Source organism: Capricornis sumatraensis, chromosome 2 (genome assembly GCF_032405125.1).
Source record: "Capricornis sumatraensis isolate serow.1 chromosome 2, serow.2, whole genome shotgun sequence".
In the NCBI taxonomy this organism is placed as follows: Eukaryota; Metazoa; Chordata; class Mammalia; order Artiodactyla; family Bovidae; genus Capricornis; species Capricornis sumatraensis.
The window spans coordinates 107,111,752-107,255,930 of NC_091070.1; positions in this window are offsets into that span (position 1 = coordinate 107,111,752).

Sequence of the window (144,179 nt, forward strand, 5' to 3'; positions counted from 1 at the left end):
GATATTCACCTGAGGCTAAGATTCTATAAAATTTGCAAAAGCAAAACATTTTAACATCAATTAGTTAAGTCCATTCTTCCTTCCAATATAATTTCCTTTTGTCAGGTGTCATTAGAGAGATTATGGTCATTTGGAGGATTTGGGAAATTAGTTGAGGATGTATTTAAGTGAGATTTAGTGTGAGTGGGTTTATGTAGTTTGCCATTACTTCCACTTAGATAAGTTAAGGTATTGCGAACCAGCACAATGTTGGAATGGCGTCCAAGACTGTTCGTACTGCCCTCTGAGCTGACCTACTCATTAATGAAATGAAGCTGCAGGCTGGAAGTTTTAGGATGAAATAAATATGTAATTCTATACCAGAGTGAAGTGGGAAACAAAAGAAAAACATGATTTGAAAGGTGTAGCATCTGAAGTTAGTATATGTAAAAATTTCTGAGTAATCAGACATCTAAAATTGTAAGCAGAAGATTCAATCCTTATCAACACTCAATCGAGATAGAAATCCACTCTTGGAAGAAATATTTTTGATTTTCGGGCAGAGTATACCACTATAATATCCCATAGTATTGGTGTTTTTGTGGGACACAAGCCTACAGCAGTATGACAAACAGTGTATATATGTGTCCATGGTGATGTTGTGTTAATGAAAATCAAATTATGATCAATCACGCTGAAGGAAATAATGGATTGTCTTTTTATTCTCTAGTTAGAAAATATTACAAAAATTGCCTTTATAAGAAAAGATGATCAAAGAGTTATAACAAATATCTCTTATTTTATTATATTTGTGGAACTTTAATTTATAATGATGTACTTTCTTATCTAAATAACTGGTCAATTTTATATCTAAGGTTGCATTCCTAATTTTGTGTCATTTTTCTTCAATAGGTTTCCCAAAACTCCAATACCTTGGCCACCTGATGTGAAGAACTGACTCATTTGAAAAGACCCTCACACTGGGAAAGACTGAAGGGAGATAGAAGGGGATGACAGAGGATGAGATGGTTGGATGGTATCACCGACTCAATGAACATGAGTTTGAGTAAACTCCGGAAGTTGGTGATGGACATGCCTGCTGCATGGGTAGCAAAGAATCAGACATGACTGAGCGACTGAATTGAACTAAACTGAAATTTTATATGCCAGAAAACTTGTATCCATACCTGGGGAAAAGAAAATTTCCTCACTTGTATTTTTGATATAAATTGCTTATTACTCTCAACAAGTTATCATATATTCTTAGGGTCAATAAAATCATTAATTGACTAAGAACTTATGCTCTGAAGTTGAATAGACTTGAGGTCAAATCCAGATGCTACAGCTTGCCATCTGTGTCCCAAAGTATTTGCCCAAATGCTTACAGCCTTGTTCCATCATCTGTAAAACTAGGCCATTTATGTTGAGGGTTAAATTACAGTATATGGAAAGCATTTGCTACTCTGCTTAGTATATGGGATGTATGCAATAAATATGATAATAGAGAAAGTAACACATGTATCCAATATACAGACATTTTTCTTAGTGAGATTAGCACTAACAAATACACAGAAAGTATTTACCATGTGAAGCTATGCAACAAAAAGTCTAAAACATAGCCTTGCCCACAAAAAGCATTCTACCTAGTTGATAGTATTTTTTGTTGTTGTTTTTTATTTATTTATTTATTTATTTATTTATTATTATTTAGGTTCGATGCAGGGTGCAGGATGCTTGGGGTTGGTGTACTAGTTGATAGTATTAAAGTTAGTAACGTACTTCCTGGACCTAAACAATTCTTTTCCTTTTTTTATGCTGCTGCTGCTGCTGCTGCTAAGTTGCTTCAGTCGTGTCCGACTCTGTGCAACCCCATAGATAGCAGCCCACCAGGCTCCCCCGTCCCTGGGATTCTCCAGGCAAGAACACTGGAGTGGGTTGCCATTTCCCTCTCCAATGCATGAAAGTGAAAAGTGAAAGTGAAGTCGCTCAGTTGTGTCCGACTCTTAGCGACCCCATGGACTACCGCTCACCAGGCTCCTCCATCCATGGGATTTTTCAGGCAAGAGTGCTGGAGTGGGGTGCCATTGCCTTCTCCTAAACAAGTAGTAATTCATTCCAGGTCTAGTTTATTTTCCTCCATGTGTACTTACAAGGGTCAGGGTAGGTTGTGCAAGTTGATAAATTGTGTTTATTTATTGGCAGGGCTGCACCAAATAACATGCAAATGATATGCAAAATGACATATACATTCACATCAACGACTCTGCCACTTATGGTAATAGCACTCTAACCCTGCTCTGCCTCTGATTGTGGCACTGCTGTTGTTTCATAAGTATCGATTACTCTTGACTTCTGCTGATGCAGTCAGACAGTTTGTCAGGAGACAGGCCAAAGAGACCCATCCCTTCAGCTTAATCTGTCCTTCATTCACCTCCTACATTTATGCTAGGACTTGCACGTTTGGGTTTTGGGTCCATCTACATCATTGATTGAACTATGTGTGATACAGATAATTGTTGCTCTCCAATGTAGATTGTATGCTTCTTAGGTTGCCTTTGTTAAATGACATCTCTGTTTGGGCCCCCAAAACCTAACAATGTAGACTATAGGTTATAGCCAGATCATTCCTTATTACCCTCAGGAGACCCAATAGTGAAATCGTATTCTTGCTGGCATTTGGTAGTCAACACCAAGTTTTCCCTCTGAGCACTTGTCATGTGAGGTGGCAGTATTCTCCCGGCAAGTAGATGGGCTATGATCAGCCTCTTTCTCCATGATAAACATGTCTGGATGTGACAATCATTTCTTTCCCTGGGAATGCAATGATGATGTGATTTCCAGGGCCCTGCTCTGGATGTATGAGTAACAAACCCATGATCCATCATCCACAATAAACTGTCTTCGTGTATGTATTTAATTTAGTCTTATGTAATATATAGAAGCAATTTGTTGGCAAGCAAGCAGAAAGCATGTGTTCAAACAGGCCAAAGACATTTGGGCCTCTCCTGCACATCTCTCTAACTTGATCGTATATACCATGTATATTGATGCTGTTTCATATTGGAGGCTATTTTCTGAAATGCTTTTTCATGGTCTTCATTACCACACAATGCAGTTGTAGGAAGAAATGGAGGATGGCTAGGTCTAAACACACTGGGGTTTTCAGGCATCTTCATTCACTAACCAATCATGTGAATAAAGAATAACACAAATGGAGAGATTTATTTTTTCTCTTTAATGGTTTTGGAATAGATGCTAATTTTCATGGGCTATTTATTAATTTGAATTTGGGCTCTTAAAGACATGTTCAAACTTTACAAAAACCAAAGAATTTAATTTGTGCTTTAAAGAAGCAAGTTGGAAATATAACATCAAGCTTGTTTTTTAATTTATAGTATCTTCTATTTAGCTCAAGCCAACAAAATATAATAGTCATGTATATCATTTTAAATTTTCTAGTAAGTTCATTTAAAAAATTAAAAGATAATAAATTTAATAATATTTTATTGAACTAAATACACTAAAACTCTTATTTCAAAATATTGTTTTTGTTTAGTCTCTAAGTCATGTCTGACTCTTTTGTGACCACAAGAGCTATAGCCTACCAGGCTTCTCTGTCCTTGGAATTTACCAGGCAAAAATTCTGGAGTGGGTTGCCATTTTCTTTTCCAGGGGACCTTCCCAACCCGGGAATCAAACCCACATCACCTGGATTAGCAAGCAAATTCTTTATCACTGAGTCAAGAGGATAGCATTTCACTATATAGCCTATATTAAAATGTATTCTTATTGTATTTTGCATTAGGATGGGAATATCTTTCCTTTTCTCCTTTGCCTTTCATTTCTCTTCTCAGCTATTTTTAAGGCCTCCTCAGACAACCATTTTTCCTTTTTGCATTTCTGTTTTCTTGGGAATGGTTTTGATAACCCCCTCCTATATAATGTCACAAATCTCCATCTGTAGTTATTCAGGCACTCTCTCTATCAGACCTAATCCCTTGAATCTATTTGTCACTTCCACTGTGTAATCATAAGGGATTTGATTTAGGTCATACCTGAATGGTCTAATGGTTTCCCCTATGTTCTTCAAATTACATTTGAATTTTGCAAAAAAGAGTTCATGATCTGAGTCAGTCTCCTCCAGGTCTTGTTTTTGCAGATTGCATACAGCTTTTCCATCCTTGGTTACAAAGAATGTAATTAATTAGATTTCAGTATTGACCATCTGGTGATGTCCATGTGTAGAGTCATCCTTTGTGTTGTTGGAAGGTTTTTGCCATGACCAGTGCATTATTTTGGCAAAACTCTGTTAGCTACTGTCCCACTTCATTTTGTGCTCCAAGGCCAAACTTGCCTGTTACTGGAGGCATCTCTTGACTTCCTACTTTTGCATTCTATTCCCCTGTGATGAAAAGGACATCTTCTTTGGTATTAGTTCTAGAATGTCCTGTAGATCTTCATAGAACTATTCAACTTCAGCTTCTTCAGCATTAGTGGTGAGGGCAGAGACTTGAATTACTGTGATGTTGAATGGAAATGAACAGAGATCATTCTATCATTTTTGAGATTGCACCCAAGTACTGCATTGCTGTGATTCATGGGGTCACAAACAGTTGAACATGACTGAGTGACTGAATTGAACTGAACTGAACTGCATTTCAGACTCTTGTTGACTATGAGGGCTACTTAATTTCTTCTGAGAGTTTCTTGCACACAGCTGTAGACAGAATTAAATTCACCTATTCCTGTCCATTTTAGTCAATGTCAATGTTCACTCTTGCCATCTCCTGTTTGACCATTTCCAATTTACTTTAATTCATGGACCTAACATTTCAGGTTCCTATGCAATATTGTTTTTTACAACATGGGACTTCACTTTTATCACCAGACACATCCACAACTGGGCATTGTTTCCACTTTGGTTCAGCCTCTTCATTCCTTCTGGAGTTATTTCTCTGCTCTTCTCCAGTAGCATTTTGGACATCTACTGATCTGCGGTGGGTGAGAGGGGGGAGGAGTTAATCTTTCAGTGTCATATTTTTTGCCTTTTCATATTGTTCATGGGGTTCTGAAGGCAAGAATGATGAACTGGTTTGCCATCCCCTTCTCCAGTGGACCATGTTTGTCAGAACTCACCACCAAGACCTATCCATCTTGGCTGACCCTGAATTGAATTAGGCAAGGTTACAGTGCATGTGATAGGCTGGTTAGTTTTCTGTGATTGTGGTTTCCATTCTGTCTGTCCTCTGATGGATGAGGATGAGGATAAGAAGCTTGTGCAAGCTTTCTGATGGGAGGAACAGGCCATGGGGAAAACTGGGTCTTGTTCTGGTAGCCAAGGCCATGCTCAGTTCAGTCGTTCAGTCGTGTCTGACTATTTGTGACACCATGGACTGCAGCATGCCAGGCTTCCCTGTTCATCACCAACTTCCACAGCTTGCTCAAACTCATGTCCATTGAGTCAATGATGGATCCAACAATCTCACTCTCTGTTTTCCCGTCTCCTCCTGCCCTTCAATATTTCCCAGCAGCAGGATCTTTTCCAATAGGTTTGCTCTTTACATCAGGTGGCCAAAGTATTGGAGCTTCACCTTCAGCATTAGTCCTTCCAATGTATATTCAAGATTGATTTCCTAACTAACTGACTGGTTTGATCTCCTTGCAGTTCAAGGGACTCTTCAGAGTCTTCTCCAACACCACAGTTCAAAAGCATCAGTTCTTCAGTGCTCAGCTTTCATTATGGTTCAACTGTCACATCCATACTTGACTACTTGAAAAACCATAGCATTGACTATACGGACCTTTTTTTGGCAAAGTAATATGCTGTCTAGGTGGTCATAGTTTTTCTTCCAAGAACCAAGTGCCTTTTAATTTCATGGCTGCAATCACCATCTGCAGTGACTTTGAAGGCCAAGAAAATAAATTCTGTTCACTATTTTCCCCATCTATTTACCAGGAAGTGATGGGTCCAGATGCCATGATCTTCATTTTATGAATGTTGAGTTTTAAGCCAGCTTTCTCACTCTTCTTTTTCACTTGCATCAAGAAGTTCTTCAGTTTCTCTTCATTTTCTGCCATAAGTGTGGTGTCATCTGCATATCTCAGTTTATTGATATTTCTCCTTGCAATCTTGATAGCTTATGCTTCATCTAGCCTGGTGTTTTGCAGGATGTACTCTACATGAAAGTTAAATAAGCAAGGTGACAATATAAAACTTTGACATACTCCTTTCCCAAATTGGAACAAGTCCATTTTCATGCTCGGTTCTAACTGTTGCTTCTTGACCTGTATACAGACTTCTCAGGAAGCAAGTAGGGTGGCCTGGTATTCCCATCTTATGAATAGTTTTCCACAATTTATTATGATCCACACAGTCAAAGGCTTTAGCATAATCAATGAAGCAGAAGTAAATATTTCTCTGGAATTCTCTAGCTTTTTGTATGATCCAATGGATATTGCCAAGTTGATCTCTGGTTTCTCTGCCTTTCTAAATCCAGCTTATACATCTGGAAGTTCTTGGTTCACATACTGTTGAAGACTAGCTTGAAGGATTTTGAGCATTACTTTGCTAACATGTGAAATGAGTATAATTGTGCAGTAGTTTGAACATTCTTTGGCATTGCTTTTCTTTGGGATTGAATGAAAACTGACTTTTTCCAGTCCTGTGGCCACTGCTGAGCTTTCCAAGTTTGCTAGCATATTCACAGCACTTTCACATGAGCACTTTCACAGCATCATGTTGTAGGATTGAAATAGTCAGTTGGAATTCCATCACCTCTGCTAGCTTTGTTCGTAGTGATGCTTCCTAAGTCCCATTTGATCTTGCACTCCAGGATGTCTGGCTGTAGGTGAGTGATCACACCATTGTGGTATTCTGGGTCATTAAGATCTTTTTGAACAGTCCTTCTGTGTATTATTGCCACCTCTTCTTAATTTCTTCTGTTTCTGTTAGGTCTGTACTATTTCTGTCCTTTACTTTGCCCATCTTTGCATGAAATGATTCTTTAGTATCTCTAACTTTCTTGAAGAGATCTCTAGTCTTTCCCAGGCTCAGTAAGTCTTTAATTCAATTTTCTGCTAATGGGTGGGGCTGTGTTCCTTCCCTGTAGTTTGGCCTGAGGAAAACTCCTTCACAAGAAGTTAGGCTAGCAAGCTGGGCCTTCCAGGACTGTTGTAGTCAGTGCCTCTGACCCCATAGCAAGCCACTGTCAACCCACACCTCTGCCAGAGACTCAAAAAAGGTCTTAATGACCCAGATAACAACAATGGAGTGATCACTTACCTAGAGCCAGACATCCTTGAAAAATAAAGTGGGCCTTAGGAAGCATCACTATGAACAAAGCTAGTGGGGGTGAAGGAATTCCAGCTGAGCTAATACAAATCTTAAAAGATGATGCTGTTCACTATTGCACTCAATTTGCCAGCAAACCTGGAAAACTCAGCAGTCAGGACTAGAAAGGTCAGTTTTCATTCTAATCCCAAAGAAGGGCAATGATAATGAATGTTCAACTACTGCACAATTATACTCATTTTACATGCTAGCAAAGTAATGCTTAAAATCCTTCAAGCTAGTCTTCAACAGTATGTGAACCGAGAACTTCCAGATATATAAGCTGGATTTAAAAAAGGCAGAGGAACCAGAGATCGAGTTGCCAACATCCATGAGGCCATACCAAAAGCTAGACAATTCCAGAAAGCATCTACTTCTGCTTCATTGACTATGCTAAAGCCTTTGTGTGGATCACAACAAATTGTGAATAAACATGGCTTATGTAAAAGGAGAAGGCAATGGCACCCCACTGCAGTACTCTTGCCCATGGATGGAGGAGCCTGGTAGGCTGCAGTCCATGGGGTAGCTAAGTCGGACATGACTGAGCAACTTCATTTTCACTTTTCACTTTCATACATTGGAGAAGGAAATGGCAACCCACTCCAGTGTTTTTGCCTGGAGAATCCCAGGGACAGGGGAGCCTGGTGGGCTGCCGTCTATGGGGTCGCACAGAGTAGGACACGACTGAAGTGACACCAGCAGCATGTAAAAGGAGAGAAGTTTGCACATATCAAGAAAGCCAGATTTAAAGCAGGAGAAGGAGAATTTCTCTGGTGGTAAAGTAGTTTAAAACATGCCTGCCAATGCAGGGAATATAGTTCAATCCTGATCTCAGAAGATTCCATATACCACAGAACAACTAAGCGCATGGCCACAACTAATGAATCTGCACACCATGACTACTGAAGCTCATGCACCCTAGAATCTGTGCTCTGCAAGAAGAGAAGCCACCACAATGAGAAGTTTGTGCACCACGATGAAGAGTGGTCAGTGCTCACCACAACTAGAGAAAGCCCAGGCCTGGCAACAAGGACACATTACTGTCAAAAATATAATAAATAATTTTTAACAAAAAGCAGGAGAAGGAAAGAGTGCTCACTGACAGAGTTGGAAAGACTTTCTTACTGGTGTTTCAGAACCCAGAGGTAAGGAGTTAAGAGCACCAATCCTTCCTTGCTTCTCCTCTGATTCTTCACAGGTGACTATTGGAAGATATTTTAAAAGAACCTTGTATATGCTAGCATTTTTCAGCTTGTAGGTTGAGACCCATTAATAGGTCATGAAATTGTGTCAGTGTCTCACAATGAATATTTTTAAAAGCAAAATAGAATACAATATCAACTTACAGAATTTATCTCATGTAATAACAGTAAATACTGTTCTATGACATTCTGTCTTCAGTTATGTGTGCATAAGAGTGTGTGTGTTGCCACAGAAATTGTATTTTTTTTTTTCTCTGAGTGACAGTAAAAATAGAAAGCAACTAGGAAAACACAGCTGTATGCCACCAGAACAATCACAGCCATACATTATGCTGCACCAGCACTGTACCAGCTCTGCCGTGGCTGTTGCTTCCAGTAAACCTTCTGACTATACTGGATCAATCAAGCTGACTGCCTCAGCCAATTTCACAAAGCATAGAATTGTCTCAATTGGTCCAAGAAGATGTCAGTCAGGATGATATACACTCAATTATATAAGTCCACACCTTAAGTTCACATTTCAGTATATGGCCTCTTCCACTCCTTCAGATTACTTCATCATCATTATTTTTTACCTCTGAAACTTAAAAAATATTCAGCTCTTTCAGCAACAGTTTTGTGCATTGGCCATAGTAGTGGATGAATAGTGGGAAGGATTTTAGATGGTGAAAGATGATCGTGCATTTATTCACCTGGTACTTACTAAGTAACTTTTATGGGGAAAAGTTAATTCATTATGCTCTGTAAGGATAAGAAGTAATCAACTGTGATAGTGTAAGTAGACCTCTCACAAATACACAGAACTCAACTCAAGAGGGAGATGACTTAGTTTCTCTGAAAAAGAGATCTTTAAGTAAAGAGCAGAGATAGCCTTACCAAAAGCCACGTTACTCAAGAGATGTGAAGAAGCTCCACTGGACTGGGTTTATGAAGGGGGCAAAAGGAGAAAAGATTGTCAGCAACTCTGGAGAAGCTTGGATTTGAAGAGAAGGAAAGAGACTAGGCAATAGTTAGACACAGAAGTTTAGTTAAAAGAGATACTTTTTTTTTTTTTTAAGGAGATATTGCATTTTTAGATGAAAAAAAAGACAATCTTTTTTAAAGGCCACTAGGAAATTTCTAGGAGAAAGGATGCATGAGTGTGTGCTAAGTTGTCTCAGTTGTGTCCAGCCAGCTCTTTGAGACTCTACGGACAGTTGCCCACCAGACTCCCCTGTCCATGGGGATTCTCCAGGCAAGAATACTGGATGGGTTGTCCTTTCTTCCTCCAAGGATCCTCCCGACCCAGGGGTCAAACCCTGGGCTTTAATGTCTCCTGCTTTGGCACTTTACCTCTACTGCCACCTGGGAAGCTCAGGAGAGGGGATATGACTCCTCATTTTCACTTCTCTACATTTTACTTATTCTTTCCATGTCTAAGATGCATATCATTTCCTGTATGAAATCACTGGCCTCCTCAGCCCTCTCCCACCCATCCCCTTCCCCAACTGATAATTAATTTGGCACTCCCCCCCACCCTGAGAGTTCCCTTATTTGTAGTATTAGAATATTTATTCACTATAGTGGTGATGAGTTTCTTATATGTGTTTTCCTCAGCTTATTTTCTGTCTTCTTAATTGGGCTTTGAGTTTCTTAAGAGAAGCAACTGCACTTAGGTCAGCTGTGCCACTCACTGTGAAATACAGTATGCACTCAGCAAATGTTGATTGACTGTGCAGGAGAGCTTCTGAAAGCTAAGGAAACTGCAGAGCTAGAAGCAGAGAAGGTGTAAGTATCCTTCTCCCCCTTACAGTCTCAGACATCACTGTCTCCATTCCTTCAATAACCTAAAATCACTGTCCCAATTATTTTAAGAATTTTAATGATTAAAATCAACAACAAGAACAACAACAACAACAAAAACCCAGAAGCTGTCTAGTGGCCCAGGGACAATAACTCCTCAAAATCATTCCATTTGGCCTGCATAATGATTTTTAAGCTTGGAATTAGTTGTCAACCTTTAAATACAAAGGATTTCACCTAAGACTTAGGTATCTAACTTCTTTTGAAAAAAACAAACAAACAAAAAAAAAAAAAACAAAAAACAGAACACTCAGCAGTACTGGGACCAGTTTCCTAGCTGGCAAGAACTTTCATAAGTTGATAGGTGCTGTTCATTTTAGAAAGGCCCTGATGTCTAAACTGGCTACAGCCCTCATCAGGCTTGCTTTATTCCTGTTAAATGTTAGCCTGGCCCCTGAGGAGTTTTCAGTTTGTAACACTTGAATCCCAACCAACCAATCTACTACATCTCATGTTTATCATGGGGGAGTAAGTATCCTATAGACACTTTTTATAGACATTTTTTTACAAAATAATTTGCATTATATATGACTGTCCATTCATTGCAGGATCTTCCACTCTCATTTGAAAGACCAAACTCTATCTATCAGGATGATTTTCCAAGATATGATTGAATCCTAACTGGGAAAGAACAAGGAATGCTCATTTGATGTCTGCAACATCACATCCTGGCCAGTTCTCTCTCCCAAACCTCAACATACCTGCTGCTGAGTCCCTAACATGCCCAACAGCTAAATCTAGTCCCAAACCAATGACAGACCCTTCTGTCATTTTAGCCTTCAACACACCATTCAAAGGGAACATATCAGTGCTGGCCAGAGGCAGGGACTAGAAAAGAGTAGAGGAAAATGCAGGAGAAAGCAAAAAGAGCTACTGAACCTCACAACTCTTGTGTAAGCTGAGCAGGTTGCCAAGTTTTGTGGAGACACTAAAAGATGAAATCACAGGGGTAGAAGGAGCTCCTATTCAGTTGTGAGCTTTCTCTCAGCAGTGATTGTATCACACCAAGTGATGATAACCACACCAAGTTATTGTACAGGCTATGAGAGCTCAACTTCAGTGAGAGACATCTTAACTGGTAGTTGACGCTGTCTTTAGACAGTTCTAAAGACTGTTTCTTCACATAGAGCTGAAAAGCTCTTTACTAACTGGAATCATACTCTTATGTTCAAAAGAATTATATATAATAATAATTATTATTATCACATAATAATATGAGAATGCTGATATTCCAACTATGCTTCACTGAATGCTTATTAAACACCTGAAAACAGCTAACACTTGACAGGCATGATCACAAAAGATTAAGAGTAGTCCTTTTTCTATAGCTGTGATAAGCAGAATAATGACCTCCAAACACGTACACATTATAATGCCTAGAATGTGTGAATGTTCTATTATATGGCAAGAAGGGATTAAGGTGATTGGACAGCTACTTTAAAATAAACATATTACCCTGGATTATCTGGTGGGCTCAGTGTAATCACTGTTGTTGCTGTTGCTCAGTTGCTAAAGTCATTTCAACTCTTTGTGACCCCATGAATTGAAGTATACCAAGCTCCTCTGTTCTCCACTATCTCCTTGAGTTTGCTCAAATTCATGACCATTGAGTCCCTGATGGTATCTAACCATCTCATCCTCTGCTGCCTCCTTCTCCTTTTGCTTTCAATCTTTCCCAGCATCAGGGGCTTTTCTAGTGAGTTGATTTTTTGCCTCAAGGGGCCAGACTATTGGAGATTCAGCTTCAGTGCAACCCTTCAGGGTTGATTTCCCTTAGGATTAACTAATTTGATCTCTTTGCAGCCCAGGGGATTCTCAAGAGTCTTCTCTAGTACCAAAATTTGAAACTATCAGTGCTCAGCCTTCTTTATGGTCCAACTCTCATATCCATACATGACTACTGGAAAAACCATAGCTTTGACTAGACAGATCTTTGTCAGCAAAATGAGATCTCTACTTTTTAACATGCTGTCTAGGTTTGTCAAAGCTTTTCTTCCAAGTAGCAAGCATGTTTTTTTGGTGTTAGTTTTAGAAGATATTATAAGTCTTCATAGAAATGGTCAGCTTCAGCTTCTTCTGTCTTAGTGGTTGAGGCATAGATTTGGATTACTGTGATGATGAATGGTTTGCCTTGGAAATGAACCAAGATTATTCTGTCATTTTAGAGACTGCACTCAAGTACTGCATTTCAGACGCTCATTGACTGTAAGGCTATTCCATTTCTTCTAAGACATTCTTGCCCAGAGTAGTAGATACAATTTTCATCTGAATTAAATTTGCCCTTTCCCATCCATTTTAGTTCACTAATTCCTAAAATGATGATGTTCACTCTTGCCATCTCCTGTTTGACCACTTTCAATTTACCTGGATTCATGGACCTAACATTCCATGTTCACATTCACCACCAGCCACATCCACAACTTAGTGTCATTTTCACTTTGGCCCAGCCACTTCATTCTTACTGAAGCTGTAACTAATTGCCTCCCATTCTTCCCAGTAGTACATTGGACACCCTCCAACCTGGGGCACTCATCTTCCAGGGTCATATAATTTTGCCTTTTTATACTGTCCATGGGGAGCTTCCCCTGTGGCTCAGCAGGTGGTAAAGAATCCACCTGCAATGCGGGAGACCTGGGTTCAATCCCTGGGTTGGGAAGATCCCCTGGAGAAGGAAAAGGCTATCCACTCCAGTATTCCGGTCTGGAGAATTCCATGGACTCTATAGTCCATGGGATTGCAAAGAGTCAGACACGACTGAGTGACTTCCACTTCAACTTTCAACTTTCATGGGAGGCTCCAGGAAAGAACACTGGAGTAAGTTGTCATTTCCTTCTGCAGTGGACCAACCACATTTTGTACAGAAATCTTCACTATTATCCATCTGTCTTAGATGGCCCTGTGCAGTATGGCTCCTAGCTTCATTGAGTTAAACAAGCCCCTTTGCCACAACATGACTTTGATCCATAAAGGGAAATGTAATCTCTGCAGTCCTTAAAAGTGAGAAGGAGAAAAACCAACATCAGAGTGATACACTGTAAGATTCACTTGGCCATTCCTGGCTTTGTCTTTGAAGCTGGAAGGAGGCCATAAAGGAATGCAGGCAGTCTCTAGAAGTTGGAAAAGGTAAAGAATCATATTCTCCCCTACATTTTCAAAAGGACTACAGCCCAGTCAACACCTTAATTTCAGCACAACATAAGACTTCTAACCTAAAGAGCAATAAGATAATATATTGTGTTGTTTTTAACTAGGGCTTCCCTTGTGTCTCATCTGTTAATGAATCTGTCTGCAATGGGGGAGACCTGGGTTCAAGCCCTGGGTTGGGAAGATCCTAATATAACATTAAAATTCCTTGCAAAGGTGAATTACACCTAATTTTTTACTTTGTGCCCAAGCTAATCATCCCCAGCTTTTACCAGCTAAGCCTGGCTTACACATAAAGTAATGATGTTGTTTGGTTTGATTTAACTTGATTGGTATTAAGCATCACACTGAAATAACCAGGTTAACTGTTTTGCAAAACAGCTATTTTAGGAATTATGATATATTCCTTCTCAATGCTGTCATTGTGTTCAATATTTTGAAACTTGTCTTTAGAGTACTGCAAAAATGCTGTTATTTTAGTCAGGCATTTTTGCAGCTTTATGAAACCTCATTTTGAGACAGAGAAATATTACTTAACCTTAACCACTTATTTTTTTACCTTAGTATGTAAAGAATTGTAGTTATTTGTAAAAATTAAGTACAACCCTCAACAGACTGACCATGAAGACTGCACCCAACAATGTTGTCTAAATGTTTTATAAGCAATGTTCCCAAAAGTGATCTCAAAACTTTTTTGAGCAAAGGACAGTATCTTTAAATGAAGGTGGCACAGGATCTACTAGCCAAGGGGGAACTTAATGTGCATAGTTTTTGTATGTTTCTTAAAAACAAAACACATTAATTTGAAACCAAACACATATTCTTCTATACTAGTCTTGGGAACATTTGTTTCTTTTTCAATACTTAAAAGGGAAGGGAGATAGAAGCCACTTGCCCTCTCATATCTCTTCTTCATCCTATCGTGAAGCTAAAGATAATATCTCTTCCTCATTCCCCCATCTCCACCCATGCAAGAAAAAAGAAATGGGTCAGTATATTACTTAAACAATCCTGCTGTAATTATATACAGTCTTGGTGTGAATTACTTGAGGCACTAAGAGTCTGGGGAGACTGGTAGATGACTCTCATTGCCTATATTGCAGTTTTGTTTGTGTGGTTTTTAAAATGTTGATCCCCAAACAGTAACCAGCCTAATAACTCTTGACATTCCATCACTAATAAACTTGGTAATGGATTTCTTCTCTCTCTCAGCATTTCATAGGTTTTGCCCAGGCTGCCAATGAAAGTGAAATGTGCTCTGCATTTCTCTCTCTCTCTCTCTCTCTTTTTTTTTTTTTTTTTTTTACCTTGTTCCTTTTTAAGTTATTGTCACTGGAGAGACTTGATAAGTTTCGCTCTTATCTCACTAAGACATCTGAGACTGATCCATTGTAACTGAATAATCAATTAATTCTCCTGCAGAGTTCCATTTACATAATGAAAATGCAACACGCTGATATTTTATACAAGTCGTTTTTGGTGGTCTAGACTGATAATATATTGTGTATTGATTGAGAAGGAAAGCCTAATGGATCTTCTGTTGTTGAAGCTGCAAAATTACAATTAAAATAAAATGACAGAAGCAAGCATCCATTGGGTTTATATCTATATATCTCCCTTTAATATAGGATTCTAAATGTCTAGGCCTGATTAAGGTTTTGCTCTCATTTGAGCAAAAAGGGCACATAATGTGTGGCTATTCATGTTCTCATTGCAAGGGCCAAAATCAATATTGTACTGTTTACAAACATCACCAATGTATAAAGCCGAGTCCTGTGTCCTCTGTGTGACCAGAGCACCTGTGACTTAAATCACCCCTTCACTGTTGATTTGGTGGTCTCTTATCCTGGAAAAGGAAGGAATATTGGTCTGAGTATAGCTCAGACCAAAAATATGCAAATTAAGTCCCCTGTGGTCTGTATAGTCATGTAAGGAAATTAAGTTTTGAGCCTCAGTTCTTTTGCCTTAATGTGCTTACAGAATCAGATCATCATTAATGATTTTTATGGCATCTTTAGCACAGAAGCTAGTGAACTGTAATGGTTAGGCTCATGAGTGCTGAAGCCAGCTTCTCTGAGTCACAATCCTACCTCCATCACTTAATAACTGTGAGATGCAGTATTAGTTACTTGATTTCTTTGAGCCTCAGTTTTCTCTACTAGAAACAGACATAATATTAAAACTCACCCTCAGTGATGCTGTAAAAGGAGCTGATACTTCTTAGATGCCCAGAATAAGACCTGTCATACAGCAAATTCTCAATAAAGCTAGCTATAATTACTAACGAATCTAAGAAGGAAAGCATCATGGTCTTCGACCTCTAGGTCAGAAGCTTTTCACTGAATTGGGGAGAAAGAATGCAAACCTAAAAAAGGAATTCAAAAGAATAAATTTGAAGTATGGGGAATTGGTAAGCATTTATTTAAACATCAGTCATAGGATTATATTTGCTGTTTTTCTTCTTTTAATTTTCTCTGTATGTTCTAATATTGTCAAAATAGGCACATTGCTTTTAATCGCTTAAAAAATAAAATCACTTCTACTTTGAAAGGGAGAGGGAAACCATGAGCCCAGAAAGAGGCAGTAAAATCTGAAGCTCATTTTGAATGGACCGGTTAAGAATTGGGAAAGGAGTTGGGAAAGATTGAAGGCAGGAGGAGAAAGTGACAACAGAGGGTGAGATGGTTGGATGGCATCACTGACTCAATGGGTATGAGTCTGGGTAAACTCCAGAAGTTGGTGATGGACATGGAGGCCTGGCATGCTGCGACTCATGGGGCTGCAAAGAGTTGGACATGACTGAGCAACTGAACTGGACTGGACTGGACATCCAGGCTGTATATTGTCACCTTATTTAACTTATATGCAGAGTACATCAAGTGAAACGCCAGCCTGGATGACTCACAAGCTGGAATCAAGACTGCTGGGAGAAATATCAATAACCTCAAATGTGCAGATGATACCACCCTCATGGCAGAGAGCGAAGAAAAACTAAAGAACCACTGATTAAGGTGAAAGAGGAGAGTGAAAAAGCTGGCTTAAAACTCAGCCCTCAAAAAACTAAGATCAAGGCATCTGGTCCCACCACTTCATGGCAAATAGATGGGGAAACAATGGAAACAGTGAGAGACTTTATTTTCTTCGGCTCAAAATCATTGCAGTTGATAACTGCAGCCATGAAATTAAAATATACTTGCTTCTTGGAAGAAAAGCTATAACAAACCTAGACAGCATGTTAAAAAGCAGAGACATCACTTTGCTGACAAAGGTCCATATAATCAGCACTATGGTTTTCCAGTAGTCATGTATACATATGAGAGTTGGACTATAAAGAAGGCTGAATGGTAAAGAATTGATGTTTTTGAATTGTGGTGTTGGGAAAGACTCTTGAGAAACACTTAGACTGCAAGGAGACCAAACCAGTCAATCCTAAAAGAAATCAGTCCTGAATATTCATTGGAGGCACTGAGGCTAAAGCTCGAATACTTCGGCCACCTGATATGAAGAGCCAGCTCATTGGAAAAGACCCTGATTCTGGGAAAGATTGAAAGCTGGAGGAGAAGGGGGCAACAGAGGATGAGATGGCTGGATGGCATCATCTACTCATCAGACTTGAGTTTGAGCAAACTCAGGGAGATAGTGAAGGACAGGAAAGCCTAGTGTACTGAAGTTCATGGGGCTGCAAGAAGTTAGACATGACTGAGTGACTGAACAACAACACAGTCTGAAGCTCATATGCTATAGTTCTGTATTTTGTTCCCACTGCTTCTTAAAATAGTTCTTTCTGAAAACCATGTTTACTCTCTGATCTCTGTGAAGAGCAACTCCCAACGTATTTTGAGATACCTTCAGAGCAGGTACCCTGTGACAAATCAGGGTTAAGTCCAGATACTGCACCTTTATTTGTATTCATATATTTTCCATTTGCTCATATCTCCTTTCCCTTCTCATCATAAACAAAACCTCACAGGCAGAAAACAAGTGACAGTTGCTTTAATTTACTTTTCTCAAGCATCAGAGCCATCCCTAAAATGGAAGGACACTCTGAAGCCCCCAGGTGCTAATAAAGATGCTTAAGAATTAATCAACCCCTCTTTGTCCAGTAATGGGACAAGGCATCCTTGGAGCTTATTCCAGGGAGCCCTGGAAACAGGGAATCCCTTTGAAGAGCAGATGTGGAGCAGCACTGACTAGGAAAGGAAAACTGGGGTCAATTTATAAAACCCAGGAAGTTCAGCACAGCAACCAACAGGAAAGACGGAAACACCCACCTTCTATAAATCCAGTTTAGCAACCTGTACTCTGCTCTGGGCTCTGCCTTCAAGAGAAAATAGTTTGACATGTGAAAAGGAAGAGGAAGCTACACAACACTAGTCTCTTGATGGTTCATTAATTACCCTTTCCAACAATGGAGTATGAACTCAAGTTATTTAGAATTGGTTAAAATTAGCATTGATGGCAGGCATAATTGTACTCTCATCCCTAGGAGAGGACTTCTCCCATGAAGCCTAAACTAAAACATACAACTTGGTAAAAATGTATGCATATTTTTAGAATATCCAGGGTAAAAGCATATGCACTATTTATTTCTTAGCTTTGTGCCAAAATTAATCACATCTGACTCTTTGTGACCTTGTGGACTGTAGCCCACCAGCTCCTCTGTCCAGGAGATTGTCTAAACAAGAATACTGGAGTGGGTTGCCATTTCCTCTTCCAGGGGAAATTCCCAACCCAAGGATCAAACCCGTGTCTCCTGTGTCTTTTGCATTGGCAGACAGAGTCTTTACCACTGAGCCACCTGGGATAATAGTTCCTATGCATACCTGGTCTTCCATCTACAGATGGTCTTAATTCGCAAATGTTTTAAATGTTATAAACTATCCAGCCTATACTACTGGAGAAGGCGATGGCACCCCACTCCAGTACTCTTGCCTGGAAAATCCCATGGACGGAGGAGCCTGGTAGGCTGCAGTCCATGGGGTCACGAAGAGTCAGACACAATTGAAGCAACTTAGCACCAGCAGCAGCCTATAATCCTGATTTGAGAAAACAAATAAACAAAACAGACAAATAACTTTTCTTTATCTTAGGTCTAACAATGCATTCCAATAAAATCCCTGTGAAGGAAGGATATAACTGTACAATGGGAAACTGAGATACAAAGAAAACCAATGGTATATTTAGAATTCCAGACCACCTCAGTAATCTTTAGAGGTCAGGATCTGACTCAGAGGCCCTGAGGATGAAAGGGCCATGCTGGAGGGTCCAGGCTATCCAAAATACATCTTGCATCTTCCCCAGGGTAATGTCCCAGGTATATGGTTCGAAGAGTAGAAATGATGCTTGAATGGATTTAGGTATAGTTCTTCCCAACTCAATGAAGACACATTTTTCCAGAGACCTAGGGGAAAAAAAAAAAAAAAAACTTCCCTAAGTTTATGGAGATTAAACATAAAAGAACATTAAATGAGATACTTCCTTTTTTCCTGGAATTAAAGAATAGGCTTCAAGCTAGGTAATAAAGAAATGTTAAATATGTGGTTTATAAAGAAACCTGACAATGACTGGGATAACACCACTCTCAGAGCTTCTTAAGAATTAGCAATCAGCTCAGCATCTAAAGTTGTCAGCCTGATGAGAAGATATATATGGCTCTTTCCCTACCTTTTCCTTGAGAAGGGTGAAGGGGTACTGTCCCCTACCAAAAACTGAGCGAAGCAAGCTTCAAATCTTAGACATATCTACAGAGGATGTCTGGTTGTGTGCTCAGGCACTGGGTCTGTTAGCTGTGACCTGCATACTTGAGCAGCCAGAAAGGGAACTGAGAGAAAGCACCAGGGAGTAATGCTCCCTAACTTCCCCATGACCAAGGCAAGCCCAGGGAAAGAACTTGCTTTCTTTTGTCAGGTGGCTCAGTTGCATATGTTGCTTATCAGCCTACTCAGCAGGCTGATCACCAGCAGGGGGCAGCCCAGATCTGTGAAGTGTACCGCTGTGTGCAGTTGTTGAGGGGTTGGAAGAAGTCAGACCAAATACAGCTATGCCAAGGAAAAGGAAGGAGGGTTCCCGGAACCGGAAAACACTCCAAACTGAAGGAGAAGATGAAGAAGTTACAGAACAGATTCCATCCTCCGAATTCCTGCAACCTACGTCTCAAAGTGGCTGGTTCTAGGAGTACAGGAAAGAAGAAGTCAAGATTTAAATTACCATGCAATATACTTGACTAAATAGAACTTCAGAAAATCCTAAAAGAAATGAAGAAAAGAAGAAAAAAAGAAAAGAAAAGAAAACCAGGCCTTCCCTGCTGGCACAGTGGATAAAAATCCACCTGCCAATGTAGGGGACACAGGTTTGATCCCTGGCCCAGAGCATTCCACATGCCATGGGGCAGCTAAGCCCATGTACCACAAATACTAGAGCCTGCAGCTATTGAGCCTGTATTCTGCAACTGCTGAAGCCAACGGGCCTGTTGCTCTGCAACAAGAGATGCCACCACAGTGAGAAAACTGCACATCACAAAAAAGAGTAGCCCCTGCTCACTGCAGGGTTTTCATGCAGCAGTGAAGACACAGTGCACCCAAAATGAATAAATAAATAAATAAATAAGAACATCCCAGTAGGATCTCCTGAGATAATAATAGCTTAATGCTATAAAAACTATAAAAATGTTTCAATAGTTGTACCAGCCATGGATTAAACTGTGCAACAAATTGGTTACATAGGTGATTAGTACTTAACACCTTCTACTAGAACTGGGACTCAAACAGAGATAATTTGACTTCAAACTCTAATAAACCGCTTCCTCCCCTCAATACCAAATAATTCAACCTATCTTTTGCAAAGAAATAAATGAAAAGAGTGGGGGAAATTAGTAAACTTTAAAATAATTCTATTTTCAAAATCCTTTTAAAATCATCACCTCTTCCAACTGGTTTCTTAAATAATTAGATTTTAAACCATGTACTTAGAGAGACTCGATAAGATTACAAACAAATGGAGGTGGGGGTGGAGGCCCTGTACCATTGTGCCCATCAACTTAATAAATGCAGTTATCCTCATCAGTCAGATCCAGAGGCCAGTGAGTCCCTGCAGTTTGCTGAGTCAGACCCAGCACATTTAATAAAAGGGATTGAAAAATAATGCTTGATGCTGCTCTAGTTCATATGAGTAAATTGTGAGGACACTCCATACATTAAGTGGAACTATTCATTTCCATAATGTGATAGGAATCATCTTCATTGATCCCACTGAGCTCTAAGGACAGAAACTTGCCTTGGGTCCTCATGAAAGGCTTATCAGGGGCTCAAAGGAATTGACAGGGGCCAATATGTTAAACTCTGTACCCAAACCCCAACAAGATTTTCTATTTATGTCTCTGAATTTTCTGATTTTTTGTTTACACCCATTAGTTCAATAAAGAATGCCAAGATTCTACTTTCTTTGTGCAGAAGATCTGATAGATAGAGTGCCTGATGAACTATGGAATGAGGTTCGTGACAGGAGACAGGGATCAAGACCATCCCCATAGAAAAGAAATGCAAAAAAGCAAAATGGCTGTCTGGGGAGGCCTTACAAATAGCTGTGAAAAGAAGAGAGGCGAAAAGCAAAGGAGAAAAGGAAAGATATAAGCATCTGAATGCAGAGTTCCAAAGAATACCAAGAAGAGATAAGAAAGCCTTCTTCAGCGATCAATGCAAAGGAATAGAGGAAAACAACAGAAAGGGGAAAACTAGAGATCTTTTCAAGAAAATTAGAGATGCCAAGGGAACATTTCATGCAAGGATGGGCTCGATAAAAGACAGAAATGGTCTGGACCTAACAGAAGCAGAAGATATTAAGAAGAGGTGGCAAGAATACACAGAAGAACTGTACAAAAAAGATCTTCACAACCCAGATAATCAAGATGATGTGATCACTCATCTAGAGCCAAACATCCGGGAATGTGAAGTCAAGTGGGCCTTAGAAAGCATCACTACGAACAAAGCTAGTGGAGGTGATGGCCTTCCAGTTGAGCTGTTTCAAATCCTGAGAGATGAGGCTGTGAAAGTGCTGCACTCAATATGCCACCAAATTTGGAAAACTCAGCAGTGGCCACAGGACTGGAAAAGGTCAGTTTTCCTTCCAATCCCAAAGAAAGACAATGCAAAAGAATGCTCAAACTACTGCACAGTTGCACTCATCTCACATGCTAGTAAAGTGATGCTCAAAATTCTCCAAGCCAGGCTTCAGCAGTACGTGAAGCATGAACTCCCTGATGTTCAAGCTGGTTTTAGAAAAGGCAGAGGAACCAGAGATCAAATTGCCAACATCTGCTGGATCATGGAAAAAGCAAGTGAGTTCCAGAAAAACATCTATTTCTGCTTTATAGACCATGCCAAACTCTTTGACTGTGTGGATCACAATAAACTGTGGAAAATTCTGATATAGATGGGAATACCAGACTACCTAACCTGCCTCTTGAGAAATCTGTATGCAGGTCAGGAAGCAACAGTTAGAACTGGACATGGAAAAACAGACTGGTTCCAAATAGGAAAAGGAGTACATCAAGGCTGTTTATCGTCACCATGCTTATTTAACTTCTATGCAGAGTACATCATGAGAAACGCTGGACTGGAAGAAACACAAGCTGGAGTCAAGATTGCCGGGAGAAATATCAATAACAGTTGACAACAAATATCAATATCAGATGACAACACCTTTATGGCAGAAAGTGAAGAGGAGCTAAAAAGCCTCTTGATGAAAGTGAAAGAGGACAGTGAAAAAGTTGCTTAAAGATCAACATTCAGAAAACGAAGATCATGGCATCTGGTCCCAACACTTCATGGGAAATAGATGGGGAAACAGTGGAAACAGTGTCAGACTTTATCTTTTGGGGCTCCAAAGTCACTGCAGATGGTGACTGCAGCCATGAAATTAAAAGACACTTACTCCTTGGAAGAAAAGTTATGACCAACCTAGATAGTATATTCAAAAGCAGAGACATTACTTTGCCAACTAAGGTCCATCTAGTAAAGGCTATGGTTTTTCCTGTGGTCATGTATGGATGTGAGAGTTGGACTGTGAAGAAGGTTGAGCGCCAAAGAATTGATGCTTTTGAACTGTGGTGTTGGAGAAGACTCTTGAGAGTCCCTTGGACTGCAAGGAGATCCAACCAGTCCATTCTGAAGGAGATCAACCCTGAGATTTCTTTGGAAGGAATGATGCTAAAGCTGAAACTCCAGTACTTTGGCCACCTCATCCAAAGAGTTGACTTATTGGAAAAGACTCTGATGCTGGGAGGGATTGGCGGCAGGAGCAGAAGGGGACGACCGAGGATGAGATGGCTGGATGGCATCATGGACTCGATGGGTGTGAGTCTGAATGAACTCTGGGAGCTGGTAATGGACAGGGAGGCCTGGTGTGCTGCGATTCATGGCATTGCAAAGAGTCGGACACGACTGAGTGACTGAACTGAACTGAACTGATACTTAGAATATGTGATGTCCATTTCTCACTCAGTTCAGTCACTTAGTGAGGTCTGACTCTCTGCAACCCCATGGACTGTAGCACGCCAGGCTTCCCTGTCCATCACCAACTGCAAGAGCTTGCTCAAACTCATGTCCATGGAGTCGGTGATGCCATCCAACTTGGTCCTGGCAAGTGTCACATTTAGAAATGGAAAGGTTCCATTAGAGTTCATGGAACGATAGATTCCTTACAGTTCATGGCTCTTCAGTAGTGAGTTTATACCTAACAGTGAGGTCTAATCCCAGCATAACTGTTTGACACATACAACTGAGTGAATTAAAAATGTGTCATCTTTCCTAATACTCTTCAAAGTCTTTTAATTTTCCCAAGCATATTCTCAGTCATTTAGACTAGAAATTATATCCTATTACCTAATTCTTATTGTTAGTTGTATTTGTTGCTTATTTTTTGCCAGATAAACTTTGAACTATTTCACATTTTACGCCTTTGCTTCCATAACCTAGACTCTGAATACACTAACATGACCCAATCTGGGTCCTCAAGTAACTTTCAATCTAATATAATAGAGTCAAGGTGAAAAATCCTTGGAGGGTCAATTCAAACAAGGAGGTCATTAGTTAAGCAGCCCCCAATAGTGATTCTAGAGAGAAAAATCAGGTTGATTGTCAAGGGGAGCTAAGATTACATGCCCAAGTCAAAGAACATGCAAAACAGAACTGAAATTAAGAACAATGAATGAGATCAGTAACTTCAAGAGTTGAGAGCACAGTGGTAAAATGTTTAGATCAGGTGAAAGTGGACTACTCAGAACTGACTCTGTGATCAGTAAGAATCTACAACAAAACCATGTGACACTCGCCAGGACCAGAACAGGAGTAGGAAGAGTAACAGTAAAACTATTTCCAGGGACTTCCCTGGTGGACCAGTGGCTAAGACTACACATTTCCAATGCAGGGGTCCCAGGTTCAATTCCTGGGCTGGGAACTAGATCCCACATGCCACAACTAAGGCCCAGCACAACCAAATAAATATATAAATATAAATAAATTTTAAAAACTAAGAATTGTTTACAGGCTAGACTGCTTTAGCAGGCTATAATCATTAATTTTATGTGTGGACAAAGTTTTCAAAAAGCATTAAAATTATTAGTAGCCAGCATTATCTTTAAAAGAGAATCATTACAAGGGAATGTTAAATAAGCACAATGGCTTCTTTTTAATTAGGATATCACTTTACCAAGGATTTGGTTATACTTGGTTGATTAAGCACTGAAAAATATAATTCAATGAAAGCAATTTTCTTCATGATCAAGCAAAAGCCTATTATGTAGGTATTCTTGTCGTTCTCCTAACGTATGTCCTGTTATAAAATCTTGTTGGACAAAGTGTCTTTATATGACTCCCTACTTCAAATATTTAGAGGATTGCTATAATATGGCTTTTAATGAATGCTTCACAATTTATAAAAACCAGGGCTTGCAGGAGCCAAACTCATAGGCAGAGCCTCCACACACAATAGCACATCTCAGCCGAAACAGCTCACACACTAGACATCACAGATTTGCATATTTATCATGGCAACTCTCTGGAGGGTGCTGGCGATGCTTCCTGTTCCAACATAATCAGTATCCTAGAACAGGATATACAGTGTCTGTTTCTAATGTACTTAAAGACTATATGGACTAGTGGGCCCTGCTCATGGGTCATATTGAATCACAGTGAGACCAAGGTCCCCAAGTCCTTTCAGCTGACAACAATGGAGCTTAACCATCATGGGTAGTGGTTTTCATTATTCTTATTGGTAATTGACAAAATGTACTTTGTTCATGAGAAAGCTCATTAGCCCACTGACTGGGTAGCATCTAAATTATGTGTTTAATAATGGCAGTTAACATTTATTAAACACTTAATATGTGACAGACATCATTCAAAACACCTTACAATTATTATCTCATTTTATACTCACAGTAACTCCATGAGATCAAGTTATATTATTATCTTCATTTTTGAGTAATGAACTCCTTGAAGATTAAAACTCAACAGTGACTTATCAAGGACGTGTGACTGGAGAACATATACAAATATAACATGGGTTGTGATCACCAATATTGTCAATGGGACTGCCACATAGTTGATTCAATCTCATGTTTATTGAGATTTGAACTTAAAGACCATCAGTTACCAGGTTATGATATGGGCTTTCCTAGTGGCTCAGCTGGTAAAGAATCCACCTGTAATGCAGGAGACCTGAGTTCAATCCATGGCTTGGGGAGATCCCCTGGAGAAGGGAAAGGCTACCCACTCCAGTATTCTGGCCTGGACTATACAGTCCATGGGGTCACAAAGAGTCGGACACGACTGAGTGACTTTAATGTCTATATGCTATAGCAGAATTAATGGGAAGCTTGAGTTTTGAAGTCTAACTGCCTAGTATTGAATCCTGTGTGGTCCATGTACTCTCATTATCAGGACTATATTAATTAAACTACTCTTATCTTTTAATCATCTGATGACTTTGTTAACTATGTTAATAAAAATGATGATCAGTGTCAAAAAACAATGTCTTTGAATAGACTGATAATACTGTTTTGACAACTTCTTTGAATATATTTTTATTCTGTAAAATTATTTCCTACAGTGAGAAAGATTGTCAGCATCATAAAATATTCACAATATAAAAACACATCATGTAACTTTTGTAACTATAATCTTATGGAGCAGTGCAGTATGGTAAAAAAAAATTTTAAATAGCATTTACTATCTGGAACTTCATTGAGAAGACAGGGTAAGTCTGATACTAAAATTTTCTGTCTTAGTACCCAAGAGTTTGCCATGCTAACGGATTCCATCATAATCTCAGGCCTAAAGTTTTCTTGAAACCTGCAGAAGTTTTTAGATGCCTGTTGAGCAGATAGAATAAAGTCCACTGTTCGAATTTTAAGCCAATAAGAAGGGATTACAGATAGACAGTTGCATAAATACATACAAAATACATACAAATTCATTTTACCTTCTATTCAAGTGTGCTTTTCAAAATAATATTTATGGGCTATTTTTTTCTACATTAGAATCATTCATTTTATACCATTTACAGCCTGGCAGGCTATCGTCCATGAGGTTGTGAAGAGTGAGACACAACTGAATGAGAATATACACACACACAAGCTTCATGCAAGAATAAGATGTCGTGTCTGCCCCCAAGATATTAATCCAGGAGATTTTTCAGAGCTAGTGCATCAGCAAAGAATGCTTATCAGTAGTACCTTTGCAAGACAAAGTTCTGATCCATGCTTTGTCATTCTCTTTTTATTTGACAAGAAGTAAACCAGTCCACCCACACTTCTCAGATTTTTAGTTTTCTTATTTAAATTGAAGGTACTGATCAAAATCAGTTTTTGTTTTTATTTTCAACAATGTGTCTTGGGGGGAAAACCATACAATGTATAAAAGCATAGCCAAGGAAATAAAAATATACCTGAAATCCCATCACTATTGATAATTTTGGTGACTCACTATTAATACATCACTCTCTGCATGTAAACATGACTGACATGCAGTTTTACATAAATTATGGTATGTGTTTATAGTTCAGACTGTTTTTTAAACATTTTTCTTTTATCTTCTCCTTGTTCAACTGGACACAATAATCAACATTAGCAACATTAACAGTTCTCTGACTTTTATCATTGTAATAAAGCAATATATATATATATAATAAAATCTATTGCTTTATGAGCATGAATACAATAAAATACATCTATATGGAAGACTTGCATGACATTATAAAAGTTGGTGTTAAAATCTACCTGTTCTAACATAAAACACATCCTGATGATCTCTCTAAGCTAACTGGTATTGGGCTGCCTTCATCATTTTAATGATTGCTTAACTTGTCATCATATGAGCAGGCTACAATTTTATTTCCCTATCAATGAGCATTTATTTGTTTTCAATTTTTAGCAACAGAAAACACTGTGCAGTAAACATCTTTGTAATGTTCTAGTGTTTTTATTTCTGTGGGATAAATCTCTAGGAATGAGATTGTTGTGTCAAAGAATATTTTTTAATTTATATTGTTAGAACTTTCCAGAAATATTGTAATAATTTATTTCCACCAACAATATTCAAGAACACTCTAGTAGTTGCCTGGTAGTCTAGCCAACTCATTTACACGGTTGCCAATGTAGAGCTTATAAAGCTGTTTTAATTAGTATTCCATAGTGAATGCTAATAGACTTGAGCATTTTTCCCACTGTTTATTAATTATTTCAATGTGGTCTTAATAATTATTTTTCCAGTGGAAACACACAGTCCCTCAAGTTCCTGGTAGCCACCATAGGAAGAAAGAGAGTGCCCACAACACAGTATCAGGGCTTCAGATCCCTCTGTTCTTTTCAACTCTAACAGTTTATTTATTGGATTCCTTATGGAATTTGTTATATAAAAATTATTTGAGAAGTATTAGGCACAACATTTTTTTATATTCTTTCCCTAAGATTTTAAAATAATTTTATTCATTAATTTTATTTTTGTTATTGTCATCATTATCTTATTTAGATTTGAAGTTAACTATACCCAAAATTGGAGAAGGCAATGGCACCCTACTCCAGTACTCTTGCCTGGAAAATCCAATGGGCGGAGGAGCCTGGTAGGCTGCAATCCATGGGGTCGCAAACAGTCAGACATGACTGAGCGACTTCTCTTTCACTTTCATGCACTGGAGAAGGAAATGGCAACCCACTCCACTGTTCTTGCCTGGAGAATCCCAGGGACGGGGAGCCTGGTAGGCAACCATCTATGGGGTCACACAGAGTCGGACACAACTGAAGCGACTTAGCAGCAGCAGCAGCAGCAGCATACCCAGAATCTCCTTCTCACACTCCTTTTGTATCATTGAATCTTACTAAGACTGTAGCTCTTACACTTTGTTATGAATAAGAATCACCTTGTGAACTTGCTAAAAATGTGGATACTCAGATGCCAGTGCCAGAGACTGATTCAGAAGGTGCTGGAGCAGCATTTAAGAATTTGTGTTTTAACAAACACTTTAGGAAATTGTTACACAGATGGCCCAACAAGCATACTTGAAGTGTTGGCCAGGATGTAAAGAAAAGGTAACACTTGTGCCCTGTTGGTGGGATTGCAAACTGGTTCAGCCACTATAGAGAATAGTATGGAGGTTCCTCAAAAGATCAAAAATATAATTACTGTATGATCTAGCAATCCAATTTCTGGGTATATTTCCAAAGGAAATAAAAACAGGATATTGAAAAGATATCTTCACTCCCATGTTTACTGCATTATTATTTACAATAGCCAAGATATAGAGATACTTTAAATGTCTATCAATGGATTAATGGATAAAGATGGTGCTATAAATATACATGCATATATATTTAGCATCCGTGTGTGTGTGTATATATATATAGACACAATGGAAAACTAGTCAGCCATGAGGTAAAAGGAAATTCTGCCATTTACAACAACATAGCTGGATGTTCAGGATGTTATGTTAAGTGAGGTAAGTCAGAGAAAGACAAATGCTATACATTATATCTTACACATGGAATACAAAAAAAAAAAAGAGAGAGCTCATAAAAGTCGAGAGTTAAGTGGTAGTTACCAGGGGCTGGAGGAAAGGTGAGGAAACTGGAGAGTTGTTTAAGGGTACCAACTTGCAACTAGTAGGTAAATAAGATCCTGGAGATAAATAATAGATAGATAAATTAGATCCTGGAGATCTAATACACTGTTCAGTGATTATAGACAAATCTGTATTATAAACATGAAACTTGCTGAGACTAGATCTTAATTGCTCCCAATACTAGAAGAAATGATGATTAAATGATGAGATAGAGGTGTTAGCTAACACTACTATAGCAATGAATTGCAATATATAAGTGCATCAAATCAATATGCTGTACACCTTTAACTTACACAATGTTGTATGTCAATTAAAAAGAAGATACTCTGTCATTTGGTACTTAGTGAGTGTTCAACATATGTTTGGTGGTTAATGAATACCCTTTAGCTGTCTCCTTAGGTCTATGTACTTTGGTGAAGATACATAAGTATGGCACGAAAAAGTTCATGTGAAAGTTTTAGACTCCAGTAGAATACAGTTCTGGAATCCATCTAACGTCTTCAGAAATAGGAGAACATCTTCACTTTTTATGGGCAACTGGGAGGTCAAGGAGAATAAATGTAGGTTCTGCTGGTCTATCAGGAGTTATCCCAGGGTGCTATAATGTGATCCTAAAGAATTCCTCTTTCTGACCCTATTCTATACCTGCTTATTACTAAATCAGAGGGTGGGCTTATACAAAAATATTTCAAGTTCCAGGTCTAGAAAGCTAAAATTCATTTCAATTAAGTCATCTCACAGAAAAAAATACCAAGAAAATGAGTCATATAAGGCATTGTTTCTATAGAGAATTGTATTGAAGAAATGCACATTCTCTCGGATAAGAAGGGCCCTGTTCCATCTTGCCTCTAATCCTATCTGCATCCCAATCACCCTGATTTACTCTGTCACTGGGTGATGGTACAAAGGGAAAGATTGCAGATCTAATTAGCATAATATGGATAAGCAAATGAGGCCTAATCAATTATGGTTCACACTTGCTTTCATCACTCGTGCCAACAGTCGGCAAATTCACTGACAGTTCAAATGCGACATTTTTAGAAGCCATCAGTAAATCAATACCAAGTGACAGTAATTTAGATGCACACTTCGTTCTGCCTCCATTTCAGTCCAGGAGAGGCAACATCACAGCCCAGAGACACCTGAGCTCAGCAGTCACTGCCTTTCACAGCTTAAATCACACACTGGGGCCAGGTCTGCATCTCGACTCTTGGCACCTGTCTTGCTGATCCTTTTCATGACACCAACTGTCTTGCTATAGCTCACTTTATGCACTATTCCCTGAACTCAGGGTATGCAAGGCATGAGCTAAGAGGCTGGAAGGAGGCTCGAGGAGCCGTAGGAACTGCAGACGCATTTGTTGGCTCCTGGCTGATGCAGCACCCTAGCATAACCTAATACAACACAACTTCTCTCCTGGCTGATAGAGTAGCCATAACAATATTCTCTCCTGGCTGGTGCTGCAACTGTAACAGTGGACATGCTCCATTCTCTCCTCTCCTGGCTTACCCAAATAAACAGCCATGATACAGCAACAATACCACCGCTTTTTAGGTGGAACTCATATAATAAAAGTAGCCCATGTCCAAAAGAGTACCTCGTGACGTGCATGCTCAGTGCTATTAATGATCTCAGCCATTATGGAGTCATTCTTTACAAAGTGCGGGGCAAGAGAGCCTGAACACTCCATCTTGGCTAATTTGGTCTCTCTCCACACTTCATGCCTTCAGGGCCTCTTGCCTCACATTCTATGTGCAGTCCATTTTCTGTGATATTCCCTTGGCAGGTAACATTGACCCTTGGATTTAGCAGCAACAGTAGCTACAACAACAAATAGTTACATCCCCAATACATAGCAAAACCCTGTGCAAGGTATCACCTGGAACTCACGTTGCAGCCCTTGCCTTCACAGGAGAGCCACCCACCACATGTGGAGTGCCTTTATCTTCCTTGGCCAAGTCCAGTCCACTGTCTGTCCTTGTGAAACTTCAGAAAAGCCTCCACAGGGGCAACTCCACTCCTGCGGAATCTTTATTAAGGACCCGCAAAACTCCCCGCAGGTCCCAGGCCCACCACTTCAAAGAGGGGATTTTTGTGACATTCACAGCCCACCCAGAAGATTACACTTTTCTAAATCTGAGGACACAGAATTTACAGTACACTGTTCTAAATCTACATCATAAGACACAGCCTTTACAGTACCTGTTGGCACAAATCAGCCCACTTTTGCATCTTACCCGGATGGAACCCCTGCCGGCTTGTGCCTCCTGTGGGGTCTTCACACTTTCAAAATGGCATCTCGAATGCCATCCCTCTACTTCTCTCAGTAAGGACCCGAACCCCGCACCCACCCCACCCCCAACAGTGGTTGTGGGCCCACCCCTGTGTCGCAGAGTAGCAAAAGCCAAGCTGCCAAGTTTCCCCTTGCTTTTGCTGAAACTGCTTACCCAAGTCGACCAACTCCGCCTGAGTATGTAGTCGATATGTCGTGTACTCAGTCGCATTGGGGGCACCTTAAGGATATCCCTCCCTGGGAAATAGACTGCTCATGCTTTCTATTGCCATACAATGAGCCTCACTGCCAAGCAGGGACACTCAGTCTCATAGCGTTCATCATCACTGTCACTTACCACCTCACTGTCAGAGAGACTGTGTTCTTCAGGGCCACGAGGTGCTTGCTCTAAAGCCAATGCTTGCCGCTCTAGTTCTTCCAAGCATCTCTGCACATTGCACACTGGCATGGCGTCATGTAGGGCGTGATTCATATTTGCCTTCAGGGCAGCCAGGAAAATTCACTGCATGGTGCCAACTGCAGTCCATGCCACCTTGCTTGGGAAATGGGAACTCACGGTCTCTAACACTTTTTCAGTATTATCCTGTTACCTGTCCACTGCTTCCCAGCCTTCCACCAGAGCCCACGCTAAGAGAATCACTGCCACATGGTACTGCATGCTATATGGTGGCCACTGACTTCTGAGTATCCTGCTGGTTACACCAATTGTCTTGCTGTATCTCATTGTGCACACTGTTCCCTGAACCAGGGAAGGCAAGGCATGAGCTTAGAGTCTGGAAGAAAACTCGAGGAGCCATAGGAATGGCAGACACATTTATTCTCTCCTGGCATTAGCATAACCAACACAACACAACCTCTCTCCTGGCTGGCACAGTGGCCATAATGGTATTCTTTCCTGGCTGATGCAGCAATTGTAACAGCAGACACTCTATACCCTCTCCTCTTCTTGCTGAGCCAATGGACACTGACACTGCTTTTTAGGTGGAGCGCATATAACAAAAGTAGCCCATGTCCAAGTGAGTGCCTGGTGACACACACACGCAGTGCTATAAATGATCTCAGCTTTCCATTGTTGTTTAGCTGCTAACTTGTGTCCAACTCTTATGACCACATGGACTGTCACCTGCCAGGATCCTCTGTCCATGGGAGTCTCCAAGCAAGAACACTGAAGTGGGTTACCATTTCCTTCAGGGGATCTTCCTGACCCAGGAATCGAACCCAGGTCTCCTGCATTGCAAACGGATTCTTTACTGACTGAGCTATGAGGGAAGCCCAGCTGTTATGTAGTCATTATTTGTAAAACATGGGGTGAAAGAGCCTGAATACACCCATCTTGGCTAAGTTGCTCTCTCCCCACAGCAGCAGAGCTATCTATGACCATTTACATGAAGCTGATGGCAAGTGTGGTGATTGGAAGTTCTTCTTCAGTTTGTATTAAATGTTTGGAAGCTTAATATATGTATTTTTGAGAGGCAATATGGTCTGATACTACATGCCACAGGGCAGCTGACCTGTATTCTTACCCTCACTGCGATACTCACTACTTGTATAATCTTGGGGAAAATAACTTAATCTGTCTGTATTGCAACTGAAGGGGCTTGTGTAACTCACTGTAGCTGTGAGCCATGCTATGCGAGGCCACACAAGATGGATGGGTCATAGCAGAGAGTTCTGACAAAACGTGATCCACTGGAGGAGGGAATGGCAAACCACCCTAGTATACTTGTCATGGGAACCTCATGAACTGTATAAAAGGCCAAAAAGACATGACACCAAAAAATGAGTCCCCCAGTGTGAAGGTGTTCAATATGCTACTGGGGAAGAGCATAGTGACAGATTTCCTCTTCTTGGGCTCCAAAATTACTGCAGATGGTGACTGCAGCTATGAAATCAGAAAATGATTGCTTCTTGACAGGAAAGCAATGACAAACCTAGACAGTGTGTTGAAAAGCAGAGACATTACTCTGCCGACAAAGGCCCATATAGTCAGTGGTCACGTACAGTCGTGAGAGCTGGACCATAAGGAAGGCAGAACACCAAATAACCGATGCCTTCCAACTGTGGTGCTGGAAGAGACTCCTGAAAGTCCCTTGGACAGCAAGGAGATCAAACCAGTCAATCTGAAGGGAGATCAACCCTGAATAGTCACTGAAAGGACTGATGCTGAAGCTGAAGCTCCAGCAGTTTGCTGCTGCAAACTGCCATCCAATGCAAACAGATGACTCATTGGGCAAGTCCCTGATGCTGGGAAAGATCAAGGGCAGAAGGAGAAGAGGGTGTCAGAGGATGAGGTGGCTGGACAGCATCACCAGTGCAATGAACATGAACTTTGGTAAACTTTGGGAGATAGTGAAGGACAGGGAGGCCTGGAGTACTGCAGTCCATGCTGTAGCAAAGAGTTGGACACGACTGGGCAACCAAACAACAACAATTGCAGCTGCACCCTCTGCTGAATCAGGGGGAGGGCAGGGGAGGGAGTGTCACTATGTACCAACCTCACAAGATGTCAGTGGTAAACATACTTTTCATAAATATAAGGTCATTGGTAGGAGTTTGAGAGAACAGTTTTGTCTTAAAGGGTAAAGAGAAACAGTCTGTTCTCTTGTCTGACTTATGGTCATTTTATTTTATTCCTATGATATTCATGTCAAAAATTCCCACCTCATGACTCATAAAAAGGCAGAATGGGAATTTTAAAGTTTAAATTCAGTGTAGCGAAATGAAATCTGAGAAAGCCGGCACTGGAAAGAACCTTAGTTGTCACCATCGTCAGCACTGTCATCATCACCAACACCCCCTTCTATTTCTTCAGTGCTTTACAGTTAACACAGAGCCCTCATGTATGGGAGTGATCTCTGGGTTTCATGTTCCAGGAAGGACACTGAACAGTTGAAAATCAGCCAGAAATGAGTAATGATGGAGCTCTGGCACTCTCCTCAAGTCTCTTTCCATCCTGCCATCCACCTTCCCACTGCTTTGGGGATATATCCTTTTACCTGTTCTAAATACAATAAGCAAGTGTCATTCCACTCCCATCTCTGCACATTGCTCACAGGTCATCCTGACTAAAATTAGCATTTACTAGAGCTACAACATCCCCTTAACTCAGTGTCAATGTTATATGCGCTAATAAATCTGTAATGTGTTCTATAGGTCTCTCTTCCCCATTTTAAGTGTGTAAGAGGGACTTCCCTGGTACTCCAGTGATTGGGACTTGCCTTCCAGTGCAAGGTGTGCAGGTTTGATCCCTGGTTGGGGAACTGGGATCCCACATGCCTCACTGCCAACAGGTCAAATCATGAAGCAGAAGCAATATTGTAACAAATTCAATAAAGACTTTTTAAAAAGTGCACACAAATTATTCCTAAAATATTCAATTCTAGAGTCTAGAAAATAATTCAATTTATTTAAAGATGTTAATTAATATTATATCCATTGGCTATTGTTACAAAATTGCTGTGCAACGAATAACTACAAAAACTCAGTGACCTGAAAAATAAACATCGATTTTTCATGCCTTTGCAGCTCAGTTGATCTTGGCTATGTTTTCTTATATCTCTTTGTATAGCCTAGGGCCTCTGCAGCCCTGGATCATCTTGCCTGGAGCAACTCTGCACTACACAGCTTTCTTTCACTCTCATTCTTATCCTAAGACTGGTCTTCTCATGGTGATGTCCAAAGAGCAGGAACAAGGAGGCCAGTCACACAAGCACTTTCCAGGTCTGCTCCATCACATCTAATGGCATGCTACCCACTGGCCACATCAGAGCATATGCCTAAACTAAGGTGTGGAGAATGTGTACTCTGCCCACAGCAAAAGTGTACCATCGAGTTTTATGCAAAGGATATGTATATTTGTTGGGGAGAAAATTGAGGTCATTAATGTTACTACTTTATATGGAAAAGTCTTGAGTGACTTTCCACAGGAAATACAAGTATAAGAGGAAAGAGATTGTGTAGGACCGTATAATGTTATAATGAACCTGATTGCATTTCATGTAAGGGAGAAATTCCATCTGGCTGTAGAATGAGGAAAGGTTAGTATGGTATCATTTGAGATGGATTTCAATGAGCAAGCAGGAGGTTAAGAACCAAATAAGAGAATAAGATAATGTTCTATGTAGTAGCAACTTCCTGGGAGATGGCATACAGGAGGAAAACCACGGTTATGTTCAGAAAACAATCACAGATACTAGATGGCTGTAGATCAGGCATGCAAATGGTAGTGACTGACTAATTGAACCAGAAAAGAGGTTAAGCTTGTGAGTCTTAGTGTCTCAAAAATAGAGATCTCATTTCTAACAGTCTATGGCCAAATTCCTACCAGACCAACAACATGTACATACACAGACACCTTTATGGACAAGAGCTTTATTACTACTAAGCATCAAGCCTAAGTGATGACTTGAACTTTCCATTAGTTAAACACCTTCCTCAACATTTTTTTAAAATATAAATTTATTTATTTTAATTGGAGGTCAATTACTTTACAATATTGTACTGGATTTGCCATACATCAACATGAATTCACAACAGGTATACACGTGTTCCCATCCTGAACCCCCTCCCTCCTCCCTTCCCATACCATCCCTCCGGGTCATCTCTGCACCAGCCCCAAGCATCCAGTATCATGCATTGAACCTGGACTGGTGATTCATTTCATATATGATAGTATACATGTTTCAATGCCATTCTTCCAAATCATCCCACCCTCTCTCTCTCCCACAGAGTGCAAAAGACTGTTCTATACATCTGCGTCTCTTTTGCTGTCTCACATACAGGGTTATCATTACCATCTTTCTGAATTCCATAGATATGTGTTAGTATACTGTATTGATGTTTTTCTTTCTGGCTTACTTCATCCTGTATAATAGGCTCCAGGTTCATCCACCTCATTAGAACTGATTCAAATGAATTCTTTTTAATGACTGAGTAATACTCCATTGTGTATATGTACCACAGCTTTCTTATCCATTCATTGGCTGATGGACATCTAGGTTGCGTCCATGTCCTGGCTATTATAAACAGTGCTGCAATGAACATTGGGGTACATGTGTCTCTTTCAATTCTGGTTTCCTCAGTGTGTATGCCCAGCAGTGGGATTGCTGGGTCATAAGGCAGTTCTATTTCCAGCTTTTTAAGGAATCCTCACACTGTTCTCCATAGTAGCTGTACTAGTTTGTATTCCCACCTACAGTGTAAGAGAGTTCCCTTTTCTCCACACCTTCTCCAGCACTTATTGCTTGTAGACTTTTGGATCACAGCCATTCTGACTGTCATGAAATGGTACCTCATTGTGGTTTTGATTTGCATTTCTCTGATAATGAGTGATGTTGAGCATCTTTTCATGTGTTTGTTAGCCATCCGTATGTCTTCTTTGGAGAAATGTCTATTTAGTTCTGTGGCCCATTTTTTCTGATTGGGTCGTTTATTTTTCTGGAATTGAGCTGCAGGAGTTGCTTGTATATTTTTGAGATTAGTCGTTTGTCAGTTGCTTCATTTGCTATTATTTTCTCCCATTCTGAAGGCTGTCTTTTCACCTTGCTTATAAAACTTCCTCAACTTTTTAAAGAAACATTTCATCTGAGAACATCTGCATCTGCCTGAAACACATTTTCCCAGTGTAGTACTTGACTTTAAGCTGACTAGAGATATCAGACTTTCTTTCACAGATTCTTTGACATACTTGAACATTATTGAACAAATGTCAGTTTTGTCTGTCTCTTGAATTGTGTCAATCTAAATTGAAAATGTGCTGACTTTTTCTTCAGTATCATCACTCTCTGTGTTTCTATGCCAGCAGTGCAATTGGACATGACTGGGAGTATCAGTCGCTTCTATTCCCTGGGATGGTTAAGTTCATTCTTGCATGTGTGTTTCCAGGACCTGACCCAGAAAAACTGAATCACACCTAAAAAACATAGGGATAATGACAATTCTTTTGTGGTTATGCAGATATAGTTTCTGATAGTATTGTAGCTAATAATGTATTAATAAATACAGCTTTGTAACTGAAATGAAAACTCACGGGATTAATGAAACCAATGTATCTTTTTTTCTTACAATCGTATTCAAATTCACTGATTCATCTTGGTTGAGACATGAACTCTCTTAATTACTAATAATTAGAATTATAAGATCGGAGAAGACAATGGCACCCCACTCCGGTACTCTTGCCTGGAAAATCCTATGGACAGATGAGCCTGGTAGGCTGCAGTCCATGGGGTCGCTAAGGGTCGGACATGACTGAGCGACTTCACTTTCACTTTTCACTTTCATGCGTTGGAGAAGGAAATGGCAGCCCACTCCAGTGTTCTTGCCTGGAGAATCCCAGGGACGGGGGAGCCTGGTGGGCTGCCATCTATGGGGTCGCACAGAGCTGGACATGACTGAAGCAACTTAGCAGCAGCAGCATTATAAGATATTTGTGAAATATATTAAGATGATAATTTTTGAGGTACTATATATAGTAATTTCTACTGTTTGCAAAATGTTTCAAAGTAAAAGATATGTTAAGAAGCAGATAGTAATAAATAATAATATATGCCATTTATTAACTGTTTGCTACTGTTCATGCGCTGCATCAAGTGTTTGTGTATGTTACCCAGTTTAGTACTCATACTTACTTATGAGGGTGGTACTGTTGTCATGCCTGTTTTATAGATGATAAGACTGAGGCTAGATAACTAATTTTCCCAAGACCTCATCTGATAAATAATAAAAGCTAAATCTGTCTGACTCAAAATCCCAGTTAGATGTAGTCAGTAAGGAATTCACTGCCTATTATATGAGATACTACTCTAGACTCTGGGGTTCTTTCAGTGAACAACACAAATAAAAATCCCTGTCCTCAAGAAACTTATTTTTGAGCCTATCTTGTATATTTACAAAAGTAGAATAAATATTTAGTATTTCACAATTTGGTGGATTAATTTTCTTCAATATATTCCATAACTAAATTATAAATTCTATATAAACTGAAATTGTATTTTGGAGCTCTTTTTAATTTCCCTGTAGTGCACAGTAAAGTAATGATAGATGGTGCCATTCAATATGTACTTTTTAATTGATATATTTTTTGAGTAACACATCATTAACAAACCCTTGAGAAATCACCAGTTTGGGGCTGTTTTATTGTTTGAAGTTGCTGCTGATTCATTGTTAGGGCAGCAGGGAAGGTGATTAATCCAGGTCCCCAGGGTGTCTATATAACTTTCATTTCCAGATGTTGTTCTGACTCGAATCACTAGTGTCTAAGGCCAACATCTAGAGAAAAAAGAAAAAAAAAAGTATGTTCTCTGGACACTTAGCACCATATTGAAAAAGTCACTGCACAGTATTGGCCATATCCTTTTTTCTTCCTGTGTTTGCTTCTCCTTGTATTGCACTTCAGCAGAAGGAAGTGTTAGAAGGGAAAATAGGATAATCCCTGACCTCCTTCACAGAAATTGTCTGCTATTTATTCTTTATTTTACTTCTGTTCCAGTGCCTGCCTGCCCCTACCTCTTTCTATCTCCTGGATTGCCATCTTTCCCTCATTGCTTCTATGCATTGCTCTTTCTTTGTTTTTTATTAGCTCCTCCATCTCTCCTTTTCCATCTCCCCCAGGTCCTTCCTCTATCACTCATCCATATTTGTTGTCACTTGTCTCTGTCTCCATAGGGCTGGCTCTGTCCACCTCTGCCTAGGTATGTGTCTCTAAGTCTCTCCTTCTCTCTTTTTGAATTTTACATCTTCTCACAATGACTTTCTCTCTCTCGCGTGCGTTTTTAACTGTGTCTCTGCATATTTGAGTATTTTTCTATCCTTCAATCTGTTTCTGTATTTTTCTGTCTTTATCTCCCTGTGGGTATTCCTTAGTCTTTTTTTCTTCCCTGTCTAAATCTGCTTTTTCCTCTTTCTTCTCTCCTCTTTCTTTTCAGAGCTATTATCTCATCTCCACACTCCACCAGTACTCACTGTGTGCGTCCCTTGTTTTTTTCATGTGAATGTGAGTATGTATGTGTCTCTGTGTGTATATGTATGTGAGTGTGTGCCTGGTGCCTGTTTACTCATAAATGAGACTGTCTTGATGCCTCTATCTCAGTTTTCAGTGAATCAATTATTTTTTCTCTCTCTTACTTGGTTTTTATCTAAAATGGAATATTATTCAACCATAAGAAAAGAGGTCCTGCCTTTTGCACAACATGGATGGACTTCGAGAGCATTATGTTAAATGAACTATTTGTTAGAGAAGGACAGATACATATGCTCTCACTTATAGGTAGAATCTCAAAAAGCCTAACTCATAAAAATAAGGAGTAGTTGGATGCTTCTCAGGGGCAGGAGGGTAGGGGAAATTAGAAGATATTGCTAAAAGATACAAAATTCCAGGTATAAGATGAATAAGTTTTAGGAAACTAATATACAGCATGATGACTATAATTAACAATACTGTATTATATATACTGTTAAGAGAATAGATCTTAAATGTTATCATCACCATAACAACAAAGTTAATTATGTGAGAGAATGGAAATGTTAACTATCCTTATTATGATAACCATTTTTGCAATATATATGTGTATCAAATAATGACATTGTGCATATTTATGTATGTTGATAATGTTTCAGTAAATCTGGAGAAAAAGATATGGGTGAAGGGGCAGACAAGTAATACAGAGAGAAAGACTAATCATCCTGTTTATTTTTAACAGATTGTCAAAAGGAACTGTGCCTTTATTTAATTATTTCATTCCTGGCATCTTTATGAGCACAGTGAGAAACATAGGACCGTCTTTCACATGCAAATTCAGTTACAGCAATTTCCAATTAAAGATTAGACAGTCACTGCTGATCTGGCCCTTACAGAGATGTTGAAAATGACCACTGGTAACTCGAATTCCAGCAAGATGGTAGACTAGATATCTGGCGATACCATGTCAGTTCAGAAAATCTTTGGATTGAACACTAATAACAACAACACATGTCAAACTTGGAAAATGCTGGAAGAGTAGGATTTGGAAGGAAATTTTAATGAATAATTATAATAAAAAAAAGAAAGACTTAAAACTGCTAAGTGTCAAACTTAAGAAATTAGAAAAAGAGTGCAAATACACAAAGAAAAAAAGTAGAAAAAAGATAGCTTAAATTAATGAAATAAGAAGCAAAAATGAAATAAAAAGGATAAAAATATGAAAAGATTGACTTGCTGTAAAGTTTAAAAATCTGACAAACCATTTGCAAAACTGATTACAGAGAAAGAACATGGGAAAGAAAAAAACAGAAAGAGAAGTTCCCAAATACAATATTAGGAGTAAAAGATGAACAGGATGCACTAAAGATTAGATAAATACTATGACAACTTTTAAAATTTTATTTATTTTTAATTGAAGCATAATTGCTTTACAGTGGGCTTCCCTGGTGGCTCAGAGGTTAAAGCACCTGCCTGCAATATGGGAGACCTGGGTTCGATCCCTGGGTTCTATCCCTGGGTCGGGAAGATATTGTGTTGGTTTTTCCAAACATCACCATGAATCAGCCATAGATTTACCTATGTCCCCTCCCACTTGAACATCCTTCCCACCTCCTCTGCCATCCCACTCCTCCAGGTTGTTACCGAGCCCCAGTTTGAGTTCCATTGAGTCCTAGAGCAAATCCCTGTTGGCTATCTGTTTTACATATGGTAATGCATGTTCCCATCTTACTCTCTTCATACATCCCATCCTCTGCTTCCTTCGCAGCCCCCAGCCATGTCCGTAAGTCTTTTCCCTATGTCTGTGTTTCAATTTTGCTGTGTTGCTGTGCTTAGTTGCTCAGTCATGTCTGACTCTTTCCCCCAGCCGTGTCCATAAGTCTTTTCCCTATGTCTGTGTTTCAGTTTTGCTGTGTTGCTGTGCTTAGTTGCTCAGTCATGTCTGACTCTTTGCGAGCTTATGGACTTTAGCACACCTGGCTCCTCTGTCCATGGGGATTCTCCAGGCAAGAATACTGCAGTGGGTTGCCATGCCCTCTTCTAGGGTACCTTCCCAACCCAGGGATCAAACCCAGGTTTCCAGCATTGCAGGTGGATTTGCTATCTTCTAAGCCATCAGAGAAGCTCTGCAAATATGTTCATCAGTACCATCTTTCTAGATTTCATATATATGTGTTAGCATACAATATTTGTTTTTAAATTTCTGACTTACTTCACTCTGTATAATTACACAAATAAATTGGCCTAACTTTTAGAAATTTTATTAGAAAAATGGGAATTACCTCCAAGAAGTCAACTTAGAAAAATCTTCTTTTATTAACTCAGGACACACTGTTTTAATATAATGCAGGTCATATAAGTTGTTAAGTATTGAAACATCTACACACTAGCTTTTAAGAACTCCTTCCTTGATTCCCAAGAACTAATCAAACCACTTTTTGCTCCTCCTCCAGACCCCCATAAACCTCTCTACAATCCAACAGCTGAAGGTTAATTCTGGGTCCAGTAGATATTCAGATCCTAATTCAAGGCTACTTGTTGGGATCTATCCTGACTAGCCCAGTGCCAGATCCAAACCACTAGTAAAATATTCTACCTGTCATTCCTACTTATAACAATTAAAATAAATAACCAATAAAAAAATCTATTCATCAAAAGCATACCAGGTCCAGATAATTTTATAAATAAATTCTGCAAACATTCAAGCAATTGGTAAACTCTCACAATTTTTCACACATTTCTTCAAACTCTATAAAAAGATGAAATATTGCCTAATTCATTCTATTGGAATAATCCAGATATAAATTCAAAATGAGACAAGAAAATTATGAAATGTAAAAATCACAGGCCAATTTCATTGACAAATTTAGATGAAAAATTACTGAACTACAATATCAGAAAATCAAATTCATAATGTATATAAAGATGGCACATCATTAACAAATTAGGCTTATTCCAAGAATGCAGCACGAAAGTGAAAGATGCTCAGTCGTGTATGACTCTTTGCGAGCCCATGGACTGACTATACAGTCTATGGAATTCTCTAGGGCAGACTTCTCTAGACTCCAGAATACTGGAGTGGGTAGCCTTTCCCTTCTCAAGAAGATCTTCCCAACCCAGAGATCAAAGCCAGGACTTCCACATTGCAGGCAAATTCTTTACCAGCTGAGCCACAAGGGAAGCCCAAGGATAATTTCGGTATAAGAAAATGCAGTAATGTGGTTCACCGTATTAAAAGAATAACATAAAAAATGAAGTCATTTCAATACACACAGAAAAATAATTTAACAAAATTCAACGGATATTCATGATTTTTAAAAATAGAATCTTAGAAAACTTGGAATAGACATGATTTCCTTTGCTTGGCAAAAGTTATGTTCAAAACTATAGTAACTCCATATTTCATGGAGAATATTAAAAGAGTTCTCTTTTCAGTTATGAATAACATTTTAAAAGCCTACTCTGATCACTTCTAGTTAACACAGTATTTGAACTTAGCTCAATTTGATTATAATAATAATAATAAAACAAAGAGTGGGAAAAAAGAGCTGAACTGTCATTCTCAAGTGATATGTGTTGATTGGAAACCAAAAAACAGAGATTATTAGAATTAATAAACAATTTAGCAGTGTTTCCAGTAAGATGACCAACTTACAAAAATCAATTTCATGGCTAGAAATAATATGAAAGCATTAGGAAACATTGTGTGTGTGTGTTGTCGTTTTTCAGTCACTAAGTCATGTCCAACTCTTTGCAGCACTATGGACTGCAACATGCCAGGTTTCCCTATCCTTCACCATCTCCCACTGAGTCAGTGATGCCATCCAACCATCTCGTCCTGTTGTCATCTTCTTCTGCCTTCAATCTTTTCCAGCATCAATGTATTTCCCAATGATTAAAGATTTACTGAGCATGGCCCTGCCCATCAAAGCAAGACTTAGTTTTCCCCACAGCTAATCCCTCCCATAAGGAAGCTTGCACAAGCGTCTTATCCTCATCTATCAGAGGACAGAAAGAAGAGCAATGTGTGTGTGTATGTGTACTGTTTATGATGATAAAAAATCAAGGAGAAAATGCATCAAAAGATAGGAAGACCAAACCTTTTGGAAGACAATTATAAAGTATTATTGAACTACTTTAAATAAATCTCAAATAAATGGAAAGATACATCTTATCCACTCATGCATGTCAATTGTTTCTGAAATTATTTTTTTACATTCAATTCAGTTCCAAATAAAATTGTATACTTTTTTCAAACTGACTCTAACTTTTATATCTAATAGCAAAAAATGAAGAACAGTCAACACATGAATGCTGAAGAAGGAAAAGATAATAAATCTTGCTATAAGCAAGAATTATAGTAAAGTCTAGTAAAGACAATATAGTTTTAGGATAGTGCAAAATAAATGGACAAATACAAACAAATGGAGATCTCACAAACTTAGAAACTTAATACGTGATAAAAATCAGTGAATAAGGTAAACTCTATAGATGTCCGTGGAGATCATTAGTTATCCATATGGAAAAAAAAATGGAATGTTTCCTACTATTTGCAAATATCATTTGCAACTACATTTATGACATAAATGTAAAAGATGAAATATTTAACTTTTAGAACAAAATATAAGGAAAGATTTTGTGATTTCAAGATAGAAAAATATTTCTTAGCCTAGACTCAAAAGCAAAAATCATAAATAAAGAAACTGATAGATTCAACTATATTAAAATTAGAAATTGCTTTTAACAAAAGACACTATAAAGAAACTTCTAAGAGGCAAACACCAAGCTAGGGAAAAAAATATTTGCAGTGCATGTAATAATAAAGTATTTGTGTTCAGAAAAAAAGAGAAAACCTCTAGATTTCAAAAAGAAAAAGACAAAATCTCAATAGAAAAATTTGCAAAGGTCATGAACGTGAATTTTCCAGAAAAGAAAACTCCAATGCTCAATAAACATAAGAAAATTTACTAACTTTATTATTAATCAATGAACTGTAACGTAAAATCCCAGTGAGATACAAGTATACAATCAACAGATTAGCAAAAATTGAAATGCCGGACAATAAAAAAGTTGTCAAGAATGCACAATGAAAAGTTTTATATTCTGCTAATTGGAGCATAAATGAATCCAATTACTTTGGAAAATAATTTGATAACAAACACCTTGGAAAGTTGAAGTTGCATAGACCTTACCACCCATCAATTCTACTCCAGGAGTTACACAAGGATGCTCAGAAAAGCAATGCTCTCAATGGAAAAAATACAAAAACAAAAATGGAGAAGAACACAAATGCCAACAGTAAAAAAATTGTATTATATGAAAAGTAGGGAATATCATACAGTAAATTGAGTGAATATAGCTACATGTAAAAATTTAGATGAATTTCAAAAATATAGGATTGAGAAAAGCATTCAAAATCTCAAAACAAATGTGGCATAATTTCACTTATATGGAGTAAATAATATACTGTGTGGGGAAACATATATGTGTGAAAGCAACAACAACAAGAACAATTAAGACCAAACCCAGTCCATGGTGAACCCAAGCAGGGAGAGAGGGATTCTGATCTGTGAAGGGCACACAGGATGTTGAAAGGTACTGGTATTGTTCTCTTCTGTATGCAGTCTGGTGTGTACACATGAGTTCATTTCAATGTTTTTCTTTAAATTCTAAATATATGTTGTATAGATTCTTCTCCGTGGATGATGTATTTCATAATAAAAAATTTTAATATCATGGAAATCCCATGTTGAAAATATTTTAGAAGTCTCAAAAGAAAAGCCCTGTGGATTGCATATCAAGGCATAGTAATTCAGTGTAAGGAATAAACTCAGAGGCGATATGCAGAAAATACAACTTATACAAAAGAACCCTGTTACACAGCCTGGGCAACCAGGCACAGAAGTGAAATGCAATTTTAGACTAGCTTAAATCTTGGAATAAGAAAACAAAGAAAAAAAATATTGGTTTCAGAGAGGAAATACAAATTTACATTTGAATGAGAATTTTTTGTGCAGTGAAACCACAAGATTAAAATGTTCATGAATCTGTCTGCAGATGCTGGCAACAAAACTGTGACCTCCCCCACAGACCTCTGGCAGGGCAGCCAGCTCATGCCCTAGCATTAGAACCCTGGTCTGGGAGATGGGAATAATTGGCAACTAAAAGTCCAGAAGAGTGGGTTAGCCCACAGCTGGCGGAAATCTACCAAAGGAGCAGGAAGACAAAGAACGCGTGGAGGAGGCGCAGACAGAAGCAGGAGAGGAAAAGAGCTGCCTAAGTTAAACCAGACGTCCATATGAATTAGGCTTTATTAAAGTGGTGCCTTGGTTCTGATTCTTTTAATACTGATTTATTGGTTTGATTGACTCTTACAGCTGAGAAGAGCTCAGGGTACAGGAAGGCAGAATGTTCCTGTGTTATAGACAGAGAATACTATGAGGCTTCCCCATTCTCTTCTTCCTTCCTTCCCACAGTCCCTCATCCTTCAAGAAGGCCTGGCCTGTTTGTTTCCATGGAGCCCCTGAAACCAAACATCCTGAAGAGCAAGGATCTGTGTCAGTGGCTCTAGTGATGAAGTATAACTTACACTGATTCAGCTTTTAGGCTTGACCATTAAGAAAACCTTTCTTTTATTATTATTATTTTTTTTTTAATTTTACAATACTGTATTGGTTTTGCCATACATTGACATGAATCCACCACGGGTGTACATGCGTTCCCAAACATGAACCCCCCTCCCACCTCCCTCCCCATAACATCTCTCTGGGTCATCCCCGTGCACATCAAATGCAAAAGACTAAAACATATTTTGCTAAAGAGTGTATTTTACCACTAAAAGCTAAGTGGGCCACAGTTTTGGAAAGATCTGCAAAGTTTAAGAGGAATTAAAGGAGGAGTATATCAATGTTTATGGAAGATTAATGAAAGACTGCAAAATGTAAAATGCAATGTCCTTAAATAAGTCTGGGAAAAGAGAAATGAACAAAATGTTGAGGAAACAGGGATAAAATTCAGAAAGAAACCTTTTAGACTGAACATCAGAAAGACAGACAAGGAGAAATTGACTATGATAAGGGGCTTTCCTAAGGAAAGGGAAGAAGTGGCCCAGAGGAGACAGATCATTCTGGGGGTCCACTGTCAGGGCCAGGTGAATGAAATGATCTGTTTTGTACTGTATCTTCCATCTTTAATGTCTCATTCCTGTCTGACCAAAACAACTATCTATCTTACAGCAGGACATTTTCATCAAAGATGTGTCATTCCGAGGGTGGGCAAATTGACCTTAGGATAAAATGAAAATCCAAATTTACTCAAACAGTCAAACAGGAGCTCTGTTCCCCAGGGGCCCTTCTTAATGCACCCCAATCAATTCCTGAGCGTTTTCTAGAGGAGGTTGAATGGAGTGGGGGAGCAGAGAAGCAGGGTAGAGGATAAATTGTTTTGCTTTAAACAAAGATAAATAACATCTTGAATTTTGATCTAACTATATTATATTTATATATAAGATATATATATTCTTGGGCTTAGAAGTTTAAAATCTCTAATAAATCAGAGTGGACTATGAAGAAAACAAATTTATATAAGCTCTCCAATTTCTATATTTTTTTCCCAAATGTAAAGGAGTAAAACTTCTTAGGGGGTCTTGAAGAGCAAATGACAAATGGTAAGTTCATGCTTTGTTAGTGCAAATAGTAGAATTTTCATAGTAAAGAACTTCTTTGGAGTTCAGACAACATACACTTCATAATAATTTACACCCTAAGCCTCTTTTCTTAAACATCAGTGAGATAATCAGGTTCCCAAATGACCCAAATAACCCCACCACACTAGGAGTGAGTGCTTTCTGTATTACACAATATCCTAAACACTAATTCCTCAGATGCAAAAACCTCATTGAATAGGCACAATCTCTACCTTCATTTTCCAGAGGAAACACATAAGCTCAAAGAGATTTGCTAATTTGTTTAAGGTCAAGTAGTGAACATAAAGGTGAGGGGGGGGTCTAGCCCAGTCCTGCCACTCAATAACTTTGTGATTTGGGAAAGTTCCTGGTCAAAATATAATGGTACCCTCCCCTTCAGATTATTGGAGAAGGGGATTACATGAGATAAAAGTAATAGAGAATCTGGCACTAAGTAAGTAGGTGAAAAGTTCATTTTAATGTTCATTAGCTGTAGAAAAGATTGGTCTCTAGAATTTGGCTAGCATCAGTGTTATCTATGGGTGTTATAGAAAAAAAAAAAAATTAAAAAGCCTTGAGCTCCACTCCAACTTTGTCCTACTGAGTCATAATCTCTAGGAGTGGGCCCATGAGCTGTTTTTTGAAAAAGTTTCCTCTCAAGGGAATCTGTTGTAGTAGCTGAGTCTGGTATTTAGAAGCTTATTATTGGTATTTGGGCTAAAGAAGGTCAGTGAAAGGTCGACCATGAAGCTAGCTATGGTGGTTGGAATGTGCTTCCTGGGGACATAGGTAAAATCTGCCTCTTTAAGGCACATAAAAAGTAGACATGTTGAACTGAGTCAACACATATTACCCAGGAACTGGCCACCTGATTATGAGCCCTGGCTACCTTTACGAGATTGGAGCCCCCTCTGAATGCCCTGGGCAATGCTCAGGAAATAAACATCTAATCCACACTGCTGCATCGCCCATGCATGCAATGGGTTAGGATTTCCTGGGCTCAGAAAGCTATCGGGGGAGGAGGTGCTGTTATCCAGTTCAAAGTGCTCATGGTCCTAAAAGCCCATCTCATCGTAAAACTAAGGTCAGGCCAAGGTGCAAATTCTCTGCCGGCCTCAGTGCCCCAGCTAGAAAATGAGAGGGGTCAAATCAAATAATGCTATGACTTCAACCTTCCATGAGTTTAAGACTTAGGACTATTACTTGGACTTTCCAAGTGTGTGTATATATTAAGAGGGGTCAGGGGAGGCAGAGAGAGTGTGGATTCCTGTCTGGAACTATTCTCCATGAAGCACCAGCAATGTAAGGAAGTATGGATTCCATTTGTCCCAAGCAGTTCCCTTTTCCCCTTGCCTGTGGCTGCAGGTCCTCCTGCCTGTTAAAAAGAAAAACAGACCCAAATGAAGTTACTTATGCTAAGCCACAGGGCTTCCCTAGTGTCTCAGATAGTAAAGAATCTGCTTGCAAGGCAGGAGACCTGGGTTCAATCCCTGGGTCTGGAAGATCCCCTGGAGGAGGGCATGGCAACCTACTCCAGTATTCTTGCCTGGAGAATCCCATAAACAGAGAAACCTGGCAGGTTACTGTTCATAGGGTCGCACAGAGTTGAACACACCTGAAGTGACTTAGCACACATGCAGGCATGTTAAGCCCCAGGACAGTTTGCTTCTCTCAGAGATAGAATCCTAATCCAGTCAATCAGCAGTTGTCTGATTAGCACACACATAAACTGCCTGATACACACCTGTCGTGCCCTAAAGCAGAGGTCCTGAATTTTTTTGGTACCAGGGACCAGTTTCGTGGAAGACAATTTTTCCACAAACCAGTGGTGGGGGTGGGGGGAATGGTTTGGGGATGATTCAAGCACAGTACATTAATTGTAAACTTTATTTCTATTATTATTACATCAGCTCCACCTCAGATCATCAGACATTAGATCCTGGAGGTTAGTGACCCCTGCTATAAAGAAAAGTAAACTTGTAATACCTACTTGCTTTCTTGCCTAGGAGACTTGCCTAGGATAACTCCCTGTTTCTGTTAACTTCTGCCTATAAAAGTCTTTCATTTTAAGTATGAGGATCTAATGTATAATATGGTGAATATAGTTGACAACACTGTATTTTTTAAATTAATTTATTTTAATTGGAGGCTAGTTACTTTACAATTTTGTAGTGGTTTTGCCATACATTCACATGAATCAGCCATAAGTGTGCATGTGTCCTACCATCCTGAACCCCCCTCCCACCTCCCTCCCCATCCCATCCCCCAGGGTCATCCCAGTGCACCAGCCCTCAGCACCCCGTCTCATGCATCAAACCTGGACTGGCGATCTATTTCACATATGATAATATACACGTTTCAGTGCTACCTTCTCAAATCCCACCCTCGCCTTCTCCCACAGAGTCCAAAAGACTGTTCTTTACCTCTGTGTCTCTTTTTGCTGTCTCACATATAGGGTCATCGTTACCATCTTTCTAAATTCCATATATATGCAGACAACACTGTATTATATAATTGAAAGTTGCTAAGAGAGTAGAATTTGTGTTCTCACCAAAATAAAATGGTAAATATGTGTGTGTATATATGATAGAATTTTAATCCATTGGTCTGAAAGCTAAAATTCTTAATATGTCCACAAATAGACCTCACATTATGATTTTGTTGTTTAGTCGCTAAGTCATGTCCAACTCTTTTTGAGACCCCATGGACTACAGTCCACCAGGCTATGAAATCTAAGAAACTCTATTATGTTAAATCACAAAAAAAGTCTTTCATTTTGTACAGCTTCTTGGAGCTCCTGTTTGTCTGCTAGACTGGATGCTGTCCGATTTGACTCAGTCTTTGCCCAAATAAATTCTTATAATGTTTAACATTCCTCAATTTACCTTTCAGTACTTCCCATCCTGACTCTTTCTTCCCTGTTGCCCCTGAATATCAGTCAGCAAGGCCCCCTGAGCATTTCATCCCCACCCTCCCACTACATATTTTGCCTGCTGTATATTTATCCTATTTAGAGTTGTATACTGTTGTGCTTGAAGTCTGACTCTCTCTTTTGTTTGATAAATCAGCAGTACTTCCCCTGCTCCATACATCCATGCTGGCAGTAAATTGGGACTTTGTCTTCTAGAGTCCTTTGGAGCTACTGAGTTTTGGAAATCCATTGATTCCACATTTGCATTTGTATGTTAGTGAACATTCAAGCATCTCATCTACATAAGCAAAAGAAGAACATCTGTTTTCCTTTCCTAAATAGTATTGATCATAGATTTTTCAGGAACTTTATTGCTGGGTGCTCCTTGATATCTTATCCCAGCATGTATTATAGAGCCACCTCCTGGCCAAAAGGAAGGAAGGAAGGGAAGAAGGGAGGGCAGAGGGAAGGGAGGATAGGTTTGGTGAAATAAGAGCAGGGGCACCTGTGGGAAGACAAGACTGTTCCTAGTGCTTGTGCAGCCCTAAACATTAACTGGGACTTCAAGGAAGTTGCTGACTCTTTCCTCTGAGTCTCTGGAGCTGTTTTTAATAGGAGTACACATTATGGGCTCAGGTGAAAAAGGCCTGTTAGAGCATACAATTTGGTCCTTAGTGATAAAACTACTCAGGGAAGTATGAGTGACTCTCTTGCCAAAGGTCAAAGAGATTAGATTATTTTTAGCCTCACAACCAGAAACCATCACCTGCTGCACTTGTAGAACCAAAATAAATCTTTTCATTCCTTTGTCCAATCATATTTTGCCTATGTTCTCCTCTAGGAGTTTTATAGTTTCTGGTCTTACATTTAGATCTTTAATCCATTTTGAGTTTATTTTTGTGTGCAGTGTTAGAAAGTGATCTTGCTTGGAAAATTCCACAGACAGAGGCGCTTGGTGGGCTACAGTCCTTGAGTTTACCAAGAGTCAGACATGACGGAGCACACTTGTCAGCCTGCCTGATGCAGAATTGTGAATAGAAGATGTTTCAAGAAGGAGGGACCCCTTCCAAGGCCTTAAAGACAGCTCTTGTCTAATACTCAGAAATGAATTGTCTGAGGAGATGAGGAGAAGCACGTGCTGACAAAGCAAGAGACTTTATTGGAAAGAGGCACCCAGGCAGAAAGCAGGAGGGCAAGGGAACCTAGGAGAACTGCTCTGCCACATGGCTCACAATCTCAAGTTTTGTGGTGATGGCAGTCTCAGGTTTTGTGGTGATGGGATTTGCTTCTGGGTCATCTTTGACCCATTATTCTGACTCAGGGTCCTGATGACGTATGCATTGCTCAGCTAAGATGGATGACAACAAGGATTCTGGAAGGTGGTAGGACATGTGGCATCTCCTTTTGACCTTTCTCAAATTTTTCTGGTTGGTGGTGGCGAGTTAGTTCTGTGTGCCTTTCTGGGACCTCCTGTCAGAAAATAACTCACATGAGTGATTACTATGGTGCCTGGCCAGAGTGGGCAATTTCAGTCAGTGCATTTCCCCTAACAAAGAGACAAACATGTGCTTAGAAAACCTAGAGAGGAGAGAGATATAACTATTTGTGAAAGAACATGGATATATAGAATGCACCAGACTAGGACTCTCAACAGTGTGCTCCCCAGGCCTGGCTCTGTTGCTCCAAAGATGTGGGAGCTTGGAGCCATACTTCCTCTTCTGGACCTTAGTTTTCTCACACTGATACTAAGTTATAAAACTTCTGAAGTCCCCTCCATGTGTTTAATAGTAGTTAGTCCTCTTCCCCCATTCGTATGTGTTCATCTCATCCACCACGCACATGCACACACACACATACACACACACACACACACTTCTCAACAATGCCCAGTGGTGACAAAAGCTTTCCCTTCATCAACCCAGGGCTTGTGCAACCAAGACATTTCAGGCCTCAGTATCTGTATTCTTCCAGGTCGAAGTGAGAGCAAGAAATTTTCACCAAATAAACAAATTCTTGTAATAGGGTAAAAATTAACTTCCTAGATCATATAAGGTTAAGTCCTTCACTGCTTGAGAATGCTTTTTACAACTTAAGTTAAATATTAGGTATTTTTCCCAGCAATGGAGACTCATGCTAAAAATACTTTTAAGGTGGCAGAGGTGCTGCAAGATACCTGGGACCACCTACTTGCAAAATTGGACCTAAATGAGATCTTGTAGTTTCTATTATTTACAGGTGAAGGGGCTGAGGACCCAGTGTGACATCACCAGTGAGAGGAACATTCAGGGAGGCTCTATCTTCTAACCTCTGGGTTGGTATACTGCCCATTCTAGTGTTTACTCCATACCTTTTCCATTTAGGAATCTCCTGACATGGTGGTCATGTGGGTTCTGAGATCATTGACCTGAGTTGGAAGTATGTGTCAGTCCTTGAGTGATGACTCACCTCACCAGGAGCAAAGCACAGGCATAGCACAAAAGGGACACAGGTAGCAGCCTAGAAAAATCAAGGATTCTTAGAAGTAAACTTTGAACTTCAACAATAAGAAAAATGTCCTATTAATGTTTAAATTGCTTCTCTTTCGGTCTCAGTCACAGCACCTGCCACAGAGCAGGTTCAAGGCTTATAAGCTGATGGAGTGACAACGGAATGGAAGCAAGTCCTCTGTTCCTGGGCATCCAAGAGAAGGCAGATTGTATTCCTGCCCCAGAAGGGCAGTAGGGCTAGAGCAGAGTTTGCTTTGCTCAGCCATCATAAATTACTTATTCTTCCCTACTTCTTTATAACCCAATTTACCTGGCATTGATTTCAGAGTGTGACACTGTAACTACTTGTTATCTGTCAACCTTAAACTTTTTGCCGTTTTAAAAATTGAAGTATAGTTGATTCACCATGTGTACAACAAAGTCATTCAGTTATACAAATATGTATAAATTATTTTTCAGATTTTTTCAATTATAGGTTATTGCAAGATATTGACTATAGTTCCCTGTGCTATACAGTGGGTCCTTTTACAATCTATTTTATATAGTAGTGTGTAGTAGTGAGGACTTCCCAGGTGGCACTAGTGGTAAGAACCTGCCTGCCAATACAGGAGACACAGGAGATGCACGTTGGATCCCTGGATCAGGAAGATTCCCTGGAGTAGGAAATGGCAACCCACTCCAGTATTCTTGCCTGGAGAATTTCATGGACAGGGGAACCTGGCGGGCTATGGTCCATAGGGTAGCAAACAGGCAGATACGACTGAAGCAACTTAGTATGCATGCAGTAGAGGTGGTAGATATATAATAGTAAATATAGTAGCAGATACATAGAAACGTGCCTCTGTTAATCCTGAATTCCTAATTTATCTCACTCCTCCTTTTCTCTTTGCTAACCAGAAGTTTGTTTTCTATGTCTGTGAGCCTGATTCTGATTGTAATAAGTTCATTTATATACGCTATTTGTCTTTCTCTGTCTGACTTATTTCACTTACTATGATAACCTTTAGATCCATCCATGTTGCTGCAAATGCCATTATTTCATTTTTATGCCTGAGTAGTATTCTAGTGTGTGTGTGTGTGTGTGTGTGTATGCACACCACATTTTCTTTATCCATTCTTCTGTTGATGGAATGTTTGTTTCCATATCTTCAGTTCAGTTCAGTTCAGTTCAGTCGCTCAGTCGTATCCGACTCTTTGCAACCCCATGAATCGCTGCACGCCAGGGCTCTCTGTCCATCACCAACTCCTGGAGTTCACTCAGACTCATGTCCATCGAGTCCGTGATGTCATCCAGCCATCTCATCCTCGGTCGTCCCCTTCTCCTCCTGCCCCCAATCCCTCCCAGCATCAGAGTCTTTTCCAATGAGTCAACTCTTCACATGAGGTGGCCAAAGTACTGAAGTTTCAGCTTTAGCATCATTCCTTCCAAGAAATCCCAGGGTTGATCTCCTTCAGAATGGACTAGTTGGATCTCCTTCCAGTCCAAGGGACTCTCAAGAGTCTTCTCCAACACCACAGTTCAAAAGCATCAATTCTTCAGCGCTCAGCCTTCTTCACAGTCCAACTCTCATATCCATACATGACCACAGGAAAAATCATAGCCTTGACTAGACGGACCTTAATCGGCAAAGTAATGTTGCTGCTTTTGAATATACTATTTAGGTTGGTCATAACTTTTCTTCCAAAGAATAAGCATCTTTTAATTTCATGGCTGTAGTCACCATCTGCGGTGATTCTGGAGCCCCCCAAAAATAAAGTCTGACACTGTTTCTACTGTTTCCCCATCTATTTCCCATGAAGTGATGGGACCAGATGCCATGATCTTTGTTTTCTGAATGTTGAGCTTTAAGCCAACTTTTTCACTCTCCTCTTTCACTTTCATCAAGAGGCTTTTTAGCTCCTCTTCACTTTCTCCCATAACAGTGGTGTCATCTGCATATCTGAGGTTATTAATATTTCTCCCAGCAATCTTGATTCCAGCTTTTGTTTCTTCCAGTCCAGCGTTTCTCATGATGTACTCTGCATATAAGTTAAATAAGCAGGGCGACAATATAGAGCCTTGACGTACTCCTTTTCCTATTTGGAACCAGTCTGTTGTTCCATGTCTAGTTCTAACTGTTGCTTCCTGACCTGCATACAGATTTCTCAAGAGGCAGGTTGCTGTTGCTTCTGCTGCTGCTGCTACTGCTAAGTCGCTTCAGTCGTGTCCGACTCTGTGTGACCCCATAGACGGCAGCCCATCAGGCTCCCCCGTCCCTGGGATTCTCCAGGCAAGAACACTGGAGTGGGTTGCCATTTTCTTCTCCAATGCATGAAAGTGAAAAGTGAAAGTGAAGTCGCTCAGTCGTGTCCGACTCTTAGCGACCCCATGGACTGCGGCCTACCAGGCTCCTCCATCTATGGGATTTTCCAGGCAAGAGTGCTGGAGTGGGGTGCCATTGCCTTCTCCGAGAGGCAGCTTAGGTGGTCTGGTATTCCCATCTCTTTCAGAATTTTCCACAGTTTATTGTGATCCACACAGTCAAAGGCTTTGACATAGTCAAGAAAGCAGAAATAGATGTTTTTCTGGAACTGATGTTGGCAATTTGATCTCTCGTTCCTCTGCCTTTTTTAAAACCAGCTTGAACATCAGGGAGTTCACGGTTCTTGGCTATTTTAAATATTGCTGTGATGATCACTGGGGTGTATATAGCTTTTCAAATCAGAGTTTTCTCCAGATATGTGCCTATGAGTGCTGTCCTGGTGACTCAGATGGTAAAGAGTCTACTGCAGTGTGGGAGACCCGGGTTCAATTCCTGGGTTGGGAAGATCCCCTGGAGAAGGAAATGGCAACCTGCTCCAGTCTTCTTGCCTGGAAAATCCCATGGATGGAGAAGTCTGGCAGGTTACAGACCATGGGGTCGCAAAGAGTCAGACACAACTGAACGACTTCACTTCCTTTCTTTCACGCCCAGGAGTGGGGTTGCTGGATCATGTGGTAGCTGTATTTTTAGTTTTTTGAGGAACCACCATTCTGTTCTCCATAGTGGCTGTACCAATTTACATTCCCACCAACAGTGTAAGAGAGTTTCCTTTTTTCCAGTATTTCTTATTTCTAGATATTTTATTAACAGACTTTCTGACTGGAGCCAAGTGGTATCTCATCATGGTTTTGATCTGCATTTATCTAATAATTATTAATAGCAATGTTGAGCATCTTTTCATGTGTCTGTTAAACATCTGTATGTCTTCTTTGAAGAAAAGTCTATTTAGTAAGGGTTTACTTCTGCCCATTTTTTGACTGAACTTGTTTTATATTCAGTTGTATAAATGGCTTGTGTATTTTGGAAAGTAATCGACTGTTGGTCACATTATTTGCACATATTTTCTCCCACTCCATAAGTTGCATTTTCATTTTGTTTATGGTTTTTCTTGCTGTACAAAAGCTTTTAAGTGAAATTAGGTCTCATTTGTTTATTTTTGCTTTTGTTTCCATTACTCTAGGAAACAAATTCAAAAAAAAAAATATTGCTGTGATTTATGTCAAAGAGTTTTTTGTCTATGTTTACCTCTAGGAGCTTTATAGTATCCACTCTCACATTTGGGTCTTTAATCCATTTTGAACTTATTTTTTTATGGTGTTAGAGAATGTCTTAATTTCATTCTTTTACATGTAGCTGTCCAGTTTTCATAACACCATTTATTGAAGAGACTTTTTTTCTCATTGTATAGTCTTTCCTCCTTTGTCATAGATTAATTGATGACAGATGCATAGGTTTATTTCTGGGCTTTCTATTTTGTTCTATCAATCTATGTGTCTGTCTGTTTTGTGACAATACCATGCTGTTTTGATGATGACTGTAAGTTTGTAATAAAGTCTGAAAACAGGGAGCCTAATTCCTTCAGCCTCATTCTTCTTTCTCAAGAATATTCTGGTTATTCACCATATTTTGTGCTTCCATACAAATTTAATATTATTCATTCCAGTTCTGGGAAAAATACCACTGGTAATTTGATAGGGATTGCAGTAAATCTGCAGAATGCCTTGAGTAGAATATTCATTTTAACAATATTAATTCTTCAGATCTAAGAATTCAGTATTTCTTTCTATCTGCTTGTGTTGGCTTGATTTTCTTTCATCAGCATCTTATAGTTTTTGTAGTACAGGCCTTTGGTCTGCTTAAGTAGGTTTATTTCTAGGGAGTTGTTTTTTGTTTTTGTTTTTGTTTTTTCTCTGATGCAAGGGTAAATGTGTTTGTTTTCCTAATTTCCCTTTCTGATCTCTTTGCCTTTTGCTGCCTCTATCACATTTACCTGCCACAATCTCAATCTTGACAAGTCTAGTTCTCCACTAGGCTTCAGCAATACCTGAACTGTGAACTCTCTGATGATAAAGCTGATTTTAGAAAAGGCAGAGGAACCAGAGATCAAATTGCCAACATCCGCTGGATCATGGAAAAAGCAAGAGAGTTCCAGAAAAACATCTATTTCTGCTTTCTTGACTATGCCAAAGCCTTTGACTGTGTGGGTCACAATCAACTGTGGAAAATTTTGAAAGAGATGGAAATACCAGACCACCTAACCTGCCTCTTGAGAAATCTGTATGCAGGTCAGGAAGCAACAATTAGAATTGGACATGGAACAACAGACTGGTTCCAAATAGGAAAAGGAGTACGTCAAGGCTGTATATTGTCACCCTGCTTATTTAACTTATATGCAGAGTACATCATGAGAAATGCTGGGCTGGAAGAAACACAAGCTGGAATCAAGATTGCCAGGAGAAATATCAATAACCTCAGATATGCAGATGACACCACCCTTATGGCAGAAAGTGAAGAGAAGCTAAAAAGCCTCTTGATGAAAGTGAAAGAGGAGAGTGAAAAAGTTGGCTTAAAGCTCAACATTCAGAAAATGAAGATCATGGCATCCGGTCCCATCACTTCATGGGAAATAGATGGGGAAACAGTAGAAACAGTGTCAGACTTTATTTTTGCGGGCTCCAAAATAACTGCAGATGGTGACTGCAGCCATGAAATTAAAAGACGCTTACTCCTTGGAAGAAAAGTTATGACCAACCTAGATAGTACATTCAAAAGCAGAGACATTACTCTGCCGACTAAGGTTTGTCTAGTCAAGGCTATGATTTTTCCTGTGGTCATGTATGGATATGAGAGTTGGACTGTGAAGAAGGCAGAGCGCTGAAGAATTGATGCTTTTGAACTGTGGTGTTGGAGAAGACTCTTGAGAGTCCCTTGGACTGGAAGGAGATCCAACTAGTCCATTCTGAAGGAGATCAACCCTGGGATTTCTTGGAAGGAATGATGCTAAACCTGAAACTCCATTACTTTGGCCACCCCATGTGAAGAGTTGATTCATTGGAAAAGACTCTGATGCTGAGAGGGATTGGGGGCAGGAGGAGAAGGGGATGACCGAGGATGAGATGGCTTGATGGCATCACAGACTCATTGGACATGAGTCTGTGTGAACTCTGGGAGATGGTGATGAACAGGGAGGCCTGGCGTGCTGTGATTCATGGGGTCGCAAAGAGTTGGACACGACTGAGCGACTGTACTGAACTGAATACCTGAGCAGAAGAAAATACACACACAAACATATATACACAAGGGTATTTTATTTTTAATTTAGGATCATCATCATGGATATAAATCATTGTTAGACAATTTTGCTATTTCCCAAGTAAATTCGCTTGTTCTTTTCCACACTTACTCAGGTACTTCCCCCATTCCTGCAAATATCTACTTTTGCTCTTCTACCATCAGTTTCTTCCTCTCTGCTGTACTACAATCATCAAGATACAAACCTTAGCATTATGCTTTAATATCATCTATGTGAGGAAAGAAAAACAAACTCTCCTTGAACTTGACTTCCTTAGCAGCTTTCATCTCATTTTTCCCCCTATTTATAACAGAATACCTCAAAAGAGTTGTATATACACACTGAATCTTTTTCCTCACATTCTATCCTCTCCTCAACTACTCCCACTGGGCTTTTGTCCCTATCTCTGAGCCCTCAACAGGACTGCTTAATGTCACCAATAACTTCCATCTTACCAGAACCTGAGTCACTTTGCCATGCACATCTCATTCAAGTTCTCCCCAACATTCGACTCAAATGATCATACCCTCCTTCCTGTGATGGTTTCTTCTCTAAGCTTCCAAGGAAATTGCACTCATAAAATTTTCTCCTTGTCTTCTCCTGAATCCCTTAATTGGCATCTCCTTCTCTGAAACATTTTACTTTTTTTAAAATTTAGATTTATTTATTTTAATTGGAGGCTACTTACTTTACAATATAGTATTAATTTTGCCATACAGCAACATGGATCCACCATGGGTGTATGTGTTCCCAATCCTGAAACCCCCTCCCTCCCCCCTCCCTGTACCATTCCTCTGGGTCATCTCACTGCACCAGCCCCAAGCATCCTGTATCCTGCATCAAACCTGGACTGGCGATTCATTTCTTATATGATATTATACATGTTTCTATGCCATTCTCCCAAATCATCCCACCCTCTCCCTCTCCCACAGAGTCCAAAAGACTGTTCTATGCATCTGCGTCTCTTTTGCTGTCTCGCATACAGGGTTATCATTACCATCTTTATAATTCCATATATATGCATTAGTATACTGTATTGGTGTTTTTCTTTCTGGCTTACTTCAATCTGTATCATAGGCTCCAGTTTCATCCACCTCATTAGAACTGATTCAAATGAATTCTTTTTAATGTCTGAGTAATACTCCATTGTGTATATGTAATACAGCTTTCTTATCCGTTCCTCTGCTGATGGACATCTAGGTTGCTTCCGTGTCCTGGCTATTATAAACAGTTCTGTGATGAACATTGGGGTACACGTGTCTCTTTCAATTCTGGTTTCCTCCATGTGTATGCCCAGCAGTGGGAATCCTGGATCGTAAGACAGTTCTATTTCCAATTTTTAAAGGAATCTCCACATGTTCTCCATAGTGGCTGCACTAGTTTGCATTCCCACCAACAGTGTAAGAGGGTTGCCTTTTCTCCACACGCTCCTCAGCATTTATTGCTTGTAGATTTTTGGATCGCAGCCATTCTGACTGGTGTGAAATGGTACCTCATTGTGGCTTTGATTTGTATTTCTCTGATAATGAGTAATGTTGAGCATCTTTTCATGTGTTTGTTAGCCATCCGTATGTCTTCTTTGGAGAAATGTCTATTTAGTTCTTTGGCCCATTTTTTGATTGGGTCGTTTATTTTTCTGGAATTGAGCTGCAGGAGCTGCTTGTATATTTTGAGATTAGTTGTTTGTCAGTTGCTTCACTTGCTATTACTTTCTCCCATTCTGAAGGCTGTCTTTTCACCTTGCTTATAGTTTCCTTTCTTGTGCAGAAGCTTTTAATGTTAATTAGGTCCCATTTGTTTATTTTTGCTTTTATTTCCAATATTCTGGGAGGTGGGTCATAGAAGATCCTGCTGCGATTTATGTCGGAGAGTGTTTTGCCTATGTTCTCCTCTAGGAGTTTTATAGTTTCTGGTCTTACATTTAGATCTTTAATCCATTTTTAATTTATTTTTGCATATGATGTTAGAAAGTATTCTAATTTCATTCTTTTACAAATGGTTGATCAGTTTTCCCAGCACCACTTGTTAAAGAGATTATCTTTAATCTATTGTATATTCTTGCCTCCTTTGTTGAAGATAAGGTGTCCATATGTATGTGGAATTATCTCTGGGCTTTCTATTATGTTCCATTGATCTATATTTCTGTCTTTGTGCCAGTACCATACTGTCTTGATAACTGTGGCTTTGTAGTAGAGCCTGAAGTCAGGCAGGTTGATTCCTCCAGCTCCATTCTTCTTTCTCAAGATTGCTTTGGCTATTCGAGGTTTTTTGTATTTCCATACAAATTGTGCAATTATTTTTATCTAGCTCTGTGAAAAATGCCGCTGGTAGCTTGATAGGGATTGCATTGAATTTGTAGATTGCTTTGGGTAATATACTCATTTTCACTATATTGATTCTTCTGATCCATGAACATGGTATATTTATTCATCTATTAGTGTCCTCTTTGATTTCTTTCACCAGTGTTTTATGGTTGTCTATATATAGGTCTTTAGTTTCTTTTAGTAAATATATTCCTAACTATTTTATTCTTTTTGTTTCAATGGTGAATGTAATTGTTTCCTTACTTTCTCTATTTTCTCATTATTAATGTATAGGAATGCAAAGGATTTCTGTGTGCTGATTTTATATCCTTCAACTTTACTATATTCATTGATTAGCTCTAGTAATTTTCTGGTGGAGTCTTTAGGGTTTTCTATGTAGAGGATCATATCATCTGCAAACAGTGAGAGTTTTACTTCTTTTTCAATTTGGGTTCCTTTTATTATTATTATTATTTTTTTTTCTGCTCTGATTGCTGTGGCCAAACTTCCAGAACTATGTTGAATAGTAGTGATGAAAGTGGGCACCCTTGTCTTCTTCCTGACTTTAGGGGAAATGCTTTCAATATTTCACCATTGAGGATAATGTTCACTGTGGGTTTGTCAAATATAGCTTTTATTATGTTGAGGTATGTTCCGTTTTTCCTGCTTTCTGTAGATTTTTTATCATAAATTTTTGTTGAATTTTGTCAAAGGCTTTCTCTGCATCTATTGAGATAATCAAATGGCTTTTATTTTTCAGTTTGTTAATGTGGTGTATTACATTGATTGATTTGTGGATATTGAAGAATCCTTGCATCCCTGGGATAAAGCCCACTTGGTCATGGTGCATGATCTTTTTAACGTGTTGTTGGATTCTGATTGCTAGAATTTTGTTAAGGATTTTTGCATCTTTGTTTATCAGTGATATTGGCCTGTAGTTTTCTTTTTTTGTGGCATCTTTGTCAGGTTTTCGTTTAGGGTGATGGTGGCCTCATAGAATGAGTTTGGAACTTTACCTTCCTCTGCAATTTTCTGGAAGAGTTTGAGTAGAATAGGTGTTAGCTCTTCTCTAAATTTTTGGTAGAATTCAGCTGTGAAGCCATCTGGACCTGGGCTTGTGTTTGCTGGAAGATTTCTGATTACAGTTTTAATTTCTGTGCTTGTGATGTGTCTGTTAAGATTTTCTGTTTCTTTCTGGTTCAGTTTTGGAAAGTTGTACTTTTCTAAGAATTTGTCCATTTCTTCCAAGTTTTCCATTTCATACAATTGCTGATAGTAGTCTCTTATGATCCTTTGTATTTCTGTGTTGTCTGTTGTGATCTCTCCATTTTCATTTCTAATTTTATTGATTTGATTTTTCTCCCTTTGTTTCTTGATGAGTCTGGCTAACGGTTTGTCAATTTTATTTATCCTTTCAAAGAACCAGCTTTTGGCTTTGTTGATTTTTGCTATGGTCTCTTTTGTTTCTTTTGCATTTATTTTTGCCCTAATTTTTAAGATTTCTTTCCTTCTACTAACCCTGAGGTTCTCCATTTCTTCCTTTTCTAGTTGCTTTAGGTGTAGAGTTAGGTTATTTATTTGACTTTTTTCTTGTTTCTTGAGGTATCCCTGTATTGCTATGAACTTTCCCCTTAGCACTGCTTTTACAGTATCCCACAGGTTTTGGGTTGTTGTGTTTTCATTTTCATTCATTTCTATGCATATTTTTATTTCTTTTTTGATTTCTTCTGTGATTTGTTTGTTCTTCAGCAGTGTGTTCTTCAGCCTCCATATGTTGGAATTTTTAATAGTTTTTGTCCTGTAATTGAGATCTAATCTTACTGCATTGTGGTCAGAAAAGATGCTTGGAATGATTTCAATTTTTTTGAATTCACTAAGGCTAGATTTATGGCCCAGGATGTATCTATCCTGGAAAGGGTTCCATGCGCACTTCAGAAAAAGGTGAAATTCATTGTTTTGGGGTGAAATGTCCTATAGATATCAATTAGGTCTAACTGGTCTATTGTATCATTTAAAATTTGTGTTTCTTTGTTAATTATCTGTTTATTGATCTATCCATAGGTGTGAGTGGGATATTAAAGTTTCCCAGTATTATTGTGTTAATGTTAATTTCCCCTTTCATACTTGTTAGCATTTGTCTTACATATTGCGGTGCTCCTATGTTGGGTGCATATATATTTATAATTGCTAATCTTCTTCTTGGATTGATCCTTTGATCATTATGTAATGTCCTTCTTTGTCTCTTTTCACAGCCTTTGTTTTAAAGTCTATTTTATCTGATATGAGTATTGCTACTCCTGCTTTCTTTTGGTCTCTATTTGCATGGAATATCTTTTTCCAGCCCTTCACTTTCAGTCTGTATGTGTACCTTGTTTTGATTTGGGTCTCTTGTAGACAACATATATAGGGGTCTTGTTTTTGTATCCATTCTGCGAGTCTTTGTCTTTTGGTTGGGGCATTCAACCCATTTCCATTTAAAGTAATTATTGATAAGTATGATCTCGTTGCCATTTACTTTATTGTCTGGGGTTTGAATTTATACACCCTTTTTTTGTTTCCTGTCTAGAGAAGATCCTTTTCATTTGTTGGAGAGCTGGTTTGGTGATGCTGAATTCTCTCAGCTTTTGCTTGTCTGTAAAGCTTTTGATTTCTCCTTCATATTTGAATGAGATCCTTGCTAGGTACAGTAATCTGGGCTGTAGGTTATTTTCTTTCATCACTTTAAGTATGTCCAGCCATTCCCTTCTGGCCTGAAGAGTTTCTATTGAAAGATCAGCTGTTATCCTTATGGGAATCCCCTTGTGTGTTATTTGTTGTTTTTCCCTTGCTACCTTTAATATTTGTTCTTTCTGTTTGATCTTTGTTAATTTTATTAATATGTGTCTTGGGGTGTTTCACCTTAGGTTTATCCTGTTTGGGACTCTCTGGGTTTCTTGGACTTGGGTGATTATTTCCTTCCATATTTTAGGGAAGTTTTCAACTATTATCTCCTCAAGAATTTTCTCATGGTCTTTCTTTTTGTCTTCTTCTTCTGGGACTCTTATGATTCGAATGTTGGAGCTTTTCATATTGTCCTGGAGGTCTCTGAGATTGTCCTCATTTCTTTTAATTCGTTTTTCTTTTTTTCCTCTCTGATTCATTTATTTTACCATTCTATCTTCTATTTCATTAATCCTATCTTCTGCCTCCGTTATTCTACTATTTGTTGCCTCCAGAGTGTTTTTGATCTCATTTGTTGCATTGAAAGTGAAACTGAAGTCACTCAGTCATGTCCGACTCTTTGCAACACTGTGGACTCCTCCGTCCATGGGATTCTCCAGGCAAGAATACTGGAGTAGGTTGCCATTTCCTTCTCCAGGGGATCTTCCCGACCCAGGGATTTAACCCAGGTCTCCTGACCCAGGGATCGAACCCAGGTCTCCCGCATTGCTGGAAGACACTTTAACCTCTGAGTCACCAGGGAAGCCCTCATTTATTGCATTATTCATTATATATTAACTCTTTTTTTTTTTTAATTTCTTCTAGGTCCTTGTTAAACTTTTCTTGCATCTTCTCAATCCTTGTCTCTAGGCTATTTATCTGTGATTCCATTTTTATTTCAACATTTTGGATCATTTTCACTATCATTATTCGGAATTCTTTATCAGGTAGATTCCTTTTCTCTTCCTCTTTGGTTTGGTTTGGTGGGCATTTATTCTGTTCCTTTACCTGCTGGGTATTCCTCTTGTTTATATTGCTGTGTTTGGGGTGGGCTTTCTGTATTCTGGCAGTTTGTGGAGTTCCCTTTATTGTGAAGTTTCCTCGCTGTGGGTTGGGTTGTATCAATGGCTTGTCAAGGTTTCTTGGTTAGGGAAGCTTGTGTCGGTGTTCTGGTGGGTGAAGATGAATTTCTCCTCTCTGGAGTGCAATGAAGTGTCCAGTAATGAGCTATGAGATGTCAATGGTTTTGAAGTATCTTTGGGCAGCCTGTATATTGAAGCTCAGGGCTGTGTTTCTTTGTTGTTGGAGAATTTGAATGGTATGTCTTGCTCTGGAACTGGTTGCCCCTTGGGTGGTGCTTGGTTTCAGTGTAGGTATGGAGGCATTTGATGAGCTCTTATCAATTAATTTTCCCTGGAGTCAGGAGTTCTCTGATGTTCTCAGGATTTGGGCTTAAGCCTCCTGCTTCTGGTTTTCAGTCTTTTTTTTACAGTAGTCTCAAAACTTCTGTTTCTATACAGCACCATTGATAAAACATCTAAGTTAAAGATGAAAAGCTTCTCCACAGTGAGGGACACCCAGAGAGGTTCACAGAGTTACATGGAGAAGAAAAGAGGGAGGAGGGAGTTTGAGGTGACCCGAATGAGATGAGGTGGAATTAAAAGAGGAGAGAGCAAGTTAGCCAGTAATCACTTCCTTATGTGTGCTCAACAGTTTGGAGTTCTCAGAGATGTTCACGGAGTTATACAGAGAAGAGAAGAGGGAGAAAGGAGACAGAGGTGGCCAGGAGGATAAAAGGGGGGGGGGAATGAAAAGGAGAGAGACAGATCCACCAGTAATCAGTTCCCTAAGTGTTCTCTACCATCTGGAACACACAGAGATTGACAGAGTTAGATAGAGCAGAGAAGGGGGAGGGAGGAGACAGAGGCAACCTGATGGAGAAAAAGGAGAGTCCAAAGGAGGAGAGAGCAATCAAGCCAGTAATCTCACTCCCAAGTAAAATGGGTACTGAAGATTGGGTTTTTAAAGGTACAAAATTGATAACAAATACCAAAAAGCAAAGATTAAAAATCTAGATTAGAGGTTGGATTTTCAAAAATACAATATTAAAGAAAAGAAGAAAAAAGTCACAAAAATTATTTTAAAAATATATATATATATATGAAGTTTGCTTTAAAACTAAGGTCTTTTTTAAAAGTAATAGTAGGTTATAAAAATGAAATAAAGGAGTAATAGAGGACTTAAAAATTGAAAAAGGTAAAAAAAAAAGGAAAAAAAGAAGACTGATCATAAAAATAGTAAAGATATATCTAGGACTTTCTCTGGTGTTGTGGGCAGTGTGGGGTCAGTTCATTTCGGATAGTTCCTTGGTCTGGCTTATATTTCTCAAGATCTATGGGCCCCTTCCTATGTAGCTGGTACTAACTACAGGGTTTTGATCTATTGCACCTGTCACTTCCAAGGCAGTTCCCTTTGTTTTAGCTTCTTCTGTTTGCTGGTCTCTTCAGTGTCTGATTTCCGCCCTGACACAAGGGGGGAGGTGGTTGACACTTTTTTTAGGCTCACTCTCTGAAACATTTTTAAATGTTACTGCACTCCAAGAAGGATTTGTCCTTGGCCTTCAACATTTTCTCCTTAGATGATCTTTCTGAGTGCTATGAATAAAATTTCTCTCTCTCTCTCTCTCTCTCTCTATATATATATATATATACAGATAGATAGATAGAAGTTAGGATTCCCAAAACCATATCTCCAGCCTGAACCTCTGTGTTGAGTTTGTAAATTCAAATGCTTATAGCAAGTCCCCTACATACAAACATTTAAGTAGTGAACTTTCAAAGATGAAAATGTGCATTGAAGACAGAATTGGAGGCCCACAGTACATATACACAATGGAATATTACTCAGCCATTAAAAAGAATACATTTGAATCAGTTCTAATGAGGTGGATGAACCTGGAGCCTATTATACAGAGTGGAGTAAGCCAGAAAGAAAAACACCAATACAGTATACTAACACATATATATGGAATTTAGAAAGATGGTAACGATAATCCTGTATGTGAGACAGCAAAAGAGACACAGATGTATAGAACAGTCTTTTGGACTCTGTGGGAGAGGGAGAGGGTGGGATGATTTGGGATAATGGCATAGAAACATGTATAATATCATATAAGAAATGAATCGCCAGTCCAGGTTTGATGCAGGATACAGGATGCTTGGGGCTGGTGCAGTGAGATGACCCAGAGGGATGGTACAGGGAGGGAGGAAGGAAGGAGGTTCAGGATGGGGAACACGTGTATAACTGTGGCAGATTCATGTTGATGTATGGCAAAACCAATACAATATTTAAAGTAATTAACCTCCAATTAAATAAATTTATATATTTTTTAAAAACTTAAAAAAAAAAAAAAGAGAGAGAGAATTAGAGGCCCAGAGTAAGGATAAAGAGAGATAAGAGAAAAAAGTAACTGAAGAACTGAAGAGATTCAAAATGCAGGAAATGGCAAGAGGATTTTCTTTATTTGAAGAAGCATTGCTAGCTTTTGAGACATAGGACCCAAACTTAGAACAGTACACGAAGAATTTAGCAGCCATTCAGAATGCAATCCAGTGTTACTTCATCATTTATAATGAGAAAGAAGAGCTGCTACCAGGAGTCACTGGCTCATTTTTTCAAGAGGGTAGACAGAATTGAATCCAGCAAGCAACCAAAACCTGTGCCATCAATGTCAGGCATGAGTGAAATTGCAACGGGCCTTCTGTCTCTTCAGTCAGTCAGTCAGTTTAGTTGTTCAGTCGTGTCTGACTCTTTTCAACCCCATGGACTGCAGCATGCCAGGCCTCCCTGTCCATCACCAACTCCTGGAGTTTATACAAACTCATGCCCATTAAGTTGGTAATGTCATCCAACCATCTCATCCTCTGTCATCCCCTTCTCCTCCCAATTTCAATCTTTTCCAGCATCTTTTCAAATGAGTCAGTTTTTCACATCAGGTAGCCAAAGTATTGGAGTTTCAGCTTCAGCATCAGTCCTTCCAATGAATATTTTGGACTGATTTCCTTTAAGATGGACTGGTTGAATCTCCTAGAAGTCCAAGGGACTCTCAAGAGTCTTCTCCAACACCACAGTTTGAAAGCATCAATTCTTCAGTGCTCAGCTTTCTTTATAGTCCAACTCTTACATCCATACATGACTAGTAGAAAAATCATAGCCTTGACTAGACAAACCTTTATTGACAAAGTAATGTCCCTGCTTTTTAATATGCTGTCTAGATTGGTCATAAATTTTCTTTCAAGAAATAGGCATCTTTTGATTTCATTGCTGCAGTCACCATTTGCAGTGATTTTGGAATCCAAAAAAATAAAGTCTGCCCCTGTTTCCACTGTTTCTCCATCTATTTGCCATCCATCAAAGATGCCATGATCTTTGTTTTCTGAATGTTGAGCTTTAAGCCAACTTTTTCACTCTCCTCTTTCACTTTCATCAAAAGGCTCTATAGTTCTTCTTCTCTTTCTGCCATAAGGGTGGTGTCATGTGCATATCTGAGGTTATTGATATTTCTCCCTGCGATCTTGATTCCAACTTGTGCTTCCTCCAGCCCAGAGTTTCTCATGATATACTCTGCATATAAATTAAATAAGCAGGGTGACAATATACAGCTTTGACATACTCCTTTTCATATTTGGATCCAGTCTGTTGTTCCATGTGCAGTTCTAACTGTTGCTTCCTGACCTGCACACCGGTTTCTCAGGAGGAAGGTCAGGTGATCTGGTATTCCCATCTCTTTTAGAATTTTCCACAGCATTTTCTGTCTCCCATTGCTAACACTTTTTCAGCTCTGCTATCTCCCACCTTCTCTCCTTCCTACAGTCAGTAACTCTTCTTGCCTGTTACTCCATGTCAGCCCCTATATGACAATTGTTGTACTGTACTACTGTACTTTGGACTTCCCTGGTGGGTAAAGTACTGTATTGTAAAATTAATAATATTTTATTTTTGTGTTTGTTTTTATGTATTATTTGTGTGAAAGTAACATAAACCTATTACAGTACAGTACTACAGGGTCAGACACGACTGAAGCAACTTAGCAGCAGCACCTATACAGCTGATTGTGTCAGTTGGCTAATTAGGCTAACTTTGTTGGATTTATGAACAATTTGAACTTAACAAATGCACTCCCAGAAAAGAATTCATTTGTATGTAGGGAACTTACTGTATTGGCACCTCCTCTTGGGTGACTGATATCTGAAACATAGCATGGTCAAAACACAGCTCTTGTTTTCCTCTCACTCTCATCTTACTAATCTACAACTCCTCTAGTCTTCCTTTCTGACAGCATTATCTACTCAGTTAGGCAAAGAACCGAATCATTATATTTGATTGTTCTTTTCCCTTCATTCTCTGTATTTAATTCTTCAAGGTGTCGTCTCAAAAATGAATATTTCCAAAACATATCCAAGACCAAGCCACTTCCTATCACTTTCCTTATAACAACTTTATTACAAAGAGAATGAATGAATGAATAATGTGATGGAAACTACTGGGCGGGGGGAACAGTGCTAGGGGTAATATTTTTAATTGTTCTGTGATGTAATATCACATGAACACGGAGAGAGAGTTTATGAGATGTGAACTCTGATATCTATATGCATTTTGAAAGAGAAGTCATGCTGCTGCCATAATTCATTGGCACTTTGGCAGACTCTTTGCAACCCCATGGGCTGTAGCCTACCAGTCTCCTACGTCCATTGGATTTTCCAAGCAAGAATACTAGAGTGGGTTGCCACTTCTTTCTCCAGGGGATCTTCCCGACCCAGGGATGGAACCCAGGTATCTCGCATTACAGACAGACGCTTTACCCTCTGCCACCAGGAAGACTCAAATTAAAAATGGAATTCAGGCAGGCTTACAAACAAATTTTTCAAAATTTTATAACCTCATTCTAACTATCTCTGTTTCTGGGTACTACAGAAATCCAACTTCTAACAAGGATGAACTTTCTTTCTGACTTAGTTAAGATAGCACTATGAGACTTCTGCTTTCAGACAACTTAAAGTTACAGGGACTAAATTTAGCCTTCCCCTAGAAACAGATAATATAATGTACAAAATAAGTGAAGCAACAATTTTTATATCATTTAATATCAAGCAGGAAAGGACACAGAAACTACAGAGACAAGAATTGATCTGAAGCAGCTCCTATAATTGTCTCAGTCTGCTGACAAGGAAACTGAGTCTTTTCCATTAAGAACAACTAACATTTCTGTGACACTTACTAGGTGCCTAGAACTGATCTAAGTATTTGATGCATATGTTAGCTCAATAAACCCATAGAACAACTATTTGAGATAGGTGTACTACTACTGTCTAAATTTCCAGAAAAGAATTTGAGACAAAAGTGTTTTGAATTTACTCAAGGTTATACAACTATTTTATGATGGAACTGCAGTTAAGTCAAGAGAGTCTGCATTCAGAGTTTATGCTCATAACTACCCATATAAACAACTAATTGGGGCTCCCCTGGTGGCTCGGTAGTAAAGAATCTGCCTACCAGTGCAGGAGATGTAAGTTTGATCCCTAGGTCAGGGAGGTCACCTGGAGAAGGAAATGGCAACCCACCCCAGTATTCTTGTGTGGGAAATCCCATGAACAACAGAACCTCATGAGCTACAGTCGCTGAGGTCACAAAAGGGTCAGACATGACTTAGCAAGTAAACAATAATGACAAGCAATCAATTCAGTAAGATTTCTTGTGTCTGTGGCAGAGAGAGGGATTCAGTAGAACTGAGAAAAATATTGGAGCGATTGGGGCAGAATTTTCAAGTCTGTAGAAATGTGAAGCATTCAGGATGTGTATTAACAATCAGCTCACAGAGAAGAAGGCCATGTGAAGACAGAGGTAGAGACTGAAGTTACATGCCACAAGCCAATGAACATCAAGACCTACCAAGAGCTAGAAGAGACAAGGAAGACATTCTGAGGAATTTTGGCCTTCCTAACACCTTCATTTTGGACTTCTAACCTCCAGAACTTTGAAAGAATAAACCTCTGTTTATAGTAGTTACCAAATTTGTTGTGGTTGATTATAGCAGCCCTGGGAGACTAGTAAACAGTTTGATTTTCACTTCCTGAAACTAAGTCAGTTTTGACTGAAGGTTTTTGAAGCCATCCATCACTTAGTTCCTCATACTGTCTGTCACTATGATTTCCTCATATTCCAGAGCTATACAGTATCATATAGAATGGATAGTCAGTGGGTTTTCAGAACTTCCTAAGAGAGCCAGAGGAGTAATCCATTCTTGCGAAGAAGAACTTTACAAAAGTTGACTTTGGTAATTGGTTTAGGTAGCTCAATGGTTAATTACGTTCTCACCAGAGACCATAGAGACTATATAACTCCTTGAGTCCCCTTACTCTTCTTCAATGGGGCTATGCCTTTCTCAAGTCTATGATCTTTGTTTACTTCGTGGCTTCAGTGTTTAAGTTTCAACTCAATAGTTTTCAGCATATTCAATATCTTCCTGACTTCTGGCCAAGGCCACATTTTGAAAATTATTATTCTAGACAAATAGGGACTGGATTTACCCTCTCCTTGAAATAATTAAAATATCATACAGAATATACACAGCAAGTTATTTTTAGACATTAGATATGAGACAAGGAAACCTCAGAAATAAGAATCAAATGAAATAAGACCTATAATCTTCCAAGACCACAGCATAGGAAGAGAGAACCTAGACAAAACTGGCAGTCTGTCTGAGTTGATAAAATGGAGCTGGAAGTACAATTAGACTAAGGCAATAAGAGTTTTAAGGGAAGAATCTCAGAGGAGAGAGGTGCATAGTGACAGAATAACTGAAATCTGCAGAGCCCTCCTTAAATCCTTAGCTTAGAAATGGTCAGCAGTTACTTTTAAGAAAAGTAGCAGAAGCCAGGGAAAGAACCACCTGAAGGATTATAAAGGCCAATTACTTAACCTCAAACAGTCAAGAATATTACCTGTTCTCACCAACTAAATTAGAAAATCTCATAACTGATGGACCATCAGGTAGAGAACTCCTAAGAGTCTATTTTTGTAGTTGAACAAAATTAAGCTAGACTAAACATGTTTTGATCCAACCAAAGAAAGCTTAAAAGTAAAATCTAAAAGGATTAAATAATTTTCAAGTAATATAACTGCTTTGCAAAACAAAGTTCAATAAGGCTTTTAGGAACACAAAACATCTATCATGCGATAAGTAACATTCATAGTGTCTGGCATCTGGTCAGAAGTTACCTGACATGCAAAGGAGGGAAATACAACCCATAAGGAAAATAAATAAATCCATTTGAAACTGACCAAGAAATGATACAGATGACATAATGAATACACATCACAAAACAAATTTTGCATATTCTATTTTTATATGCTCAAGAAGCTAGTGGCAGATTCAAAATTTAGGTTAAGATAAGGAATATGGTTTTAAAAAATGAAAATTGAACTTATGGAAACAAAAACTGTAATATCTGAAATGAAAACTAACTGGATGAGACTAATGACAGACTGCATATTGCAGAAGATAGGACTAAAGAACTTGGAGAAATAGCAATAGAAATAAAATTCCAAAATGAAATTCAAAAAGAAAATACTAATACAATAATTTAAAAAAATGAATAGAAGACATCTGTTTCCAGACAGGACGGAATAAGAGAGGCTTGATCTACCACCTTAAAATTTATTTATTTATGTATTTATTTTTGGCTCTTCTGGTCTTTATCACTACAGGCAGGCTTTCTCTAGTTGCAGCAAGTAGGAGCTACTCTTTACTTGTGTTTCCTCCCTAGAGAAGTTTCTTTAGCATTTTTTGTAAAACTGGTTAAGTGGTGCTGAATTCTCTTAACTTTTGCTTGTCTGGAAAGCTTTTGATTTCCCTAACAAATCTTATTTAGAGTCTTGCTGAGTAGAGTATTCTTGGTTGTAGGGTCTTCCTTTTCATCACATGGACTATATCTTTTTTTAAAAAAAAAATTATTTTTACTTTATTTTACTTTACAGTACTGTATTGGTTTTGCCATACATTAACATGAATCCACCACGGGTGGACATGAGTTCCCAAACATGAACCCCCCTCCCACCTCCCACTCCATATCGTCTCTCTGGATCATGCCCATGAATCAGCCCCAAGCATCCTGAATCCTGCATCAACATAGACTATATCTTGCCATTGCCTTCTGGCTTGTAGAGTTTCTGTTGAGAAACCAGCTGAAAACCTTATGGGATTTCCCTTGTATGTTGTCTTTTTTCCCTTGTTGATTTTAATATTTTGGTTTTTGTCTTTAATTTTTGTCAGTTTGATTGCTATGTGTCTTGATGTATTCTTCCTTGGGTTTATCCTGCCTGGAACTCCCTGTGCTTCCTGGACTTGGTTGACTCTTTCTCTTCCCATGGTGGGGAAGCTTTCAGCTATTATCTCTTCAAATATTTTCTTGGACACTTTCTCTCTCTTCTTCTGGGATACATATAATGTGAATGTTGGTGTGTTTACTGTTGTCCCAGAGGTCTCTTATGCTATCTTCATTCCTTTTTATTCTTTATTCTATATTCTCTTTTGCATCAGTGATTTCCACCATTCTGTCTTCAGGATCTCTTATCTGTTCTTCTGCCTCAATTATTTGGCTATTGATTTCTTCTAGTGTATTGTTCATCTCTGTTTGTTTATTCTTTAATTCTAAGTATTTGGTAAACATTTCTTGCATTTTCTCCATTCTTTTTTCTGAGATCCTGGATCACTATCACTTCTGAATTATTTACCTGGAAGTTTGCCTATCTCCACTTCATCTAGTTGTTTTCCTGGGGATGTATGTCGTTCCTTCATCTGGGACATAATACTATTTCTTTTCATTTTTGGTTTGTTTTCTGTGATTATGGTATTAGTTCTGGAGACTGTGAGATTATAGGTCTTGTTTCTTTTGTCTGCCCTCTGATAGATGAGGATAAGAGGTTTGTGCAAGCTCCCTGGTGGGAGGGACTGGGTCTTGCTCAGGTGGTCAGGGCCATGCTCAATAAAACTTTAATCCTATTGTCTGCTGATGGGTGGGTCTGCACTCCCTACCTATCAGTTGTTTGGCCTGAGGTGGGTCCTCCACCTGGCAGGTATAGGATTTGATTTTATCATGATTGCACCCCTCCTACCATCTCCTTGTAGTTTCTCCTTCATCTTTCAATGCAGAGTGTTTTTTTTTTTTTTTTTTTCCCCAGTGGGTTCCAGTGTCTTCCTGCCTATAGTTGTTCAACAGCTAGTTGTGATTTGGGTGATCTTGCAGGAGAAGATGAGCACGCGTCCTTCTATTCCACCATCTTGAACCATTCTCACAGGAGTTACTCTTCTCTGCAGTGCACTGTCTTCTCATTGCAGTGGCTTCCCTTGTTGCAGAGCACAGGCTCCAGATGCATGGACCTCAGTAGTTGCAACATGTGTGTCCTGGAGTGTGGATTCAGTAGTTGTGGTTCATGGGCTTAGATGCTCCACTGTATGTGGAATCTTCCCAGACCAACTAAAAGAAACACATCAAAGTGTGTTAACTGAAAAGAACTTGTATCAGAATACATGAAAATTTTCCACAATAAAATAAGAAAACAAATACCCAATAGCAAAATGGGAAGAAGATGTGAACAGATATTTCACCAAAGAGGATATATGGGTAGTAAATAAGCACATACAAATATCTTCAGCATCATTAGTGATTAGAGAAATGCAAATAAATCCACAGAAAATACAACTTTGAGGTTGTTAGCAAAATGGTTAAAATTTAAAATATTGACCATATCATGTGTTTGCAAGGATGTGGAAGAAATGAAACTCGAGTAAACTCTTGCAGCAATCTAAAATGACACAACTACTTTGGAAAACTTTTGGTGGGGTTCTTTTCCTTTTTTTTTTGGTTAAAGATACATTTGTCACATGATCTAATCATTCATTTCACTCCTAGGTAAATATACAAGGGAAATTAAAACATATATTCATAAAACAAGACTTGTATGCCAATGTTTGTGGTTCTTTAATTTGTAATAGACAAAAAGTTAAAGCAAGACAAATTTGCATCAACAGGTAATTAAATTGTGGGTCATCAACCTATGAAATAATAGTCAACAATAAAAAAAAGATGAACTATAGAAACACACACCAACATGGATGATTTTCAAGATAATTATTGTGTGTGAAAGAATCCAGACAGAGGAGATAAAGTAAATATGGTTTTGCACAACTAATATAAAATTTGAGAAACTGAAAACTAATTTATAAAAACAGAAGACATACTGTTCTTGCATGAGGGATGGGTGTGAGGTGCAAGGAGCTATGTTAGGTAGGAAATGAGAAAATGTTTGGAAGGGTTGGATGTGTTTAATAACTTGATTTTGGTCACAGTTTCAAGAGTGTATACAAGTAACGAAATTTATAAAATTGTATACTCCATGTATGTACCATTTTTGTAGTTGCTTACAACTAAATAAAGCTGTTATTTAAAATAACATGGGGAGTTCATGTTTGCCAGACAACATCCATCTCCATATATATTCAATGCTCTGAAATAAAATAAATCTCTCTGTGGAACAGAACTGAAATAGAAGCCCAAGAGAGTAAATGGTGCTAAATCCACAGATCTTCTAAACTAAGTGCCTGAAAGAGGAAAAGGCAATGAAAAGTTACAATTTTGTTGAGTAATGGGGACTAAAATTTGTCCCCTGTGAAGAATGAAACCAGAACAATCTTATAATTAAAAACTAACTGCGAAGTGAGTGTCACCTTCTTATAAAGAGGGTTAAACACTATCTATGTTATGAATTATATAAAGTTGTTTGCTTGGAGAGGAATGAGGAAAAAGACACAGCTACTAAGCCAGAACTGGGTCTGTCTCCTAAAATTGGTGACCAGATCTGCAATATCTAGAATATAAAACTGTAGTAGGAGACTTTAATCCTAATATAAAACTGAATTCTTGATAAAGGTGTTTAAGCCATACTTAAAACTACAATGGAGGGAGGAGTAAGATAAAATTGTGCAAAGTCGGATTTCCACAGAAGATGAATATATAAAACAAAAAGTTGAATAGCATAAGAAAAAGATCTTAAGAAAGCTACAAAAATCAATAGTTATGAAATTAATTCATCAGAGATTAAATGAAAGCAATCAGTTCAGTTCAGTTCAGTTCATTCGCTCAGTCGTGTCCAACTCTACGACCCCATGAATTGCAGCACACCAGGCCTCCTTGTCCATCACCAACTCCCGGAGTTCACTCAAAGTCAAGTCCATCGAGTCGGTGAGTCGGTGATGCCATCCAGCCATCTCATCCTCTGTCGTCCCCTTCTCTTCCTGCCCCCAATCCCTCCCAGCATCAGAGTGTTTTCCAATGAGTCAACTCTTCACATGAGGTGGCCAAAGTATTGAAATTTCAGCTTTAGCATCATTCCTTCCAAAGAACACTAAGGACTGATCTCCTTTAGAATGGACCGGTTGGATCTCCTTGCAGTCCAAGGGACTCTCAAGAGTCTTCTCCAACACCACAGTTTAAAAGGAGCAATTCTTTGGCTCTCAGCTTTCTTCACAGTTCAACTCTCACATCCATACATGACCACTGGGAAAACCATAGCCTTGACTAGATGGACCTTTGTTGGCACAGTAGTGTCTCTGCTTTTGAATATGCTATCTAGGTCGGTCATAACGTTCCTTCCAAGCAGTAAGCGTCTTTTAATTTCATGGCTGCAATCACCATCTGCAGTGATTTTGGAGCCCCCCCAAAAATAAAGTCTGTCACTGTTTCCACTGTTTCCCCATCTATTTCCCATGAAGTGATGGGACCAGATGCCATGATCTTCGTTTTCTGAATGTTGAGCTTTAAGCCAACTTTTTCACTCTCCTCTTTCACTTTCATCAAGAGGCTTTTTAGCTCCTCTTCCCTTTCTGCCATAACGGTGGTGTCATCTGCATATCTGAGGTTATTGATATTTCTCCCAGCAATCTTGATTCCAGCTTGTGCTTCTTCCAGCCCAGCGTTTCTCATGATGTACTCTGCATATAAGTTAAATAAGCAGAGTGACAATATACAGCCTTGACGTACTCCTTTTCCTATTTGGAACCAGTCTGTTGTTCCATGTCCAGTTCTAACTGTTGCTTCCTGATCTGCATATAGGTTTCTCAAGAGTCCGGTCAGGTGGTCCGGGATTCCCATCTCTTTCAGAATTTTCCACAGTTGATTGTGATCCACACAGTCAAAGGCTTTGGCGTAGTCAATAAAGCAGAAATAGATGTTTTTCTGGAACTCTTGCTGTTTTGAATGAAAGCAATAGATTCAATTAAAATGACTTTAAAATAACAGTTAATATCCTTACATAAAGGAAGAAATGCTATTCTTCAAACACACACAAGTAAAACATTATGAAATAACAAGAAAGAGAATTGTTCCTTAAAAAAGTAATAGAAAAATCCTGGATGTGAAAGATATACAACTAACTCTTAGAGATGACGCAAAGAGTAGTGGGATACAATTAATACTGAAGAATCCACCAAAAACACAGCACAAATAAAGAAATATTTATTTTTTAGTTTATATTAGAATATATTTCATTAACAATGTTGTATTGGTTTCAGGTGTATGGCAAAGTGATTCAGTTATCCATATACATTATCTATTCTTTTTAAATTCTTTTTTCCAATTTAGGTTATTACAGGATACTGAGCAGAGTTCTTACTGCTATACAGTTGGTCCTTGCTGGTTATTTAACTTAAATATAGCAGTGCGCACATGTCAGTCCCAAACTCCCAATCTATCCCTCTCTGTTATCATTTCCCTCTGGTAACCATAACTTCATTCTCTAAGTCCATCAGTCTGTTTCTGTATTGTAAATGAGTTCATTTGTATCATTTTTATAGATTCCACATATAGGCGATATCATATGATATTTGTCTTTCTCTATATGATTTACCTCACTTGGTGTGATAATCTCCATGTTCATCCATGTTGCTGCAAATGGCATTATTTTATTCTTTTTAAAGGCTGAGTAATATTCCATTGTATATATGTACCACTTCTTCTTTATTCATTTCTCTGTCAAGAGACATTTAGGTTGATTCTATTTCTTGGCTATTGTAAACAGTGTCTCAGTGAACCCTGGGGTGCATGTATCTTTTCAAACCATGTTTTTCTCTGGATATATATCCAGGAGTAGGATTACTGGATCATATGGTACCTCTATTTTTAGTTTTCTAAGAAACCTCCATACTGTTCTCCATAGTGGCTATACTAAAAAGAAATATTTTAAATTGAAGAAAAGTGTAATTTTAAAAAGCAGCATTACTATACCTAAAAATACAAATATTTTATTGGTATTTTTGTATGATTATTCCACTTTTTCACCTTATTTAGTTTGGCAGTATAGTTCTATTAAAACAGAGGTTTTGTTTAAAAAAAAAAAAAAAAGAAAGCAAATTCAAAAGATATGGAGAATAAATTGACCGGCTCCAACATAGATCTCAGAAATGTAGAGAAAGAATGGTGGGAAAGTTAATTTAAAGAGCGAATATCTGATAATTTTTTTATATTTGAGAAAAGCCACAAGTTCTCAGATTAAACATGCAAAAGTATAAACCAAGATAAAATATATTAATACCAAAACCTTTTGTACATTTTTAGGGAGTTCTTCGGGGCTTCCTTGGTGGCTCAATTGTAAAGAATCTGCCTGCAATGCAGGAATCTCAGGAGATGCAGCTTCAATTCCTGGGTATGGAAGATCCTCTGGAGGAGGCCATGGCAACTCACTCCAGTATTCTTACCTGGAAGTCCCATGGACAGAGGAAGGAGCCTGGGGGGCTATGGTCCATAGGGTCACAAAGAGTCGGCATGGTTGAAGTGACTTAGCACACACGCAGGGAGTTCTTCAGCATGTTAATGACTAGACCATTGACTCATCTTGAAAAGATCCTCAAAATGAGACAGTACAGTAATTGAAGATCTTGTCTTTTCACTTTACATGAGATTTTATTTGATTAACAGATTTTAATTTAATATACCCAGATTTACCAACATTTCCTCTTAAGGTGAGCACCTTTTTTCATCTTGCAAGAGAAAAATTTTAACCCTCCTTCAGATATGTTTTGCTTCCTAAATGTGTAGATGCATTTTTTTCATCAGTTTTAGACAATTCACACCCATTATCTCTTTAAATATTGTCTCTTTCTCATTTTCATTGTGGTTTTATATAAAACTCCAGAAAATGGTGTGTTCTATTTTCATATATTTATTTGTTTTATTTTGTTATTTTACCCTTCAACTTTGTCTAATATGCTATTTAAGTCTATTTAATAAGATATCTTAAATTTTAGATATTAAAATTCTTTTAATATCTATAAGCTTCATTTGTTTTTCTTTTATTTTTTTAATTTCTGATAATTTTTTTGTCTTAAGCTCATAAAAATTATTTTATATCTTGTACCTGACAACTTCACCATCTTCACTCTTTGGTGATCAAAATCAGTTTAGTGTGTGTGTGTGTGTTGTTGCTTTATCTCCTGTCACTCATAGTAACATAAGTATGGTTTCTTGACTGAATTCATACAGCAAATGAGTGTCAGAGTCAGGATTTAAATCCAGGCATGTCTGTCCCATCATCTGAGTTGAAGCATTTGTTTGTGAAGGCAGATATATTTCCTTTTGAGTCTTTGCTTATAAGGGATAATATGACTATTAATTATATCATAACCCTCTGATTCTTATTTGGTATCTGTGAGAGTCCTAAAGGCCTAAAGTGAGGACAGTTCTCTTTATACTAATAAGTCAAGAGACACCTGTGAGTCAGACCACAATAGCCCATTTGGAGGGTTTTTATCTTATAGATTACTTCCTCATTTAATTGCTGCTCCAAGTTGTAGTGACCTTTTAGTGTTGGTATGTAAACCTATCTTAATTTCAGTTGACCAGATCTTGGCTCCAGACCACTGAGGGTCCAGCTCCCAACTGCCAACATCCTGGAAGCTCCAAGCCAAGTTCATTTGTGTCTTTTCTCATTAATTTATTTTCTTTGGGGTAAGATGTCCTTGACAACTTCTCCGATCTTTTATCACATGATTATTGACTCAGTGAGTATGTTATGTTTTGTTATCACTAGTGTTAGAATGGGATGATACTAAAATCAGGACTCTATGCATGTCTTTAAATTATAATAACATTTTGAAGGATAAACATACAGAAGGAAAGACTGTAATTGAAGAAGTCAGTTAAATTTTGTTTATTAAGTATACATCATGCCAGGCATTGTTTTAAGAAATTTTTATGTGTAATCTCACTTATTCCTTCATCCTCTCCTGTGAGATAGATAAGCAGGTGTCTTTAACAATTCCCATATGAATTAATAGAACACTTACGAGGACTGATTTCTTAAACAAGTTCATACAACACATGAGTGGCAGAGTCAGGATTTAAAATCCAGGCATGTCTTTCCCATCATCTGAATTGAAGCATTTGCTTGTAAAGGCAGATATATTTCCTTCTAAGTCTTTGCTTATAAGGGCTACTATGACTATTAATTATATCATAACCCTCCGATCCTTCATTACTCAGTTGTTTAATGGGCTTAATCCTTACCTCATAGGATTGATGTGAGTAATAAAATGTTAAATTAATATGGTCTTTGACACACAATAAGGACTAAGTAAATATTAGTTATTATTATTATTTTCTGCCCTATATCTTCTTTTCTCTCCAGCAATATAAAATGGAATCCAAAGTGTTTTCATCATAGGAATTAGAAACAGCAAATAAATGTCTTTAGCACAAAACATTTTACAAAGTTCTAGGATCATATTCAACTACTTCTTTTTACACCTGCCCCTAATATTGGTCTAACCCCAATCTACCCACAAATAAATACCACCTCCTGTGTTCTTCACTGCAGATGGTGACTACAGCCATGAAATTAAAAGATGTCTGCTCTTTGGAAGAAAAGCTGTGGCAAACCTAGACAGCATATTAAAAAGCAGAGACATTACTTTGCCAGCAAAAGTCTGTCTAGCCAATGCTATGCTTTTTCCAGTAGTCATGTATAGATGTGAGAGTTAGACCATAAAGAAAGTGCTGGAGAATTCACACTTTTGAACTGTGATTTTGGAGAAGACTCTTGAGAGTCCTGTGGATTCAAGGTGATCAAGCCAGTCACTCCTAAAGGAAGTCAGTTCTGAATATTCATTGGAAAGACTGATGCTGAATCTGAAACTCCAATACTTAGGCCACCTGATACAAAGAACTGACTCATTGGAAAAGACCCTGATTCTGGGAAAGATTGAAGGCAAGAGGAGAAGGGGATGACAGAGGATGAGATGGTTGGATGGGATCACCAGCCTGATGAAGATGAGTTTGAGCAAGCTCTGGGTGTTGGTGACGAACAGGGAAGCCTGCTGTGCTGCAGTTCATGGGGTTGTGAAGAGTCAGACACGACTGAGCGACTGAACTGAACTGACCTCCTTTGTTCTCAGTGAAAATCATCACCCACCCTCATTGCCAAGCAAGCAACCTAGAACTCCATCCTTACTAACACTCTTCCATTCAAACCATTATTTCTTTTTTTAAATTTTATTTATTTTTTTTATTGAAGGATAATTGTTTTACATAATTTTGTTGTTTTCTGTCAAACCTCAACATGAATCAGCCAAAGGTATACATATATACCCTCCCTTTTGAACCTGCCTCCCATCTCCCTACCCATCCTACCCCTCTAGGTTGATACAGAGCTCCTGTTTGACTTTCCTGAGCCATACAGCAAATTCCCATTGGCTATCTATTTTACATATTGTAATATAAGTTTCCATGTTACCCTTTCCATACATCTCACCCTCTCCTTCACTCTCCCCATGTCCTTAAGTCTATTTTCTATGTCTGTTTCCCCACTATTGCCCTGTAAATAAATTCCCTACCATTTTTCTAGATTCTGTATATATGTGATAGAATACAATATTTATCTTTCTCCTTCTGACTTACTTCACTCTGTATAATAGGTTCTAGGTTCATCAACCTCATTAGAACTGATGTAAATGTATTCCTTTTTATGGCTGAGTAATATTCCATTGTGTATATGTACCACAACTTCTTTATCCATTCATTTGTCAATGGACATCTAGGTTGTTTCCATGTTCTAAGCTATTGTAAATACTGATGCAATGAACAATGGGATACATGTGTCTTTTTCAATTTTGGTTTCCTCAGGGTATATGCCTAGGAGTGGGATTGCTGGATCATATGGTGGTTTTATTTCTAGTTTTAAAGGAATCTCCATACCGTCTTCCATAGTGGCTATATCAATTTACATTCCCACCAACAGTGCAGGAGCGTTCCCTTTTCTCCACACTCTCTCCAGCATTTATTGTTTGTAGACTTTTATTATTATTTTACTTTACAATATTGTATTTTGCCTCACATCAACATGAATCCTCCACAGGTGTACACATGTTCCCAATCCCAAATCCCCCTCCCACCTCCCCCCTGGAACCCTCTTACACTGTTGGTGGGAATGCAAACTAGTACAGCCACTATGGAGAACAGTGTGGAGATTCCTTAAGAAACTGGAAATAGAACTGCCTTATAACCCAGCAATCCCACTGCTGGGTAAACACACCAAGGAAACCAGAATTGAAAGAGACACGTGTACCCCAATGTTCATCACAGCACTGTTTATAATAGCCAGGACATGGAAGCAACCTAGATGTCCATCAGCAGATGAATGGATAAGAAAGCTGTGGTACATATACACAATGGAGTATTACTCAGCCATTAAAAAGAATACATTTGAATCAGTTCTAATAAGGCGGATGAAACTGTTTGTAGACTTTTTGATGATGGCCCTTCTGACCAGTTTGAGTGATATCTCACTGTAGTTTTGATTTGTATGTCTCTAATAATGAGCAGTGTTGAGCATATTTTCATGTGTTTGTTAGCCATCTGTATGTCTTTTTTGGGGAAATGTCTGTTTAGGTCTTTTTCCCAGTTTTTGATTGCTTTGTTTGTTTTCCTGGTATTGAGTTGTATGAGCTGCTTGTATATTTTAGAAAATAATCCTTTGTCAGTTGTTTCATTTGCCATGATGTTCTCCCATTCTGAGGGGTGTCTTTTCACCTTGCTTATAGTTTCCTTTGCTTTTAAGTTTAATCATGTCCCACTTATTTCCTTTTGTTTTTATTTCTGTTACTCTAGGAGGTGGGTCATAAAGGATCTTGCTTTGATTTATGTCATCAAGTGTTCTGCCTATGTTTTCCTCTAAGAATTTTATAGTTTCTGGTCTTACATTTAGGTCTTGAATCCATTTTGTGTTTATCTTCATGTATGATGTTAGGAACTGTTCTAATTTCATTCTTTTACATGTAGCTGTCTAGTTTTCCCAGCAACATTTATTGAAGAGGCTGTCTTTGCCTGATTGTATATTCTCTTCTCCTTTGTAAAAAATAAGGTACCCATGAGTATATGGGTTTATTTCTGGGCTTTCTATCTTGTTCCATTGTTTTGTGCCAGTACATACTGTCTTGATGACTGTAGCTCTGTAGTATAATCTGAAGTCAGGAAAGTTGATTTCTCCAGCTCTGTTCTTTTTTAAGACTGCTTTGGCTATTTGGTGCTTTTTGGTTTGTTTGTTTGTTTGTTTCTATATGAATTGTGAAATTTTTGTTCTAGTTCTGTGGAAAAAATGCCATTGGTAATTTGATAGGGGTTGCATTGAATCTGTAGATTGCATTTGGTAGTATAGTCATTTTCACAATATTGATTCTTCCTACCCAGGAATATGGAACATCGAACATCTCTCCATCTGTTTATTTTATTTTTTTAAATTTCATTAGTGTCTTATAATTTTCTGTGTAGTTCTTTCATCTCCTTAGGCAAGTTTATTCCTGGATATTTAATTCCTTTTGTTGAAATGGTGAATGGGATTGATTTTGAAAAATCTTTCTGATTTTTCCATTGTTAGTATATAAAAATGCAAGTGATTTCTGTGTATTGATTCCTGCAACTTTGGTAAGTTCACTAATTAGCTCTAGTAATTTTCTGATACTATCTTTAGAGTTTTCTATGTACAGTATCATGTCATCTGCAAACAGTGAGAGTTTTACTTCTTTTCTGATCTGGATTCAAACCATTATTTTTCTTCAGGGTTCTATAACCACCATAGACATGCCCCCTACCGTGACTTGAAGCGGTTCATTTTCTACACTGTTCCAGGGTCATCTTTATAAAACATACGTGTAATTCAGTAATTCTCTTACTTAATATATTTTACTGGAGTCCTATATTTTCAGGATAATCTCTAAATTCCTTACCATATATACAAGATCCCCTTGAACTGGTGTTGACCTACCTTTCCAGATTTATCCTCTGCAATTCCCTTCTTTACACTGTATAAGTCTGTACAGTAGGTAGAAGTATTGCTTTCCTTATTATATGATGTTTGTATATAGAATTATGACTTGTAGCAGATGAAAACTGAATTTAACAGGTAAATTCAGCTCCCCTTCTAGATCTTTGTTTCCTCATCTAGAAAGAAGTTGGACTTTATGTTCTTTCCAACTGTAGCATGGCATAATTAGCAGCTATATGCATCTCAAGTTATACCTAATGGGAAATTTTCTGAAGATTGCAGTCTCCAGAGAGGGAAACAGGAATGCAACTATTTGTCTTAAATAATAGAATAGACTTACCTGTGTAGAGTGGGGTAGAAGCTCTGCTTTGTGTTTTTACAAAATAAGTGTTCAACAAATGTGTATCCAGCAAATAAAGTTGATGTTGATGCATTTTCTGACTTTCTGGCTCACAAAGCACTTTATCATGTTAAATTAACATGGTCTTTGAAATGGCAACCAACTCTAGTATTCTTGCCTGGACAATCCCATGGACAGAGGAGCCTGGTGGGCTACAGTCCACAGGGTTGCAAAGAGTCCGACATGACTGAGTGACTTCACCACCTCTTCACCTCAAGGACTAAGTAAATATTAGTTATTATTATTATTTTCTGCTCTATGTCTTTTTTCTCTTCAACAATATACACTGGAGTCCAAACTGTTTTCACTATATTTAGAAACAGCAAATAAATGTCTTTAGCACAAAGTATTTTACAAAGTTCTAGGATCATATTCAACTACCTCTTATGACATTTGACACTGTGCTGTTCTTACAAAGTGACTAGAGAAAGTATTCATGACCCTCTTTTCTAGACCCACAAAAAGTGAACCTCAGAGCATCTAAGTGATTATGCCAAGGTCACAAAGCTAGAAAACGGCAAAGCCAAGTCTCAAACTGAGATCTTTTAGCTCTAAATCCTGTGTTCTTTCCATGGCATTATGCAAGCCTTGTAATTCTAAGATACAGTCCTTAAAATAACACAAAAGACTCAGCCAGCCTCCTGCTTTGTTCCCTTGACCTCATTAAAGCCTTAAATGGAACTTGTCCTCACAAACTTAGGATGGAACATCAAATCCATCTTAGTTTCTAGGGCACGTAGCAACAGCTTGCTTTAATCTAATAATTGGCTGAAGCAGAACCACAGAAAGGATGTTAGAAAAAAAAAAAAAAGGCAAATTGTTATTTTTCAAAACCAAGCCATTCTGCTACCTAAAAGGTTCACAGCTTTTTCCTTTTCCAAGAAAATATTTATCCCTCTGAAAAGATTTCTTCCCCTTAACAATATTTTTACAGCCTTTGTGATACTTTTAGAGCATTTTAGATACAACCTAAATACTATATATTTCAAGAATTAAACCATTACATTAAGAACGCTGCATATGTTTAAAAGTGCCTTTTATGAGGTTTATTAAAAGAAGCCATAAATTTCCAAGAAAGGTTTAAGTCATATTACATTGATCTTACTTTTCATTTAAACAAAATGTAAACTTTAAGTAAAACCTTGATGTGGAATGTAAACGCACTCATCTACCCTGAGCTTACACATTCGCATGTGCTACCTCGAAAATATTAAATCATCTATGAAGCACTCCATTTCTTTGAGTGTTTTCCAATCACAACAAATAGCTTTCCGGTGATTGCTTGTACCTGTTGAATTTCTTGGGTTCATTCACAGTAAGTGAAGAATGGGTGGTGCCAGCTGGATACAAAGCAGGGTTTTTAAATCATTCTCAGCTCTGCACACTAAGGGCAAATTACAGCCCAACTTAGCTCTTGAGGTGTCCTCTCAAAACTGAACTCATATAAAGAAAGTAGGTATTATAATTATTCCCACTTTATAGATGGAGATCCTGAGACACAGATAGGAGTTTAGCAGCTTTCCAAGGTCACACAGTTAATAAGGAATGGAATCACCCCATGAACTCAGGCAACATGGCTCCAGATGGCCAAAGCCCAAGACCTGCTGTATATCCTGACACCACTCTGCCTTCGTAATAAGACTACTATGGAGTTTAGATGAGATCATACATATAAAGCATTTGTTACAGAGTTTGACAAGTAGTACTTAACAAGATTAGCAGTTATTGATATTGTGATTGGGGCTTCCCTGGTGGTTAAGATCGTAAAGAATCCCCCTGCAATGTGGGAGACCTGGGTTTGATCCCTGGGTTGGGGAGATCCCCTGGAGGAGGGCATGGCAACCCACTCCGGGATTCTTGCCTGGAGAAGCCCCATGCACAGAGGAGCCTGGCAGGCTACAGTGTCTTTACGAGTCTGCAAAGAGTAAGATATGACTGAGTGACTAACAATATGGGATTATTATTATCCAGTGCATGTTCAGGCTGATTGTTTTTACCATGGCCGTCGTTCACAAGGGCCAAGGTACATTGTGTGGTGAGTCCAACATTACCCTCCTAGCCCAGGCCTTCAGGAAGTAAAGTGAGCACTGATTGTCTGACAAAGAAACTGGAGTTACAGAATCAACAAGAGAGGAAAGAAAGGTGGCTCCAACTCTTCAGTATTTTAACATTCCACTTATAAAATCATCAGGCCTCTTTAACACTACAGTCTCCTTGAATTAGAGAGTAGCACCTCATCTGTCCACTCCAATACCCATACCCTCCATTCAGAGCAATTGTCATTAATTTTGCCCCTAACTTTTTACACTTGTGTATGTATTGATTCTTCTATCTGGAATGCTCTTCTCTAACTTCTCCACATGACAAAAAAAGTCCAACTTCCCTTTCCTTATCGAATTTGCTTCCCTTTCTCTAATAATATTTCAAAGGTTGTGTTAGAGTTATACACTTGCATGCCTGTCTCTTCCATTCATAAGAGACAGAGGACAGGAACCAGGCCTTAGTTATCTCTGTACCCCTTTACCTAATAAAAAGTCTGACCCAAATGAAATTTTCTGTGAGACTCCAATAAGTAATTGAGTATGTGATGGCCCCTTTTGTCCCAGCCTACCCATTTGACCTCAAGGCCTGGTCAAGTCAGAATCAAGAACCAGAAAGAACTCATTCACTCAATGCTACGCCTAAACCAAGATCTATGTAGATCACGGAAAAGGCTGAATCTCCCCTGGCCCAAAGAAAATAAAGCTTTAGGCCCAAATCCAGTTGCCATAAAGTCAGACTCAGTCAAGCTCCCTCTTGCTACTTTACAAAGGTTCTTTCCAAGTCACCATATTCCAATTCTGATCTTAAGCTCCTTTTAATGTTAGGCCTCAGTGGCTTTGTCAATCATTGTTCCACACCTTCTCAGAAATGCTTTTAAAAACATGAAAATGAGTAGGTGCTTCCTGACAAAGTCTAAGCTGAAAGAATACATCCAAGATTTCTAGGAAGCAGGGAGAAAACTGCTTCCACCAGGGAGACACTATGGAAAAAGTTCAAAACTGTCAAGTAGGGGACTTCCCGGTTGTCCAGTGGTTATGATTTGGTGCTTCCAATGCAGGGCACATAGGTTTGATCCCTGGCCAGGGAACTAAGATCCCCTCATGTTGTGCGGCATGGTCAAAACTGTCAAGTAGGTCTAAATGCAGAACTTTTTTTTTTTTTATAAAAGATGATCATCATCCCCTGGCCCATGTATATTTCACAACCTACTAAACCTGTCCAAGATTTTGTATTTAGAGAAGATGGCCATTGATGTAGCATTTTTCTGCAGGGATTGTTAAACCATAGACTTGAACTCATAGTATCTCACCTAACTCCCTGTGTAGCAGTGACATCTACTGGGGAACAATGTCACTTCAGCGTTCCTACTTTCATACTGGACTCATTAAGTTTAACATGTTAACTCATTTCAGCATTGTCGTACCTCTGTGGGGTTGTTAATATTATGATCTGCATTTGTGAGATGAGGAAACTGATAGCCCAGGAATGGAGCAGGTGACCTCGTGTCATAGAGCTAATACGTGGTAGAGCTGGAGTCTGAACCCAGGGGAGCACAACTCAAGGGTCTGGGTTTTATGCCATGGAGACCTACTGCCTCTTCTACACTTTGAATACATCCATCTTATTGTGCTTTGCCTACTGCTTTGAAATTATGCATTGATATGTCTATTTCCCTAGGAAACTCTGTCCTTCCTGTGTCTCATTCCTATGAGACACATCTCATTCTCATTCTCATGTTTCATTTGTAGATTTGGTACCTAGCACTATTCCTGACACATGTGTTATTTGCGTGGTCATGTCTGACTCTTTGCCATCCAGTAGACTGTAGCCCACTAGGCTCCTCTGTCTATGGAATTCTCCAGGCAAGAATACTAGAGTGGGTTGCCATGCCCTTCTCCAAATCCTAACACATAGGAGGTGCTTAATAAATACCTGTTGAATAAATATTGCATATATAAATGAACAAACAAAAGCCCATCTTAGCATATGTGTGTGGTAGACACAGAATGAGAAGGGGTTGGTAAGGAAGAACTAGCTTCTCTCTTTCCAGCCATGAGGCTTTATAATGTGGCTTTCAGAAATGCATGTCAATGAGGACAGTGGTGTCAATAATTCTGGCCTAGTTATCACTGATATCTTTAGAGTTTCTTTGTAGTTTTCAGAATTAAGTTCGTGTCTAGCTGGGACTTTGCAATCTTACTCCTGCCCAGTTCTCCAGCTTGTGCATCAGCAACAATGTCTTGTACCATTCACTCCAGCTTCCTTGAGCAACTGGAGATTCTCTGAACAAGCCTGTCCTCTCTTATCTCCAGGTTTTGACATGGCCTTTGCCTGGAAGACCCCTCTCACTCTGCAGGCCCCTTCCCTCTTTGCCTGAGAAACCTGTATTCATTTTGCAAGATTCGGGGCACTTGCCTGTTCATCCAGTGGTTAATACTTCATGCTTCCAATGCGGGGGATGCTGGTTTGACCCCTGGCCAGAGAATTAAGGTCCCACATGCCGAGTGATGCATAAAAAAAATAAAAAAACAAAAACCATTTTTCAAGATCTAGGTATCATCTCCTCCAGAAAGATTTATCAGAGGTGCCAGTCAGGGCAGAGACCCTCTCCAATAAAACAACAGTGTCACAGGTAGGGAAAATTATTGCATGATCCCAGCTCAGTCGTTCAGTCATATCTGACTCTTTGCGATTCCATGGACTGTATAGCCCACCAGGCTTCCCTGTCCATGGAACTATCCAGGTAAGAATACCAGAGTGGGTGGCCATTTTTTATGTAAGGGGTCTTCCTGACCCAGGGATCGAACCCATGTGTTTTGTGTCTCCTGCACTGGCAGGTGGATTCTTTATCATTGTGCTACTAGGGTCCCAGCCTGGCCATTTACTAAATGTGTGACCTTAAGCAAGTTAGATTTTCTGTCCTTCAGTCCCTCCACTTTCAAAATAAGATAATGAAAATAGTGTAATAGTTTTCAGAATTAAGTTGTAAATGAATAAGCATAAACTGCCTCAGACAGTGCATAGTAAGGGAAACTTAGCTGTTTGCGATGATTATCACTACGATTGCCTATTTCCCCCTCTCTCTTCATTTCGATCAATGAGCTCCTTCACTGAGACTATTTCTGTAATGTCTTTTAGTCCATAGGGCCTAGTGAAGTGTTAGAAAACAATAAATACCCAGGGAGGAGAGGAAGAAGGAGGAAGACAGAGTGAAACAGGCTTGATTTTCAGGTATGGTTATGGCATACATCCCACAAATAGAATCAGGCATTCTGAGGCAGCACAGAGCAAGAAGGGGGACAAGGATGGAGCTGAGTATTTATTATACCTTCTGCTTCCTCCTCCCTATGCTTTGCTCTGTGCACAAAGTTAATCAATGGTTTCCTCATCCACCCAGACCCCATGCTCCTCTCCAAGCCTATCCCCCACCAAGACATCTTTTAAAAGCTACAACAACTTCTACACATGGAAAACACATTGAAACCACTCTGGATTGTCATTACAGAGAGACAGAAACCAGAGTGATATGCTCTTTCTGCGGCCAGGCCTCATAAGCTGGGTAGGGAGCCATCTCTGTGGGTACCATGCCAACAGCTCTGAAATGCACTCAGCTCCAAAATACCTCCCTATTGCTCCTCCTCTGAGACTACAAATTCTAGCATTAGAATCATTCCTTGGTTTAGGTCACCATATTTCCAGAAAGACCCCATTCAAAAAACAAAGATATACCCAAGAAGGCTGATCTCATTTATATACAAGAGAGGATTTTTTTCCCATGGAAAGACAAGACTTAGAAAGTGTTAAATAATGAGCTAGTTCAAGTTATGGGGAAAAAATAAAGTTATTATTTGTTGAGTACTTTCTATGTGCTATTGGGTCTCATGGAAAATGCTTCTTATGAAGCATTTAACTTTTAAATGCTGAGTGAGAAGTATGGGGCTAGATGGCCAGCATTGATTGGCAACCCTGCATTGACAAGAGGCAAAGAGCTTCTAAGGAGGGAGGGCAGTTCAAAAAAAAAAAAAAAAAGAAAAAGAAAGGTGCAGAAAGTGGGTCAAATATCTCCTAAGTCAAGCCCAAACTTGACAGTTCTGTGGTCTTTATAGGTAAGGAGAAGCTGCTAGTCTGAGGAAATAATGGCATAGCCATTCAAGGATCATTCTTACCCATCATTATATGGCCATAATTTAACATGTATTTCATTAACCTCTTTCTCTTCCTCTCTTTTCCATCACAATCCATGAGGAACCAAGTGGATGAGCTCTTTCCCATGAGGTTCATTCATTTACCGGGTAAGTGTGGATGGTGTACCAGCTCCCCGCCAGGCACTGAGGGCCCCTGGGACAGAGCATCCAGCTAGACTCAACCCTGCTCTCAGATCTTCAGAACTCTGGGAGAGCCCTGTCACTAAGCCTAGTGTGGCAAATCCTTAAAATTCTGCCCCTCTTATCTGGATTCCACCTTTCCCTCCTTATGACTCTTACCATTGTCAGCCCCATCATCTCTCCCCTGGAATCTGACATGATCATCCTCACCACTCTGTCTTAGTTAAGTGTCCCATCTTCAGAATAAGGTCCACCTCTCTTTGTCAAGTGTGTCAGAAGCTCATGATCCTGCCTGTCTGCTTCCACAGCCCCCTCCCCTCCTGCATCTCACACTTTGCCCCAGCCCTGCTGAGCCTGCAGAGGTTTCCTCCAGCAGCATATGTGAACACTCACCTGGGAATCTTTGCACTTGTTCTGCTCACTCTAACCCATGGCCATTGTTCCTTTAATAGCATTATCCCCACCCCTCACATTTCGCCTCTTCAGGAACCTTCACCTGTCTTCTCAAGAAGGTTCCTCCTCACCTCCATGCTCCCAGAGCCTATCTTCCACAGTTTCTATCTAGTGATAGCAAACACTTTGCTGTAATAATTTGCTTACCTGTGTGTTTGCTTCCTGAGGCAGTGAGCTTCAGGAGGGGCAAGGAATGTCTCCTTGTGATCTCTGTACCCACCATCTTCAGGGTCCATCACCCAACAACACAAATCATACATGAATGAATCAGTGAATATTTTTAAATAAATTAAAGTACAGTAAAGTTGTATAAAATGACTATGAGAACACACAGCAGGAGTCTCTCATTCTGCTTTGGGGAAATGAGGAGAGAGGACTTCCATTAAATGTTGAAAGATAATTAGGGATCATTCTTCTCTACTGTGGTATCTAGAAATGATGAAAGCTCTAATGTGAAAAGATGCATTCACCCCAATGTTCATTGTTACAGTAGCCAAGACATGGGAGCAACTAAATGTCTCAATTCAGTTCTGTTCATTTCAGTCACTCAGTCATGTCTGACTCTTTGTGACCCCGTGGACTACAGCATGCCAGGCTTCCCTGTCCATCACCAACTCCCAGAGCTTGCTCAAACTCATATCCATCGAGCTGATGATGGCCTATCAATAGAGATTTGACCCCAAATGTCTATCGATAGATTAATGAATAAAGGATATATGTAATATATATATATACCACATACAATATATATGTATATATATATAAATATATACACACCCATACAATAGAACATTATTCAGCCATAAAATAATGAAATACTGCCCTTTGCAGCAACATAGATGGACCTAGAGATTATTATGGATGATGGATGGATGAAGTCACTCAGTCGTGTCCGAGTCTTTGTGACCCCATGGACTGTAGCCTACCAGGCTCCTCCCTCCATGGGATTCTCCAGGCAAGAGCACTGGAGTGGGTTGCCATTTCTTTCTCCAGGGGATCTTCCCGACCCAGGGATCGAACCGAGGTCTCCTGCATTCCAGGCAGACACTTTAACCTCTGAGCCACCAGGGAATAGCCAGAGATTATTATACTAAGTGAAGTAAGTCAGACAAAGAAAGACAAATATATGATATCATTGATATTGGAAATCTTAAAAAAAAAAAAAAGTACAAATGAACAAAGGAAGAGAGTATGACTTAGGGGTTTGTAAAAGTGCCCTAACAGATGAATTAGATTTTCTTTACCTTATCTGGAGCTCCTGAGTTGACATCATTAAATAGCTGCCTGTACAGATATCTAAACTTTCCTATACATGCTTTTGCTGTCCTGGGAAAACCCAGGAGGCCATGCTTCTTTCAGAAGGCTGTTAAGTACCTTGGGGAATGACTCTAGCACAGGGTTCCCTGTTGCCACACCTACCCCTTTTCCCTGACTCTGCAGAAACACTAGTCCTTGAATCTAACCACTTCCAACTCTGCCTCCTTTATCTTATTTCATGAAAAATGCTGCTCTCCCAACTCTCAGTCAAGCAGATATGGTACAAACATGTTCATCCTCCCCAAATCTTGAGGAAATCACATCAATGTTCAGAACATTGTTCACAGTTTTGGCAAAGCATATTTTATCCTAGGATGTTTTAAAAGTCAGTTTTGAAGATCTCTCTTGCAGACATAGTTTGCAGAGAGAAGTTCTGAACACTGGAGCTGGATGGCAATTGCCAAAATAGACAGAAGTAGTGCATATAAAAGTCAAAAGACCCTGAACAGTGACTCCATTTGGAAATATATGTTAAGCAGGCAGAACATGCTCCTCTTCACTAAAAGAAAGTAAAATTTTGTATGAAAGAGAACATGAAGAACCACGAAGAATTTCATGACAAGACATAAAGAAGTATGGAATTACTGTATGTATATAGCAAAATGGAAAGAAAAAGTATTTCTCAAACAAGAAGAAGGACCAAAAAAAGGAGGAAGAGGAAGGAGGGAGGAAAGGAGAAAGGAGGGAGAAGGAAAGAGAGTGTCAGGGAGGAAAACACCTTTTTCTGCCCTTAGGTTCTTCTGGCTGATCTGTGAATTAAACTGACCTGAAACAGATTAGGGCATCACAGGTGACTTAATGGTAAAGAATCCGCCTGCAAATGCAGGAGACATGAGAGATGTAGATTTTATTCCTGAGTTGAGAAGATCCTCTGGAGAAGGAAATGGTAACCCATCCAGTATTCTTGCCTGGAAAATCCCATGGACAGAACAGCCTGGTGGGCTACAGTCCATGGGGTCACAAAAGAGTAGAACACAACTGAGGGGCTCTTTCCACTGTTTGCCCTTCTATTTCCCATGAAGTGATGGGACCGGATGCCATGATCTTCATTTTCTGAATGTTGAGCTTTAAGCCAACTTCTTCACTCTCCTCTTTCACTTTTATCAAGAGGCTCTTTAGTTCTTCACTTTCTGCCAGAAGGCTGATGTCATCTGCGTATCTGAGGTTATTGATATTTCTCCTGGCAATCTTGATTCCAGCTTGTGCTTCCTTCAACCCAGCATTTCTCATGATGTACTCTGCATATAAGTAAGCAGGGTGACAATATACAGCCTTGGCATACTCCTTTTTGGGACCAGTCTGTTGTTCCATGTCCGGTTCTAACTGTTGCTTCCTGACCTGCATATAGGTTTCTCAAGAGGCAGGCCAGGTGGTCTGGGATTCCCATCTCTTTCAGAATTTTCCACAGTTTATTGTGATCCACACAGTCAAAGGCTTTGGCATAGTCAATAAAGCAAAAATAGATGGTTTTTTGGAACTATCTTGCTTTTTCGATGATGATGTTGGCATTTTATCTCTGGTTCCTCTGCTCTTTCTAAAACCAGCTTGAACATCAGGAAGTTCATGGCTCACATATTGCTGAAGCCTGGCTTGGAGAATTTTGAGCATCACTTTACTAGCATGAGAGATGAGTGCAATTGCGCAGTAATTTGAGCATTCTTTGGCATTGCCTTTCTTTGGGATTGGAATGAAAACTGATCTTTTCTAGTCCTGTGGCCACTGCTGAGTTTTCCAAATTTGCTGGCATATTGAGTGCAGCACTTTCACAGCATCATCTTTCAGGATTTGAAATAGCTCCACTGGAATTTCATCACCTCCACTAGCTTTGTTCATAGTGATGCTTCCTAAGGCCATCTTGACTTCACATTCCAGGATATCTGGCTCTAGGTGAGTGTGAGTAATCACACCATCGTGATTATCTGGGTCGTGAAGATCTTTTTTGTATAGTTCTTCTGTGTATTCGTGCCACCTCTTCTTAATATCTTCTGCGTCTGTTAGGTCTATACCATTTCTGTCCTTTATTGAGCCCATCTTTGCATGAAATGTTCCCTTGGTATCTCTAGCTTTCTTGAAGTGATCTCTAGTTTTTCCCATTCTATTGTCTTCCTCTGTTTCTTTGCATTGATCACTGAGGAATGCTTTCTTATCTCTCCTTGCTATTCTTTGGAACTCTGCATTCAAATGGATATATCTTTCCTTTTCTCCTTTGCTTTTCATTTCTCTTCTTTTCATAGCTATTTCTAAGGCCTGCTCAGACAGCCATTTTGCTTTTTTGCATTTCTTTTCCTTGTGGATGATCCAAGAAATTTTGGGGCTTGAAAATCACCTCAGCTTGTCTTTTCACCTTGCTTATAGTTTCCTTTGTTGTGCAGAAGCTTTTAATTTTAATTAGATCCCATTTGTTTATTTTTGCTTTTATTTCCAGAATTCTGGGGGGTGGATCATAGAGGATCCTGCTGTGATTTATGTCGGAGAGTGTTTTGCCTATGTTCTCCTCTAGGAGTTTTATAGTTTCTGGTCTTAATTTAGATCTTTAATCCATTTTGAGTTTATTTTTGTGTGCGGTGTTAGAAAGTGATCTAGTTTTATTCTTTTACAAGTGGTTGACCAGTTTTCCCAGCACCACTTCTTAAAGAGATTGTCTTTACTCCATTGTATATTCTTGCCTCCTTTGCCAAAGATAAGGTGTCCCTATATGTGTGGATTTATCTCTGGGCTTTCTATTTTGTTCCATTGATCTATATTTCTGTCTTTGTGCCTTGATGACTGTGGCTTTGTAGTAGAGCCTGAAGTCAGCAAGTTGATTCCTCCAGTTCCATTCTTCTTTCTCAAGATTGCTTTGGCTATTTGAGGTTTTTTGAATTTCCATACAAATGTTGAAATTATTTGTTCTAGTTCTGTGAAAAATACCACTGGTAGCTTGATAGGGATTGCATTGAATTTATAGATTGCTTTGGGTAGTATACTCATTTTCACTATATTGATTCTTCCCATTCATGAACATGGTATATTTCTCCATCTATTAGTGTCCTCTTTGATTTCTTTCATCAGTGTTTTATAGTTTTCTATATATAGGTCTTTAGTTTCTTTAGGTAGATATATTCCTAAGTATTTTATTCTTTTTTGTTGCAATGGTGAATGGAATTGTTTCCTTACTTTCTTTTTCTACTTTCTCATTATTAGTATATAGGAATGCAAGGGATTTCTGTGTGTTGATTTTATATCCTGCAATTTTACTATATTCATTGATTAGCTCTAGTAATTTTCTGGTGGAGTCTTTAGGGTTTTCTATATAGAGGATCATGTCATCTGCAAACAGTGAGAGTTTTACTTCTGGGCATACACACTGAGGAAACCAGAATTGAAAGAGACACATGTACCCCAATGTTCATCACAGCACGGTTTATAATAGCCAGGACATGGAAACAACCTAGATGTCCATCAGCAGATGAATGGATAAAAAAGCTGTGGTACATACACACAGTGGAGTATTACTCAGCTGTTAAAAAGAATACATTTGAATCAGTTCTAATGAGATGGAGGAACCTGGAGCCAATTATACAGAGTGAAGTAAGCCAGAAAGAAAAACACCAATACAGTATACTGACACATATATATGGAATTTAGATGACCCTGTATGCGAGACAGCAAAAGAGACACAGATGTGTAGAGTGGACTTTTGGACTCGGAGGGAGAGGGAGAGGGTGGGATGATTTGGGAGAATGGCATTGAAACATGTATACTATCATGTAAGAAACGAATCACCAGTCTAAAAAAAAAGAAAAAAGAAAATCACCTCAGGTGGTGATTACAGCCATGAAATTAAAAGATGCTTACTCATTAGAAGGAAAGTTGTGACCAACCTAGACAGCATATTAAAAAGCAGAGACATTACTTTGTCCACAAATTTCCATCCAGTCAAGGCTATAGTTTTTCCAGTGGTCATGTATGGATGTGAGAGTTGGACTGTGAAGAAAGCTGAGCACAGAAGAATTGATGCTTTTGAACTGTGGTGTTGGAGAAGACTCTTGAGAGTTCCTTGGATTGCAAGGAGGTCCAACCATTCCATCCTAAAGGAGATCAGTCTTGGGTGTTCATAACATGGGTTTGGGTGGACTCCGGGAGTTGATGATGGACAGGAAGGCCTGGCGTGCTGCAGTTCATGGGGTCACAAAGGGTCAGACATGATTGAGCAACTGAACTGAACTGAACTAAGGGGCTGAACACACACACACATGCACACACATGAGACAGATTAACCGGAAATAATTAAAACAAAAGTTAAAAACATGGAAAGACCTAGGAAAACTGAATAATTTGCCAAAATGGGCAAAGCCCTCACCTTAAATGCCATCTTCAGCTAAAGATAAAAAAGAAGAATGTTGGGAGCAGTGGTTTGGGACTTCAAAGAGGAGGAAGAAAATTTTCAGGGAGATGGGAGAGCAAATGTTTGGTAAACAAATGTTTGCTGTTCCAGGCAGAGAAAATGGGGTACAGAGTGGACTCTGATCTCTAGGTCCTGTCTAGAGTTTCCCCACCAGACCTAGCCCATATTTTTTGCAGGTGTCTCTGGTGATAACTCTATTTGTGTTCTTTTAAACAATTAGGGGAAGGCAAAATTTCCTCCTGAGTCTGCTGGGCTTTAAGAATAATCAGCCTAAATTTATTCTCATGATAAAGATACAATTTGGGGTGGCAAATTTTAATCCCCTACAGAAGGAAGGAAGAAAGAAAGTGAGGAAGGGAGGGAGGATGAAAGAAAGGAGAGAAGAGAGGGAGAGAGAAAGAAAGAAGGGAGGAACAGAGGAAGAAAGCTGGTCTATTAAATATGATCATTTAAATGTATTGGTTAATGAGCCCCAACTAAGGTTAGTAAAAGAGGAATTATCAATATACTGTAAGAATACTGAAGTAGTTCAGCAAATTGAAGAAGGAGATTAAAAGCCCCAAGAATACCAGCAAAAAGCCCCAAGAATACCAGCAATTAGAATAAGCCCAAAATAGGATTCTTTCTGCACAGAAAACTACCATGAGAACTATCAGGCTTCTCAACCATATGATTTTTCATCAAAGTTTCAGAAGATAAGATCTGGTTGACCCAGCTTGAATCAGGTGTAAAATTTTCTGGATCAATTGTTATAGCTAAAGGGTTAGGGTAGGAGGAGTGTGAAGGCATTAAAGGCATGACCACTCAAAAGACACACAAATATTCTGTGCACCTTACTGTGTTGGAAGCATTTTGAGGAGCTAAAGTAGAGAACAAGAAGACAGAATTTCTGCTTTGAGGAAGCTCAGGAGATCTGTATGGACAAGGCTGCCACCCAATTAAGGTTGATAAACCAAGAAACAGTGTTTCTGAGAATGAAACAAGAAATCTGCAAACTACCAGAAAGCTATAGACTCGTTTCTGGAGGATATTATTTTTCAGACAGTGAGCTGAACTAAAACCTCCAAATTACATGCCAGCTCATGGAGGATTTGAGTATTAAGGGAAGGGAGGAGAAAGAGTGGTAGAGAGAGCTTGAGAAAGAGAAAATAAACTTATCAAGTCTAAGGAAGCTCACCTTTATTTTAAGCAATGTTAGATAATAATTAGAATTAATGGAAAAATCCAAATTGTATCCATATTTACAGTGGATACTTATTAAATATTAGCTGAACATGAATTTACATTTTATTAATTGATAGGAAGCCACAGAATATAGACAGAGTAGTATATGTACAGATTTAATGCAGCCTGGTCAGTCAAAAGATGCACAAATATCCAGAGCATCCTCACTGTGTCAGAAGCATTTTGAGCAGCTAAAGTGGAGAACAAGGAGAATTTGTGCCTTCAGGAAGCTCAGGGAATCTGTATGGACAAGGCTACCACCTAATTATTGTATCAACAATAATTGATACAAGAAATAGTCATTGCTGTATGACTCAGACAAAAATCTTAAGCATCTTTAAAATGAGAACCCTGAAGTTATATTAAAAAATTATTATGAGGATGAAATAAAATTGTGTATATAAAGGCATATAGTAAGTGCTTAGTAAATGTTTATTCCCTCTCTGATCTCCTACCTCCTTTAAGTTCATGCTTTTAACATTCAAGGTTGGGCTTTATTGAGCGTTCAATTTTTTTTTTTTAAGGAGTCTGGAAAAATTATTTTTAATATAAATTTCTTTATTTTAATTGGAGGTTAATTACTTTACAATATTGTATTGGTTTTGTCATATATCACCATGAATCCACCACAGGTATACACGTGTATATACATCCTGGACCCTCCTCCCTCCTCCCTCCCCGTACCATCCCTCTGGGTCGTCCTGGTGCACCAGCCCCAAGCATCCAGTATCATGCATCGAATCTGGACTGGTGATTCGTTTCATATATGATATTATACATGTTTCAATGCCATTCTCCCAAATCATCCCACCCTCTCCTTCTCCAACAGAGTCCAAAAGACTGTTCTATACATCTGTGTCTCTTTTGCTGTCTAATATACAAGGTTATCATTACCATCTTTCTAAATTCCATATATATGCATTAGTATACTGTATTGGTGTTTTTCTTTCTGGCTTACTTCACTCCGTATAATAGACTCCAGTTTCGTCCACCTCATTAGAACTGATTCAAATGTATTCTTTTTAATGGCTGAGTAATACTCCATTGTGTATATGTACCACAGCTTTCTTATCCATTCATCTGCTGATGAATATCTAGGTTGTTTCCATGTCCTGGCTATCATAAACAGTGCTGTGATGACCACTGGGGTACACGTGTCTCTTTCAATTCTGGTTTCCTCAGTGTTCATGCCCAGCAGTGGGATTGCTGGGTCATAAGGCAGTTCTATTTCCAGTTTTTTTAAGGAATCTCCACACTGCTCTCCATAGTGGCTGTACTAGTTTGCATTCCCCCCAATAGTGTAAGAGGGTTCCCTTTTCTCCACACCCTCTCCAGCATTTATTGCTTGTAGACTTTTGGATCACAGCCATTCTGACTGGCATGAAATGGCACCTCATTGTGGTTTTGATTTGCATTTCTCTGATAATGAGTAATGTTGAGAATCTTTTCTTTTCATGTGTTTGGTAGCCATCTGTATGTCTTCTTTGGAGAAATGTCTATTTAGTTCTTTGGCTTTTTTTTTTTTTTTTTTTTTTTTTTTTTACTTTACAGTATTGTATTGGTTTTGCCATACATTAACATGAAACCGCCATGGGTGTACACGTGTTCCCAATCCTGAACCCCCTGCTTGGGGCTGGCCCATTTTTTGATTGGGTCATTTATTTTTCTGGAATTGAGCTGCAGGAGCTGCTTGTATATTTTTGAGATTAGTTGTTTGTCAGTTGCTTCATTTGCTATTATTTTCTCATTCTGAAGGCTGTCTTTTCACCTTGCTTATAGTTTCCTTTGTTATGCAGAAGCTTTTAACATTAATTAGGTCACATTTGTTTATTTTGCTTTTATTTCCAATATCCTGGGAGGTGGGTCATAGAAGATCCTGCTGTGATTTATGTCGGAGAGTGTTTTGCCTATGTTCTCCTCTAGGCGTTTTATAGTTTCTGGTCTTACATTTAGATCTTTAATCCATTTTTAATTTATTTTTGTGTATGGTGTTAGAAAGTGCTCTAGTTTCATTCTTTTATAAGTGGTTGACCAGTTTTCCCAGCACCACTTGTTAAAGGGATTGTCTTTAATCTATTGTATATTCTTGCCTCCTTTGTCAAAGATGAGGTGTCCATAGGTGCGTGGATTTACTCTGGGCTTTCTGTTTTGTGCCATTGATCTATATTTCTGTCTTTGTGCCAGTACCATACTGTCTTGATGACTGTGGCTTTGTAGCAGAGCCTGAAGTCAGGCAGGTTGATTTCTCCAGTTCTGTTCTTTCTCAAGATTGCTTTGGCTATTAGAGGTGTTTTGTATTTCCATACAAATTGTGCAATTATTTGTTCTAGCTCTGTGAAAAATACCATTGGTAGCTTGATAGGGATTGCATTGAATCTATAGATTTCTTTGGGTAGTATACTCATTTTCACTATTCCTATACACTAATAATGAGAAATAAAAGAGATTAAGGAAACAATTCCATTCACCATTGCAACGAAATGAATAAAATACTTAGAAATATATCTTCCTAAAGAAACTAAAGACTTATATATAGAAAACTATAAAACACTGGTGAAAAAAATCAAAGAGGACACTAATAGATGGAGAAATATACCATGTTCATGAATCGGAAGAATCAATATAGTGAAAAGTTATTATTATAATGGGCTAGAAGAGAAAGCCTGGTGTCACATAAGCCACGTTTCCTGAAGTGCAGAGAGTAACTCACTCATGGCTGCAATTACCACCGCCCGGTGGCTGCATGCTGTATAATATTTTGAGTTGAGTATAGAGTCAATGTGCGTGTCCTTACAGCTCACACAATTGGAAGAGGAAAGAAAACAAGATTTGCAATATATTTTCCTAACCAATATGTGTGAGACTTTGATATGTTGTGCAGGTGCCTGAAGCAGAAATCTATGTTTTCTAAATTCACTGCTGCTGCTGCTGCTGCTAAGTTGCTTCAGTCGTGTCCGACTCTGTGCTCCCCCATAGACAGCAACCCACCAGGATCCCACGTCCCTGGGATTCTCCAGGCAAGAACACTGGAGTGGGTTGCCATTTCCTTCTCCAGTGCGTGAAAGTGAAAAGTGAAAGTCAAGTCTCAGAGAAATGGAAGTCAAAATCATGAGATATTGCTTTACACACTCTAGGATGGCTATCATCACAAACACAAAGACAGTTAATAACAAAGATGTGGAAAACCTGGAATCCTCACAAATTATTAAGGGAAGTGTAAAATGGTACAGCTTCTTTGGAAAACAGTCTCAAAACTTTAAACAAAGATGTCATATGATCCCATCAATTCATTCCTATATTTATATCTTTAGAAAGTGAATATATATCCACACAAAACTTGTACATGAATGTTCATAGGAGCATTATTCATAATAGTCAAAAAGAAGAAAACAACCCAAATGCCTGTAAAATTGATCATTACAACAGAATATTATCCATCAGTGAAGAGTGAAGTACCAATATATGCAACAACACAACTGAATCTTGAAAATATCATACAAAGTGAAAGAAGCCAGTCACAAAGCTACATATTAAGTAATTCCACTTACATAAAATATTCAGCAAAGACAAATTCATAGAAATGGAAAATAGATCATGTTTTCCTAGAACTATAGGGGGATGATGCGATTGGAAGATACAGCTAAGAGAGGCAGGATTCCTTTGGGTGTGACTGATGTTGTTCAGTCACTCAGTCATCTCTGACTCTTTGTGACCCCATGGACTGCAGCATGCTAGGTCTCCCTGTCCCTCACCATCTCTGGGAGTCTGCTCAAACTCACATCCACCAAGTCAGTGATGCCATCCAATCATCTCATACTCTGTCATCCCCTTCTCCTGCCTTCAATCTTTCCCAACATCAGGGTCTTTTCCAATGAGTCATTGCTTCGCATCAGGTGGCCAAAGTATTGGAGCTTCAACTTCAGCATCAGCCCTTCCAATGAATATTCAGTACTGACTTCCTTTAGAATGGACTGGTTGGATCTCCTAGCAGTCCAAGGGACTCTCAAGAGTTTTCTCCAACACCACAGTTTGAAAGCATCAAATCTTCAGTGCACAGCCTTCTTTATGGTCCAACTCTCATGTCCATACATGACTACTGGAAAAACTATAGCATAATAAAATGATTTTGAGGTGTGATAAAATGTTCTAAAACTGATTGTGGTGATAGCTGTAAAAATCTGTGAATATATAAAAAGCCATAAAATTGTCCATTTTACAATGGATGGGGTGTATGGTGCTTTAATTATATCTTAATAAAACTCTTACAAAACAAAAACAAAACATGTCTGAAACATGATGAAGACGTGGTCCCCCATCTTTCCCCCAAGCCAACAAAAAGCTCTACATATCTAGAAAAAAGAAAAGAACTAAAATTTTTAATCCAATATTAGGAACTACTTTTTAATAGAAATTAAAATCTTTTTCATAAACTAATTTGGAATTTTGGAAACATTTTTGCCCTATTTAGTTTTCCCATGAAAGACCAGGCTTTTTTTTTTTCCAGTTTTAGTAGTGTTGACCAAACTGGAAAAATAATATAATTTCACATTTAACTGTAACAAGATTCTCTTTAGATATCGAGAGCAGAGCTAATCTCACCATCAGAAGTCATTTATGTTGGCACTGCATTGCTCTTTTAATGGACAGAATCATACATGCTCTTCATAACACACACATACACTCACATGTGTGCACACACAAAAATGTACAAGCACCCAAGCCTACATACAGTTGTTACATGGAACAACTTGGTTATCTTCACCTGCAGTACCAAGGCAGGTCTGGGCAAGGCTAAGCATATACAACTGTTTAATTCTGGCTACTTATTATATGCTTAAAAATGCATTTCAGACCTTTATAGCTCCAGATTGAAACAAATCATAAAATCTCAGCGTTGTAAAGCATTTACCAGTAGCTAAGTCTCAGAGAGGCCTTCCAGTGTGAATAAAACCAGTACAATCTTTCATTCCTATCTGATTCTGCTATAGTCATAGAGATGCTGTGCAGAGGATAAAAGAACCATTTTTCATGACCTTCCTCATGTCTCTGAACAAAGCCCAGTGTCAAAATCTTTGAAAAGCTCATATTATAGTAAAGAACAAGACTTTTTTAAAAAATACTTCGAAGCATTCATGATATAGGAAAATAATTTCCTCTCTCTCTCCCATCCCAAAATAAAAAACAACCTTATGATGTGTTAGATTGAAATGTTTAAATATTGAACCAGTGCCAAAAAATGATGCATATGCCTCAATAAACTTCACGAAATTTAAAAATGATATTATTATCCCATCTGACAGAATGTCTTTCAGGACTTGAAGCTGTGTGGTTCAGATTAGGGGCTTTCTAATGAAAAATAAACGCAGAACACATTTGACTTACAAATATAGTGACATATATAATACACTCAAGACATATATTCAATGAGGTCCATTGGCAATTGCGAGTTACTAGTATCAATTTTGCTTCCTATGCAAGGCAATGGAGTCTTCTCTTGAATTTTACATGCTGATAGTTACAACAAAAACCTTCTTTCCAGGAAGAAAACAAAGCAGGCACTTAAGAAAGGCAACACAGTGCCTATACACACTGAATGAAATATCCTAAAACTTGATATTTTAGAAAGATGGACAACTGACTCTCTGTAATGTGGGTATAATATTCAATATGAAATACATGTATTCACTATAGTCGTCTGTGACATAATGTTAGATGTGTGGCTGACAATCACTTCTGCAGTCTCAGTTCTAGTTATTCCATTTTTTAATGGAGAAATATATTCCATAAAACCAGTAAGTAACATAGGAGAAAAGGGCCCCTTTAGTCCATCTTTCTGTAGCCGTCTCTTTACCAGAAACACTTTATGCAAATAGCATCTTTTCTTTTGCTGCCTCTTGCTTTGCTGCAAATCCTGGTAAAGGAAGCAAAGGAAGTGAGTAAGAAATGTTTAGACAGTGGGGGCAGGGTGGAGAAGGGGCCTTGTTCACTCAGTGGCTCTGAGCTCAGAGCAGGGACAAGATTGATGATGCTCCCTGGATGTACAGGAAGATCTTCTTGTGAAAGACTGCTCATGAGGCCTGATAGACTTGTCATCTCTTAAGAAACATCTCTGATATGTTGGGAGGAGAGATTCAGAGCAGGAGTGGGTACACGCCAGCAGAGGGCTTGAGGATTTACTCAGAGTGTCCTGATGGTGGGCCTGCAGAAAGGTGGACCTGCTTTCCCAGCTCAGAACTCCCCTGGGAGATTTCATTCCCTCTGGGGACCCCGGGAGACACATTTGGGATCCCGTTCCTTCCTCCTCTGAAATTTTCCTCATTCAGTGGAGTTCTCAAAAGAGAAGAGGTCCAGATGTTTTAGGAGTTTCTTCTCTAGAAATGCAGGGCATCCATATACTATGATTTTTCTTAGTCGCTTGGGAGGTTTTTCTCTATGTTTTTTGAATACTAGAAACAGAGCATCTAATCAGCTTTCATAAACTCCCATGGCAGCAGAAGCAACTTCAGCAGAGATTCTGTCCTGGTTCTACAATGTTCTTCACCTCTTGCCCCCTCTCGACCCACCTCTTTTCATAAATTATTACTGAAACCCAACTTTTCCCATAAGAACGTCATTGATCAACTAACTCCCTAGGCCATTCTTGTTTCCCTTTACATGCATCACCGAGGAAATTCTGTTTCTCCTGCACTCAACACCCCCCACTCCCAAGCAAAGGCCTCACCTCTGTTGCCTCCTCCAGGTCCCAGTTAGGAGCCTGGGAACCAGCTCACAAGTCACTAACATTTGAAACCAACAGAACTTGTTCATGGATGAATTCTATGTTCATCCTTTCCCCTTCCCAACTTAAAATGAAACATTTTTGTATAGCCATTTTAATGTTCATTTTGATATTTCATTCTACTTTCCAATGAGTGATCAGCACATTTTCCCTGGTATATCTTCTTTAGAACATCCTGGAAGACAGGGGTGCAGGCAGACCAGTCTCTGGGCAGCCCTAGGGCCCCTTTCAAGGAAGTAAATTCTTTCCTGATGGATATTGCCAATGATGGTGCTGATGGCACTCACTGACACCTGCTCCAGTTCTATAGACATTTTTAATGCTGTTGAATCAGTCATGCACACCACTTGGCCAGCACAAGACAGCTATCTGACCACTAGAAAAACAGAAGAGTCTGAAGACAGAAATGGGGCCATAGCTTGGTGGCTGTGGTAGGGCCTTATGGTCTCAGCTTTGATATCTAAGCTATGTTTCATGCTTTATTTCCCCCTGTAAGAAATAGCTCTTTTGATATTTTGAAGCCTTTTATGTATAACATGTGCATGTGGCCAAATGGCAAGCTTGGTTATATACATTTTCATCTTGAAATAATTGCAATTAATAAATTACAATGAAGCTGCAGTACTAGCTTCATTCCCAGGGGAACCACATGGAGTTTATATTCCTACAAGCTTGAAGTCAAAAAGGTCAGCTTCCGCTGGAATTCAAGGAGATTTGTAGAAGATATGTGATGGGGTGGGCAATGAGGAAGGGGGTGAAGTTGACTTCCAGAATCCTCTTCTAGAATCCTCTTCTGTCCTCTGCAATACCCAAGGCAACCACTCTTTATTACTCTCCTCCTCATCTTATCCCCAGGTAGAGGAACAGCAAACTCCACATGTGGCAGCATCATTCCTCTTCTTAGTCCCCCACCTTTCAAGGTACACAGCCTAGTAGAAAGCCTCTGCAGGTCTGCTTTCTGAGAAAACTGGGAAAGCATCTATTCTGTGATGGTGTGGATGGAGTCAGCTGCATAGCTTTGTCAAATAAACCTTTCATTAGGTTCTTTCAGAAATATCAGCTATTCCATGGAAATACTAGAATTCATTTTATAAAAGCCCCTAAGCTCAACTTCCCTGATGCTGGGAAAGATTGAAGGAAGGAGAAGGGAACAACAGAGGATAAAATTGTTGGATGGCATCACTGACTCAATGGACATGATTTTTTTTTAAATTTATTTATTTTAATTGGAGGCTAATTACTTTACAATATTGTATTTGGTTTGCCATACATCAACATGATTGAGTAAACTCCAGGAGTTGGCAATGGACAGGGAGGCCTGGCATGCTGCAGTCCATGTGGTTGCAAAGAGTTGGACATGACCGAGCAACTGAACTGAACTGAGCTGAACTGAAACTCAACTCAAGCAGTACAGCAAAGATGTAAGAAACCTTGCTCCAAGCAAGATCAGCTTTGCTTTGATTCCAGGCTTTACCACTTTAACTGGACGGCTTTACCAGTTCTTATAATTTCCTTCTACCATTCTGCTTTCTCATCTATGGGGATCATTCATGGATAATATCTTATACACAATCACCACTCAAAATTTAGGGCTATTATTATTATCATAGCTTGTTATTATCATCATGCTTGTTATTACCAGGATTGACTGAAATTCCCTTCATTAATTTAGCATTTCTTGATCATCATCTCTGTGCTATGTGTGGTCAAAGATGATGAAAAACACGGAGCCTGAAATGAATGTATTTTACCTCCCACATCAATATAAGTACAAACATTTTCACAGAAACAAGCAATTCCTAGACCATTTCAGGTTGGGGGCAAAAAGTAGAACATAATCATGATAACTAAAGCACCTCATTTGGCTTTGCATCCACCACTTCTTTCCCAATTAAATCTTGGTGTTCTTGAGTGGTTTCTTGAGGGTTCATGAAATAATTCCCTCAGCTAAAAGATACTCCCTGTATCCTTTGGCTTCAGTTTACCCTACTGGTGTCTCTTTTTATTGCCACCCTCAATAAATCAAATTTGCATCTGTCTTTGGAAGACCTTTTTGAAGAGGAGCAGAGAATTTTTAAATGTTGGCTTGATCCTCTAAGCCAGCCTGAGCTCCCCAGTTTGACAGACTCTACCACTACAAATTAATTGTCATATCTATCACTTCACATTTCATGCACATTTTATATTTCTTGCCAGGACATTACATAGGTTTTGCAAATACCCCTTCCCATAAATTCACTGATTCTAAAAGCCAGTGATGCATGCTGAGGGCATCCAAACTGCTGCCGAACCTAGCAGGCCACCCCAGCACGTTACTTTCCTGCTTCTTCCCCATGCCAGCTATCTTTGGCACATGGGAGGTGCTTCATGGAATGCACTGAGTGAGTGCTCAGTCTGATGTGCCCATCTCTTATTGGTACCTGCTCTTAACCACAGCTCCAAGAAGAGGAGGTACTTTATGTGACATTTGATTATTTAGGCTACAAAATAAGAAGTCCCATCATCTCAACATATCAGGGAGATCTTAATGAAACAGCATTTTCTTTTTCTTTTCTCTTTATTGTTTCTCCTCCCCACCCATGTAAGTCATAGAAGAGCTGCAGAAAACAATAAGAGAACATCCTATTACTCTCAAAACAATGTGAGTGCACACGCATATGTGCATGCCCACTTGCTCAGTCACATTCAACTCTTTGAGGCTCCATGGACTGTAACCTGCCAAACTCCTCTGTCCATGGGATTGTTCAGGCAAGAATATTGCAGTGGGTTGCCATTTCCTTCTCCAGGAAATCTTCCTGACTGAGGGATCAAACCTGCATCTTCTGTGTCTCCTGCATTAGCATGCAGATCCTTTACTACTGAAACACTTGGAAAGCCCACATATTTGTTTTTACTCCCTACTCATTCCAGGATGTTCAGAAAACTTTATCAGTCAAAGATATATTCCAGCACTGCTGCTGCTAAGTCGCTTCAGTCGTGTCTGACTCTGTGTGACCCCATAGACGGTAGCCCACCAGGCTCCCCCGTTCCTGGGATTCTCCAGGCAAGAACACTGGAGTGGGTTGCCATTTCCTTCTCCAATGCATGAAAGTGAAAAGTGAAAGTTAAGTCGCTCAGGTATGTCTGAATCCTAGCGACCCCATGGACCGCAGCCTACCAGGCTCCTCCATCCATGCGATTTTCCAGGCAAGAGAACTGGAGTGGGTTGCAATTGCCTTCTCTATATTCAGCCGCGGGTAACAGAAAATCCCTCAGAGAGCAGCATGCACAAAGAAAGGAAGTAATTGCTGTATGGAACAAGTTCAGGTGTAGACAATTTAAGTCTGGAGAGAGGCTCAATGGCCTCTGGACCCTTCTATCTTCGGGTTGCACCACCCTTACTGAGGTGAGGGGTCTCATCTTTAAAGTTGCAAGATGACAGCAGCACTTCCAAGCATCATGACTGAAATCTAGACCAAGAGAAGAAAACAGAGCAAAAAGTTTTGTGAATAACCCTATCCTGTTTGAAGGATTTCCCAGAAATCTTATCTAGCAACTGCCACTTACATTTCACTGAACAGAACAATGCTTCATATTAATCTCCAATTTCAAGGAAGTCGGAAGAGGGTAATTTTTTTAAGCTGGTTTCCTACCACTCCCAAATAAAGTAAGTTTTGTCATCAAAGGGGAGAGTAGATATTAGATAGGTAATTAGCAGTGTCTGCCAAAAGAATATGGTTTGATATAGCAAAAAAATGTCATCAAAGACATTTGCAAAGGAAAATTTCAAGGTCTAACTTCTAAGAAGAATCTTTGTTTTAGGTTGATCACAATTTACAAAAAGCATAACAGTATGTTAAAGTAGGACATTTTCTTCAACCGCAGCTCCTAAGGCTAAGAGCAAAATGATAGGTGTCAAGTACACCTGCATGGCCAGGTAAAATTATGGGCATTCTGTACAGAATTGGCAGCAGGAATAGCCAAGAACCGGTCTTCCATGCTTTAGCTGAACACACACCTCCAGCTGACACAAAAAGGCTCACCTCACGTCAAACAGAAGGCCTATAAAAGAATCACCTGTAGGCTCAACTTGTGTCCCATGAAATCAAGGCACCCAGGCACTGGTACCTGATTCTCTCCTAAGAAAAACAAGATAAGAAAATCATGTAAAGTCACAGCCTTGGGACAGAGTGAAAAGAGATAGCTGCCTTCAGAGTAAAATGTACTTCTCCCAAGAACTGGGCAAAAGTATATGTTTTTCAGAACAAAGTGTTGAACCTCATAGAAAAGAAATATCCTAGGTTTATTTGAAACTGGTTTTCAACTAAAAGAAGGCCAGGCGTGCACACTTGACTGTTGTCATTATGAACAGGATGAGTTATGTCCTGGTTGGCCTGGGGCAATCCCATGGGACAACTGCTGTCCCAGCATCCCAGTAACTCTACTGATAGCTCCTCCTTACAATCTCAAAAGTGTCCACTTCAGATGACAAATTACATCATCACTTGGTAATGAAGGGCTCTCATTGACACACAGAGCTGGATTATCAGCCTGCAGTTTCTCAAGATCTTAATCTGCGAGGGTTCTAAAACATCACTGGGAAGGTACCTAGCAAAACTACTTATGAGGGATATTATTTATGTGAATAATAGAATGACTTCTGCCAATTAAGGAGAAGCAGAGTCATAAGTAGTAACAGCAGATGATTGATAAATTGTTTTCTCAAGATGATACCTCCAGATAACTGGTGAAACTCATTTTACCAATAGATAGCTAGTTTGAATGGATCAGAGGAATAGAAGAAAACATGTTACAAGAGATCTTCTGACTGCATTCTCCAATATAGAATTCGGTGGTAAATATACATTAAAGAAGCAGATGAAGGAGATATCAGTTTAAAGTGGGGCTAAATACCTTCTGTAGATTCTCATGTATATTAGTCAAGCTTTGTCAATGTGTCATAATTTTTGAAATTATAAAGTATCTGGTGCTTCATTTCTCTACAGCATTATTTTGGGGCTCAAAACACCCACAGGGTGTTTCCTATATGTGAAAATCATCCCTTATGTGTACAGCAGGACCAATACTTGGATAGCAAATCATCTTTTTTGGATGCAGACTCTGTCACAGTTACATTTGCTATGCCTCTCAGAATGTAAAGAGGAAAAACAGAGGAGAAAGAAAAGGAGCCAAATAGAGCACATAAGCCACATGGATTAACAATATCTTGACAATATAGCATTAAATTAGTTTTCTTTACATCATTGATAAAAAAAAAAAATGTTGATTAGGATAAAACTAACCACCTCCTGGACTTCCCAAGTGGCACTCGTGGTAAAGAACCCACCTGTAAGTGCAAGTAGATGTAAGAGACACGGATTTGACCCCTGGGTTGGGAAGATCCCTTGGAGGAGGTCAAGGTAACTCATTCCAGCTTTCTTGCTTGGAGAATCCCCATGGACAAAGGAGCCTGGCAGGGTACAGTTCATAGGGTCACAAAAAGTCACACATGACTGAAGCATTTCAGCAAGCAAGCCAGCAACCGCTTCCCAATGGCACCACTTCTAAACACCATCACACTGGGTATTAGAATTTAACATATGAATTTTGCTTGGACACAGACATTGAGTTCATAACACCTGCCCTACCAGAATCCAAGTCTACTAGGTCTACCTAGTTTCCCTAATATTGGCATCTAATAATACTACTGAAGAAATAAATATGGCTGGTCTGGATGGGCTTGTTCTTTGTGAACCCAAGAGAGACTGACCCCTTAGTTGTATTACTAGCTTTTCTAAATGTCTACACGTTGCAGCATCTTGCTAGGGAACAGTGCCAGCCTTGTCAGGATTTATGAAATTCTTCTTTTTTTGTTTGGGAATCAAAATAGCATTTGCCCATTTCGACTTCTGGCATCTCTCTGATTTACCATGATTCTGCAAAGATCACACATTTCAATAAAAGTTGCCAGATATTAAATGCTTACTAGATGTCAATCAGTGTGCTGAGAGCTCTTACATACATTATCTCCTATACGTAAAAATTAATGGACCCTGTCTAATTGTAACATGTGTGAACACAAAATGCTAATTTTTAAACACTTTTAAGCCAGCATTATAGAATTTCTTTATTTTTCTACAAAACTTTGTTGTCTTCAAGTTCTCCTGTCTACCAAGTCACACTACATCTCTAGTACCCTAAAGGTCATCATCTGAGTCCCTGTTCCAGCTGACCTCTGGCAACCCTGTGCCTTTCTTGAGGATTCCAAGGAGAGTTTACTTAGTCCTGGTGTCATTTGTCACCACTGAGAATAGCTTTTCTGAACTTTGTAAAATGCTTCTCCAGACCACTGTCATGCTCCTCATTTCTACTCACTTCTACATTCCATTGTTTGAGCAGCCCCTCTCTAATTTGCCAAACAGAGCTAACACTAGGCATTATAATCAATAAACTGGCTTCAGCCCCTGAGACAACACAATCCCACACCCACCTTAAAACTCAGAAATATGATGAGTATAGTAGAGTGTGAGGAAAAGAAAGGAAGAAGGGAGGCTATCTTTTTTATTTTATATTCCTCTATTTTTCCCATACCCTCACACAGAGACTCCAGTCTCCCATTTGACTTTTTTATGTACCAGAGCCCTCTTTCAGAAAAAAAGAAGTTGGAAAAAAAAAATAGGTTGAATCAGTGACCAAGAATAAAAACAATGCAGAATAAAAGAGGATGTTTCAAGGCACACAGATGAATCATCTACTGATGCCACAGATACTGCCTTTTTTTGAAGCATCTATTGTGTTCCCTCTTTGGAGTTGTTTATTAAAAACTGAATATCTTCCATGGAGCAAAATTCCCATGCTTCCATGGTGACTTTAATTTCTGAAAACAGGCAAAATGTGTTTGGAACTGTCTGACAATTAAGGTGAGTAATGTGTTTCTAGGTCAAAAACCAGATGTGACAATATTGCAATGATAGTGATGTTTTTTTTTTTTAACTGGGGAAGTAGCTGTTAAGGATATTCCCAGAGAGGCACTAACAAAGATGTTTGAGCAATTGCAGTGTGAGTATTTTGAAGCCCAACACGCACCAGGAAACATGGTATCATGACTAGAACCTTGCCTTGTTGGTTAATTCTAGGGCTAACACCACATTCTGCAACTTCCTTTGTCAATTTGGCCATTTTTCTTTTCATATTGCTCAGCTGCAATAAGTGAATAATGTCTGCCTTGAAAGAACTGTTGTGAAGTTTCTTATGCCAGATAAGTGGGCCATGGAGCTCAGGAGATAACATTTCTATTTTCACTCTTTCCATGGGCAAAGCTAAGACATTTGAAAACCCTTGCCTGCTTCTAATCTCAAGGTGGATGTTTTAGAATCAGTGAAAAAAATAATGTCCCTGTTAAAACATTCTGTCTCTATGTTTCAGTGTATACAGGAGCAGAGGAATTAGTTTTTGAGTGTTCAGGAGGCAAATATTGAATGGATAAGAAAAAAATTAAAAACACCAATACAGCAAAAGAGACACAGATGTATAGAACAGTCTTTTGGACTCTGTGGGAGAGGGAGAGGGTGGGATGATTTGGGAGAATGGCATTGAAACATGTATAATATCATATATGAAACGAATCGCCAGTCCAGGTTCAATGCGTGATACTGGATGCTTGGGGCTGGTGCACTGAAATGATCCAGAAGGATGGTACAGGGAGGGAAGAGGGAGGGGGTTTCAGGATGGGGAACACGTGTATACTTGTGGTGGATTCATGTTGATGTATGACAAAACCAATACAATACTGTAAAGTAATTAACCTCCAATTAAGATAAATAAATTTATATTAAATGTATATATATATATATATATAATTCAAATAGTCATAAACAGTGACTCTGTTGAGATAATCCTACTTGCCTATCGCATATTGTTCATCACTTTGCTGCCTCAGAGGTGAGGAGTCCAGGCTGGGCTGACATAGCAACAGAACCCCGAGTAAACAATATAGATATTTACTGAACTGAAATTTTCTTTTATAGAATGTATTTTTATACACACATACATGCTACACAGAGAATGAGAAAGTGAAGCCTGGGAGAGATATCCAGTCTGCAAATCCTACCTTGGGACAATATAATGAAGAGGTATACAGAAGCGCAGTTTCCCATGGTAACAGCCTTTATTGTAGAAATTTTGTCAGCAAGCAACCAGGTGCTTTTTAAATTAAAGCTAATTTAAATAATAATAGCAATATTTATGAAGCTACTAAGCACTGTACTAAATGCTATGGCCACATGATCATAGCTGCTTTGGTTTAGTATAAAAGTCAGGATCCACATAGTCAAGAATGAATTTTATGGATACAAATACAGCTTATATAGATGTATCAATTACCAAGTAAAAGACATCAGCTTCCCCAAAATGTGCAGGGAGTGTGGATTCCTTGGCACATCCACTGGAGTTGGGAATAGGCCAGGCCAACAAAGTGGAGACTATCAGATGCCAGAGGGAGGAAAAGAGGTCATGAGGGCAAGGAGACAACCCACTATTCTAAAGCAAATCATTTACTTTTGAATTGCTGGTGATTTTACAAAAGAGATGAGTTCTGCAGCATGGGCAGCCATGTTTCACCACCAGGCAGAGTTATGGGGTCAGTCTGAATTCCATAAAGCTGCAGAGGCTTGTAAAAGGCACTATATGGGCCTCAATAAACAACAATGATCAGGTTAACCTTTTGCTTCCGAGATGCTCCTAACTTTCTGTTTGCGGCAGGACCTGATTTTGAGCATGGTTAACAGCATTCCCTACTGATGCTGCCCTTTACAAAGCAAATGCATTGTGACAAAAGGACAGAAGATAATCTCAGAATCTAAGTCCACTTTGATGAGTATGAATATTGGACTTTAGTGTGAAGGTTTTTTACATTATCACCATCCCATTTAAGCCAAATAAAGAGAAAGCACTCCTCGGCAAAGGTTTTGTTTTGCTTAAAGTCCCTCTGATGGGTTTCTGCTCTTAGTAGTTATATAACAAAGTGGTGGCATAGCATATAGAGGCAGTGGGATGAGAGTGGAACATACCTGCATTTGAAGCCATAATGAGAGCTTGGAGGTAACAAGGGGGGTGATTTGTATAATAATTAATAACCTGAGTTCCAGGCACCACTGGAGTAGCATGCAAATTCAATGACCCTGCAGTGGCACCTCTTGAAGAAGAAGGTGCTTTATTGCCTCTGTCAGGTGTTCCCTTCTCAGCTGTGATTCCTTCCAGCCTCGGTGGTTTGCATACTGCGGCTAAACATTAAGCACTAATGAATGACAACCCAGCCACTCGGCACACTGCAGTGAGAAGCTGCCATAATTGGCTTTCCCATCCTCACTGTTCCCTCCCTCTCTGCAGAGGAGAGGAGGCCACTGATGGTAAGCACTTCGACAAAATGCAAAGGGCATGGGAGCCACTGCAATACTCAGAGGACACAGAAGTGATTGTGCCAAATCCATACTTATACTTTCCCCAAAGATACAGAGCCTACTGACTGGAGGTATGAAGTATGCAGTTCCCCTCACACTCTGGGAAGTACAAGATTCTGAGGGACCAAGTAAGTATTGGAATTCTCGATATATGTACATGCTTTCTGGGCTTCTTCCCCCTACTTTGGGTTTGGGTTTAGATTGCAAAATTGTAGAAATGAGAAGATCCACAAGAAAGATCGAAGGACACGAACACTAATTTGGGTTTTGTTTTCTCTGATCATATCTAAGATTTTTGTTGTTGCTATTTTTATTTTTATTTTTATTTTTTTTTATTGGAAATTTATTTTATTTTTATTTTATTTTATTTTTTTTATTAAATTTTAAAATCTTTAATTCTTACATGTGTTCCCAAACATGAAACCCCCTCCCACCTCCCTCCCCATAACATCTCTGTGGGTGATCCCCATGCACCAGCCCCAAGCTATTTTTAATGTCAGACTGAGTGCTCAGCCCTCTGTTCTAATTTAACTCTGCCACTACACAGATGATCCTGAACAGGTTGGATGACCATTCTGAATTGCAAATAGCAGTAATATCAGTCAAAGGTATTGAAAATGAAATGAAATAGTAAGTTTAGGAATATATCTAAAACTTAAAGCCATATAAACAAAAGTTCTATTCATGTCTAGCTTCCATTCCATATTTCAAATTTTAAACTTTTTATGCTGCAATACAATAAAAGGCCTACTTTCTATATTTTGAATTCTTTAATAAGAATAAGCCTCTGACATTTTGGCTTAAGTGATTAGATTTAACTGCAAATTAAATTCTGTATTTTTTACTAGTTGACAGACCAAGTGACTAGCTTAACTAGAGGCCTAGGAATAAGGTCGATAATAGATAGTAAACATTAACCCAGTGACCTCTTCAATGTTGAACATTGAAACTATTTTTTTTTAATTTATTGAAATGTTTGCTGAAATATAGTTGGTTTGCAACATTGTGTTAGTTTCATGTATATAGCAAAGTGATTCAGTTATACATATGTGTATATATACATATATATACATATATACATTCTTTTCTAGATTCTTTTCTATCATAAGCTATCACAAAATACTGAATGTAGTTCCCTCTGCCATATAGTGGGTCTTTGTTGGTAATCTATTTTATGTATAATAGTGTTTATATTTTAAAACTAAGCTCCTAATTTACCCTTCACTTTTTCCTTTGATAACCATAAGTTTGTTTTCTATGTGAGTTTATTTCTGTTTTGCAAATAAATTCATTTATATCATTTTTTAGATTCCTTACATAAGCAATATTATATAACATTTGTCTTTGCCTGACTTACTTCACTTAGTATGATAATTTCTAGGCTCATCCATGTTGTTGCAACTGGCATTATTTCATTCTTTTTTATGACTCAGTAATATCCCATTGTGTATATATACCACATCTTCTTTATCCAGTCATATGCCATGGACACTCAGGTTGCTTCCATGTCTTGGCTATTGTAAATAGTGCTGCTATAAACATTGGGGTGGCTGCATCTTTTCAAATTGGAGTTTCCTCTGGATATATATCCATAGGAGTGGGATCACTGAATCATATGGTACCTCTATCTTTAGTTTTTTAAAAAGTCTCCCAACTGTTCTGTACAGTGACTGCATCAATTTCCATTCCCACCAACAGTGTGTGTGTGGGGCAGTCACTTTCTTTACACATTTTTAGCATGTATAATTTGTGGGCTTTTTGATAATGACCATTGTGACCAGTCTGAGATGATTCCTCATTGAAACTTTGATTTTTATCTAATAATTATCAATGTTGAGCACCTTTTCATATGTTTGTTGGATATCTATATATCTTCTTTGGGGAAAAGGAAAAAAGAAAAACAAAAACTTCTAGAAAGCAAATACTTGGTGCTTACATGTATAACACATAGTTATACTGCTGTTCTTTCAATTGTAGGTACTAGAAATTAAACTGAGATTATCATTTGATATTCAATTGTCCCATAGAGCTATTTGAATCACACTTAGAATAGTTACTTAACTTAGTAATTTATAAGTACAAGGATTTGAAATGAATAAATTAATACCATGGTGAGCAGTTCAGCCAAATCATTAAAAGCAAAGACTTTTTAACAGACTATAAGGAACAATGATTTCTTAGAATGCGATTAACAGGATAACCTTAATTTAGACAGAGCAGTCACCAAACACTGCACAAACATTGTGCAGCCAAGATGTGATTATCAGAGGAAGAGGTTGTATCATACGGTTGGAGAAGAAGCCAAAGTTCAGATCACTTAAGACTTTGTGGTAGAGACTGATAGTATTCTCTTCCCTTACAAGACAAGCTAGATTTTTTTTTGAGGTTGGAAATGTTCTTGAATAAAATATCATCTTTCTTAGCCTCCTTTGACTATACACATGGACATGTGATTAGATTCTGCCCAAGGAGACTTAGCAGAACTTAGCTAAGAACACCTAGAAAGCTTTCTTCGACTCCTGTTCTTTATCCCCTCTTTTCTTTTTCTTTCTTACCATTTGAAAAATACATGTAATGGCTGCAGGTTCTCTTATGTTATGATCATGGGCCACACTGAGGATGGATGCCAAGGCGAAGAATGGCAGGCTAACACAGTTGAGTGGCCCAGGGTCCCTCATGACTTTCTGGAGCCACCAAGCCACTACTAGATGAATGTATTCAGAGTTCTTCTACATGAAAGAATAAACCTTTGATTGTTTAAATACCATAGTTGAATATCTGTTTCAGCAGCTGAACACGATCTCTTATAGACACAGACATCAAAAAGGACCTTTATTTTCCCTGTGATAAGCCAAGAAACTTTTTATTTTTTAATATATATTTATTTATTTTAATTGGAGGCTAATTATTTTACAATATTGTATTGGTTTTGCCATACATCAACATGAATCCACCATGAGTGTACACATGTTCCCCATTCTGAACCCTCCTCCTACCTCCCTCCCCATACCATCCCTCTGGGTCATCCCAGTGCACCAGCCCCGAGCATCCTGTATCATGCATCAAACCTGGACTGACAATTCGTTTGAGATATGATATTATACATGTTTCACACATAAAACACAAGATCCAATTCACATATTTTAAAAAGAAAACTGACTGTTATATGAAGAATGGATTGAAGTGAAAGGAAAGAGTAAAAGCAAGGAGGTCAGTTAGAAATGTTCGGCCTTAGTTCAAATGAGAAATCAATATAGCTTTGATTTGGGTGGTGCCAATAGGAATGGGGAGAATTTTGGAGGTTGAAAATCTAGGGGATAGTGAAAAATTTGATGAGTGGTGAGAAAAAAGCAGATTACTTACCAATAAACTTCAGGTTTTTAAGCTGTTATTTAAAACCACTTTAGTTGAGAATGTGGGAAAATAAAAGGAAAAACATAAAAGGAAAATAAAGGAAAGCTATGCAAAATCCAACATTTAGAAGTAAAGTAAAAAAGGAAAAGCCATCAGTGAAAACTGAGATGGAGATGTCTGAGAGGTAAGGAAAAAAGGAGTGTGGGGTTATAGAACTCAAGAGAAAAGTAAGTTTCAAGAAGGAAAGAATGGCCAGAGGTGTTGAATGCTGTTGAGGATTCAAGTAAGATGAGACTCAAGAAAATATTAATCAAATATGGAAGCATGGTAGCCAACATAATGGTAGTTAATTGTAGACATGGAAACCAGATTGAATGGGTTAAAGAGTTCAGACAAACCCTTCCACTAAAAACAACTAGAAAAGCTGGGATATACTCACACAGATACACACATTTATCTGCTTGAGTCATTATAAATATAACAAAGTTCTAACTAATCATGCAACCAAGATCCAGAAGAATGTAAGCCAAAGAGTTGAGCACAGCATTTGAGGAAATTTCCTCTTTGCAGCATCTCCTGTTCCCAGGAGAGGAAGCTGAAAGAGGACAAGAAAACAAAATCAGAGTCCTGGGACTACCAATAAGGAGTGTGCTAGTGACCCTTCCTCCCTCTGTGTTCAACAGGAAAAAGCTACAAAGTAGAAGTAACAGTGATTCAGCATTCAAGAGGTTCTTGTTCAAATACTGAATTAACTCAAATCTAAAATCTATAGGCGTTGACCTGTATTACCTAAATTATCTAAAATCTATAATTACTTTGCCCCTAGTAGACTGTGATGCAAACTAAATCCCCTGAAAGAAGAATATAACTCTTTTCTCATATTTCTATAAACTGTGACAAAATAATACCAGCCTAGCACTTAAAAAATATTCAAGCACATATGATGGAAAGCTACATTAAATAATAAACAATACCATACTTTAAGGCAAGAATCAATGCTGCAAACTGAGGACATTTTAAAATGATGGAAAGGTAAATTCACCAGGAAGATAAAACAATTTAAACTTCTTTAGGGTTAATAATAACCCAAAACAGATACAAAATTTTGAAATATTGACAGAATTGAAAAATAATATAAAATGTCCAATCATTATGCAAGATTAAGTGTTTTTCCTCAACAACTAATAGGACAAACAGGTATTTTTTAAAGATTAGGAGGATATAGAAGATTTGAACATGATTAGTATATTTTATTTAATCGACAGAGCACTGTGCACTTCAGAATACAAATTCTTTCAACAACACAGAGATAATTACCAAAATTGACCGTAAAGTACATCACAGCAAACTCAAAAATATTGAGACTATGTTGCTTGTTCCCTATTATAACATCGAAAGCTAGACATCAACAATGAAAAGACAACTATAAATCCCTATATTCCTAGTGTTAGTAAATTAATCAACATACTATTTGTTTGTTTTTCTAAATTTTCAGTTTGTATCATATATTTTAAAAGTTAGTACATATTTCCTAGTTCTATTCATTGAAGAGGGCCAGAAGAGGCCCAAACCAAAAAGAAATAAGCACCAGTAGAGCCCATATTATGATCTCTAAATGTCATTTCTCACTAAAGAAACCAATAATCTTTGGATTTCAAGCATCTAATTAATATACCTTTAAATAACATGATTCAAAGAAGAAATCTCAATGGAAATTGGCTGACAATGAAAATATAACACTTAATAATTTGCAGCAAGTGGTTAAAGGTGTGCCACATCAAAGAAATGTGGTCATGCCTTAAAATTAAGGAACTAGTAATACATTTCAAAAGTTAGAAGAGCCTTGTTGATGCTTATCGTTTAGTTGCTAAGTCATGTTGACTTTTTGCAACCCAGTGGATTATAGCACACCAGGTTTCCCTGCCCTTTACTATCTCCCAGAGTTTGCTCAAATTCATGTCCATCGATTTGGTAATGCCATCCAACCATCTCATTCTCTGTTGCCCCTTTCTTCTCCTGCCCTCAATTTTTCCCTGCATCAGGGTCTTTTCCAGTGAGTTGGCTGTTCACATCAGATGGCCTAAATAGTCGAGGTTCACCTTCAGCATCAAGACTTACAATGAATATTCAGGCTTGATTTACTTTAGGATTGACTGATTTGATCTCCTAAGTGTCCAAGGAACTCTCTAAGAGTCTCCTTCAGCACCAGAGTTTGGAAGCATCAACTGCTCAGCGCTCAGCTTTCTTTATAGTCCAACTCTCACATTCATATGTGACTACTGGAAAAACCATAGCTTTGACTATCTGGACCTTTTACAGCAAAGTGATGTCTCTGTTTTTAAATATACTGTTTAGGTTTGTCATAGCTTTTCTACCAAAGAGCAAGCATCTTTTAATTTTGTGGCTGCAATCACCATCTGCAGTGATTTTGGAGCCAAGAAAAATTAAATCTGCCACTGTTTCCATTTTTACCTATCTATTTGCCACGAATGATGGGAAAAGATGCCATGATCTTAGTTTTTTGAATGTTGAATTTTAAGTCAGCTTTTTCGATCTCTTCCTTCATCTCCATCAAGAGGATCTCTAGTTTCTCTTTGCTTTCTGCCATGTGGGTGGTATAATCTGCATATCTGAGGTTATTGATATTTCTCCCAGCATTCTTGATTCCAGCTTGTGATTCATCCAGCATGAGATTTCGTGTGATGTACTCTGACTAGAAGTTAAATGAGCAGGGTAACAATATATAGCCTTGCCATACTCCTTTCCCAATTGTGAACCAGTCCATTGTTATATGTTGGTTCTAAATGTTGCTTCTTGACCTGCATACAGGTTTCTCAGGAAGCAGGTAAGGTAGTCTGGTATTCCCATCTCTTGAAGAATTTTCCAGTTTGTGGTGATCCACACAGTAAAAAGCTTTAGTGTGGTCAATGAAGTAGATGCTTTTCTAGAAATCCCTTGCTTGCTCTATGATCCAAGGGACATTGGCATTTTGATCTCTGGTTCCTCTGCCTTTTCTAAATCCAACTTGTACATCTGGAAGTTCTCAGTTCATGTACTGCTGAAGCCTAGCTTGAAGGATTTTGAGCATTTCCTTGCTAGCATGTAAAATGAGCACATGTGCAGTAGTTTGAGCATTCTTTGGCATTGCCTTTCTTTGGGATTGGAATGAAAACTAACTTTTTCCAGTCCTGTGGCCGCTGCTGAGTTTTCAAATTTGCTGGCATATTGAATTCAGCACTTCATTTTTTTTAATTTTTATTTTTACTTTATTTTACTTTACAATACTGTATTGGTTTTGCCCTACATTGACATGAATCCACCACGGGTGTACATGAGTTCCCAATCCTGAACCCCCCTCCCACATCATCTCTCTGGATCATCCCTGTGCACCAGCCCCAAGCATCCTGTATCCTGTATCGAACATAGACTGGCGATCCATTTCTTACACGATAGTATACATGTTTCAATGCCATTCTCCCAAATCATCCCACCTTCTCCCTCTCCCTCAGAGTCCAAAAGTCCATTCTATACATCTGTGTCTCTTTTGCTGTCTCGCATACAGGGTTATCCTTACCATCTTTCTAAATTCCATATATGTGTGTCAGTATACTGTATTGGTGTTTTTCTTTCTGGCTTACTTCATTCTGTATAATCGGCTCCAGTTTCATCCATCTCATTAGAACTGATTCAAATGTATTCTTTTTAATGGGTGAGTAATACTCCACTGTGTATATGTACTACAGCTTTCTCATCCATTCATCTGCTGATGGACATCTAGGTTGTTTCCATGTCCTGGCTATTATAAACAGTGCTGTGATGAACATTGGGGTACACGTGTCTCTTTCAATTCTGGTTTCCTTGGTGTGTATGCCCAGCAGTGGGATTGCTGGGTCATAAGACAGTTCTATTTGCAATTTTTTAAGGAATCTCCACACTCTTCTCCATAGTGGCTGTACTAGTTTGCATTCCCATCAACAGTGTAAGAGGGTTCCCTTTTCTCCACACCCTGTCCAGCATTTATTGCTTGTAGATTTTTGGATCGCAGCCATTCTGACTGGTGTGAAATGGTACCTCATTGTGGTCTTGATTTGCATTTCTCTGATAATGAGTGATGTTGAGCATCTTTTCATGTGTTTGTTAGCCATCCGTATGTCTTCTTTGGAGAAATGTCTACTTAATTCTTTGGCCCATTTTTGATTGGGTCGTTTATTTTTCTGGAATTGAGCTGCATAAGTTGCTTGTATATTTTTGAGATTAGTTGTTTGTCAGTTGCTTCATTTGCTATTATTTTCTCCCATTCTGAAGGCTGTCTTTTCACCTTGCTTATAGTTTCCTTTGTTGTGCAAAAGCTTTTGATTTTAATTAGATCCAATTTGTTTATTTTTGCTTTTATTTCCAGTATTCTGGGAGGTGGATCATAGAGGATCCTGCTGTGATTTATGTCGGAGAGTGTTTTGCCTATGTTCTCCTCTAGGAGTTTTATAGTTTCTGGTCTTAATTTAGATCTTTAACCCATTTTGAGTTTATTTTTGTGTGTGGTGTTAGAAAGTGATCTAGTTTTATTCTTTTACAAGTGGTTGACCAGTTCTCCCAGCACCACTTCTTAAAGAGATTGTCTTTACTCCATTGTATATTCTTGCCTCCTCTGTTGAAGATAAGGTGTCCTTAGGTGAATGGATTTATCTCTGGGCTTTCTATTTTGTTCCATTGATCTATATTTCTGTCTTTGTGCCAGTACCATACTGTCTTGATGACTGTGGCTTTGTAGTAGAGCCTGAAGTCAGGCAAGTTGATTCCTCCAGTTCCATTCTTCTTTCTCAAGATTTCTTTGGCTATTAGAGGTTTTTTGTATTTCCATACAAATCTTGAAATTATTTGTTCTAGTTCTGTGAAAAATACCACTGATAGCTTGATAGAGATTGCATTGAATCTGTAGATTGCTTTGGATAGCATACTCATTTTCACTATATTGATTCTTCCCATCCATGAATATGGACTATTTCTCCATCTATTAGTGTCCTCTTTGATTTCTTTCATCAGCGTTTTATAGTTTTCTATATATAGATCTTTAGTTTCTTTAGGTAGATATATTCCTAAGTATTTTATTCTTTTCGTTGCAATGGTGAATGGAATTGTTTTAACAGCATCATATTTTAGAATTTGAAGTAGCTCAGCTGGAATTCCATCACCTCCACTAGTTTTGTTCATAGTAATGCTTCCTAATACCCACATGACTTCACACTCCAGGATGTCTGACTCTAGGGGAAGAGCCTTATATAGAACAATTAGTGATGATATATTGTAAAATAAAAAGAATAGAAAAACAGTATTACGTAGTGTAATTAAAATTCTATGAAATTAAAGGAATAATTTTCAAATGTTAGCATATCCATAGAAGAAAATTTGGAGGAACATAGAACATAGGAAATGCTGGGTTGGAAAGTGAAGTGTCTGAAATGGATAGTTTCTGGTGATGGCAAGACTCAGGTTATGACCTTAGGAAAAGGTGGCTTAAGTGCAGTAAAAAAAAAGTAGGTCAACAGAGATGAGATCAAAGAACTACCTGATCTGCAGTGGAGATGTTTCCTTATATTAGAGCATTTAAACCACCATCAGGGAATATTGGTTTCTGAAACTGCTCAAAATTCAGTACATAAATACTGATCTTCATCTACTGTGATTTTATAGTTAGCTCAATTTTAGTTTTTACTTAAGACATAGAACTATGAAATTTTCCTCTGCCTCTGCCTCTGGAAATGCCTACTACCTGATTTACTCTGGAAATGGCTTTACCTTATTTGCCCACCCCTAGACCTCTCTTCTGTCTCCTAGAAACTTCATGATCTGCCTATGATGCACTTCAGTTCAGTTCAGTACAGTCGCTCAGTTGTGTCCAACTCTTTGCAACCCCATGAATCGCAGCATGCCAGGCTTCCCTGTCTATCACCAACTCCCAGAGTTCACCCAAACTCATGTCCATCGAGTCACTGATGCCATCCAGCCATCTCATCCTCTGTCATCCCCTTCTCCTCCTGCCCCCAATCCCTCCCAGCATCAGGGTCTTTTCCAATGAGTCAACTCTTCACATGAGATGGCCAAAGTATTGGAGTTTCAGCTTCAGCATCAGTCCTTCCAAAGAACACCCAGGACTGATCTCCTTTAGGATGGACTGGTTGGATCTCCTTGCAGTTCAAGGGACTCTCTAGTGGAAAGGAATTTAGCCTTTCCAGGTTTTAGTGAGACTAAAGTAACTTTCAGAATAGGTTAAAACTGAAAAAAATTTTACCATTAAGAAAAGTTGTCTCCACTAGGCTTCCTCTAAGTTAACATCAAATGCTTTCTTCTAATGGCACCATCTTTAAAATTTTATTTTCAATCATCTTCTTGCATGCGTGCATGTGTGCTGAGTCATTTCAGTCATGTCCAACTCTTTGCGAGGCTATGGACAGTAGCCCACAAGGCTCCTCTGTCCGTGGGATTCTCCAGGCAAGAGTACTGGAGTAGATTTCCATACCCTCCTCCAGGGGATCTTCCTGACCCAGGGATTGAACTACTGTCTCCTGTGTCTTCTGCATTGCAGATGGATTCTTTACCCACAGCAACTTCTGAAAAGTTCCTTCAGTTCTCTTACATGTAGTCAACTTCAACTTTGTGATAGCATGTTCTTCAATGACCTTATAAATTAAGCTTTTCATTTCTTAAGCAGTTGTTGAATATACATATTATGGGGATTCAACATGTTCCAGTCTGTTTCTGAGGTACAGATACAACAGATCTTGACTCCAGGGAGTTCTCTTGGAGTTTAGTGTCAAGGAAGCTACTAGAACACTTGCAGTTAAGCTTAGGCTTCTCTGGGTAAAAGACTAGAGGAGTGCTGTCTGATAAAGCTTTCTGTAATGATGGGAAAGTTCTATACAGAATATGGCAGCCTCTAGTCACATGTGCTCATTAAAATAAAAGTAGCTGAAATTAAAATTTAGGCCTTCAGTCACACTAACTTCATTTTGGGGATCCCACTCCAGAAAAAGAGTGGCCAGCATTTCCAAATACAGAAAATGTTTGTTTCCATCCAGAAGGATAATTGAAGGTGAAGATCCCAACACGCAACAGCCAGAATGCTTCTTGCTGATCCATCATAGGCTCCCTGTGCAAACTTCCCCAGCTGTGTTTTTGGTCCATCTTCTGGTCCTGGGTGCTTCCCAGGTGCCCAGAGTGGGACCTCTCCAGTCTGCAGTCCCTGGAACATTTAGCCTGTGCATCAGTGCAGGACTTACATTCAGGCAAAGGGATTAGGGTTCTAAATGCCAGACCCATTTCTTGTTTGTCTGGACTGTATCTTGCTTCCAGCTCAGAAACAGTTCCCAGTCTCTGCTCTTGTTAGGTCCTCAGACACAAAAGCCCCATTTGTCTTTTATAAACCTAGAATGGTATTTGATGAAACAGTGAAAACAATTTGCAAACACACCCTTAAAACATAGACTTCTTTACCCCTACTAGCAATTTTTGAAAAAGCCAAATACTTGTAATATGTAAATAATTGAGGAAACAAGGTAGAAAGATTCCCTGATGCTTGTAGATAAGTAGTTTCCTAGTCATTTGGCCTTGTTTCTGGTACTTCTACTCAATTTTATGTTTTAGGAAACAATTAAGTTATTTCCTTTAACTTCTGAACCCTGGAATTGGGTCATATTGTTTCAATATATAGAGATACCCATTAAAAGTTAAATCTAATTCCCTATCCCATAGTATGACAAAGGATTTTACCTAAACCACTGTTGAAAGGGAAAAATGCACTTATTAATAAATAAATCTTTCTGGAAATGCCCAGAGCACACTCCCATTGATAGTTCAAGTCTCAGCATTCTTACTGCCAAACAAGCCTGTTATTTTTTTCCCCCAGCTCTATTAAGATATAATTGAACTATAATATTGTGTAAGTCTAAGATGTACAATGTATTAATTTGGTATGCTTACATATTGTAAAATAATTACCACATAAAATTAGCTAACACCTCCACCATGTAACACAATAGTCAATATTTCTTTGTGGGAAGAACATATAAGATCTACTTTCTTAGAAATTCTCAAGTAGTATTAATATATAATGTGGTATCATTAACTGCAATCATCATGTTGTAGATTGGACCCCCAGAATTTATTCCTCTTATAACTGTAAGTTTATTCTTTGACCTATGTTTCCCCTTTTCCCCCACTACTCAGCCCCAGGTACCACAAATCTAGTCTCTGTTTCACCTTTTAGAGTCTGTATGTAAGCGGTATTATATATATTCTCTGTCTTATTTCACTCAGAATAATGCCCTCGTGTTCCCACCATATTGTTACCAGAGAGGATTTCCTTCTTTCTTGTGACTGAATAGCATCCCATGATGGGTGTATGTGTGTTTGTGCCTATGTGTATGTGTATCTCACAGCTTTTTTATCCATTCATCCATTACCTAATTATGAATATAAGTTCAGTGAATGATATTTCTGAAGTTCTAACATTTAATGCACAAATGTGTTTCAAGATTCCTGAACACTTAGTATAGCATCTTGTTCTCGTTTTCTTAAGAACTTTTAGATAAAAGAAAATAACATAAACTTCTTTTAGATTGGAATTCCTCTTATGTACTGTTAGTGCACAGTTTTTGGCTATGCTTTAAGAGAGAGAGGTTTTAATTATATGTGCTCAGTGACTTTAGAGTTATGATATCAGGCAAAATGTACTGTATAATGCAGAGTGCCTGCTCCCCAGAATAAATCAAAAAGAAAAGTCTGCAGTTAGAACCAAACTTTGCTTTCACTTACACATGCACAATCCTCCTTGCATTAAGTTCAAAAACGAAAAAAAAAAAAAGTGTACTTGGTCTTTCTTGACTCTGAGACTCCCTTTGATTTCAAATGGGAAATATATATTTATGCATCTCATTTCTGGTATACGACCTATGGACAATTATATGAGGTATGAGTAATACTGCATTTTTGCCTTCCCTATGTTTTGAATAACATAAGATCACTTAAGACTTCAAGTCTAATTTTTGCTCAAGATAGATTGTTTATTGATTTCTGTAACTTATAAGAAGTGCCTAGGTAAGCACATTTGACTGCCTGGGATGAGATTAATCAAACTCTCTTTTCAACTCTATTATTGTAAAATCACTTCAGTAGTAGCCACAAAGAGTGTCTCAGGGCTAGCAAAAAGCTTTATACCTCTCCTACCTTACGATTCATCAGTAACTACCAAACTTAAACTAAATAGTACTTAATCTAAGCGTTGAGTGTGCTTTCTTGGCAAATCAACTCTCTTTCTATGCAAATTCACATATTCTTAGCACGCCTACCCCATCTTAATGATCCCATGTATATAGAAATTCTTGATCTTCCTCTGTACTACTAAAACTCAAGGCACTGTGAGGCGGACACAGCAGGACATCTGTCATAATACTGATTAGCAGATTTGACTTCATTCTCTGGTCTGTTGGGAAGGGGAAAGTTTAATAAAGGAAAGTTTCTACCTTTACTAAATTCTCCATGTTTGTTGGTTACTACGAGTGAAATGACACATAACATACAAGACATACAAGACACACACAAGAGACATACACTCTGGCCAGAGGGACAAGAACTGGGCAAACTAATTGCCGTTTATTATTATAAAGCCCTCCTTAGGCAGAATTCCAGACTGTAAGAATAAGCCTTTTCAGTACAGTGCAGGTGCATACATGTTATTGTAGAGCAAAGGGGAGTGAAATCTCTGTCTACTGCAGAGTCTGCACAAAGCCCTCATCTCCTTCTTATCTCAAGAAGGGAATGCTCCCTTGTTTGCAAGGGACCATTAAACTCAAGGCTGTGTCCAGACTCTTTGGCAGAACGCCTCGTATGCAAGGACGCTAAGCCTGAGCAGAGAGACCCGTTTGCAGGCACATCTCTGCTACCCTATTAACCCTTCAATGTTCATCTTTCTCAAAGCTAGAAGAGGAGAACACTTTGGTCAGGATTCATATATGACAAAACCCAATCACAACCAGCTCCAGTGAATCTGCAGCTTAGTAGAGAAACACTGAAGGATCAGTACCATTTCTCCAGTCACAGAAGAGTGAGGATGTCATTTCAGCAACAGAATGAAAATTCAGTTCAGTTCATTTCAGTTCAGTCTCTCAGTCGTGTCTGACTCTTTGCGACCCCATGAATTGCAGCATGCCAGGCCTCCCTGTCCATCACCACCTCCCGGAGTTCACTCAAACTCACATCCAGCGAGTCGATGATGCCATCCAGCCATCTCATCCTCCGTCATCCCCTTTTCCTCCTGCCCCCAATCCCTTCCAGCATCAGAGTCTTTTCCAATGAGTCAAATCCTTTGGCATGAGGTAACCAAGGTATTGGAGTTTCAGCTTAATAGTTGGGAAAAAATCAGTAATGAGTATCCAGGCTTGGGGATGGGTGTGACAGAGTTTCAAGTACAGCAATAGGCAGAGGTACCAGAGGTCAAATTGCAAACATCCACTGGATCATGGAAAAAGGAAGAAAGTTCCAGAAAAACATATATTTCTGCTTTATTGACTATGCCAAACCTTTGACTGTGTGGACCACAATAAACTGTGGAAAATTCTGAAAGAGATGGGAACATCAGACCACCTGACCTGACTCTTGAGAAACCTGTATGCAGGTCAGGAAGCAACAGTTAGAACTGGACACGGAACAACAGACTGGTTCCAAATAGGAAAAGGAATATGTCAAGGCTCTATATTGTCACCCTGCTTATTTATCTTATATGAAGAGTATATCATGAGAAACTCTGGGCTGGAAGAAGCACAAGCTGGAATCAAGATTGCCGGGAGAAATATCAATAACCTCAGGTATGCAGATGACACCACCCTTATGGTAGAAAGTGAAGAGAAGCTAAAAAGCCTCTTGATGAAAGTGAAAGAGGAGAGTGAAAAAGTTGGCTTAAAGCTCAACATTCCGAAAACTAAGACCATGGCATCCGGTCCCATCACTTCATGGGAAATAGATGAGGAAATAGTGGAAACAATGTCAGACTTTATTTTTGGGGGCTCCAAAATCACTGCAGATGGTGATTGCAGCCATGAAATTAAAAGACACTTACTCCTTGGAAGGAAAGTTATGACCAATCTAGATAGCATATTCAAAAGCAGAGACACTACTTTGCCAACAAAGGTCCATCTAGTCAAGGCTATGGTTTTTCCAGTGGTCATGTATGGATGTGAGAGTTGGACTGTGAAGAAAGCTGAGCGCTGAAGAACTGATGCTTTTGAGCTGTGGTGTTGGAGAAGACTCTTGGGAGTCCCTTGGACTGCATGAAGATACAACGAGTCCATTCTAAAGGAGATTGGTCCTGGGTGTTCTTTGGAAGGACTGATGCTAAAGCTGAAACTCCAATACTTTGGCCATCGCATGTGAAGAGTTGACTCATTAGAAAAGACTCTGATGCTGGGAGGGATTGGGGGCAGGAGGAGAAGGGGACGACAGAGGATGAGATGGCTGGATGGCACCACCAACTCGCTGGACAGGAGTTTGAGTAAACTCCTGGAGTTGGTGATGGACAGGGAGGGCTCGTGTGCTGCAATTCATGGGGTCGCAAAGAGTGGGACACTACTGAGTGACTGAACTGAACTGAACTGAATAGCAACAGATATAAATCTGTAAACAAAAGTGAGCATGCATGCTAAGTCGTTTCAGTCATGTCCAACTCTGCAACCCCATATACTGTAGCCTGCCAGTCTCCTCTGTCCATGGGATTCTCCAGGCAAGAATACTGGAGTGGGTTGCCATGCCCTCCTCCAGGGGAATCTTCCCCACCCAGGGATCGAATCCACACCCTTATGTTTCCTACATTGGTAGGCCAGTTCTTCACCACTAGCACCACCTGGAAAGCAGTTGCCCATATTTATTGCACAAACTAATTCTCTCCTCGTGTTTTATTGGATATCCTTCATGATCACCTGAATATAGAACTCTGTGATCTCTACCCTTGATGCCTACTGGCAGTTTCACCTCTATTTCCTGAATGGAAAAGAAGGATGCCCAGAACTCAGGATTTTATATATACTATATGAGTCACATCATTACCAGAGAGACAAAGCTGGCTGAATGGGTACCAGGTATGTGTGTTGTAAGGACTGCACTATGTTAATCTTTCAAATTAGAAGTAATGATGAATCAAAGAAATGGACCAGTGGCCAAGCTTATTTTTTTAAAAATACATTTACAAGAAAAAAAAAAAAAAAACACGTTCAGATACCAAGTCTTAGGAGTTGGAGGACAAGGATCAAAGAGGGTGAAGGAACCAAGAATGCATGTATGACCTGCTTGCAAACTGAGCAAGCATCACCAAAGTAGGGAGTGAGACAAAGCTGGTACTAAACAAATGTAATAAACTTCAGCTGTGGCAAATCTTTAGGTGACAACAAGTATGTTGCAGACGTGGGGTATACTGATCTAAAGGACAAGAGCTAAGTATACACCTCTCCTGGTCCAATTCTAGTAAATTACTCCCTTTTTCCTATGCATATTGATATACATACCTAATATTCCAATGGATGGGATTAAAAGTGTTCATCTCCCTGTGAGCAAACTTTCAAGACAAAAAAATTTTTAGCAAGTAGTGTAAATGCAATTAAATCTCTAAAATCAAAGCTTTTACAATTAATCTTGATAAACTACACTATAAAACATCTTACTAGCCTCTGTGTTGGTTTTCTATTGCTATATTTAAAAATCACTACAAATTTAACAGCTTAAAATAACACATTCAGTTTGGCAGAACATGGCTGGGTTCCAAGCTAAGGTTAAAATAGATGTCAGCAGCTGAGAATGAGTCTTATTCTTGTAGTTATAGGACTGAGGTCCCCATACTTTAGTTTGTGTCAACTGTGAACAGATCTTAGTTCTAAGAACTGTTCCTTGCCCATGTTCACCTCCATTATAAAAGTAGCAACAGAGAACCTCCCTCATGGGAGATCCTTTTCATAACTTTTATCTCTCAGATTTCTTTTTCTGCAAACACTCAGAGGAAACTCTTTGCCTTTAACAGTCTCATGTGGTTAGGTCACCTAGTTAATTTCTATATTTTGTGATCAACTGATATGAGACTGGTGCTATATATGAAAAGTTCCTTCACAACAGAACCTAGAGAAATATTTGAAAGTTACAGTGAATCAGTCTTTTTAGACCATATCTCTAATTTCTTTTCCCCTCTTCAATTAGGCCTCTCCAGTGACCCAAACACTCCATTATTTTTTGAATACAGAATTTTGCCCCTCGCTGCCTTTGCTTATGTAATTTTTCCTGGGTTGCTCATTCACTCCATTTCCAATGCTTAAAACATCATACTTCATTTCTGCATCTACCAATAAAAAAGTAATTTCTATGGTACATTACCTCCCACAATAAACAACTAGAAAAATGAAAAATATATGAAACAATTCTTTTCAGGCAATGAAAAAAGGCAGCAGAGGGCTGTGATTCTTAAGAGAAGGAAACCAACTTAAGTCAACTCTATAATTACCCCAGATTTCTACCAGAAAGACATTTCTGGACTGTATAATGTAGAAAGGGATGGCAGTCAGAGAAATGAGGAGACAGAGAGTAGATTTTAGAAATACCAATGTGGCTAGACTTTGGAGGTCAGAGTGTCAAAGAAAAGGGAATTATATAGTAAAGGTTCTCCAGAAATTTGCATAGCTCCTTAAGGTCTTTGGCTTATTGCCAATTTCTGCATCTATAAGTAACCATTCCAGGTCATGCCTAGAAAAAGCACAACTAATGAGGAACTATAAGCCAAATAATTCTTAAAGCTTCACACAAGAATGTAAATATTTTAGGTACCTACCAGCCAGAGAGGAAAAACTGTCAAATACACAGGACATTCACTAGAACACTATGAGGTTCATAGCATACTAGTGCGAAGAGTAAAGCTACTGTGCAGCCCCAACACAAAAATTTTAAAATGTACTCCAGAAGAATTTCCTGATCCACAAGGGCACTGCATGATAGAACAAATCCCAACACTATTTAAAAGAATACAACAGAATCCAGCAAAGAATTATGCAATATTTAAAATGTCAGCATTAAATAAAAGTTACTGATATGAAAAAGCAAGAAAATGTTCCCTTTAATCAGGAGAAAAATATCATTCAATACAAGCATACTCAGAAAGGAAATTTTAAAAAGCAAGTTTTTTTAAGTTATTTTAACATTAAAATATGCTCAAGAATTAAAGTAAACACATAGACTTATGTAAAAAGAAAATAAAGATATTTAAAAAACAAAATAGAATTTCTAGAAATGAAAATGTGTCTCAACTGAAAATTACATAGTTGGAACTTGAAACAGATTAGACACCGAAGAAGGGAAGATCACTAGACTTAAAGTCATAATAATAGAAAATATACAAAGTGAAACATAGAAAAAAGATGAAAAAAGCAAAATAATCAATGATGTGATTCAGTGGCTTGTGGGGAAATGAGTATAAAATTTAACCCCAGAAAGGAGGAAAATAGAAAACATATTTGGAAAAAAAAAAAAAAATACTAGTTGAAAATTGTCTAATTTGATGACAATCACAAACGCATTGATCCATGGCTCTCAACAAGCTCCAAGCTGAATAAACATACAGAAAACTACACCAAGGACATCATAATCAAATTGCTATATACCAATAATAAAGAAAAATAGCTTATGAACAGAGACAGCCAAAAAAGCCAGTATACAGTGTTACCAAACTCAGAAGCCTATTGTAAAATGAGTAAGAGTGGAGAAAAACCAAATTACATCCACACTAAACTACTGAAAAATGTCAGAATTTGTAAATAAAAGATTTTTCTACTGATAAGCCTTTGAAAAAATAAACCACAAAGATGAAGAAAACAAAACATAGCATTTTAAGCAAGCACATGAGGATACTAACAAACCTCTTAAATAAAAACTACAAAAATTAAAAATAAAATGGACAAAATAGTATAAAAATAAAATTAGAGTTAATTTTCCTGGTGAAAGAAGTAGCAAAAGACAAAAAATCATATCAAAAAAGAAGACAAAATTACTGCATGCCCAAGTGAGAACAGATTTTAATACAAACTTAATAAACAGTATTGAAAAAAGTCAGTAAAGAAACAAGAGAATAAAAATGCAAAGAAAAATGAAAACCAGTAAAGGGATTAAAATAGAAAACAGAAAAAAAAATTCACATGACTCTGTCCCTGAAAAAAAGACATCAAAACAATGTAAAATAACAAAAATGTAAACTATAATATAGGGGGTGGTCCTAAGATGGTAGAGGAATAGGATGGGGAGACCACTTTCTCCCTCACAAATTCATCGAAAGAACGTTTGATTGCTGAGTAAATTCCACAAAACAACTTCTGAATGCTGGCAGAGGACATCAGGCACCCAGAAAAGCAGCCCTTGTCATCTAAAGGAGGTAGGAAAAAATATAAAAGATAAAAAGAGAGACAAAAGGGGGAGGGTTGGAGATCTGTCCTGGGAAGGAGTCTTAAAAAACAGAGAAGTTTTCAGACACCAGGAAACACTCTCACTGGAGAGTCTGTGGTGAGCCTTGGAACCTCAGAGGGCAACATAATCAGGAGGAAAAATAAATAAATAATTAAGCCCACAGATTACGTGTCCAATGGTAACTCCCAGTAGAGAAGCAGCGCAGACACCAAAGGCTGGGCATGGATGCATGGGCTGCATTGCTTAGAGTAAGGACCAGGCCTGAATACCCGAGGGCTTCTGAGGGAACTAACTTGAGATAGCAAATCAGACTGTGGGGTAGCTATCCCTTGAAAAGCCTTAATCCAAGACACCGCCTAAGGCTGCCCAGACACAGGAGGGCTGAGAGGAGCTACTCCACGTTCAAGGTAGGAGGAGCGGCAGTGAGTAGATACCACTTGTCCAAGGTAAAGAGCAGTGCCTGTGCTTTTCTGGAGCAGCCGTGACGAGATACCCCAAATCCAAGGTAAGAGAGACCGAAGTAAGACAGTAGGTGTTGCTAGAGGGCATCAGAGGGCAGACACACTGAAACCATACTCATAGAAAACTAGTCAAACTAATCACACAGACCATAGCCTTGTCTAACTCAATGAAACTAAGTCATGCCATGTGAGGCCACCCAAGATGGGTGGTCATGGTGGAGAGGTCTGACTGAATGTAGTCCACTGGAGAAGGGAATAGCAAACCACTTCAATATTCTTGCCTTGAGAACCCCATGAACAGTATGAAAAAGCAAAATGATAGGATACTGACAGGGGAACTCCCCAGGTTGGTAGATGCCCAATATGCTACTGGAGATCAGTGGATAAATAACTCCAGAAAGAATGAAGGGATGGAACTAAAGCAAAAACAATACTCATTTGTGGACGTGACTGGTGATAGAAGAAAGGTCCGATACTGTAAAGAGCAATATTGCATAGGGACCTGGAATGTTAGGTCCATGAATCAAGGCAAATTGGAAGTGGTCAAACAGGAGATGGCAAGAGTGAACATCGACATTCTAGGAATCAGCTAACTAAAATGGACTGGAAAGGGTGAATTTAATTCAGATGACCATTATACCTACTACTGTGGGCAAGAATCACTTAGAAGAAATGGAGTAGCAATCACGGTCAACAAAAAAGTATGAAATGAAGTACTCGGATGCAATCTCAAAAATGACAGAATTATCTCTGTTCGTTTCCAAGGCAAACCATTCAGTATCGAAGTGATCTAAGCCTATGCCCCAACCAGTAATGCTGAAGAAGCTGAAGTTGAAAGGTTCTATAAAGACCTACAATACCTTATAGAACTAACACCAAAAAAAGATGTCATTTTCATTATAGGGGACTGAAATACAAAATTAGGCAGTCAAGAAGCACCTGGAGTAACAGGCAAATTTGGCCTTGGAGTAAGGAATGAAGAAGGGTGAAAGCTAATAGAGTTTTGCCAAGAGAACGCACTGGTCATAGCAAACACCCTCTTCCAACAACACAAGAGAAGACTCCACACATGGACATCACCAGATGGTCAACACTGAAATCAGACTGATTATATTCTTTGCAGCCAAAGAAGGATAAGCTCTATACAGTCAACAAAAACAAGACCGAGAGCTGACTGTGGCTTAGATCATGAACTCCTTATTATCAAATTCAGACTTAAATTGAAGAAAGTAGGAAAAGCCGCTAGACCATTCAGGTATGACCTAAATCAAATCCCTTATGATTATACAGTGAAAGTGAGAAATAGATTTAAGGGACTAGAGCTGATAAACAGAATGCCTGATGAACTATGGATGAAGGTTCGTAACATTGTACAGGAGACAGAGATCAAGACCATTGCCATGGAAAAGAAATGCAAAAAAAGCAAAATGGCTGTCTGAGGAGGCCTTACAAATAGCTGTGAAAAGAAGAGAAGTGAAAAACAAAGAAGAAAGGGAATGATATAAGCATCTGAATGCAGAGTTCCAAAGAATAGCAAGGAGAGATTTAAAAAAGCCTGCCTCAGAGATCAATGCAAGGAAATAGAGGAAAACAACAGAATGGGAAAGACTAGATATCTCTTCAAGAAAATGAGAGATACTAAGGGAACATTTCATGCAAAGGTGGGCTCGATAAAGGACAGAAATGGTATGGATCTCACAGAAGCAGAAGATATTAAGAAGAGGTGGCAAGAATACACAGAAGAACTGTACACAAAAGATCTTCATGACCAAGATAATCACAATGGTGTGATCACTCACCTAGCCAGACATCCTGGAACGTGAAGCCAAGTGGGCCTTAGGAAGCATCACTATGAACAAAGCTAGTGGAGGTGATGGAATTCCTCTTGAGCTATTTCAAATCCTGAAAGATGAGGCTGTGAAAGTGCTTCACTCAATATGCCAGCAAATTTGGAAAATTCAGCAGTGGCCACAGGACTGGAAAAGGTCAGTTTTCCTTTCAATCCCCAAAAAAAGCAATGCCAAAGAATGCCCCAGCTACCGCACAACTGTACTCATCTCACACACTAGCAAAGTAATGCTCAAAACTCTCCAAGCCAGGCTTCAGCAGTACATGAACCGTGAACTTTGAGATGTTCAAGCTGGATTTTAAAAAGGCAGAGGAACCAGAGATCAAATTGCCAATATCTTTTGGATCATTGACAAAGTAAGAGAGTTCCAGACAAATATCTACTTCTGCTTTATTGATTATGCCAAAGCCTTTGATTGTGTGGCTCACAATAAACTGTGGAAAATTTTTCAAGAAATGAGACTACCAACCACTTTACCTGGCTCCTGAGAAATCTGTATTCAGGTCAGGAAACAACAGTTAGAACCAGACACGGAATAGCAGACTGGTACCTCATTGGGAAAGGAGTACATCAGGGCTGTACATTGTCACCCTGCTTATTTAATTTATATGCAGAGTACATCATGCAAAATGCTGGGCTGGATGAAGTACAAACCAGAATCAAATTGCTGGGAGAAATATCAATAACCTCAGATATGCAGATGACACCACCCTTAAGACAGAAAGTGAAGAGGAACTGAAGAGCCTCTTGATGAAAAAGTGAAAGAGAAGAGTGAAAAAGCTGGCTTAAAACTCAACATTCAAAAACTAAGATCATGGCATCTGGTCTCATCACTTCATGGCAAATAGATGGGGAAACAGTGGAAACAGTGTCAGACTTTATTTATGGGAGCTCCAAAATCACTGCAGATGGTGATTGCAGCCATGAAATTAAAAGACGCTTACTCCATGGAAGAAAAGTTATGACCAACCTAGATGGCATATCCAAAAGCAGAGACACTACTTTGCCAACAAAGGTCTGTCTAGTCAAGGCTATAGTTTTTCTTATGGTCATGTATGGATGTGAGAGGTGGACTGTGAAGAAGGCTGAGCACTGAAGAACTGATGCTTTTGAACTGTGGTATTGAAGAAGACTCTTGAGAGTCCCTTGGACTACAAGGAGATCCAACCAGTCCATTATAAAGGAGATCAGTCCTGGGTGTTCTTTGGAAGGAATGATTCTAAAGCTGAAACTCCAGTACTTTGGCCACCTCATGTGATGAGTTGACTCATTGGAAAAGACTCTGATGCTGGGAGGGATTGAAGGCAGGAGGAGAAGGGGACGACAAAGGATGAGATGGCTGGATGGCATCACCAACTTGATGGACATGAGTCTGAGTGAACTCTGGGTGTTGATGATGGACAAGGAGGCCTGGTGTGCTGCAATTCATGGGGTTGCAAAGAGTCGGACATGACTGAGCGACTGAATTGAAAATACCACCAGGCACGCTCACAAAACAAAGGGCTGAGCAGAGCTAGCTGGCTGCAGACTGGCCCATCCCTGCCAGAGACAGGTAGGTGAGGGCAGCCATAGCTGGAAGGTGGCTATTGTGCCCCCAGAGAGGCATCCTCTACCAAACTGCAAGCAGGATTTGTTGCTAGCCAAAACTTCTTGGGATTCTGGATGGTCAACATCTGCTGGGAGGGTCGCAGCCAGAGATCAGCTCCCCAGAAAAGACACACAGCACACCTGAGAAGGTGTGCCAGTTGTACACCCAGAACACTAAGCAGCAGGGACGGGGGAGGTGATAAGTCACAGTGACCATGCTCACCAACACCTGGTCACCTGAGCAGCTCAGACTTGGGAAGGGCACAAAACGCAGGCCCAACCGAGTCTGCACCTTTGTGGAATATCCAAGTACCTTAACCTGAGCAGCTTAGACCTGGGTGGGATGTGCATACAACCCAGGGCTGGCCTCAGACAGTTTCGGGCAGAGTAACCTAAAGCCTGAACAGTATAGACAGGGAAAGCACACATGCTGTGAGCAGGGGCAAACCCAGTGTGGCCAAGACACTGTGAGCACATGCCAGTGTTATTTGTTTGCAGTGTTCCTCCTTCACTTGCACAACTGAACAAGTGTACCTAAAAAAGTGTCCACCATTGCCCCTTGTGTCAGCGGAGAAGTTAGACACTGAAGAGACCAGCAAACAGAAGAAGCCAAAACAGAGGGAACTGCCTTGGAAGTAACAGGAGCAATAGATTAAAACTCTGTAATTAGCGCTGACTACATACGAAAGGGCCCATAGATCTGGAGAAGAATAAGCCAGATCAAGGAACTACGTGAAATTGAACTGACCCCACACTGTTCACAACAACACCAGAGAAAGTCCTAGATATATTTTTACTATTATCATTTTTTAATTAAAAAAATTATTTTAAGCCCTCTATGACTCCTTTAATTTTTCATTTTTATAACCTACTATTACTTCACAAAAAAATCCTATTTTTTAAAGCAAACTTCATATATATATATATTTTATAATTTTTGTGACTTTTTTTTTAAATTTACTATTGTATTTTTGAGAATCGAACCTCTACTCTAGATTTTTAATCTTTGCTTTTTGGTATTTGTTATCAATTCTGTATCTTTAAGAACCCAATCTTAAGTACCCATTTTTGCTTGCGAGCGAGATTACTGGCTTGACTGCTCTCTCCCCCTTTGGACTCTCCTTTTTATCCACCAGGTCACCTCTATCTCTTCCCTCCACCTTCTCTTTTCTACCCAACTCTGTGAATCTCTTTGTGTGTTCTGGATGGTGAACACTTAGGGAACTGATTACTGGCTGGATCTGTGTCTTTCCTTTTGAGTCCCCCCTTTATCCTTCTGGCAACCTCTGTCTCCTTCCTCCCTCATCTCTTCTCTGTGTAACTCTGTGAACATCTCTGATGGGTCCAAACAGTGGAGAGCACATAGAGAAATGATTACTGGCTAGCTTGCTCTCTCCCCTTTTGATTCCCCCTCTTCTCCTCTTGATCACCTCTATCTCCCTCCTCCCTCTTCTCTCCTCCATGTAACTCTGTGAACCTCTCTGGGTGTCCTTCATTGTGGAGAAACTTTTCATCTTTAACCTATATGTTTTATCAATGGTGCTGTATAGATGGAGAAGTCTTGAGGCTACTGTAAGAATAAGACTGAAAACCAGAAGCAGGAGGCTTAAGTCTAAATCCTGAGAAAACCAGAGAACTCGTGACTCCAAGGAACAGTAATTGATAGGAGCTCATCAAACACCTCCATACCTACACTGAAACCAACCACCACCCAAAGGCCAACAAGTTCCAGAGAAAGACATACCACACAATTTTTCCAGCAACACAGGGACATAGCCCTGAGCTTCAATATACAGGCTGCCCAAAGTCACACCAAATCCACTGAGATCTCAAAACTCATTACTGGACACTTCATTGCACTCCAGACAGAAGAAATCCAGCTGCACCCACCAGAATACCGACACAAGCTTCCAGGAAAACTTGACAACCACACCCACAGTGAGAAACTTACACAATAAAGAGGAACCACAAACTGCCAGAATATGGAAAGGCCACCTCAAACACAGCAATCTAAACAAGTTGAAAAGGCATAGAAATACCCAGCAGGTAAAGGAACAGGGTAAATGCCCACCACCAAACAAAAGAGGAGGAGATAGGGAATCTACCTGATAAAGATTTCTGAATAATGATAGTGAAAATGATACTAAACCTTGAAAACAAAATGGAGTTAAGATAAACAGCCTGGAGACAAGGATTGAGAAGATGCAAGAAAGGTTTAACAAGGATCTAGAAGAAATAAAAAAGAGTCAATATATACTGAATAATGCAACAAAAGAGATCAAAAACACTCTGGAGGGAACCAGTAGAATAATGGAGGTGGAAGATAGAATAAGTGAGGTAGAAGATAGAATGGTAGAAATAAATGAATCAGAGAAAAAAAGAAAAACGAATTAAAAGAAACGAGGACAATCTCAGAGACCCCTGAGACAATGTCAAACGCCCCAATATTCGAATCATAGGAGTCCAAGAAGAAGATGACAAAAAAAAAAAAAAAAAGTCCATGAGAAAATACTTGAGGAGATGATAGTTGAAAACTTCCTTAAAATGGGGAAGGAAATAATCACCCAAGTCCAAGAAACCCAGAGAGTCTAAAACAGGATAAACCCAAGGTGAAACACCCCAAGACACATATTAATAAAATTAACAAAGATCAAACACAAAGAACAAATATTAAAAGCAGCAAGGGAAAAACAACAAATAACATACAAGGGGATTCCCATAAGGATAACAGTTGATCCTTCAATAGAAACTCTTGAGGCCAGGAGAGAATGGCAGGACATTCTTAAAGTGATGAAAGAAAATAACCTACAGCCTAGATTACTGTACCCAGCAAGGATCTCATTCAAATATAAAGGAGAAATCAAAAGCTTTCCAGACAAGCAAAAGCTGAGAGAATTCAGCACCACCAAACCAGGTCTCCAACTAATGCTAAAGGGTCTTTAGACAGGAAACACAAAACGGGTGTATAAACTCTAACACAAAACAATAAAGTAAATGGCAATGAGATCATAATTATCAATAATTTCCTTAAATGGAAATGGGTTCAATGCCCCAAGCAAAAGGCAAAGATTGGCTGAATAGATACAAAGAAAAAAAAAAAAGACCCCTATATATGTTGTCTCCAAGAGACCAAAATTAAAACAAGGGACACATACAGACTGAAGGTGAAGGGCTGGAAAAATATATTCCACGCAAATAGAGACCAAAAGAAAGCAGGAGTAGCAATACTCATATCAGATAAAATAGACTTTAAAACAAAGGCTGTGAAAAGAGACAAAGAAGGCCACTACATAATGATCAAAGGATCAATCCAAGAAGAAGATATAACAATTATAAATATGCACCCAACATAGGAGCACCACAATATGTAAGACAAATGCTAACAAGTATGAAAGGGGAAATTAACAATAACACAATAATAGTGGGAAACTTTAATACCCCACTCACACCTATGGATAGATCAATAAACATAAAATTAACAAGGAAACACAACCTTTAAATGATACAATAGACCAGTTAGACCTAATTGATATCAATAGGACATTTCGCCCCAAAATAATGAATTTTCACCTTTTGCTCAAGTGCACACGGAACCTTCTCCAGGGTAGATCACATCCTGGGCCATAAATCTAGCCTTGGTAAATTAAAATAAATAAATAAATAAATCATTTGAAGCATCTTTTCTGACCACAATGCAGTAAGATTAGATCTCAATTACAGGACAAAAACTATTAAAAATTCCAACATATGGAGGCTGAACAACGCACTTCTGAATAACCAACAAATCACAGAAGAAATCAAAAAAGAAATAAAAATATGCATAGAAACTAATGAAAATGAAAACACAACAACCCAAAACCTGTGGGACACTATAAAAGCAGTGCTAAGAGCAAAGTTCATAGCAATACAGGCATACCTCAAGAAACAAGAAAAAAGTCAAATAAATAACCTAACTCTACACCTAAAACAACTACAAAAGGAAGAAATTAATAACCCCGGGGTTAGTAGAAGGAAAGAAATCTTAAAAATTAGGGCAGAAATAAATGCAAAAGAAACAAAAGAGACCATAGCAAAAATCAACAAAGCCAAAAGCTGGTTCTTTGAAAGGATAAATAAAATTGACAAACCATTATCCAGACACATCAAGAAACAAAGGGAGAAAAATCAAATCAATAAAATTGGAAATGAAAATGGAGAGATCACAACAGACAACACAGAAATACAAAGGATCATAAGAGACTACTATAAGCAACTATATGCCAATAAAATGGACAACGAGGAAGAAATGGACAAATTCTTAGAAAAGTACAATTTTCCAAAACTGAACCAGGAAGAAATAGAAAATCTTAACAGACCAATCACAAGCACAGAAATTGAAACTGTAATCAGAAATCTTCCAGCAAACAAAAGCCCAGGTCCAGACAGCTTCACAGCTAAACTCTACCAAAAATTTAGAGAAGAGCTAACAGCTATCCTACTCAAACTCTTCCAGAAAATTGCAGAGGAAGGTAAACTTCCAAACACATTCTATGTGGCCACCATCACCCTAATACCAAAACCAGACAAAGATACCAGACACACACACACACACACACACACACACACACACACACACACACAACTACAGGCCAATATCACTGATGAACATAGATGCAAAAATCCTTAACAAAATTCTAGCAAACAGAATCCACCAACACATTAAAAAGATGATACACCATAACCAAGTGGGCTTTATCCCAGAGATGCAAGGATTCTTCAGTATCTGCAAATCAATCAGTGTAATACACCACATTAACAAACTGAAATTAAAAACCATATGATTATCTCAATAGATGCAGAGAAATCCTTTGACAAAATTCAACATCCATTTATGATTAAAAAAAAAAAAACCCTCCAGAAAGCAAGAATAGAAGGAACATACTTCAACATAATAAAAGCTATATATGACAAACCCACAGCAAACATTATCCTCAATGATGAAAAATTGAAAACATTTCCCCTAAAGTCAGAAACAAGACAAGGGTGCCCACTCTCACCACTACTATTCAACATAGTTTTGGAAGTTTTGGCAACAGCAATCAGAGCAGTAAAATAAATAAAAGAAATTCAAATTGGAAAATAAGAAGTAAAACTCTCACAGTTTGCAGATGACATGATCCTCTACATAGAAAACCCTAAAGACTCCACCAGAAAATTACTAGAGCTAATCAATGAATATAGTAAAGTTGCAGGATATAAAATCAACAAACAGAAATCCCTTGCATTCCTATACACTAATAATGAGAAAACAGAGAAATTAAGGGAACAATTCCATTTACCATTGCAATGAAAAAATTAAAATACTTAGGAATATATCTACCTAAAGAAACAAAAGACCTATATATATAGAAAACAATAAAACACTGATGAAAGAAATCAAAAAGGACACTAATAGATGGAGAAATATACCATGGTCATGGATGGGAAGAATCAATATAGTGAAAATGAGTATAGTACCCCAAAGCAATCTATAGATTCAGTGCAATCCCTATCAAGCTACCAACAGTATTTTTCACAGAGCTAGAACAAATAATCTCACAATTGGTATGGAAATGCAAAAAACCTCGAATAGCAAAGTAATCTTGAGAAAGAAGAATGGAACTGGAGGAATCAACCTGCCTGACTTCAGGCTCCGCTACAAAGCCACAGTCATCAAGACAGTATGGTACTGGCACAAAGACAGAAATATAGATCAATGGAACAAAATAGAAAGCCCAGAGATAAATCCATGCACTTATGGACACCCTATATTTAACAAAGGAGGCAAGAATATACAATGGAGAAAAGACAATCTCTTTAACAAGTGGTGCTGGGAAAACTGGTCAACTACTTGTGAAACAATGGAACTAGAACACTTTCTAACACCATACACAAAAATAAACTCAAAATTGTTTAAAGATCTAAACGTAAGACCAGAAATTATAAAACGCCTAGAGGAGAACATAGGCAAAACACTCTCCGACATAAATCACAGCAGGATCCTCTATGACCCACCTCCCAGAATATTGGATATAAAAGCAAAATTAAACAAATGGGACCTAATTAAAATCAAAAGCTTCTGCACAATGAAGGAATCTATAAGCAAGGGGGAAAACAGCCTTCAGAATGAGAGAAAATAATAGCAAATGAAGAAACTGACCAAGAATTAATCTCAAAAATATGCAAGCAATTCCTGCAGATCAATTCCAGAAAAATAAATGACCCAATCAAAAAATGGGCCAAAGAACTAAACAGACATTTCTCCAAAGAAGACATACGAATGGCTAACAAACACATGAAAAGATGCTCAGCATCACTCATTATCAGAGAAATGCAAATCAAAACCACAATGAGGTACCATTTCACGCCAGTCAGAATGGCTGTGATCCAAAAGCCTACAAGCAATAAATGCTGGAGAGGGTGTGGAGAAAAGGGAACCCTCTTACACTGTTGGTGGCAATGCAAACTAGTACAGCCACTGTGGAGAACAGTGTGGAGATTCCTTAACAAACTGGAAATAGAACTGCCAAGCAACCCAGCAATCCCACATTTGGGCATACACACTGAGGAAACCAGAATTGAAAGAGACACGTGTACCCCAATATTCATCACAGCACTGGACATGGAAGGACTTGGAAGCAACCTAGATGTCCATCAGCAGATGAATGGATAAGAAAGCTATGGTACATATACACAATGGAGTATTACTCAGCCGTTAAAAAGAATACATTGGAATCAGTTCTAATGAGGTGGATGAAACTGGAAACTATTATACAGAGTGAAGTAAGCCAGAAAGAAAAACACCAATACAGTATGCTGCTGCTGCATCTAAGTCGCTTCAGTCGTGTCTGACTCTGTGTGACCCCATAGACGGCAGCCCACCAGGCTCCCCCGTCCCTGGGATTTTCCAGGCAAGAACACTGGAGTGGGTTGCCATTTCCTTCTCCAATGCATGAAAGTGAAAAGTGAAAGTGAAGTCGCTCAGTTGTGTCCGACCCTCAGCGACCCCATGGACTTCAGCCTTCCAGGCTCCTCCATCCATGCGATTTTCCAGGAGTGGGGTGCCATTGCCTTCTCCACCAATACAGTATACAGTATACTAATGCATATATATGCAATTTAGAAAGATGGTAATGATAACCCTGTATGTGAGACACCAAAAGAGACACAGATATATAGAACAGTCTTTTGGACTCTGCGGGAGAGGGCAAGGGTGGGATGATTTGGGAGAATAGCATTGAAACATGTATATTATCATATGTGAAATGAGTCACCAGTCCAGGTTCGATGCATGATACAGGGTGCTCGGGGCTGGTGTGCTGGGATGACCTAGAGGGTGGGATGGAGAGGCATGTGGGAGTGGGGTTCAGGATGGGGAACACATGTACACTCATGGTGGATTAATGTCAGTGTATGGCAAAACCAATACAATATTGTAAAGTAATTAGCCTCCAATTAAAATAAATAAATTTATATCAAAAAATTTAAACTGTAATAATAAAAAAAAAGACTTTCAGACTCTCCAGAAAAAAGTAAGAACTCATACACTGAGAGGGATCAGCAGGTTCCTGAGAAAACTGGCACAGAAAGATGAACTCTGAGACATAAAGTAAAAATATTCAAGGGCTCTGGAAAGAAAAGATGAAATAAATTATAGAGGCAAGAGAATTAGATTATCAGATTTCTCAAAAAGCAACATAAAAGGCAGGATAATAATGAAGCAGTATTTTCATTACTTTGCCAACTAAGGTCCGTCTAGTCAAGGCTATGGTTTTTCCTGTGGTCATGTATGGATGTGAGAGTTGGACTGTGAAGAAGGCTGAGTGCTGAATAATTGATGCTTTTGAACTGTGGTGTTGGAGAAGACCCTTGAGAGTCCCTTGGACTGCAAGGAGATCCAACCAGTCCATTCTGAAGGAGGTCAACCCTGGGATTTCTTTGGAAGGAATGATGCTGAAGCTGAAACTCCAGTACTTTGGCCACCTCATGCGAAGAGTTGACTCATTGGAAAAGACTCTGATGCTGGGAGGGATTGGAGGCAGGAGGAGAAGGGGACGACCGAGGATGAGATGAGTGGATGGCATCACAGACTCGATGGACGTGAGTCTGAATGAACTCCGGGTGATGGTGATGAACAGGGAGGCCTGGTGTGCTGCGAATCATAGGGTCGC